The following is a 144,179-nucleotide window of genomic DNA, read 5'->3' as shown; positions in this document are numbered from 1 at the left end:
TCGTGTGGTCCCTGTGAATTGTGTACCTAACCAGGTTTACTTTTTAAAAAAAAAAAAAAGTCTCCTTAGAATCAAATTAACAGCTCGATCATTAACTAATAAGTAACTTATTAGGTTAAACATATTGTGATCACTGTAAGCTGCAATCTATGTCTCATATTTTATTTATTCTTTCATTGCCATTATCAACTGCTATAATTTTGGTATATTTTCTATATTCTCACAAGCCACCTTTTATTCATTCCAGAATAAGGCAGGGTATAAATAAATAGCCAAGCCACTAAATAAATGCATATGCACATACATATATACGCACAAACATAAACAGAACAGACTAAAAGGGAAAATGTCTAAAGATTAAAGATGGCTCGTCTGTGTTTCAGTGTCAAAGAAAAATCTGAGAGAAGGTTGTGAAAATTGGTATCAGTAGGAAACGAGAATGGCATTTGTTACTTATTTTCCAGGGTCAGTTCAAAAATAAGGAGGATCCTTCCTTAAGAGATTTCTGAACACAAATATATTAGATTGCCTGACAAAGGTTCTTGAAATCAAAGAACTGATATATTATTGAAACAACTAAAATATAAGTAATCATGAATATACATGATCTTTCTAGTTATACTATTTTTGATTTTCCACCAAAGTCCGAGTTAAATCTATGAAGCACAAAAATTATAGCAACTGAATTGGACCAAACTGCAAGACAAAATTTTAGTGTGGATATGACTTATTTCACTTTGTTTCACATGGTTATCCAGCCTTTTTGTCTTTTTTTATAGGAAAAGATCCACTCTGTCATCAGATGAGCCAGAGGGAGTCAGAAAAGGATTAGACATCTGAAAGACAGATAGGGATGAAACGCCTTTCCTATGCAAATTTATTATTTAGTGCTAGTTGTTTTGGTGACTAATTTTGTTCTGTTTTGTTAAATAATTACACTGTATGATTTCCAGTCTGCAAACGAGTTTTCTGAGGCTCTGGGCAAATGAGGTACATTGGAGCACATAGAGAAAGAGAGGAGGAGTGTCAGCTGCCTGCCATAGCTGATGGCAAGAAAACATCATTTATACCAGGAATTGGAACAGAGTTAGTTTCTCTGTATTGAGTTACCCATTTTTCAAGCCAAATGTTAGTAAGTGAAGGATTTTCAGCTTTTCAGCCTAAGATCCCAGGTTAGAGAACAATGATTCCCAAGCACAATCGGAAACTACACACAATACTTACGCTTCTCTTAAAATTCAATAGTTTTAGTCCCCACTTTATGTTTCATAATGAAGTGAAACAGAGGCACTATGCATGTCTTAAAATGTATACAAACTGGTATCAACTTTATAAAATATATTCCTGTGTAATAACATTTCATAAATCTTGGGTAAATTTTATCTCTAAAAATGTAAAGTTTGGGACTTACACATGGTGTTTTCCAATCCTCATCATACATCATACATCTTCATCCTTTAAATGAAAGTTCCATGGAAACAATGGACTGGAGTGGGTTTTGTTTTTCCTCCCAGGAATTACAAAAAGAAAAATACATTATTAGCTTGTAGCTCATTTGACGGCAGGATAAAAAGTGAAACCATTTTCAAGAAGCGGCTGATAAAGGACTAGACTCATTAAAGTGAATTCAGAGGCTCATGGCTAAGTGGTAAAATATTTCAAAGGATCAAATTTAATAAACTAATAAGAAAGCTCAACGACTGCCATCTGTACTGTGCACCAATTTAATTCAATGTTGCACACGTGGTAAACCTCTTAGCCCAACACTTGACAGTATAATTACCTCATTAAAGAAAGGACGTAAGTGTAGTGTAGAAATCTTGGTGGACTCAGGTTTTCCTAAGGAAATAAAAGCTTTATAGAATCTATTTTCCACTTGATAAAAGAACATTTAAGCTTAAAAATGTCACCAGGTTTTTTGGAGGGGAATGCAAAGGAACTCTTTTTTGGGTGGGGGTAATAAAAGCATATATATATATATATATATATATATATGGAATTAGAAAAACATATGACTATGTTTAGGTTTGTCTTATTCCCTACTGTTTGTTTTATTCCCTCTGCTACTATAACAGTAGCAGTTTCAAGCTTTGCTTTCCTTATGGAGTAAAACATATATTAACATAAAATAGAATAAAAGGATTCAGTTAACACTGAAATGAAAAGATCCTCCAGGTAAGGGAATCTCAACACCTGTCGCACATTAGAATCACTTGGGAACCTTTCAAAATTACTGATGCCTGCATCTCATCCCCAAGATTCTGGTTTTATATGATGTAGGAACCACGTTTAGATATCAGTACTTTTAAAAAGATTTCCAGATTACTGTAATATATAACTGGGGGGTGAGAAATCACTGCCCTAAGTCACCATGTCATGTGCTGGAGCACTTCTGAGAGTAAAAGGAGCCCCGCAAATACACCTGGATTAAAGAGTAAACTGCCACTGTCATGGGCAAACTAGGACGTAGGGTCACCTACCTCATTTCCAATGCTAAATATATCTACAGTGTTTCTGATAAGAGACAGTTCAGTCTACACATTATTACCTACACAAAAGAAAATTCCTTATCTCCCAAGACAACATCTTATATCCTTTGACAGTTAGAATATACTCTCTATCAGTTCTACCCATTATTTCCTGAGTTCACCCATAAGGGATTAACTCCTCTTCCAGAGACAGGCCCTTAAGATATTTGAAGATGTGTGTTCATGTTCCCTCCTTAGCATTTTCTCTTCTGAAGCCAAAATTTTCACCTCCTGATTAAATACTCTTCAGTTTCTCAGGACTTGTCTCATGTTATAATTTTGAGTATTTTATTTTTATTTTTATTTTTTGAGATGGAGTCTCACTCTGTTGCCCAGGCTGGAGTGCAATGGCGCGATCTCGGCTCACTGCAAGCACCGCCTCCCGGGTTCAAGTGATTCTCCTGCCTCAGCCTCCCGAGTAGCTGGGATTACAGGCACCCACCACCGCGCCCAGCTAATTTTTGTATTTTTAGTAGAGACAGCGTTTTGTTATGTTGGCTAGGCTGGTTTCAAACTGCTGACCTCAAATGATCCACCTGCCTCAGCCTCCAAAGAGTTTTCTTATCTTTATGGTTGCTCCCATATGAAGATTTTCAAGTTTGCTTATTGCATCTTATAAGGCAGAGCCAATGTAAGGATCCTGTAATGATTATTATTTGATATATAATAATATATACACAACATTTAAGTAAAGATTTGTTAGAAGAATAAAGGCTGTATTATTATTTGAGCTGCTCAAACCTCTTCTCCACCAGCCAGCAGAATTGTAGACACCCTAATAAATAGGCCTTATGGCTATGAGGAAGAAAAGGGCTCATTAGTTTGTAACTTGTTTATCCTCAGGGATGCCGAAGGCAATTTTCATGCCAACCAGAGCTCCTTGCAAATACTGACTGATGGAATTTACTAGCAAAAGGATGAATGAGAGACCTGAGGAGTTGCTCTGTAATAATTTCTTATCTAGGACTGCTTTTAGCTGCATATATCTGGTCTGTCTACATTTTTTAAAATAAATTATTCTATAATTTATGGGCTGCCACTAGACTGAATAATAGATAGTTATTTGATTAAACAGGGCTATGGAGTTGCAAAACATAAAATGTAAGAGATCCCAAAACTCAAAAGACTTCCCTCTACCAGCTTGCCTTCTATGCAGTTAGCATTACTTATCCTCAGACTAAACTGCATCCAGGTGCTGCAAAAGAAGCTCAAAGAACGATGTCTGAGTCAGGTCTCCTAGATATCTTGTTGCTCGTGTTTGTTTTTTGTTTGTTTGTTTGTTTGTTTGTTTTTGAGACAGAGTTTCGTTCTCGTTGCCCAGGCTGGAGTGCAATGGCGCCATCTCGGCTCACTGCAACCTCGGCCTCCCGGGTTCAAGCGATTCTCCTGCCTCAGCCTCTAGTAAAACTCAGTGCTCTGTCATTTCCTGTATGTCTAACAGTTTTAATCTTTGGGACTTCAGTTTTGCTTCATTCCGAGGGTACCGTTTTAGGCTCTTATTGACCATTCTGAACAGTGTGCTGTCTTTTCTTTGGTTCAAGTTTCTCTGGCTAACCTCTTTAATGTTTCCTTTTAAATGAAAACTTGGCTTTCGTTTCCAACTTTCCCTCTGGGCATGGCTCTTTTTGAAAAAAAAAAAAAAAAAAGCTTTATTGAGATATAATTCACATACCAAACAATTCACCCATTTAAAGTGTACAATTCAGTGCCTTTTTGTATGTTCAGAGTTGTGTCATCGTCACCACAATCTAATTTTAGAACATTATGTCACCCCAGAAAGAAATCCTGTACCCACTCCTCCACCTTCCACCCACCAACTCCACCCGCTGCCCAACATAGCAACAATGAATCTACTTTCTGCTTGTATAGGTTTGCCTATTCTGGATTTTCATATAAATGGAATCACACATTTGTGACTAGTTGATTTCACTTAGCATTATGTTTTCAAGGTTCATTCCAGTTGTAGCCCATATCAGTACTTCATTCCTTTTTATTGCTTAATAACATTTCATAGTATAGACCTACCACATTTTATTTATTTATCCATTAATCAGTGATGAACACTTGGCTTGTTTCTTCTTTTTGGCTCTTCTTTTTGGTTATTAGGAATAATACTGCCGTACACATTCATGTACCAGTTTTTGTGTGGATATACATTTACATTTCTCTTGGGTGTATACCTAGGAGTGGAATTGAGGGACCACATGGTAATTCCATGTTTCACATTTGAGAACTGCCTAGCTGTGCTTTCAAGCATGTGCACCATTTACATTCCCACCAGTTTATGAAGGTTACAATTTCTCACATACTCACCAACACTTTTTTTATTTGTCCTTTATTATTATTGTTGTTGTATCTCAGTGTGATTTTCATTTACATTTCCCTAATGGCTAATAAGGTTGAGCATTATTTCTGGTTCTTACTGGCTCTTTATGTAAGAGCCAATGTCTTGAAAAATGTCTTTTCAGATCCTTTGTTCACTTTTAATTTTGTTGTCTTTTTATTATTGAGATGTAAGAGTTATAAGAATTTGTTCATATTGTGGATACATGTAACTTATCAAATATATAATTTGCAAATATTTTGTTTCATTCTGTGGTTGTCTTTTTCCTTTCCTGATAGTGTCCTTGGAAGTATAAAAGTTTTTAATATTATTGCAACTCAATGTTTCAACTTTTTATTTTGTTTTTACACTTTTGGGGTCATATCTCAGAAGGTTTTCTTAATCCAAGGTTATTAAGATTCACTCCTCTCTTTTCTTCAGAGTTTTACAGTTTTAGATCTTACATATAAGTCTACAATTTACATGAAGTTAATTTTTGTGAAGAGTGTAAGGAATGAATCCTTCTTCATCATTTTGCTTGTGGATATCCAGTTGTCCCAGCACCATTCTTTCCTGCATTAAATTGTCCTGGAATCCTTGTTGACAATTTACTAATCTTAAATGTAGGAGTTTATTTATGGACTCTGAATTATATACCATTGATGTGTATGTGTATATTTATGCCAATACCACATTGTCTTGACTATTGTACTTTTCTAGTACATTTTGAAACCAGGGAGTGTGAGTCCTCCAACTTTTTTCTTCTTTCTCAAGATTGTTTGGACTATTCTGGTTTCTTTCATTTCCAAATGAATTTAGGATCAGCTTGCCAATTTCTGCACAGTAAAAGCCAGGGCGACAGCTAAAATTTTGATAGGGATTGTGATGAGTCTGGAATCTGTAGATCAATTTGGGGACTACTGCAATCTTAACTATCATGAGATTTTTGATCCATAAATGTGGGATGTGCTCCTTTTACTTAGGCATTCCTTAATTTCTCTCATCAATATTTTTTAGTTTTCAGTGCACAAGTTTTGCACTTTTTTGGTTAAATTTATTCCTAAGTATTTATTAGTTTTAATGCTGTTGTAAATGTTAATGTTGTTAATTTTATTTTAGAATTGTCCATTGCCGGTATAGAGATATGCAACTGATTTTTGTACATTGATCTTATACCTTGCAATCTTGCTGAATTCACTTATTAGTTATAAAAGCTTTTAGTGTATTCTCTAGTATTTTCTATACACTAGGTCATGTCATCTGCAAATAGAAATTGTCTTACTTCTTCTTTCCCGATTGGGATGGCATTATTATTATTATTATTATTATTATTGTTATTATTATTATTTTACTTCTTCCTTCCCAATTGGGATGACTTTTTTCTACATAATTGCCCTAATTAGACTATCCAGGTGCAATGTTGGATAGAAGTGGTGAGAGTGGACATTCTTGCCTTGTCTCTGATCTTATCTGGAAAGCATTCAGCTTCACCATTAAGTATAATGTAAGCTGTGGGATTTTTGTAGATGCCTTTTCAGGCTAAGGAAGTTTTCTTCTATTTCTAATCTGATGAATTTTTTTCATAAAAGGCCACTGGATTATGTCAAATGCTTTTTCTGTGTCCCCTTAGATGATTACATGGTTCTTTTTTTATTACATGCATATGGTAGATTACATTAATTGATTTTCAGATGCAAAACCAACCTTACATTCCTTAGACAAATTCCCCTTGATCATGGTACATAGTTCCTTTTAAATGTTGCTTTTATTTGCTAATATTTTCTTGTGGATTTTTTTGCCTATATTCTTAAGCAATATTGGTATGTAGTCTTCCTTTTTATGATTTATTTGTCGGTTTTTGGGTATCAGGGTAATTCTAGACTCATAGAATAAGTGAAAATGTGCTCCCTCATATTTTTCAGAAGAGCTGTTGAGTAATTGATACTAATTCTTCTTTAAATTAATAGTTTACTAATTGTTACTAACAATTGACTAATAAATAAATGATTATTAATTTGACAATAATTTACTACATGACTGGTAAATCTGGGCTTGGCTATTTTCTTTAGGAACATTTTTAATGACTAATTAAATATATTTGCTTAGTGAGTATGTATTTAAATTTTCTATTTCTTCTTGTGTAAGTTTCATTAGTTTGTGTCCAAAAGTTTTCCTATTTCATTTCAGTTAGTGAATTTGTTGGCATACATTTGTTTGTAGTATTCCCTTGACATCTTTAATTATTTCTGTAAGGTTGGTAGTAATGTCTCCTTTTTAGTCCCGATTTTAGTGACATGAGACTTCTTTCTTTTTTTCTTGGTCAGTTTAGCTAAAGATTTTTCCATTTTGTTGATCTTTTTGAAGAACCAACTTTTGGTTTGGTTAATTTTTCTCCATTGTTTTCCTCTTTCTGTTTCATTAATTTCCATTGTAATCTTTACTGTTTTTTGTTTTTCTTTCATCATTGTCTTAGAAGATTTTGTGTTGATTATTTTAAGGTAGATATTTACAGCTAAAAATTTCCCTCTATGACTGCTTTAACTACGTAAGTACTGATATTTAAAAACATTTTATTAATCTCAAAGAATTTTCTAATTTAATTTGTGACTTTTAAAATTCAACCTATTGCTTATGTAAGAGTGTGTTGTTCAATTTCCAAGTATGTTTGAGTTTTCCAAATTTCTTTATTGATTTCTATTTTACTCAATTGTGGTTGGAGAACACTTTTGTTATTCTTTTAAATTTGTTGAGGTTTATTTGTTGCTTTATGTCCTAGCACATGGTCTGTACTAGAGAATTTTTCATGTACTCTTGAAAAAAATGTACATTCTGCTTTCTCTGGTAGTGTCTGTAGAGGTAGTCTATATGTAGTGTTTATGGATGTAGACTATAGATAACCCTAATTGTTTTACTGTTTTTCAAGTTTTGTATATTCCTGTTGATTTTCTTCCTAGCTGATATATTCTGTTTTTATTCTTTTCTTTTCTTTTCTTTTTTTTTGAGATGGAGTCTCACTCTGTCGCCCAGGCTGGAGTGCAGCGGCATGATCTTGGCTCACTGCAACCTCTGCCTCCTGGGTTCAAATGATTCTCCTGCCTCAGCCTCCCAAGTAGCTGGGATTACAGGTGCCTGCCACCACACCCGGCTAACTTTTTTGTATTTTTAGTAGAGACAGGGTTTCACCATATTATCCTGGATGGTCTCTATCTCCTGACCTCATGGTCTACCTGCCTCCGCCTCCCAAAGTGGTGGGATTACAGGCATGAGCCACCACGCCCACCCTCTAGCTGATATATTCTTTAAAGTGAGATCATTGAAGTCTTCAACTATTATTGCTGAATGTTTTTTTTCCCCCTCTATTCTGTTAACTTTTGCTTTGTGCATTTAGGGATGTCTTTTTTCAGGTACAAGCTTTTTTATGTGTGATATATTGTCATTCAGCTTTCTTATCATTGCAGTTTATATGTATCTCCTTGTCCATCCTTTTACTTTCAATCTGTTTGGATGGAGTTTTTATGGGGTCTTTTTTGTTGATGTTGTTGTTGTTGCTTTCTGTTTGTTTGTTCTTCTTATAACAGGCAGGTCCCTGTTTTGCAGGTCTGCTGCAGTTTTCTGGGGGGTCTACTCTAGACCATGTTCACCTGGGTATTGAGTTGATTTTTGTATATGGTGTAAGGAAGAGGCCCAGTTTCAATTTTCTGCATATGGCTAGCCAGTAATCCCAGCACCATTTATTGAATAGGGGGTCCATCCTCCATTGCTTGTTTTTGTCAGCTTGGTCGAAGATCAGATGGTTGTAGGTGTGTGGCTTTATTTCTGGGCTCTCTATTCTGTTCCATTGATCTATATGCCTGTTTTTGTACCAGTACCATGTTGTTTTGGTTACTATAGCCCTGTAGTATAGTTTGAAGTTGGGTAACATGATGCCTCCAGCTTTGGTCTTTTAGCTTAGGATTGCCTTGGCTATTCAGGCTCTTTAAAAATTGCATATGAATTTGAAAATAGTGTTTTTAAATTATGTGAATAATTTCAATGGTAGTTTGATAGAAATAGCATTAGATCTATAAATTGCTTTGGGCAATATGGTCATTTTAATGATGTTGATTTTTCCTTTCCATGAGCATGGAATGTTTTCCCATTTGATTGTGTCATCTCTGATTTCTCTGAGCAGTGTTTTGTAATTATCATTGTAGAGATCTTTCACCTCCCTAGTTAGCTGTATTTCTAGGTATTTTATTCTTCTTGTAGCAGTTGTGAATGGGATTTCATTCCTGATTTGGCGCTCAGGTTGGCTGTTGTTGGTTTATAGGAATGCTAGTTATTTTTGTACATAAATTTTGTATCCTGAGACTTTGCTGTAGTTTTTTTTTTTTCCAATACTTCTAGTTCTGGGATGCATGTGCAGAATGTGCAGGTTTGTTACATAGATATACATGTGCCATTATGGTTTGCTGCATCCATCAACCCGTCATCTACATTAAGTATTTCTCCTAATGCTATCCCTCCCCTAGCCCTCCATCTGCCAATAGGCTCTGGTCTGTGATGTTCCCCTTCCTGTGTCCATGTGTTCTCATTATTCAACTCCCACTTATGAGTGAGAACATGCAGTGTTTGGTTTTCTGTTATTGTGTTAGTTTGCTGAGGATAATGGTTTCCAGCTTCATCCATGTCCCTGCAAAGGACATGAACTCATCCTTTTTTATGGCTGCATAGTACTCCATGGTGTATCTGTGCCACATTTTCTTTATCCAATGTATCATTGCTGTAGTTGTCTAACAGCTTAAGGATTTTTTATTGGCTATGGAATTTTCTAGATACAGAATCACGTAGTCTGCAAACAGCGATAGTTTGACTTCCTATTTTGATGCCTGTCTTCCTATTTTGATGCCATTTACTTCATTCTCTTGTCTGATTTCTCTGGTCAGGACTTCTAATACCATATTGAATAGGAGTGTTGAGAGAGAACATCCTTGTCTTGTGTCAGTTTTTGCCCATTAAGTAGGTTGTTAGGTGTGGGTTTGTCATAGATGGCTTTTATTATTTTGAGGTATGTTTCTTCAATACCTAGTTTATTAGAGTTTTTAACATAAAGGGATGTTGAATTTTATTAAAAGCTTTTTTGCATCTATTGAGATAATTGTGTAGTTTTTGTATTGAATTCTGTTTTTGTGATGAATCACATTTATTAATTTGTGTATGTTCAACCAACCTTGCATACCAGGGATAAAGCCCACTTGATCATGTTGGATTAGCTTTTAGATGTGCAGCTGGATTTGGTTTGCTAGTATTTTGTTGAGGATTTTTGCATCAATGCTCACCAAAGATGTTGACCTGAAGTTTTCTTTTTTTGTTGTTTATCTGAAAGGTTTTGGTATTAGGATAATGAAAGCCTCATTGAATGAATTGGGAGAGCATCCCTCCTCCTCAATTTTTTGGAATAGTTTCAGTAGGAGTGGTACCAGCTCTTCTTTGTACATGTGCTAGAATCTGCTAGAATCTGGTCATGGGCTTATTTTGGTTGGTAGGCTATTACTGATTCAAGTTTGGAGCTTGTTATTGTCTGTTCAGGGATTCAGTTTCTTCCTGGTTCAGTCTTGGGAAGGTGTATGTTTCCAGGAGTTTGTCCATTTCTGTTAGATTTTCTAGTTTGTTTGCATAGAAGTGTTTATAGTAGTCTCTGATAGTTATTTATGTATTTTTTGAAGTCAGTGGTAACATCCTCTTTGTCATTTCTAATTGTGTTATTTTTGGATCTTCTCTCTTTTTTATTAGTCTAGCTAGCCTTATATCTTGTTAATTTTTTTCAAAAAAACCAACTCCTGGATTTATTGATCTTTTGAATGGTTGTCTGAGTCTCAATCTCCTTCAGTTCAGCTCTGACTTTGGTTACTTCTTGTCTTCTGCTAGCTTTGGGATTAGTATGCTCATTATTCTCTGGTTCTTTTTGTTGTGATGTTACATTGCCAATTTGTGATCTTTGTAACTTTCTGATATGGGCACTTAGTGTTACAAATTTCTCTCTTAATTCTGCCTTAGCTGTGTGGCAGAGATTCTGGTATGGTTTATCTTTGTTCTCTTTAGTTTCAAAGAATTTCTTAATGTTTGCCTTAATTTCATTATTTACCCCAAAGTCATTCAGAAGTAGGTTGTAAGTTTCTATGCAATTGCATGGTTTTGAGCAATTTTCTTAGTCTTGATTTCTATTTTTATTGTGCTGTTGTCCAAGAGAGTGGTTGGTATGATTTTGGTTCTTTTACATTTGCTGAAGAATGTTTTATGTCCAATTGGGTGGTCGATTTTATAGTATGTGCCTTGCAGTGATGAGAAGAATGTATATTCTGTTGTTTTTGGGTGGAGAGTTTTGCGGATTTCTATCAGGTCCATTTTGTCCAGTATTGAGGTCAGGTCCTGAATATGTTTATTAATTTTCTGCCTCAGTGATTTGTGTAATACTGTCAATGGGGTTGTGTGGCAGTCTAAGTCTCTCTGATAGTTTCTAAGAACTTGCTTTATGAATCTGGATGCTCCTGTGTTGAGTGCACATATATTTAGGATAGTCACATCTTCTTGTTAAATTGCAGCCTTTACCACTGTGTAATGCCCTTCTTTGTCTTTTTTGATCTTTTTTGGTTTAATGTCTGCTTTGTGTAAAATTAGGATTGCAACCATTGTTTTTTTTTTCTCTTTTCCATTTGCTTCTTAGAGTTTCCTCCAATGCTTTATTTTCAGCCTATAGATATCATTGCAAGTCAGATGGGTCTCTTGAAGACAGCATACCATTGGGTCTTGCTTCTTTATCCAGCTTGCCACGCTGTGCCTTTTAATTGGGGCATTTAGTCCATTTAAATTCAAGGTTAGTATTGATATGTGTGGATTTGATCCTATCATTATGTTGTTTTCTGGTTGTTATGCAGATTTGTTTGTGTGGTTGCTTTACAGTATCACTGGTCTGTGTACTTAAGTGAATTTTTGTAGTGGCTGGTAATAATATCTCCTTTCCATATTTAGTGCTTCTTTCAGGAGCTCTTGTAAGGCAGGTCTGGTGGTAATGAATTCCTGTAACATTTGCTTGTCTATAAAGAATCTTATGTCTTCTTCACTTATGTTTAGTTTGACTAGATACAAAATTCTGTGTTGGAATTTCTTCTTTAAGAATGTTGAATATAGGACCTTGATATCTTCTCACTTGTGGGGTTTCTGCTGAGAGGTCCACTGTTAGTCTGATGTGCTTCTCTTTGTAGGTGACATGATCTTTCGTTCTAGATGCCATTAACTTTTTTTTTCTGACCTTGGGGAATCTGATGATTATATGTCTTGGGGCTGATCTTCTTGTGAAGTATTTTGCAGGTGTTTTTCACATTTCCTGGTTAAATCTGGCTTCTCTAGCTAGGTTGGGGAGGTTCTCATGGATGATAACCTGAAATATATTGTCTAAATTGCTTCTATTCTCCCTATCTCTTTCAGGGACACCAGTGATTCATAGATTTGGCCTCTTTTTATAATCCCATATTACTCAGAAGTTTTGTTCATTCTTATTCTTCTGCTTCTTTGTACTAAATTAGTGTTTTCTAGATTATATATGTTACAAACCTAATGATATATTGTTATAATTATTACTTTGTACAACTTTATGTCTTTTAAAGAAGCTGAGAAAAGAAAGAAGAGCAATTAAATATTTATGCCTTGTTATATTAACCTTTTTAGTTCTCTTCATTTGTTCCAGTGAATTCCAGGTACTATTGGTATCATTTAATTATTCCAATACTGTTTTGCTCTAATTCACCTTATTTGTAATATTTTCTAATATATCACATTTCTATGTGTTACAGGCCCAATAATACAATTATATACATATTATTCATATGATTGCTTTTAAGTCAGTTAAGAAATTTGCAAATATAGTTTTTAAAAATAATTACATAAACAAGTACTTTTACTGGCACTCTATTTTATCATGTGGACTTGAACTATGGTCTGAATTCACTTTCATTTAGAACTTTAATGTTTGTTGCAAGGAATATCTGCTTACAATAAATTCTGTCCATTTTTGTTTATTTGAAGATGCTTTTATTTCACTGTCATTTTTTAAAGTTAGTTTTCTTGGATATATGATTATTTCTCGACAGGGTTTTTTTTTCCTTTCAATTTATTACTTTACTTTGAATTTGACTTTCCACTGCCTCTGTCCTCCATTGTTTCTAATGAGAAGTCAGCTGCAAATATTTCAAAGCAAATATTAAATATTAATATTAAATATTACAGTTTACTTGAAGTGATGGGTTGTTTTTCTCTTGCTGTTCTCAGAATTTTCTCTTTGCCATTGTCTTTCAACATTTTGAACATAATTTTCTGGATGTGAATATCTTTTGCATTTATCCTACTTGAAGTTTCCTGAGCTCCTTGGATTTGCAGATTAATATTTGTTTTTTATTAAATGTAGAAAGTTACCAGCCACTATATCTCCATTATGTCTTTAAATATTTTTGTACCCCTTTCTTCCTCTCCTCTCCTTCCTGTAGTCCTACTATATCTATGTTGTTGCACTAAACGTTGTCTGACATTTCTTTGAAACTCTGTTCATTTCTATTCGTTCTGTTTTTTCATATTCTTCATATTTCATATTCTCTAATAATCAGTCTTCAACATCACACATTCTTTTGCCAGTTCAAACATACCATTGAGCCCCTCTATTAAATTATTAACTTTGTTTATTGTAGTTTTCAACTTGAGAATTTTCGCTCAGTTTTTAAAAAAGTAATTTATTTCCTTCTTTATTGACATTCTTTACATGATGAAACATTGTCATCATACCTTTTTCTTTTTAAGGCACGGTTTCCTTTAGTTCCTTGAACATATCTTTAATATTTGCTTTGAAATTTGTCTGCTGAGTCTAACGTGTAGATTCTCTCAAAGGCAGGTACAAATTTTCTCTACAATTTACAGTTTTTACTTCTATGCACATCTCATAATTTTTTGTTGAAAACTGGCCATTTTATATAATATTGAACTCTGAATACCTATTCTTTCTTTCTTGGGGCTATGGGTTGTTGTTATTTTGTTTGCTTGTTTATTTGTTTAGTTACTTAGTTGGAGCACTTTAGTGAATTTCATTTCCCCCCCAGTGTGCATTCCCTGATGTCAGTTCAGGAGGGGAATCTTGGGCATATACATATACATCTTAGGATGAAAGTTCTTTTAAAAAGGCAATTTTTTACTATCTCTTTCTCTGATATCTCTAGTAAGCTACATATTTCTGTTAGCGTCACACTGAGTGGTTAGCCTCCATTAATTGGTGGCTGATCATGTTATTATTTCCATTAATTCCCTGGACATAAGTTGCTCCATAGTCTGATCCAATTAAATTTGGGCCCCTTTGCCAGGTTAATCTTTGAAGCCAGTCTGTGAGGTTTGTTCCAACCCAACAACTATCTCTTTCCCTGATTCTTTTTATTAATCTTCTGGCTAACTATCATTTAGCTCTCCTGGTACTACCAGCCTCTTCTTAATTGCTTACAACTCATTAACCATGTCTTTCTGTATTCCGACATTTTCATCTGGGGGCTTTTCTGATCCTGTAGGGAATGCCCATAACCAGGGTTAATCAATTACTAGAGATAGTAAACAACTCATGTGGGAGCACACTTTTCAAATGCAAACCAGCCAATTCATAGCCCATACCCCTAACCACCTCTCTTAGAAGGCTCTCAAACTGACTCTACTATTCATCTGTCCTAATCATCCCAGAGCCAAGTATCAGAAGTCTAGGGACATTTTTTATATCCCAGAGCTCACTGAAATTATTTAAACTAACCAATCTTAAGCCTGTTTACCATCCCTTACTCTTTTCCCCATAGAAAACACAATAAAGGCTCTTAGTCACACTTTTCCCTGCTTCCTCAGGTCCTGAACAACTCCAGTGTTTCCCTGTGTGGCCTCCTTGTTTGGTGTACCATGCCTCCCATTTCCAGGAATCTATAAATATAATAAACTTATTATTTCATGACAACCAATTCTGGTGTCTTCCCATCTTACCATGCCTGATTAAAACAAATCCAGGGTACTCTGGGTACTCATCTATTTTTTCAATAGTGCCCAGAATATTGAACCATACCAAATAAAGTCAGTTCCCTTGAAATAAGCTGTGGAACTCCCTGATCTTACAGAATGCCCCTCCACCTGGGAAAAATCTCCATAGCCCTGCTCTATAGGACAATTTCCAAAGTATTCAAGAGCTTGGGTGATTTTTCTTCTATAATTTTTATCAGTTATGGTTGTTTAATTAGGGAAAGGATTCACAGAGTTTTTCATGCACCATTCTGGAAGTTACCACTCAGGCAGTCTTTGAGTTTCCTTGGCTTCAGGCTTTAATCTTATGTATTTTGCCATTCTTGCATTGCTATGAAGAAATGCCTGCGACTGGGTAATTTATAAAGAAAAGAGATTTAATTGGCTTATGCTTTTGCAGGTTGTACAAGCATGGGGTTGGCATCTGCTCAGCTTCTGAGGAGGCCTCAGGGAGCTTTTACTCATGGTGGAAGGCAAAAGGGGAACAGGCATGTCACATGGCAAAAGCTGGAATAAGAGAGGTGAGGAGCCACATACTTTTAAACAACCAGATCACATGAAAACTTACTATTGCAAGTTACAGCACGAAGAGGATGGTGCTAAACCAATCATGAGAAATCTGCCCAAATGATCCAATTACCTCCCACCAGGCCCTGCTTCCAACATTGAGGACTATATTTCAACATGATATTTGGGCAGGGACAAATATCCAAACTATTTCACCTTGCAATCTAGCTTATACCTACTTCTGGCTCTTAGAAATCTATCTAGGTCTAAAAGTCTGTTTTCTGCTTGTCCACAAGAACAGTTTGACACTCAGTCCTCCTTAGTCAGCTTGGATTGCTATAACAAAATATGACATATTGGGTGGCTTAAATAGCAGACATTTGCTTCTCACAGTTTTGGGAGCTGGGAAGTCCCATATCAAGGTGCCAATACATTCAGTTCTTAATGATATGGCTCTTCTTAGTTTGCATATGGCCACCTTCTCACTGTGTCTTCACTTGTGGGGCAGGGGGAGAGAGAGCTCTGGTGTCTCTTCCTCATCTTATAAGGACACTAGTCCTACAAGGCTCCATCCTCATGAGCTCATCTAAACATAATTACCTCCCAAAGGCCCCACCTCCAAATAAAATCACGCTGGAAGTTGGGACCTCAACATGTAAATCAAGGGGGGATACAAATTAGCAGTCCATAGCTTCTTTAATCGAAATATTTACATTAAAGACCCTTTATATTTCTGTGTAACTAAATACAATATTTGGCTCTTTCTTTTGAGGTCTTCACAATCAGTGAGATTTGAGAATACTTCAAACTTATTTTGGTACATACACTTCCAATGTTCACTATGAATTTAAGATTATATTTGAAAATTTCTTACCTAATATTTTAAAAATAAATTGTATTGTCCTGGCATAAATATGCTTACCTACATAAAAGACTGGGAGCATCACCACAGATTTATTCGATTAAATGCTAGATTCAGAAAAATAAAGGCAAGGAAACTATTTGGTCCTATATCATTGCATATTGACTTATAATGTGCCTAAGGAAGTTAATATTATCAAAAAATCTTGTCAAATTATAACATATGCCATATAAAATGTACTGTACTTGCAGAATGTCAAGTAAATTAGTAGAATGCATGAAGTAAAATGTGTGATGAGGATAAGGGCAGTAGAGACAGAAATAAATTATGAAAAGAAAGAAGAAAACAAGTGCCTTAAGTATAATTTATTAGTCTTAGTTTATCAAATCCTATTTCAGCTCTTAAAAATTATTATTTAAAAAACCCAACAGTCCACAAAATTGAATGAAAATAAGAAAACTCAAACATGCCCATGCCTTTTTCTCACCATTTCTTCTATTCGTCATTTCTAAATATAACCAGTGAGCAGGTGCTGTTCCTACTAGCCTGAAAAAGTCAATGCAGATTCCAAGAACCAACTTCACACTCACCAATAAATGAATGTCTTCTCATTGCCTAAGGATCCATTTGAATGTATCTAGGACTGATTATTGATTTGCTGAGCTCCAACTATATGTCTATCATTGTACAGGACAGTGTGGAACATATGGTAAAATCATGATACAAGGCCTCTAGTCTTAAACATTTTATGTTCTATTTGAGAAGAGAACTTTAATTGAAAAAGGATTTAATCATATAGAATATAACACAAATATATTGTACATAGTAATGAAGATCATTGTATGCTGAGATAGCTAAGAAATCAAATCTTTAATTAGCCTATAAATCAGAAAACATTGTTTTAAATCTGGTTTCCACTACTTCCCAGTGGTATGATTTTAGGGAAATCACCTCATTTCTCTGACTCTTGGTCTCCTCATCTGAAAAGGTCAGTGATAGTACTTATGTCAGAGGTTTCTTTGGAAGATAAAAGATGAGGCACTAGAAATGTAATGCGTGACATAAATAAGCCATGTGATCAGCATTAGTTGAATTAGAAGATGAGAAGGATCTGGACAGGCTAAAATAAAGCAGGCAGATATTTCTAGGAGAAGCAAAACATAAATGTAAAATGTCAAACTTTAGGATATAAATAAATAACTTGTTTTCTCTTTTGTTTTAGACTAACGTATATTGAAAATTTTGGTAGTCCTGTTAATTCGAATCACCAACACATTAATTTCTCAGTTGTATCAGAAATATTTTCTCTGGAAATATTTGCTAAGTCTGTGCCAGTTCTGAATATTTTTTGGCAGGAAGGGTGGGGACTATTTGGACCATTGTATCTTTTCAGATCTCTACTTAGAACCCTGTAAAATATTGCATACTCAAAATGGAATTCAAAGCCTGTAATTATGTATCAGCTCATAAGTAATTTTCTGAATTGTCACCTTTTCCTAATTTTGGATTGTGTTTTCTATTTCGAAATGAAATGTTGGCATGCCTACTATTTTTTTCTTCTTCAAATCTGGATGCCCAACTGTCGAACTTCTAAAATTTTACTTCCTACAGCGGAATGAACATGTTCTTAAATACACTTTAAAATTTTTGCTCTGAGTTATTTTGCCAAAGCAAGGGAGTCTTTATGACAGAAGAGAGTTGCTTGCAAAAAACAAAGAAGGAAGAAGGAATTTTTCCAAACACAGGCATTTTATAAATTACCTAATACGTGCAAGAGGTTATTGAAGCTGTCTTTTCAAGAGCTTGCACGATCTCTTTGGCTTTTTTTATCTTTCACATTTTAAATTTTGCTGCTGTCATGTGTATTTAGAGTCACATTATTTAAATGCAGCCATAAATAAGCAGATTTTGCAAAAGATTCAAATCTGTAGCATTTTTAGCTCACAAACAGTTCCAATAGTGGTGTGTAATTGGAAGACTGAATTCTGGTACTATTTAGACTTAGTTTAAAATACGGGTCTTCCATTCATTAACTTCATGGCTTTGAAGAAGTCACTTCTCATCCCAGAGTCTGTTTCCCAATCTGTGAATTGGGGATAATAATGAATAATGAGCACACAGAGTCTATAGGGGTCATATTTGATAGTAAATGTAAAGGTAAATGGGACAAGATAGTGGAGTAAGACTTTCCAGCACTGTCTCCACACACACAGAAATACCAATTTAAACAATTGTCCACAGATGAAAATACCTTCACTAGAGCTAAGAAAACCAGGTGAGAGATCACAGTTTCTGGTTGTGGCACAATGATGTAAAAAGATGCATTGAATAGGGTAGAAAGGACAATTTTACATTACCCACACTACCTTTTCCCCAGTCCCAGGCAGCACAGTGTGGAGAGAGAGATAGCATCTGCTTGGGGGAAAGAAAGGGAAGTGAGCACAGGACTTTGTCTTGGACCCACATTGGGCCCACCAGAGTAAAACCGAGCACTGGGCAGACTCCCCAAGGACCCATATACTAGGCCAGTATCACAGACTGAGCCCCTAGACCCACCCTGGCATGAGGTGGAATCACACAGCCCCAGGCTTCAAGCTTGTATGGTGAACTTGACCTATGGCCTGCACCAACACCAGACCAATGTCAACAGCTTTGGGCTCTGGACAGCTCTAAGTGGCCTCTGGCTATAGGCATCTCAGTATTATATTAGCTACAGCTGCCTCAGGCTTATCATCTGCTTTAGCACACATTTGTCATAGCAGGCCACAGGCTTCTGGCAATACTACAACAGCCATATCTGCCTCAGGCTACCAGCCTATACCAGGACTATACCTGCTGCAGGGCTTTCCAAGACAAAGCCAGCCTGTGAAAACTGGAATAACCCAGTTCTGTACCCACTTCTTCAAATGTCCAGGCATCAGTGTACAATAACAAGAATCAAGAACAATCAGGGAAATAAGACATCACCAAGTGGACAAAGTAAGGTGCTAGTGACTGACCCTAAAGAAATGGATATGTATAAGATGACTGACAAATAATTCAAAATAACTGTTTTAATGAAGTTCAGCAAACTTCAATAAAACAGAGAAACAATTTAATGAAATAAAAAAACAATGTAACCAGAATGATAAATTTAATAAAGATATTAAAATAATTTAAAAAATCAAATAGTAAATGTCAAGTGGAAATTAAAAGGAGCTCTTTAATTATAGCTATTATTATTTTTATTAGAGAAAAAACTGATCATCATTCAAAGCATATGAAAAAAAATTGTGGCATGGGGATATTGAGAAATTGTGGTCAATTTCAGCTTATAGACCCTGAATTATGTAGGTGGTATTGCATAATAACATATAATAGAGAACAAAATGAATAGGACAGGCAACAGGTGTATAGGAGTAATTGGTCATAATCTAAAATCATCAGTGCTTTATTTAGTGAAAATCAGTTATTACCTCATTTTCTCCAGGAAGATTTCATAGAGGCAAATGGTAGCAGAAGGGATTCTTTTGCCAGTGGTCAATGGGAAATCAAATCATTTTTGACATTAAAAAGACAAGCCCAGCTTTAAAAGTCTAAATATTCCTCAGTAAATGTATACTGGAAAAATCCCTTACTACATTTATTTTCTCTCTTAAGAACTTTAAAAAGGCAATTTACATGGCATTCAAAATGGTCAATATGGTAGGCTGAATAATGGTCCTACAAAATATATCTTTTAATCACCAGGATTTGTAAATGGTACATTACATGGCAAATAAAAATACTAAGCAGGTATAATTAAATTCAAGATCTTAAGATGAGAAGATTATCCTGGATTATCCAGGTGGGCCCTAATGCAATCACAGGACTCCTTATAAGGAGAGGCAGAGAGAGACTTGACACAGAATAGAAAGAAATGAGTGAAAGAAGCAGAGGGAAGTAGAGTCAAAAGAAAAGATGTTTTGCAACTGTCTTTGAAGGTGGAGGAAGGGGCCATGGGCTAAAGAATACAAGAAATGCTGTTCTAAACACTGGAAAAGGTCAGGACATAAATTCTCACCTCAGTCCTCTTGAGGGAGCATGAACCTGTTGTCACTTTCATTTCAGCTCAATGATCCTTATTTTAAATTTCTGTCCTCTGGATCTGTGAAAGAATTTTTTGTTGTTGTTCTAAACTACAAATATTTTCCAGGCATAGGAAATTAACACAGTAGATAAAATATATCTTTTTCTCGTAAATCTCCATTAAACATAAGAAAATATAGTTTTTCAACAATAGCAATTAGGAGGGATAGCATGGGCAAGAAATGTCAACAGATTTCTGGTAGATGATAAAGTGACATAAATATATGCAGAGGAGGCTGAATTGTGAAAGGGCATGGGTGCCAAGAGGAACATAAGAGAAACTCAAGAATCTGAGAGGGAAGCGGTGGTGATGGATGGAAAGGAGTAATACACAGGACTAACAAGATGAATATTTACTGAAGATTTCTACATTGTTCACTTAGGGTCCTCAAGCCCCTCTTGCTTCTACATTCAGGATGATCTCCAGCCAGACATTCACATCCAGTTTCCAAAAAAGCACAGTTCTTTTTAAAACTAAAACTGAATAAACTGTATAGAGGGCACCAGGCAAATTTATTTGGATGCTGGTATCTGGAAGAAAATCTTGCATTTTGGCATGTTGAGGAACTGTAGCATAACAACTTCCTGACCTTTCAAGCTGAAACAAATCCTGCTGTTGGCCCAGAGGACAGAGTTAGCCATCTATCTTATTTCTTCACATTTAAGTTTAAACAGGCAACAACACATTACCGCCTTTTGAGGAAAGCCTGCAAGAGAAAATGTGAGATAGAGAAACTGATCCAAGAAAAAAACATTTATCAGGAAAGGTAAAAAAAAAAAAAAGTTACATTACAATTGTAACTAGATCCACTTTGATTTTGAAGATGTTTTATACATCAAGTAAGAAAAGGATGTCATGAATAAGGAACAGAAGACAGAATTTACAATTACAAAAAAGAAATCCAGAATTGAAATATAAAAATTAATAAAACTTCCAGAACCTATTATAAGGACAAAGACAGAAATATGAGAAGGAAGAAAATAAAATGTATAAAACAGGAGTTCTAACATCAAATTAATAGATTTTTAAAAAATAAGTGGTAGGAAGGAAATTAGGAAAGTGAAGAAAACCTTCCAGAATTAAAGCAATGAGTCTTCCAATTTAGAGGCTGACCAAATACTGACAAATTAAGTGTACTTAGACATATCATTGCAAAATTTTCTCACATTAAGTATTCTTAAAATTTCCAGAGAGAAGCATACTTTATAAAATGTTTTTAAAAAGACGCAGAATCAAATTGGTGTCAGACTTCCCATAAACAGCATGCAATGCTTGAAAACAGTGCTCTGAGGGAAACGATTTTTAACCTAGAAAAAATACTTAGTGAAACAACCAATCTACTGGGAGAGAGACAACTTGCATACATTTTCAGCATACAAGGATTTAGAAAATTTACCTCCCACACTCACTTTCCTGGGAAGCTTCTTGAGGGTGTATTCTAAAAAATAAGACAAAATATAAGAAAGAGGAAGTCATGAGATTCAGGAAACAGTGGCTGAACGCCCAGGAGAAGAGTGAATGGAAGTGCCAGGACTGCAACTGCGTAGCAGATCTAGGAAGCAACCAGTCAATATTGGAGCAGGAAGATGCAAAACTCTGCAAGAAAAACCTCTGGGAAATAAAGAGAACACCATACAATAATAGTAACTGTGTGACAGAGACTAGAAATATCAAGAACTGGATAAAAATTTTAAAAAATGCAAGAAGAAAAATAAAGACCTACTCAAATTTCAGGAAACAAAAGTCAACAAGAGTCAAGTAGAACAGCATGGGCTACAGGCAATTGAGAGAATAAATATGAATTGGAAAAATATTGTGATTAAGTTTCCATTACCAGTAATAGTGAAAAATAGAAGCAGAAATTATAGAAAGCCAGATAAAACTCAAGAAATACACTGTCAAAATACAAACTAAATAAAAGTTGTATCATGCTTTTAAGCATAGGCTGGGTATGAAAAGAGATTCATCATTTGAACATGATGCTAAGAGTACTTTACTTTGGATATCTCCAAAATAGTATTTAGTATCTATAATAGAAATATAGATGGAAATGATAATATCTCATTAAATAGCCCTGTAGTAGTTAGATCATCATGATAACTTAAACAAGGTTTTTGCCATTTCAGCTTTTAGAGTCAACCTATATACAGAGCATGAAAGCCTTAATTATGGTCACGATAAATGAAAATATTATAAATTTTCATAAGGTAAGAGTAAAAACGACAGAAGTAGGGAGGTTGTTGGTATCGGGAGACATTAAATAGAAGGAAGGGTAAAGATTCTAATACCATTATCTTAAAGAATTATGGCTTTACTTAAAGGAACAAATAGAGGTTTAAGTGCATTATTTAATGGGGCTTGATGTAAAATTTAAAGTGAGTTAGAGTAATATTTATGCAAACAAAAGATGATACAATGATATTGGTAGAGAAAGGATTGATATAACCGAATTAAATTCTAGTCTATCATAGTAAAAAGTCAATATATGTTGTCTTAAGTGTATAAATAAAAAACTATAGTATATTACTTAGCAATATATTAATGCTTTAATAATATACTAATGTTGGATATTGTTGGATATAGAAATGTACTACTGCTGGATACTACCAACAAAAGATTTTTATTTTTTTAATGTTAAAAAATAAATAAAAGCTCTGAAGAAGAAAGGGACCAGATGTTAATACTTACTGAATCTCGATGGTCAATACACAATTCTTTGGATTTCTCTATACTCAAACACACACACACACACACACACAAACACACACGATTATGGAATAAAAAAGACTCAATCAAACACAAATACCAGAACTAGCTATGTGACTTAGGGCATCTTCAATTCTCTGAACATTAGCATCCTGATCTGAGAGGTAGAGAGTAGTATCTATAATACAGTACTGTTGTAAGAATTAAATTAGTTTAAATTTTCAAAGGACTCAGTGTAGTTTCTGACACCAGAAATCTAAATAAATGATAGCTTTCTTACAGGAGAGCTATCATTTATTCCCCTGGTGTGCAGTTGATAATAGACAGCTGGAACCTGAGGTCCATTTATCTATATTAGCTCAAAAACAGAATTTCTGAAGACAATAGAAAAGTACCAAGCTTTATTATCTAAACTTTATAAAACATAGTCCAGAGAAGTGAAGGGTAGATCATCTTAACATAGATTTATGAAATAATTAAAACAGTCATTCAAGGAAACTTTAATCAAAATAGTATTAACAACCACCCCTTGCTCACCAATAATGTCATAATATATGGTTCTATAACAATCCTGTTTACTATTTTATAAACTCCATGACTGAATACTGTTAGCACCTAATCAAGCAATTAATACATCTCTGTTGAACACTTATTAAATTCTGGGTACTACAAAACAGTATTTTCAGGGATAATTGGAAGGACGGCTGAGAAAGGAATGAGGCCAATAGACCCAAGTTTCAGGCACGCTGATTTATTTTCAGTCCTGCCAGGCTACCTCCTGACAAAAAGAGAGGAGGCAGCCCCGCTTACAGACTACAGCAGAACTTTATAGGGTGACGAACTGGGTCAGGGTTGGGGAGCTGAGCTGGGTGTGCAGGAGGGCTGAGTCGGGGTCGGGGAGCTGAGCTGGGTGTGAAGGAGGGCTGAGCTGGGGTGGGGGAGCTGAGCTCGGGGTGCAGGTGTCTTGACAGCATCCTGGAGATGTTTTTTGTCAGCTTTGTTATGTGAGGTGAACAGACACGTTAACCGCATCCTGTAACTGTCTGGACAAACAGTTACTGGAGGGGTCTGTGAAGGGGGGGTTTGTCTTTTGCTCTGGGGTAGCTGTGTGGAGAGTGTAAGAGACTGTATTGTAAGGCCTGTGGGAGGGGAAGGGAATGGTCTGGTGGGGGTGACCCTAACAAGTATTCTCCAGGTTCTTATGATATGGTAGGAATATGCACAAAAAGGCACACCAGGCAGTATTTGATAAGCCCTAGACTTGTCCATAGAATTATAATTAAGATCGCCACCACTGCAAATAAAGGAGGATGTTGCAACAGAAATAGCACTAGCATTGATGTCAAGAGACATGGTTTAGAAGCCAGCTCTTTTGGCTGACTGTGTTAACACTGTCACTTAATCTCTCTGAGCTTCGACTTGTTCACTTGATATACCACCTGGCCTGACTACCTCAAGCACTGTTGTGAATGTTAAAATGAGTTGACACATGAGAAATTGCTCTTGGAGGACATATAAACTCTTGCTGGGGAGTTGCTCCCAGCTGTGTCCAAAAGAGTAGCTAAATGTTCATTGATTTCCCCAGAACAGAGCCTCCAGTTTTCCTGCTTTCATTTCAAAAGCTAATTTCAATCTTCTTTGCTCTTCCTGATACCCCCTCTCCTACTGCAGCAGTTACAGAAAACAAGATCAAATCAGCAGAATGGCTTTCTTTCCAAGGGGACAAAATTATCTTTACTTGCGTGTATAAATTCCTGAGGCCAGGAAAAGGGCAGATCTAGCTTAGGACTGCTGACTCCTAGCCCATTACTTTTGAAATGTCAAATTGCATATCTGTCTATCCAGTGAAAATTATAGCAGGGAAAATATGGGCACTTACAACTGGAAATTAAACAGTCCACTACCCAGCATTGCCACTGCCTCTACTTACCCACTAGTTACTTGTCAAGAGGTCCAAATTATAATTCTGTTACCTTGACAATGCCAAATATCAAATTTCCCCTATTTTTCCCTTTCCCCTACTCTCCAATGTTTGATGTTATTTTCTGAGTCTATTTTGTGTTGCTATAAAGGAATACCTGAGGCTGGGTAATTTATAAATACAAATAGTTTATTTAGCTCCTGGTTCCGCAGGCCGTACGAGAAGCATGGCACCAGCATGTCCTTCTGGTGAGGGCCTTAGGCTGCTTCTACTCATGGCAGAAGGTAAAAGCCAGTGTGTGCAGATACCACATGTCATGAGAGGAAGCAAGACAGAAAGAGGAAGGTGCCAGGTTCTTTTTCACAACCAGCTCTGGTGGGAACTAATAGAGTGAGAACTCATTCACCCCAAGGGACCGCATTTATTTATTCTTGAGGGATCCATCTCCATAACCCAAATACCTCCCATTGGGCCCCACCTCCAACACTAAGGACCAAATTTCAACATGAGGTTTGCAAGGAACAAATATCCAAACCATAGCAGTCATTACGTAAAGTCTGAAAATATTTGTTAAATATCAGTAAATTTAGAGCAGTTGTTATTGAACAATATTGTTATTGGTCTGTTGTGGATACTCTAAATGAAGAATTATTTTCTTTAGCTAATTGGATATGCCGGTAATACCATGAAACAAGCCAAACTTTGCAAACTTTCAGCTATGAAGACCGCAATATTGTCTGAAGCTCTTCAGAATTGATGCTTTCCAAACCCAGAGAGGCAGGCTGAACTTTGCATAGAATATCTTATGAGTACAAACTCTTATAGCTGCATACAACTTCACATTTTTGTTTCTAGGCAACCAGAAACACAGAAATATGGCAGCCTCATATTTGTAATGCAGAATTCTGCTGTTTCAAGATAATTTATTGTAATAATTTCTGCCCTTTATATAACCTTATAGGGTTAAATTAGGCCCTGGCTGATTAAAGAAATGTAAAGGACTATAATTTGCTTTCCATAGGGTTCTAACTATGAGTCAGGCACCATTTAAAGGATAAAACTAATGCAAGATCCCTTCCCTAAAAAATCTTACAATATAACAGGGAGCTCTAACACTCTCATAAATATCTAAATGAAACTGTTACAACAAATGTTATCCATTTTTACTACAGCTATTTTCTTTCTTTATTTATAGTAATTACTGAGTGCCTATTATTTATGCCAAAGACCGTATGAGGAATTAGGACTCAAACATAAGTGACGTATTATTGCTGCCCCCTAAGCTTGCAATCTAGAGAAAGAAGGAAACAATAAGAAACTGATTTTACATCATCAAATAATAAATACTATATAAGATGTTCAGATACAATATATGGCAACACCCAAGGAAGACATTCGGGCCCTGTTTTAAATAATTCCCTCCTCTTAAAATGTATTTCTCCACTCCTTACTTTGCATCCACACTCCTTTACCATCCTGGTAACTTACTCACTTTAAAGAACAAAGCTCAATGCTAACCTTTCCTGACACCACCTTTGCTATACACCTCAGGCAAATGTAGCTGCTATATGCCCTCTATGCCCATGTTAGCCAACTCTTGCGTTGCTATAAAGAAATACCCGAGGCTGGGTAATGTGAAAAGAAGTTTAATTGGCTCACAGTTCTGCAGGCTGTATAAGCATTGTTCCAGCATCTGCTCATAGTGAGGGCCTCAGTAAGCTTCCAATCATAGCAGAAGGTGAAGGGAGAGCAAGCATGTCACATGGTGAGAGCGAGGGAGCAAGAGAGAGAGGGAGGAGGTGCCAGACTCTTAAACAACTAGATCTCGCAAGAACTTACTCACTATCCCAAGGACAACACCAAGCCATTCATGAGAGATCTGACCCCAGGATGCAAACACCTCCTACCAGGCCCCGTCTTCATTGGGGATTACATTTCAATATGACATTTGTGGGGGACAAACATCCAAACTTTATCAATGCCTGCACCAATGCTTAACACGTAGTTAGGAAATTTGTAGCCTTTTTTTTTTTTTTCCCAAAGGAATGACTCTGAAGTGAGAATACTGATATTTTCCTGTACCAAGTTTTCCTAAGACATGTACCTTTCTTCTTGAAGAACCAAAAAATATTGGCTACTAGCCATATATAAACACTGACATTGAGTAGTTATTAAATTTAATTATTCATGATGTCTACACTATATAAATTAAACATGACATAAGTACAACTTTTTCCAGCTTACTAGGGGACCACTCTTAGTTTACAGCAAGTGAATGCATTCTGTTCAATAGCTGGAGCATATTGCCTGGTGAGCACCCACATGAACATCAAGTGCTTATGAGGTTAACGCTAAATTCCAGTTCTGTGCATTTTAAAGAGAGAACCCTATCCACACTATATACATCTGTCTGGCTCACTAACACACAGTGATTTCCCATTTTTTCATAAACCAGATTGTTAACTGCCTTAAAATATGTACTTATTCAGAGGCAACATTAAACAGCTGCCTAAAGAAATACTAGTACTAGAGCAATATCCCCTTCACCAACCATCTTCTTCTTCAATATTTTTCTTAGAGTCTCTTTTTAGTTTTCTTCTCCCCTCTTTTTCTTTTCTGTGTAGATTTTGAAACATCGTTTTGTTTTTCTTTGAGACGGAGTCTCTCTCTGTCGCCCAGGCTGGAGTGCAGTGGTGTGATGTCGGCTCACTGCAACCTTCACCTGCTGGGTTCAAGCAATTCTCCTGCCTCAGCCTCCCGAGTAGCTGAGACTACAGGTGCATGCCACCACGCCTGGCTAATTTTTTTTTGTATTTTTAGTAGAGATGGGGTTTCATTGTGTTAGTCATGATGGTCTCAATCTCCTGGCCTCGTGATCCACCAGCTGCGGCCTCCCAAAGTGCTGGGATTACAGGCGTGAGCCACCATGCCCGGCCCAAACATTGTATTTTTATGGTGCTCAAGACCACTTCTTTTATTCAATTTATATATCTTGGTATTCCTTCTTTCAGGCAAAAGAGTTAATTTAAATGTTTGACATGTAAAGACAGATCAACATCTAAACACTACAATTAAAATTCAGAGAGTATCTAAAATGATAAGTTAAAAATTAGATAAATAAATAAAAAAGTAAAGTAAGTGAGTTTCTTACAGGCAACCTATAATTACTCTTTTTCTCTTTAAAAGCCTGGCTTTATTAGCTTTAGATGTTTTTAGCTCATGCAAAGTCTCAAAATAATATTATATTAAAAATTTACAGCAGAGTTGTTGTAGACCAAAATTTTACTTAAAATATTCAGAAGCATTTCCCCCTCTCTTAGAAAGCCAATCTAGTTGTTCCTCAAAATCCATTATATAATAGAGTGAAATACACACACACACACACACAAACACACTTCTCCATTAGATTTTCTAATCTAAGCATTGTAGATACAAAACAAGGACAGCAGGATTATCAGTAAATTGATAAAATTATAAGTGCAAAATTTGTTTAGAAGCCATGGAATGTTATAATTAAAAATGAAACCCCCAAACAAGTAACCAATATCTTGGCTTTGGTTGATTGCTGTGTAACAAACCACCCTCAAAATTCAGTGGCTTAGGCTAGCACTTAATTATTCTCTCTCACACTTCGGTGTGTTGATTGGGTCAATATGGTGGCTCTCACTTGGGGTCTCTCATTGAATTCAAATAGCTGCTGGGGCTCGAGCTTGCTAAAGGCTTTACTGGCCTAGACATATACAATAGCATCTACACTCACATGTCTTCTCCTTGGCTGGGTTGACTGAAATAGCTGGAGAATGTCCACGTATCTCCGTTTTCCCCATGTTGCTCCACTGCTTGGCTAGGTTGGGCATTTGCTCACAGCGTGGTGTCTCCTGGCTTTTTCCAGAGTACTCATTCCAAGGGACCTAGGTGAAAATCTGCAAGGAATCTTATAATTTTATCTCAGAAGTCAGGCAGTATCACTTCTACCATGTTCTTCTGGTTAAAAACAAGTTACAGGACCATCTCAGATTCTCAGATTCAAGGAAAGGAGGCTACACAGGAGTGTGAGTACTGAGATGCATGGCTCTCAGAATGGCTCCAGTGTGAGCTATTTCTGAAGACCTGCCAGTCTAACCTCTAATAGTATTTGCTTAACAATAGTGATAACCTTAATTTAATTCTAAATGTTTGTCCAATGGGTGGTACCAAAAGGGTTGGCAGAGAATAGAAATGGACACATCCCTCCGTGGATTTTATAGGATAGTGTCTCATGAAAAGATAACTCATATTAGCAAGTGAAAAATGTATTTGATTTTTAAATTTTCTGCATTTGTGAATAGTTCAAATATAAAGATAATTTATAGATAATTCATAGGTCCTCCTTTCTGTCACTATTATCAATCACTATTCTTTAAAAAATACTTCTATAAAGAAGGTAATAAAAATATTTGTTTCATATTTCAATAAAAATGTTGTTTTAAGGAAAAGCATTTGATGCATTGAAGTCTTACCTCATTTGCTTTGGTGCATATGCTAACAAGCAGCAGGCAGGCAATAAAAAAAAAAAGTATTAAACAATAACATGCCTAAAAGATGGTATAGAAAAATGAGGAGTGCTATTCCTTCCTGTGACTACAAGGAATGTAACTAAATAGCCTAAGGCTTGAGGGAGCCATGTACGTCAAAGGAAACAAGCTCTCTACCACAACATGAAAAGACATTCTTCAACTCTAAACTTTTATATCTCCCTGCTGAAAAGGCCTATGTTGCTTACATTTGAGATCAGTATGACTATGCATACTAATAATATGACTTATTCCAGCAATCACTGTTTGGTTAGAATTTATAACTTGATTTGGACCTGACTAGAGATATGATTCTGTTCACTAATCCACTTTTGTCTTAGAACAAGCAGATTATGTTTGTCAGTTTTTGAATGCTATTAGGTTAATTTGATTTAGAAAAGCTAATTGGTTCAGTGTGTTATTTTTAAGAGGAAAAATGATTCCAAACCTAAGATAGACAATAGATATGCGTGCTATCCCACACTGCTAGGAATGTCTTGAAGTGTTTATAGAGTCAATAAAGCTACTCACAGAGGTGGGTGTTTCACATGGCCCCAGGCATGAATCGGACACCCCCTGAGTGTCTGCAGTTTTGAAAATGTAATGGGAGAAACAGAGTTTGTGGATTGCCTTAGAACAATGATTATATTTTCTTTTTTCTGAGATCATGTTACAAAAGGAAAAACTAGCTTCTTAAGTAACTAGGTAAGATGACATGCTTCAAGCTGGTCTAGTTCTTGAGGTCTCATTAAACCTAAAGATTATTTATCATGCTGTGAGTTTGAATTGCTCTTTACAAAACTTTTTAAGATGTCAGTTTAAACACGCAAGTATACGGTATTCTAAGAAATGAGAGTTTAATAGCCTGTATTGATTCTTCTGTAAGTTTCAGGCATTCATATGCTGCTTATAGTCTCTAGTGACTCAATGACTAATTTCTGTCTAAGCTGTATGAACATCATTTTCTTTAGCCAATAGCCAAATACTGTGTTCCATTGTTTAGCATTGGCAATAGTGTTTCAACTGAGGAGATAAGCCACAACCCAGATAGTTTGTTGCATTATGGTATATTTTGGTTTGTAAATTGTCAGGGACAATAAATGTATGTTTTATCTTTTTTAACATATCTGTTTTCAAAGTAATTAACAATGGTCAGCTACTTCTCTATCTAAAGCAGTAATCTCACCTCAACCCATGGATCTTTTTGTTACTGGTTATTTGGAGTGTAAGATGTTGGCTAATACGGATCAGAAAATAAATACTTTATATTGAAGGAGAGAAATGTATCAGGATTTGCTTGTGGAAATAGAATGCATGAAGCCATTGAATTCCAGTGAATATTTACAAATCTCTATGTCATTCTGGAGGAACGAACAGCTAAGGACAAGAAGATTGCAAAATATTTACTTTCTTGTGACTCTGTTTGAGGTAAGCCAGAAATGGAGTTGAGAATTGACAACGGAGCAGAGAATTCAGCTGACAATAAACTGTAGAGGCCCAGTTCCTGGTTGTCCTGGTAACAGCACCACCTCTTTATAATAAGGGTTTTATTATGTGAAAAGACTTAAGCAAATGAAGCAACTATGGTTTAGAGGTAGAGCAATACATGGTCTGGATCAAGGGTTGGCAAATTACTGACACTGGCCTCTTTTTATGTGGCCCTCAAGTTCAGAATGGTTTCTACATGCAGTAGGTATTCCTAGTAGCTACTAGGTCAGAGGAATTTGCTTAAAAGTTCAATCTGTTGCTAGTTAATGTTATGAGATTAGAAACAAAGTACTCTGACCACTTTAAAACTAAATAAAACATTTTTTATTTTCTGCATTTTCTGTCTCCTTGTTTATAAACACAAAATCTGTACCAGTTATAATTCTTCACAGACATCTCCCTACTATATGAAATGTTGGTAGAAGTTTAATTTTCCCATTTATTTCATTAGTACTTCTAATCACCATGACTCAGATACTACAATTCCTAAAAACAGAAGTGGTCAAGAAATGGCATTATTTAATAAGAACACATTTTATCTTGGTCAGTACATTCCACGAAATGCTAGGGGTTGGATATTCCACATCTAGTTGAATGTCAGAAGTCAGAGCCTGTTAATGCTTTTGCAAAGACAACTAGAAAAATCTAATAAACTAAAATTCTAGAGGAGAAAAAGTATATCTTAGGTGAGCTTACAATCACCTAGGGGCATTTATCGATTCTGAGAGTGGGCTGAGGATCAGATTTAGCCCAGGCAAAAAGTCTCCATGGGAAGGTGAAGGGAGGAAAGTTGGGGGGTGGGTGGGATGTGGGGATGTGGGTGGCAGAGAGAAGAAAAGCATAAGCACTTGAGAGACCATGTGAAGCTGGAGACGTAAATTCCAAACTCGAGGGGCCTCACATGCACTGTCTGTTTTTCCCAAAGAACATTTGCTGAGTTTAGAACCAGTGTCGGAGGCCCAGGAGTTTGGAAGAAAGCTTCTAAATGTCGCAGTAAATCTCCCACAGTCTCACAGTACAGAGGAAATACAAATGTGTTGACGAGAGGGCCTTCCTCATCTGCATGCCAATCTCCCCTTCAAGACATTTGTCATATTTTGAAGTTGCATGGGGCTGGAGTCCGGAGCTCTGACCTAGGAAAATCAGGGCAGAGCTTAGTCATGTCAAGACATTCCAGAATATAGACATAGACATTTTAATAGCAGTTAATCAAGAGCCCGGAAGGTCCCATGAAGAAATAGTTGTAAACTGAACCTTACTAAAACTGTAACCCCTCTTCAGTACAATTCAGTCTCTGACGGGCTTGAAGTGATCAATCCCTAATCCTAAATGCCTAGCGAAGGAAAGTGAGATAACTCTCTGATGAATATCGAGGTCATCTGAAATATTTGTAACTCACAGTGTCTGGTTTATAATAAAAAATACTGATATGCGAATAAGCTATATATAATATATAACTCCAACGATATCCATATATATATATCTCCAACAATATCCATATATATATATATCCAACAATATCCAGATACATGTATATATATATATATATATATCCAACCATGAAAATAAAAATAGGCAATAGAAGTCGACTCATTGATAAGCCAAGCAAGAACTTCAAAATAACTAATAATTATGTATTTTTTTAAATAGAGGAACTCCATTTCCAGTTTCTGGTCTGGCATGCAAGAAGCTTGGAAGGCATCACTCCTATTCACACAACAATAAAAAAGCATAACAAACTGAAAGTCAACCATTTCTTTTTACATCCATTAGAGAATTGACAGCATAGGGCAAACCACTGCCTCAAGAATTAGAGAGACAGGCAGATGGAGAAAATCACAACTTCAACAGAAACACAAGAGAAGAAACCACCACTGGAACCGGTACTGGAGTCAGAAAATCTCAATTACAATTGGAAAACTGCTAGAGGGTTTGTGTGTACAAATCTGAGAATTAAAAACTCCCGTGGGCTCAGTACTTGGAGGCTCCATCCTTTTATGAGTTTTACCTCCAGGAGTTCTCTCAGGATCTCAAAGTGAAAATTGGGGAATAACCTCAACTTGATTTTGGAAGAGGAAAGGGGAAAGCAGCCATCTTGAAATATGACCAGAGAATTCTATTCTTCTTAATAAGACCTGTTCTCAAAGGAAACAATTTCACTAGAGCCTAATTGACTTCAATTTTACAGGAGGCTATCCAACCTGGGGGAAGGAAAATATCCAGCTGTAGCTTGCTCTAGCCTTTCACTTGGGGGAAGGAGTTTGCCCAGCTCTAGCCTCTCTCCACTTCCCATCCCACTGAAGGAGGGGTGGGAACTGAGAAGCACTTATTTATGAAGGTTATAGCCCAAGGGCAGAGATTCCCTAAAGGCCAGAGACCTAAGTATAGAAACCAGAATACTTTCCATCTCCCCGTATCTTACTACCACGTCAATAGGGCTCCTGTGTAATAACAGGATAATATAACTAAAGAACTGCATATTCGACCTGATTTAAGAAGTCACTAGGGAACCCCAAAGACATAAAGGGAGACAACATCATAAACACCAGAGGAAACTTTAGCTTCTGATACCTAAAGCTGCAGCTAATAGTAAACACAACCTAACCCCTAAAAGCCAGATAAAAATAAAACTTTACACAAAGAAACCTATTTACTAGTTACTTTTGCCCAGTACCTTATGCCCAGCTTTCAACAAAATATTACAAGGCATAATAAAAGACAAAGACCACAGTTTTCAGAGATAGAAGAAGTACCAGAACCAGACACATAAATGGAAGATATATTGAAATTATCAGACAGGGAACTTAAAACAACTATAATTAATATGCTAAGGGTTCTTATGGCAAAAGTGGGCGACACTCAAGAACATGTGGGTAAGATAAAATCAAAATCACATGTAAGAAATCAAAAACACTCAACTGGGTGTGGTGGCTCACGCCTGTAATCCCAGCACTTTGGGAGGCTGAGGCTGGCGGATCATGAGGTCAAGAGATCGAGACCATCCTGGCCAACATGGTGAAACCCCGTCTCTACTAAAAATACAAAAATTAGCTGGGCATGGTGGCACACGCCTGTAGTTCCAGCTACTCGGGAGCCTGAGGCAGGAGAATCGCTTGAACCTGGGAGGAGGAGGTTGCAGTGAGCTGAGGTCGTGCCACTGCACTCCAGCCTGGCGACAGAGTAAGATTTCATCTCAAAAAATAAAAATAAAAATAAAAATAAACAAAAAATAAATAAAAACCACTCTAACAGAATTAAAGATTGCCTGTGATGGCTTCCTCAATAGACTGAACATCGCCAAAGAGAAAAATAATTAGCTTAAAGATATGTCAATAAAAACTTCTAAAATGGAAATGTGAAGAGAAAAAAGAATGGAAAAATGGAACAGAATATCCAACAACTATGGGACCATTACAGAAGCTGCAACATATACACACTGGGAATACCAGAAAGAAAAGATAGAGAAGAAGAAATGAAAGAAATATTTGAAGCAATAATGAATGAGAATTTCACAAAACAAACGATAGAAACCAAATCACAGATCCAGGAAGCTCAGTGAACACTAAGAAGAATAAATGCCAAAAACATCTACATCTAGGCATATCATATTCAACAGAAAAAAAAAGAAAAAAATACCTAGCAGACAAAGGAAATACATTGAAAGAAGCCAGGAGGTTGGGGGAAACCTTACCTATAGGAGAGCTAGGGTAAAAATTAGATCAGATTTCTCTTCAGTTACTATACAAGCAAGAAGTAATTGGAGTAAAATATTGGAAATGTTAAAAGAAAAAACTACTAAGTCAGAATTCTGTATTTAGTGAAATTATCCTTCAAAAGTTAAAAGTCACCAGTAGACCTGCCTTGTAAATAATATTAAAACATATCCCCCAAACTCTTATACACTGTTGGTGGGAATGTAAACTAGTACAACCATTATGGAGAACAGTATGAAGGTTTCTCAAAAAACTACAAGTAGTTTTGATGGCCCAAAAATCCCACTCCTGGGAATTATCCAAAGGAAAAGACATCAGTATATCATGGAGATATCTGCACCCCCATGTTTATTGCAGCACTATTCATAATAGCCAAGATATGGAATCAACTTAGGTGTCCAACAGTAGATGAATGGATTAAAAAGGTGACATATATATATATGTACATATATATATGTGTATACACACACACATACATACATACAAGCACACAGTGGAATACTGTTCAGACATAAAAAAGAATAAGATCTTGTCATTTGCTGTAATGTGGATGGAACTGGAGGGATTATATTAAGTGAAACAAGCCAGAAGCAGAAACTTAAACACCGCATGTTCTCACCCATATGTGGAAACTAAAAAAAAGAGTAAATCTTATAGAAATAACAAGTAGAACATAGGATACTTGATACTGGGAAAGGTATAGAGAAGGGGGGACATGGAAAGATTTGCTGAGGGACACTAAATTATAGCTAGATAGGAATGAGTTCTAGTGTTTTTTTGTTTTTGTTTTTGAGACAGAGTCTTGCTCTGTTGCTTAGGCTGGAGTGCGGTGGTGCTATCTTGGCTCACTGCAACCTCCGTCTCCAAGGTTCAGGCAGTTCTCCTGCCTCAGCTTCCTGAGTAGCTGGGAATATAGGTGTATGTATGCCACTAGCTCAGCTAATTTTTGTAATTTTATTAGAGATGGGGTTTCATCATATTGGCCAATCTGGTCTCGAATTCCTGACCTCAAGTGATCCACCCACCTTGGCCTCCCAAAGTGCTGGGACTACAGGCATGAGCCACTATGCCCAGCCAGTTCTAGTGTTTCATAACACTGTAGGATGACTATAGTTAACAATTATATATATATATAATATATAATTTCAAATAGATAGAAGGAGGATATTGAGTCTGTGTTCACAGATGCCCACATCGAAAAGTCAGAAAGCTCTTAAATTAATGACCTAACAGTGCAACTAGAGGTACTAGAAAAAAAAGAACCATGCAACCGCAAAGCTAGTAGAAGAAAATAAATAACCAAAATTAGAGAGGAACTGAATGAAATTGAGGCCCCCAAATCCATACAAAAGATCAATAAAACCGAGAGTTTTTTCTTCAAAAGAATAAACAATGTTGATAGACTGATAGATAAGTTAACAAAGAAAAAAAGAAAAGAGATGATCCAAACAAGCACAATCAGAAATGGTAAAGATGACATTACAACCAATCCCACAGAAATACAAAAGATCCTCAGAGACTGTTATGAACACCTCTATGAACAGAAATTAGAAAATCTAGAGGAAAGGATAAATTCTTGGATGCATACACAACCTCTCAAGTTTGCACCAGGAAGAAATTGAAACCTTGAACAGACCAAAAACAAATTTGGAAATTGAACCAGTAAGAAAAAACCTACCAACCAAAAGGAGCCTTGGATTAGATAAATTCACAGCTGAATTCTACTAGATTTACAAAGAACTGATACCAATCCTACTGAAACTATTACAAAAATCGAGGAGGATGGACTCCTCCCGAGCTCATTCTGTGAAGCCAACGTCAGCTTAATACCAAAATTAGGCAGAGACATGATAAAGAAAGAAAACTTCAGGCTAATTATCTCTGATGAATGTAGATGCAAAAATCCTCAACAAAATACTAGCAAGCTGAATCCAGCAGCACATCAAAAATTTAATTCACCAAGATCAAGTAGAGTTTACTTCTAAAATGCAAGGTTGATTTAACACATGAAAATCAATAAACGTGTTTCACCACATAAACAGAATCAAAAACAAAAATCACAGGATCATCTCAACAGACACAGACAAAGCCTTCTATAAAATCCAACATCTCTTTATGATGACTCTCAGCAGACTAGGCATAAAAGGAGCAGACCTTAGAATATTAAGAGCCATCTATGACAAACCCACAGCCAACATCATACTGAATGGGCAAAAGCTGAAACCATTCCCCTTGAGAACTGGAACAAGACAAGTGTGCCCACTCTCACCATTCCTATTTAACATAGTACCAAAAGCCCTAGCCAGAGCAATAAGGCAAGAGAAAGAAAAAAAGGCATCCAAATAGAAAAAGAAGAAGTCAAATTATGACTCTTCACTGATGATATTATCCCATACTTAGGACAGCCTAAAGACTCTGCCAAAAGGCTCCTGGAACTGATAAATGAATTCAGTAAAGTTTCAGGATACAAAATCAATGTACAAAAATCAGCAGCATTTTTATATACCAGTGACATTCTAGCTGAGAACCAAATCAAGAACACAATTCCATTTATGCTAGCCACAATGAAAATGAAAAGTATAGGAATTCATTTAACCAAGGAGGTGAAAGATAACAACAACAACAACAACAACAACACCTAAAAACACTGCTGAAAGAAAGAAATCAAAGATGACACAAATAAATTGAAAATATTGCCTGCTCATGGATTGGAGAAATCAATATAGTTAAAATGGCCATACTACCCAAAGCAATTACAGATTCAATGCTATCCTTATCAAAATACCAACGTCATTTTTCGCAGAATTAGAAAACTCTATTCTAAAATTCATTTGGAACCAAGAAAGAGCCTGAATGGCCAAAGCAATCCTAAGCAAAAAGAACAAAGTCAGAGGCATCATATCGCTTGACTTCAAACTATACTTTAAGGCTACAGGAATCAAAACAACATGATACCAGTACAAAAATAGACACAGAGAGCAGTGGAACAGAATAGAGAACCCAGGAATAAACTGGCACACCTACAACCATCTTCAACAAAATTAACAAACATAAGCTATAGAAAAGGACTCCCTAGTCAACAAACGATGCTGGCATAACTGGCTAGCCATATGCAGAAGCATAAAACTGGACCCTTACATCTCACTAAATGCAAAAATTAACTCAAGATGGATTAAAGGTTTAAATGGGATACCTCAAACTATTAAAATCCTAAAAAAAAAAATCTGGGAAATACCATTCTCACCATAGAATTTGGCAAATAATTTATTGTTAAGTCCCAAAGGCAATTTCAACAAAATAAAAATTGATAAGTAGGACTTAAGTAAACTAAAGATCTTCTGCACAGCAAAAGAAATTACCAATGGAGTAAACAGAGAGCCTATAGAATGGGAGAAAATATTTGCAGACTATGCATCTGACAAATCTCCAATATCCAGAATAGACAGGGAACTGAAGCAAATCAACAAGCAAAAAAGAAAAAATTCTATTAGAAAATGGGCAAAGGGCATGAACAGACGCTTCTCAAAATAAGACATACAACTGTCCAACAAACATTAAAAAATGCTCAACATCACTAATCATTAGGGAAATACAAATCAAAACCACAACGAGAGATCATCTCACATCGGTAAGAATGGCAATAATTAAAAAGTCAAAAAACAAAAAACAAAAAGAAACAAACAAAAAAAAGGCAGATGCTGGTGGGGCTGAGGAGTAAAGGAAATGGATATACACTGTTGGTGGAAATGCAAACTAGTTCAGCCACTGTGGAAAGCAGTTTGATTTCTCAAATAACTTGAAATGGGATTGCCGTTTACCCAGCAATCCCACTTCTTGGGTATATACCTAAAGAAAAATAATTCATTCTATCAAAAAGACAGATGCAGCTATATGTTCATTGCAGCACTATTCACTATAACAAAGAAATGGGATCAACTCAGGTACTCATCAAAGGTAGATTGGATAAAGAAAATGTGGTACGTATACACGATGGAATACTATACAGCCATAAAAAGAATGAAATCATGTCCTTCCCAGTAACATGGATGGAGTTGGAGGCCATAATCCTAAGTGAACTAACATAAGAACAGCAAACCATATACTGCATGTTCTCACTTATAGGTAGGAGCTAAACATTGAATACACATGAATGTAAAGATGGCAACAATAGACATTGGGGACCACTAGATGGTGGAGGGAGGGACAGGAGTGTAGGCTGAAGAACCACCTGTTGGGTACTATGCTTACTTTCTGGGTGATGAAATCACTGGGACCCCAAGCTTCAGTGTAATGCAATTTGCCTATGTAATAAACCTGCATGTGTATCTTTTAATTTATAATGAAAATTGAAATTATTAAAAAATTTTTATTTTTTACTTAATTTTTGTTGTTGTTGTTGAAACTAAGACCAAACATACACATTAGCCTGTTAGCCTAGGCTTGCATGGGTCAGGATCATCAATATCATTGTCTACCACCTCCACACTTTGTCTCACTGGAAGGTGTTCAGGGGTAATAAGATGCATGGAGCTGTCATCTCCTAGGATAACAATACCTTCTTTTGGAATCCCTCCCGAAAGACCTGCCTGAGGTTCTTTTACATTTAAGATTGTTTTTTATAAGTAGAAGGAGTACACTAAAAAATAACAATAAAAAGTGTGGTGCATACATAAACCAGAAACATAGTTTATTATGATTATCAAGTATCATGTACTGTATATAATTGTATGTGTTGGCCTTTTATACAGTTGGCAGCACAGTAGGTTTTTTTACACGAACATCACCGCAAACATGTCATTAATGTGTTGCACTACAAAGTTATGATGGCTGAGATGTCATCAGACTATAGGAATTTTTCGGCTCCATTATAGTCTTAGGGGACTGCCATTGCATATGTGGTCTGTCACTGACTGAAGCATCATTATACAGTGTGTGACTGTGCATCTACGGCAAGAATAGCACAGAAGTGATGTTTTCCTCTCCTTGCATTCTATCAGGTTGCACTTGATTTTGACATATCCTATTACTTATGTTCACTTTGATCATTTGATTAAAATAGTATCTCTCCAGCTTTTCCATTGTAAAAGTAAGCCTTTTCCACTTTACACTGAATAGGCATATTTTGTGGGGTAGTGCTTTGAAACTATGTAAGATTCCTCTTCTTCATCAAACTGTTAATGAATTCACTTGTACTAGTAGGGGGTTCATGGTTTTCTATTTAATTTAATGGGTTACGATCCATTGCTGTCATTTTTTAAATCAACTTTGTCAACTAAGACATAATTACATATTATGAAATATAGCTGTTTTAGATATACGGGTTGATGAGTTTTTAAGAATATGTGCACCTATGTAACCACCACACCAATCAACATATAGAAATTTTTCTTTCTTTATTTTTCCTTTTTTAAATTTTATTTATTTATGTATTTATTTTTGAGACGGAGTCTTGCTCTGTCGCCCAGGTTGGATGGAATGCAGTGGCATGCTCTAGGCTCACTGCAAGCTCCGCCTCCCAGGTTCACGCCAATCTCCTGCCTCAGCCTCCCTAGTAGCTGGGACTACAGGCGCCCACCACCATACCCGGCTAATTTTTTGTATTTTTAGTAGAGATGGGGTTTCACCATGTTAGCCAGGATGGTCTTGATCTCCTGACTTCGTGATCTGCCTGCCTTGGCCTCCCAAAGTGCTGGGATTACAGGCATGAGCCACCATGCCCAGCCCTTTTCATTTATTTTTGAGACAGGGTCTCACCCTGTTGCCTAGGCTGGAGTGCAGTGGCACAATCACAGCTGACTGCATCCTTGATCTCCTGGGCCCAAGTGCTCCTCCCACTTCAGCCTCCCAAGTAGCTGAGACCACAGGTGTGCACCACCATGCCTGGCTAAACTTTTTATTTTTTGTATAGAGACAGGGACTTTCTATGTTGCCTAGCCTGGACTTGAATTCTTGGGCTCAAACAATCCTTTCACCTTGGCCTCCCAAAGTGCTGGGATTATAGGTGTAAGCCACTGTGCCTGGTCCAAAAATTTTCATCACCTTAAAAAGTTTCCTGGTAACTATTTGTGGTTAACCTACTCAACCACTTAACTGTTTTCTGTCAAAATACCTGGATTTTTCCTCTTCTAGAATTTTATATAAAGGGAATCATACACTATGTGCTCTTAAAACATAATGTGTTTGAGATTCACCCTTGTTGTTGCATGTATCCATTGCTCACTCCTTTTCATTGCTGAGTAGAATTTCAATATATGGATATACCACTATTTATATATTCTCCAATTGATGGACATTTTGGGTTTTCCTATTTAGAAGCAATTTAGAACAAAATTGCTGTGAACATTTGTAAACAAGTCTTTGCATGAACATATGTTTTATTTGATATGTATTTATTGAACTTTATAACACATTGCCAAACTGTTTTCCAAAGTAACTGTAACATTTCTTAATCCCACCATCAATATATGAGCTCCAGTTGCTCTACATCCTCATGGACATTTAGAATTGTCCTTTTTATAATTAGCCGTTCTTGGTGAGTGTGTAGTGTATCTCATTGTGGTTTTAATTTGCATTTCCCTGATAACATCTTTTCATGGGCTTTTGGCCATTTGTATACTTTTGGAAGAGTCTTTTTATACATTTTCCCCATATTTATTGGGTTGTATGCCTTCTGAATAATGTGTTTCAAGAGTTGTTCATAGCTATATATCCCTTGGTGAATTCATCTGGGTATAAACATAGGATAAATTCTTACAGATGTAGTTGCCAAGTCAAAGAATGTACTTTTTAAACTTTTGAGAGCTCTGATTAATTACCCTCTATAGAAACTGTACCAATGTATAATCCCCTAAACAATGTAGGAGACAGAACAAAAATATCAATATTATAAAGTTCAAATTAATTTTCAAATTTTATAGATATCAAAAAACGTGGACACGATGCACCTGGGGTAGAATTTCTTCCACATTACTTCATATAATATAGAGAAAATCATTGAAATAATGGAATGTAGCCAAGGATTGTTAAGTTTTTAGGAGAAAATTTCTTTGCAGAAATTTTGGTTCTTTGCAGAACCAAAAAATATTATTGTTATGGCAAGATTCTGGTATCAAATAAATGCTCAAAAATAAAATTACAAATTAGCTTATAACAAAAATTTATTATAACAGGTCCTAATATATGAGTATATAAATTCAATTTGCCTAATTAATTAAATATATTTGGAAAAAGCCTCTCTTTATTTAAAATATTGCTACAGTAGAAGACACTGCTGTAAATATATTTAAATACCAAAGATAAATTTTATGGTAGTGTAAATAGATCAAGGTGACAAAATTATTCAAAATATAACTCTTTAATGAGTGTAGAGTTTTAGTTGGGGACGATGAAAATGTGCTAGAGATGGAGAATAGTGATGCTTACATAACAATGTAAATGTACTTAATGACACTGAACTATACACTTAAAATGGTTAAAATTGTAAACTTTATGTTACATATATTTTACCACCATAAAAAAAAGACAAAATCTAACTATTGTATTAGTTCAATATTTTTCTATATATCTATGTATATTTAAATGATTTCACACCATGTAAAAGCTTTTTATCTTACTAAAGTGAAAACCAACAAAAAGCCACTTCCTGTCCCTAAGTTTTTTCTGTAACCCTTTGTTTTAATTCTACATTATATCAATGTACTTATTTCATATTTCATCAGATAATATATCTGTTTCTAAAACCTATTTGAAAGCTTTTAAGAGGCAATGAATAAGTATGTAAAGTCATTATCCCATTACCTTTTTCCCCAACTAATCTATTTTGCAAATATGGGTTTTCATACGTGGAGTTTCTTAAACACCTATATTATTGTTAAAACACTTTGTTTGAGTTTTCTTAATAATGATGATTCCATTGTCTGTTTGTAAACTCCTCAAGTTTTTATTGACAAAGAAGACTCATCATTTTCAAAAGAAAAGGTCACTATATGAAATAGTCATGGTTCTGACTAAATAAAGATTTATAAAGACATTACAGATTTTATTTACTGCAATTATATTGAAAGCTGTTTATCATAGAAAACAAACAGAAAGGATTTTCTCCGTCACCAGTATAGCATTAAGCTTTTATGAGGAAATAATTGTATTTTTACATAATGGCATTTGTCAATGCTAAAGGTTAGCATGTCCAAATATAAGATAAATGATAACAATTTCCATTTGTGGGTTTTAGGTTTCCAAAGAGTTTCCATTGCTTCTTTTGATGGAGCAGTCTGGAGGCATAGTATCAAGGGGTTTTATTAAAATATTTTACAGATGAGATAACTGAGGTTTAAAAAAATTCAGTGAGTTACCCAAAATCTCACACTGAAAGACCTCCATCTTGAACCAGGATTCTTTGTGTCATTCCCAGATTGTCTCCCATGACTATAGTAACAGACTACCTTAATTCTTGGTTCATCACTAGTTACAATTGTATCACAAGCAACAAAGAGGCTGGCAGAGTATGTGGAATTGTGTAATGCCACTGTTACCAATGTAGGAACACCTCAAAGAACATATCTTCATGGTGTCACTGGCCTACTTTTTATGAAATAATAAAAGCTCACAAAATTCTGTAAAGTTGACCTACCATTTCTGCATTTATTATTCTATTTGATATTCAGGTATACTTAAAACACATCTGTGAGGTAGCAGATAAGGCAGATGGCTGACGAACTCATTCATTTGGTAAATGGATAAACCAAAGCTTAGGGAAGCCAACAGATTCCTGAAGCTCATATGGTCAAGTGTGTTGCATAGTTGAGTTGAGATACAGTGCTTAATTGTGCCCAGTTCTTCTCAGTCCAAATATTAAGCGAGTTTCAGTAATGTGGAAGATAAATAAAAATATGGTGGATTTCATTACCAACATTATCTAAACTTTCTAGCACCTAATAACGGCATCTTATGTTAAATGAATATTTTCCAGTCTAAAGTTTTAAATTTTCACCTCTAGAAGATACATTTTTGATGAAAAAATTATACCCAAATAGCTCTGCTTAAGATATTTGAGCTGAATTCAAGAAATCCTTCAGTTTCACAGCAGAGATGTGTAATGCCTAAGCTCTCAAGCCAGTTACTGAGAAAAGCAACTTGATATTTTTTTCTTTCCTCTCTAAAAGATGAAAATGAAGAGTTTTCTCCTGAGAAAAGTGAGACACTGAAATATTTTCTGCCAAAAGAAATGTTATTAAAAAGGTGAGGTGTGTGCAACAAAATTCTGAGGTACCCTTCTATAAAATTAGAGATTGAATTCTCTCCACAGTAATTACATAAATCATATTTATGGAATGCTGCTTTTCACCAAATGAATAAATCATAGCTGCTAAATGCTGAGTATACCCATGTTCCACGTACAGGTCCTGTGGTCCCTGTTGGAATCTTGTTCCCTTGAACCATGCATTCCAGCCTCTGGCTGCCAAGTATTTTTATGTCTTCAATAAACTAAACTGAACCAAGCTATTATTACTGAATTGCAGACTATTAGAAGCCGAATGTAGCTGTTGGTGTATCACCATGGGAAATAAAAACTTATTATGTTCATTTTGTATGTAACCTAGACAGTTGCATTTGCAAGCAATCAGCATTTGCAGGGGCTGTTTCAGATCTGGAGAGGTTTGCACAGGAGACCTCATCATGGTTTCTATGCCTGCTTGGGATTCCTAAGCTACCTGCCACAGAATTAATTGTGCAGAAATTGAAGGATCAAATTTGTTTCCCAGGTTGCAGTGATACCTTGTTCAGTTGCTTAAAATAGTCTTGTTCTTCATGCACACATAAATGGGCTCTGTGTAAAAACAATAATAATAACAAAATAAAGTAATGGAGGATGAGCAAGAGCCATGTACATGGATTGCATGAGGTTAAAATCAACAATAAATTTAATGTTATAGACATTCATCTCCAAGGAGACTGTAAATTTCCAGAGAAACATTGACTTTTAAAACATTTCTTAAAAAGAAATAAAAAGTTGTTTTTCCTAACACAATATCTATAGCATAAGTAGTTTGACTGCTAGCTAGTATCTCTACCTCCATTAAGTGGAAGCCAGAAGTAGATATAAAAACAAAGCCCAGATTAAAGCAATTATCAGTTTAATTATTGAAGTCTCTCCTAGCCAAAAAGCTATCAAAGCCATAGCTAAGTAATCCATATAGCACAAGGTTCCAAAGCCATGTAAAGTGTTTTAGGCAATAACTACACAAAATCTGGAGACTTTCTCAAAATTTATCTTATGCTCTAGTGAGTTAATAAAATTAATCATTTTGTTAACTACTTAACAGAGAAAAAAGCATTTCTCCTGCCCTAATTTGAAAATAAATTGTCCTACTAAATTTTTCTATTGCTATGTAACCAAATTCTCCTGCTTCAAAAAGGATATAAACCTCATGCAACAGAGTTCTGTGTCTTCTAAATACAAAAAGGATTGTATTCAAGCCTACTAACTCTGTTATTAGAACAATCTAAATCTATCACTTTTACAATATTAGGTCCTCTCCAAAGGTCTTCGAAATGACTAACCAAAAGCCAACAAATGTAAAGAAATGGGAAATTTCACTTTCTTTTTATTAGGAGGATAAATAATACTCTAAAAAGGAAGCAGACAACCATGAAGTTGAAATTCGAGTCCATATCAAAAGAATGACAGCATTTTCTTGTCTGGCTTTTGCATTTACACAGAGGTCCTTCCAAATGATTTAAGAATAACACTCCCTTTTTCACCTGTGGTGGGCAAAATAATGGCCTCCAAGTATGCCCACATCTTAATCCTTGAAACCGACAAATATGTTACCTTCCATAAAAAAGTGGATTTAAGGTAAAATTTACCCAAGCTAAACATCATACAGAAATAAGATTTGAAAAGTGAACGGTAAACCCACTTGTAATCTCCCATAAAAAATAATTACAGAAGCAAAACATCTTTAGATTTGCTTCTGCAACTCAGCGATGGCAATATTTCTGCCTGTTGCTCAGCGTGTAGGACTTTTCCTCAGGCTTGTTCCTTTGTGGTCACAAAATGGTTACTAGAGGTCTGAGCCTCACATCCAATGGCAGGAAGGAGAATTTTTCTTTGTTTGGTTTGTTTTTTGAGTGAAGTGTTGTTTTTGTGGGATAAAAGCTCTCCCAGACACCCATGTTATGACTTCTTCTTGACCGTTTAAACATATGCACATGCTCTGGGTGTAAGGAAGACTGTAAAAGCAAGCATCTGGCATTTTCAGCTTGTAAAATGAGAGACAATCTCTGCCAGTAGTGAAAGAGGGGAGTGAGGAAGGCTGGGGAATGGCTTTTGGGTCAGAACCAGCATGGCTTAACAAATTCATTTTTTTCATTGCCAATAAGTTCCTAAGGAAAAAGTTCACAGATTATTACTTCCTCTTTCTTTTCTTTCTTTCTTTTTTTTTTTGAGATGGAGTCTCCCTCTGTCGCCCAGGCTGGAGTGCAGTGGCGCGATCTCAGCTCACTGCAAGCTCCGTCTCCCGGATTCACCTTCCTCTTTCATTTCTAATGCCACAGAATTGTCTCAGACCCTATTGTTTTACCAGCCTTGCCTCCATTAGTTTCAATTTCCTTCCATCCATAGGATAAGCTAGATTTTTCAACAGTATCCTTGATTACCTCATTGCTTCTTTCCAAACTCCACAGTAGTTCACAATTGCCTTTTGAACCCAATGGGGTAATGGATTGTGTCTTTTTAAGGATTTCCATCACAAAAGTGTCTTTTGTGGTATTCCCAAAAATTATTCCCCAAACTCATCTCCTTTCAAGCGTTTTATTGATAATCATAAAAAAAAGACAAAAAACACACCAAATATAAACTCGATGAAAATACAAAAACTATGAAGTTCTTATGGTTACAATCTTTTGTCTACAGCTCCTCGTCACCTTACGTCAATACTAGCCTAAGGGTGAATCTTACCACTCGACCCCACTCCTACTGACCCAGGGCTCCCTCCACCACGGTATCTCAGGTTCTAAAGTACTATAGAGGCTGTCTTCCCCAGACTGCCAATCTGAAGAAGAGATCCCTCTTGTCTCCAGCAGGTAATTTCTTGAAATTCAGACTGGCCGATGTCAATTTCAGTGATTTATTCTGAACTGCAGAAATGTGATATCTAAGATCAGAACTTCATAAAATAACTCAATAAATCATAAACTTTTCCATGATTTATTCCCATTTTCTAAGAATAAAAATAAATATCTCCTCATTTTTCTTCTCTACTGCAACTTCCATTAATACATGTTATATCAAATACCAGATATAAGTAAAAAGTTGATGCCATAAATATCAAGAAGAAAAAAGAAGGAACTTATCACAATTATTTGTTTTACCGCAAGAATATTCCACACCTCATTTTTTTTAAGGTCTCATGCAAATCGGCCAATATGTTCATTTATTCATCCAACAAATACTTATTAAATGTCTACTATGGATTGGCATGTGAACTTGCTCCCAGTAAATGAGTCATCTGGGAATGGAAATGTTAATACAGTTGTGTCAATATTGCATGTCAATATTTGACTGAATAAAGGTGACTCTAGTACAACCACTGTTGTCACAAGGCATCTGAATGGACATTAAGAAGGAGACATGGGGTGAGGGTAGGGACATGTGTCCACCTTTTTCCTCAGTAATTATAAAACCTCAGAACTGGAACACTGCATTCCCTTGTGTAACTCCATAAAGCTTTGAAGGTTGTTTTGAATGCATCATTCACAAAACAAATGATTTGAATTGAACTTCTGACAATAATTTTTAAAAATAAGACTTCTTACTATTCATAAGAATATTACAGATAATATGTAGATAACATAATCATCTGTAATATTAGATTTAGGAATTACTTTAGTAGTAAAGAAAACTAAAAATTAAAATTCAGACAGGTTATCTGATATTTATGTATTTGAACATCACAGACAAAATAGCCTTTAAGAATATGTAAAATGTTGTCCACCAAATTATTGACCAAATATCATATAAGGGAAGGAATGTACCAGATTACATTTACAGTGCCCATGGCATGGTTTTTAAAGAAAATACTAAGAACATTGCCAGTGTGAAGCAGCCTCAACTTGGTGCCCAGAACAGAGTTAACAATATGAGAATAATGAGTCTTTATGATTTTTCCCCTCAGAAATATAGAAGATAGTGTCTTTGTAGGAATGAATTATCATCTAACTGGAATAAAATCCTAAAGATCACAAATCCTTGTGTAAAACTGCATCTTTATTTTCTGTATCTCACCTTGCTCTGGCGCTTCCATGCCCATGACAGCATCAGAGGAGGATAGGATGGGGAGAGGGATTTCTAAAAATTGCCAATTAAAAGTAATCCAGCGTCTTCCAAGCTAAAAGGGTCCTTTCAGGTAAATATTCATTCAATTCCCAGTTCAAATCCCTCTAAGAGGAACGTTTAAATCATCTTTTTACTTCCTCTCCTCTTCCCTGTCACTCTCTGTATGTTGGGATCTGGGTGCAAGGGAAGTTATGGCAGCCAAGAAAGACCTGTGGTCTTTATTCTGCCCTTTAGGACATTACTGCATCCAGAAAGATGGCACGCGGAGCTCTCTGGCTTTTGCACCATTGCCTCCCACAGCAAGGTGCATTCACTCCACCATTTTCCCACCAGATCCCAGGTTTCCCAATTTCTCACCACATCCTCATTCCCCCACAAGGACAAAGGGGCCACTTAGGATGTCCTATAAGCTGCTCCTGAGTGGTGACAAGTGAGAGTAAAGTCTCTCTGAAGAATCTCAAACCAAACACCAAGCTACTCGGAAGTGGGAAATGTTGTCACTGGCTCCCTAGGAATAGTCCTCAAACTTATGAGGATATTTTAACTCTCCCCACTCACCTCCTATGAGTTTCAAACAAAGGAGGTTAGAAGTTGGAATTCTCTCTCTCTCTCTCTCTCTCCTTGAATATTCCCACTTCCAAGTCAACACTAGATGTTCTTCTCCTTTATCTTTCTAGAAGAAACTACCCCTAAGTCATATCCTTCTCCTTCTTTAGGTGGTCTTCAGCCAGAGCTAGAAGGCCAGAAAGGCTGCAGGAAAAGGAACTGGAATGTGGGGAAGGTAATGCACAAGTGATACATTTTGAATCTGTTATACCTAAATCAGAGCATGCTCAGTGAGCTTTGAAAGTCTCAAAAATGCACTCAATAAATAGAACTGTAAGTGCCCCTCTATTTTCATGGCTTGGTGTTTCAAAACTGGGGTGTGGCCATCATCATTAGGGAGGATTCCTCTAGATCTATTGAGAGCAGAGGTCCCTCCCTGGGTCTTGGACATTTAAAGGTTGTAAATTTTTCATTTCCTTGGAAGTTAATCATATTTACCCTATCAAAGGATACACCTTTACCGAGAGAGCCAGTCTTCAGGAAACTGTCCAATGTGATATGGGAATTTAGTCTCCTAGACTTACCTTGCCATTGATGACTGTACCATAAACTTGGTAAAAGTTAATTAGGAGGCTACATATAAAATTTCAGATGTTACCATTTCTCATTATTTTTAGTTTAAAAATATGTAAAATAATATAACAAGCTAAGGCATCCTAGATTTAAAAGCAATTCACCAACTAGGAGAAGATTGCAACATAAATAAAAAACACAAATAACTTTAAATCAATATGAAAACCACAAACAATATAATAGGAAAACGAGAAAAGGACACTTACATTAGAGGAGGAATTTCAAATAGCCAATAGCATGAAATGACAATTTCACCAATAATTGGACAATTGCATCCTGTAACAGTAATGAGAAACTATTTTTATCTATTTACCTCAGATTAGCAAAACTCAAAAATTTGTCAGTACCAAAGTTGTACAGACCAGAAATGAAAACACTCGTATACTGTCGGATAATGTGAAAATTACCATCACACTTTAGAAAGTATATGGATGTACAAAAGAAAAGATTGTTAGATATAGAATTAATTTTTAAGTTTAAAATGTTGAAAACTAATACAAATCTCTATCAGGAGAGGAGTAGATAATTGTGGTATTGTTATATAATGGAATACAGTAGTCTGCTAATTTGAATAAATAAGCTCTATAGACATGTTTATATGTTTTTATTACAAATGTATTTTAAAATAACACATAGCTACTCATACTTTTACTGATTATAATTTTTATAAAAATTACATAAATTATTTACAAAACATTCTCTGGAGTTGGAGAGATTGGACTTTGGAGAGGAACAACGGAGATCTTTCCCTGCACTTTAAAGTACAAATAATAAACTATTAATAGCTAACAATATAGTAAACTATTATAATCGAGGTTTATAATAAACTGCTTTGTTAGGTTTCTTTAGTCCCTAAAATTTGAACTTTCTCCTGCTTTTTAAAACTACTTTTACTTTTGGAAGAATCTAGATCACTGTGATTATTTTCTCATGTTATCATTTAACTATTTTCTCTAGCTCTTGTATTTTCTCTAGACTGGAAGTTTGGCTTAGAAGTGTGTAAATTGAAGTTAATATTTAGATAAAAAATATTTTATAGGTAATGGAGTGTGTACACCATATTGTATCATATCAGGGGACATAACATAATATAATCTAATTATTAGTGATAGTAAATTCACTCACTTTTTGAAAGAGGTAGAAGTCAAGTCTTGCCACTGTGAAGGTTCATTTTTCTCCTTTGTAATTATCAAGTAATGTGTGATGAGATACTTTGACACTACGCACATCTCCTGACGCTATGCACAAATCCAGTCACTTTTCATGCAATGGTTTTTGTATCCATTTTTGAGTTTCTCCTGAGTTTGGAGGAATGACAAAATGAATATTTTCTGATTCTATCATTCTTTCTATAAAAATGAGCTTTTCTTAGTCAATATCCCTGTAGCCATCTTTCTCCTTTTATTTAATCATTTAGAGTATTACAGCTGACTCATGGATTTGTTTAATTCAACCAATTATTGCCCTGAATGCTCAAACGTTCCCAGATCTAAACAGTGGAACTGCTTCAAGCTGGTTCCATGGCTTTAAAATAATCTCATTTGTCTTTGGACATTCCTTTGCTAATACATGCAACAACATGTCCCAAGCTCACTCTGTACTTTCCTGCCTTAGATTTGGAATTAGTTTTCTCCAAGGGGCCCTAATTCCTTTTGGTTGAAAATTATTATTTAGAAAACAGAATTTGAGCACTATGTATGCTCATTGCCACTGGAGGATCATTGCTTTTAGGCCACTTTAGTGGAAAAAGCTGAGGTGTGTATGAGTGTGTGTGTGTGTGCATGTGTGTGCACGTGTGTATATGCACGTGAGAGAGAAAGCAAGCTCATATTTTTAGTTACATACATATTTGTACCCCTTTTAATTAAAAATCTTTTATTATAATATCGATTTATTTACTTTATGTTACAATATAATAAAATAGTTTCAACTGTACAATATATATACTCAATAAGGTTTAATATTTAGTGCAATACATGCACTAACAATAAATTCACCGAATAAGGTTTAATGTTGTTAAACAGTAAACATACTAACATACTAAAGATACGCAATCAGATTATTTTGCCCGTAGATTAGTTGAACTTATTCTGTTCTCTGTGATTATATTATCAAGTTGATATATTGTTGAGTTCATACATATGCCTGTATTCAATTTTAGAGTTTTCATTTTGATTCCTTTTAATTTTAAATGTATTTTGAATATATAAAGCATTAACATTATCCAAAACTGAAAACTACATTGAGAAGAATTGCTCCCATTTCCATCCTCTCTACCTTATTCCTACCTATCCCCTAAAAGTAACAATTTTAATTAGGAGATCTGAGACACAGGAGTCAAAACTAAAAGGTTTGAAAGGAGTAATGAATTTGTTTTGATGATCTCCAACTGCTTCTTTCCTCAAGAAATTTCCTAATGGGTGCAGATAGAGACTGAGAACAAGGCTTGGCCACAGAGATCTAATGCCAGGGCACAGAGGAACCAGCACATACTCTAGTGGTTGCACAGGTTTGTAGTGGCAATACTGGAGACACAAGAGAAAGGGGGAAAATGGTAGACTTAATTAAATTAATCTTCAAACAAACTTCCAACCACATCAACCTAGCAGAAAAAAGGGTGAACTATTGCTATTGGAAGACAACATCATTTAGATTCTCTCCTGATATTGTTTGGCTGTGTGTCCCCACCCAAATCTAATCTTGAATTGTAGCTGTCATAATTCCCATGTGTCATGAAAGGGACCTGGTGGGAGGTAATTGAATTATGGGGGCAGGTCTTTCCCATGCTGTTCTTGTGATAGTAAGTCTCACAGATCTAATGGTTTTATAAAGGGGAATTCCCTTACACAAGCTCTCTCTTTTCCTGCCACCATGTAAGACGTGACTTTACTCCTCATTTGCCTTCTGCCATGATTGTGAGGCCTCCCCAGCCATGGGAAACTGTAAGCTATTTAAACCTCTTTCCTTTATAAATTATCCAGTCTGGGGTGTGTCTTTATTAGCAATGTGAGAATAGATGAATACATCTCCTGTTTTTAATATACAATGTCCAACATTCATTCAATCCAAAGTCACCAGGGATGTGAAAGAGTCATGTCCATATGACCCATAATCAAGAGGAAAAAATAGGAAATGAAATCAGAGCCACAGTATTATTGCAGTTAACAGATAAGGACTTTAAAATAACTATGATTAATATGTTCAATAGAATAGAGCAAACATTGGACCAAGTGGATGCAAAGAAGGAGAATTTTAAGAGTCAACTGGAACTTACTTTTCTAGGAATCAAATGAATATTCTAAAACTAAAAAGTTACTTGCTGAAAAAAGCAGTCAATAGATTGGAGACAAGTAAAGTTAGGAGTAGGAAACTGGAAGACAGGTGCAATTGAAAATATACAACCTAAACCAAAGAAAAAGAAAATAAAAATAAAACTAAAAGAGTGTCAGACATAAATACAATGCAGTTGAAAGATCTAACATGATATAAATATGGTTTAAGAAAGAGAAAATTGGAAGAAGTAATACATTAGGAGATAGACCAAACATTTTTCAAATATGAGGAAAGACATAAATCATAGATTCAATAAGCTCAGCAAACCCAAGATGAAATCTATAAAACAAAATATATAAAAATAAACCACATCAGAGTAAGATAGCCAAAACCCAAAGACGTAGAGAAAATTTAAAAATAGCTACAGGAAGGATATATTTTCCTGGGTACTCACCCTCATCCCTAGAGGTAGCAGCTGCTCCTACTTTGCTGTTTTGAAAGTCCTTAGAATTGTCTCTTGCGTCATTAGTGGTTAGGTTAGCTAATAAATTTGTTTCTTGTTGTTGCTGTAAGAAACTACCACAAATTTAGTGGCTTAAAAGTAACACAAATCTACTACTTTATAGTTCTGTAGGACAGAAATCCAAAATGCATTTCACTGGGCTAAAATCAATGTGTTAGCAGGCCTACATTCCATTTGGAGAATCAAGAGGAGAGCATTCCTTTGCCTTTTCCAGCTTTTAAAGGTTGCCTGCACTCCATGGCTCATGATCTCATCTTCCATCTTCAAAGCCAGAACCATAGCATCTTCAAATCTCTGACTATGACCCTGATTTTTTTATTGCATCTCCTTCTCTGACACTGACTCTCCTGCCTCCATCTTCTCCTTATAATGACCCTTGTGATTATACTGAGCCCATCTAGATAATCAAGATAATTTTCTCAAGATCTTTAACTTAATCATCTCTGCAACATCCTTATTGTCATAGAAAGTAACACATTAACAGGTTCCAGATATGAATATTTTTGTGGGGGGTGTCTATAAGCCTTCCCCAGCTATCTTTTACTAGTTAATAATTTTTATATTAAATTCTTCTTGTTAAAATTATTTATGTGGTTTCTGACTTGTCCCTGATACATAGAGAAAACAAAGGATAAGATTGTAGATACTAACCTAAACATGTAAGTAGCTAAATGCAAACTGACTAAATACTCCAAGTAAAGTACTAAGATTCTTAGACAAGTTAGCAATAACAAATAAACAAATAACAAATAAAGGTATATGCTGCTTATAAGAGGTACAAGATTTATGTAAAGATAAAAAAGTTGAAATTAAAAGAATATAAAACAATAAATGTCAAAAATGTTCTACTTTAAAAAGTTGGCACAGAAATACTTTAAAAAAATAAAAAGCAAAATATATTGCTAGAAATTTCATAATGATACAGGGGTCATTCCACTGATTAATAATAACAGTCACTTTTTTTTAAAAAGCACAATGAAACATTTAACAAAGAATACCATGTAAAATAAGCCTTGATAAATTTCAAAATATTAAAACAATTTCCTTACCATAGTGGGATTAAACTAGAAATAAATAATAAAAACTACTAAGTGTTTAGAATTAAACAATACATTTATAACTAAATCCATAGATCTAAGGCAAAGTAGAAATTATGAAATATTTCACACTGAATGCTAATGAAGGTATTGCATGCTAAAACTTGTAGGGTGCAGCTCATAATATGCTGATTAGAGAGAGGCTAACCTTAAATAAGTATATCAGAAAAGAAGAAACATTAAAAATTAGTGACCAAATCTTCCACCTCAAAACACTAGAAAAGAAAGAGCAAATCAAAACCCAAGAAGTAGAATCAAGGAAATAGTAAAAAATAGGACCAGAAATCAATAAAATAGAAAATAGATATAAAATAGAAACAAATAATTGATTCTTAAAGATATTTACAAAATTGATAAATTCCCACAAAATTAATGAAGGAAAAAGTATAGAAACCACAAATTACCAATAACAAAATAGAAACAAAGACACTACTACAGATCTTAGAGACATTTAGCAGATTATAAGAGGACATTATGAATAAATACATGCCAATAAACATGCTAATTTGAATGAAATGAATAGTTTAATAAAACACATTATACCAAAATTTATGAAAGAGGAAATAAATGATATTTAAAGTGCAATACCAATTAAATAAGTTGAACATTATTTTAAAATCTTCTTACACCCACAAAAGTCTATACATAGTGGGCTTTAAAAGTGAATTTTTCAAAATATGTGGGAGATAATGAGTTATGCAATATCTTCCAGAGAGTAGAAAAAGAACAAACACTTTCCAACACTTTCTTTAAAAACAGCAGGTTCTTCTGAAATCTACTAATTTAGATGCAAAATAATAAAGAATTATTTAGCAAATAGAATGCAGTGGTATGTAAGAAGAAAATACATTACTACCAAATGGGTTTATTCCAGGAATTCAAGGATGATTTAACACTCAAGATAAATGTAATTATGAATTAACTTATGTGATTAATTCAGTAGGTACTAGAAAAGTATTTAATAATGTTAACATCCTTTTTGATTGAAAAAACAGTCTCAGAGGGAGACAAGATGGCTGACTAGATGCAGCCAGGAAGAACATCTCCCACTGAGAGAGCAGACCATAAAGGCCAGAACGCTCCAGGCAGATCTTCGGAAGGAAGTCTTGAGAGTGGATGCAAGGAGGAAACAGACTCTAGGCTAAAGAGACAGGAAGCTGGGAGCCCTATATGGGGCTGCCAAGCACCAGGACTCATTCCTGGCCCCAGCAGGTCCTGGGTAAAAAGTGAGTTAATAGGCAAGGAGCAGCCACCTCTCACCATGGACTTTTGGAATCCTAGCTGCAGAAGACCTCACGACCCCCACAGTCATTTCAGCTTGCAGAGAGAGCTGCTTGGACAGCTAGCATGAACAGGACTCTCCTCTTTGCAGAGCGCAGAGGGTTTGGTAGTTGCAGTAGAGCATGGCTGGAAATGCCCATCCCCTAAGGCTCACCATGCTCCTCCAGATGGCTTTGGCTTCTGTTGACAGTTGGGTCTGGACAGAGTAGGGGTGTCTTACCTGTGGATAAAGCCAGTCTAATCTGAGTGCTCCCCTGTCTGCCCACCTTTCCTGGGGTCCCTTCCTGGTGGCACCTGCTCATAGTGCAGCCTCAAATGCCCAATGCGGGTGCTTCCCGGTGGCCACTACCATACCTCTTCTGCTGGCAGACCCTGTCTAACCATCAAGGAGCTTCAGCAGATGGGCCCTCACCAATGTACACACATTCACAGTCTCCCCCACTCCTTCGATGGCACACACTTGCCCATAGCCTTTTCCCACCACTTTGATGGCATGTGTGCACATGTGGACCTCACCAACCCAATGAAGTGCTTTTGCTGGCACCCCCATCAGGGTGTTGTTGCAGGCACACCGGAAATACCTTGGCTCCTCCAGTGCAGCAAGTGCTTAACCTAGAGGGGCCAGAGAACAAAGCTGTAAGCCTGGTTCCAGCTCCTCAGAGTTAGAGCATGCAGGCCAGGAGTGCTGAGTTGAGCCCAGATCTTCTGAAATCATCCAGAAATAAAGCCTGTTGACTGAACCCAACTTATACTGCAATCAAACCCTCAAGGGCCTCAAAGAGTATAATAGTAAAAATCCCCATCCAAAGAACACCAACATCAAAGACTAAAGAAACAGCCCACAAAGATGAGAAAGAACTAATGCAAAAATTTTGGCAACTCAAAAAGCCAGAGCAACTTCTTACCTCCAAACTTGCTCCCCAGCAATCATTCTTAACCAGGCTGAAATGGCTGAAATGATGGACTTAGAATTCAGAACCTAGATGGCAACGATGGTCATTGAAATTCAGAAGAAAGTTGAAACCCAATCCAAGGAATTCAGGAAAATGATACAAGAGCCATTTTAAGAAAGAATCAAATTGGTCTGATAGAGCTGAAAAACTCACTACAAGAATTTCATAATACAAACAGAAGTATTAACAGCAGAATAGATGAGGCTGAGGAAAAAAATCTCACAGCCCAAAGACTAGTTATTCAAATCAACTCAGACAAAAATTGAGAAGAAAGAATCAAAAAAATGAATAAAACATCCAAAAAACTTGGGATTATGTAAAGAGACAAAAACCTATGACTCTTTGGCATCCCTGAAAGACAAGAAGAGAAAGCAAGCAATTTGGAAAACATATTTGAGGATACTATCCATGAAATTTCTCCAAACTCACTAGTGAGGTCAACATTCAAATTCAGGAAATTCAAATAACGCTTTTGAGATACTATATCAGACGACCATCCCAAGACACATAGTCATCAGATTCTCCAAGATAAATATGAAAGAAAAAACATTAAAGGCAGCTAGAGAAAAGGGGTAGGTCATCTAACAAAAGAACCCCATCAGACTAACTGCGGACCTTTCAGCAGAAACTCAACAAGCCAGAAGACATTGAGAGTTTATGTTCTGTTCAGCATCTTTAAAGAAAAGAAATTCCAACTAGGAATTTCATGCTCATCCAAACTAAGCTTCATAAACAAAGGAAAAATAAAATCCTGTTCAGACAAGCAAATGCTAAGGTAATTCACGACCAAAAGACATGCCTTACAAGAGGTCCTTAAGGGAGTGCTAAATGTGGAAATGAAAGGCCATTACCAGCCATCACAAAAACACACTAAAGTACATAGACCATTGACAGAAGAAAGCAACTATACAATCAAGTCCACATAACAACCAGCTAACAACACAATAACAGGATCAAATCCACACATATCAATAATAACCCTGAACATAAACAGGCTAAATGTCCCATTTAAATGACACAGGGTACAGTGGTAAGTTGGAAAAAGAAGTAAGACCCAACTACATGCTGTCTTCAAGAGACCCATCTCACATGCAGTGATACTCATAGGTACAGATTAAAGGCATGGAGAAAATTCTACCCAGCAAATTAAAAACAGGAAAGAACAGGGGTTGCTACTCTAATTTCAGACAAAGTAGATTTTAAACCATTGAAAAAAGGACATTGTATAATGTAAAGGGATCAATCCAACAAGAAGACTTTACTATCCTAAAAATATATGCATCCAAAATCAGAGAACCCAGATTCATAACACAAGTTCTTAGAGATGTATGGAGAGACTCAGATAACCACAAAATAATAGAGAGAGATTTCCAACACCCCACTGACAGCATTAGACAGATAATTGTGGCAGAAAACTAACAAGTATATTTGGGACCTAAACATGACACTTGACCCAATGGACCTAACAAACATCTACAGAGGAATTCACCCAACAATAACAGAATATACGTTGTTCTAATCTGAACATGGCACATACTCTAAAATTGACCAAATGCTCAGCCATAAAGCAATTCTTAACAAACAAAACAAAACAAAACAAAATCACACCACCCATACTCTTGGACCACAGCACAATAAAAATAGAAATTGATGCTAAGAAGATTTCTCAAAACCATACCATTACATGAAAATTAAACAACCTGCTAATAAATTAGTTTTGGGTAAACAATAGAAGTAAGGCAGAAATCAGGAAATTCTTTGAAGCTAATGAAAATAAATAAAGATACAAAATACCAGAATCTCTGGGACACAGCTAAAGCAGTGTTAAGAGGAAAGTTTATAGCACTAATGTCCACATCAAAACGTTAAAAGGATCCCATGTCAATATCCTAACATCACAGCTAGAGGAACCAGAGCAAACCAACCCCAAAGCTAGTAAAAGAAAAGAAATAACCAAAATCAGAGCAGAACTGAATGAAATTTAGATGTAAAAAACCACACAGAAGATCAATGAAACAAAATATTAGTTCTTTGAAAGAATAAATAAGATTGATAGACTGCTAGCTAGATTAATGAAAAATAAGATTGTATCCAAATAAACACAATCAGAAATGACAAAGGGGACATTACCACTGACACCATATAAATACAAAAAACCTTCAGAGATTATTATGAACACCTCTATACACAAAACATAGAAAACCTAGAAGAAATGGATAAATTTCTAGAAATACAAGCTTCCAAGATTGAGCCAGGAAGAAATTGAAACCCTGAATAGACTGATAATCATTTTCAAAATTGAATCAGTAATAAAAAGACACCGACCAGAAAAACCCTAGACCAGAGGGATTCACAGTTGAATTCTACCAGACATGTAAAGAAGAGCTGATAACAAACCTGAACCACACTAAAACTATTCCAAAAAATTGAGGAGAAGCATCTATGAGGCCAGCATCATTCTGATACCCAAACCTGGCAGTGACACAATGAAAAAAATCTTTAGACCAATATCCTTGATGAACATAGATGCAAAAATCCTCAACAAAATGGAAGAAAAAGAAATCCAGCAGCACATCAAAAAGTTAATTCACCATGATCATTTGGGCTTTATTCTTGGGATGCAAGGTTGATTCAACGTACGCATATCAATAAATGTGATTCATCACAAAAACAGAACTAAAAACAAAAACCACATGATCATTTCAATAGATGCAGAAAAAGCTTTTGATAAAACTCAACATCCCTTTATGTTAAAAACTCTCAACAAAATAGTTATCAAAGGAACATACCTTAGAATAATAAGAGCCATCTGTGTCAAACCCACAGCCAATATCATACTGAATGGGCAAAAGCATTCCCCTTGAGAACTGGAACAAGACAAGGATGCCCACTTTCACCACGCTTATTCAACATAGCGCTGGAATTTCTAGTCAGAGCAATCAGGCAAGATAAAGAAATAAAAAGCATTCAACCAGGAAGAGAGGAAGTCAAACTATCTCTCTCTTTGCAGATGATATAATTTTATACCTAGAAAATCTCACAGTGTCTGTCCAAAGGTTCCTAGACTTGATAAACAACTTCAGCAAAGTTTCAGATACAAAATCAAAGTAAAAAAATCAGTAGCTTATCTGTATACCCATAACATCCAAAATGAGCATCAAATCAAGAACACAATCCCAGTCTCAATAACCACAGAAAAAAATAAAATACCTAGGTATACAGCTAATCAGGGATGTGAAAGTTCTTTGCAATGTGAATTACAAAATACTCTTGAAAGAAATCAGAGACAACACAAACAAATGGAAAGACATTTCATGCTCATGGATAGGAAGAATCAATATTGTTAAATGAGATGGTCATACTACCCAAAGCAATTTACAGATTTAATGCCATTCGTATCAAACTACCAATGACATTCTTTACAGAATTAGAAAAAAAAACTATTGTAAAATTCATATGGAACCAAAAAAGAGCCCAAATAGCCAAAGCAATCCAAAGCAAAATGGACAGAGTCAGAGACATCACATTACCCAATTTCACACGATACTACAAGGCTACAGTAACGAAAACTGCATTGTCCTAGCACAAAAACAGACACACACAGCAAATGAACTGAATAGAGAATTTGGAAATAAAGATGTATATCTACAACCATCTGATCTTCAACAAAGGCAACAATAACAAGCAATAGGGAAAGGACTTCCTATTTAATAAATGGTTCTGGCAGAACTGGCTAGCCATGTGCAGAAGATTTAAACTGGACCCCTTCCTACTATCATATACAAAATCAACTCAAGATTGATTAAAGACTTAAATGTAAAACCTGAAACTACAAAATCTCTAGAAGAAAACCTAGGAAATAACATTCTGGATATAGGCCTTGCCAAATATTTCATGATGAAGACTCCAGAAGCAACTGTGACAAAACTAAAATTGACGAATGGGACCTAATTAAACTAAAGACCTTCTGCACAGCAAAAGAAACTATCAACAGAGTAAACAGACAATCTACACAATGGGAGAAAATATTTGCAAGTTATGCTTCCAACAAAGGTCTAATATCCTGAATTGATAAAGAACATAAACAAATTAACAAACAAAAAACAAACAACCCTATTTAAAATAGACAAGGACATGAAGAGACACTTTTCAAAAGAAGAGATACAAATGGTCAATAGGCATACGAAAAAAATGCTCAACATCACTAATAATTACAGAAATGCAAATCAAAACCACAATGAGATACCATTTCATACTGGTCAGAATGGCTATTATTAAAAAGTCAAAAAAACTACAGATGCTGGTGAGGCTGCAGAGAAAAAAGGAATGCTGAAACACTGTTGGTGGGAATGTAAACAGTTCAGCCACTGTGGAAAGCAGTTTGGAGATTTCTCAAAAAATCTAAAACAGAACTACCATTCAACCCAGCCATCCCATTACTGGGTATATACCAAAAGGAATATAAATCATTCTACCATAAAGACACATGAATGTGTATGTTCATCACAACACTATTCACAATAGCAAAACATGGAATCTACCTAGATGCCCTTCAATGGTGGGCTGGATAAAGAATATGTCACACACACACACACACACACACACACACACACACACACACAATGGAATACTATGCAGCCATAAAAAAGAATAAAATCATGTTCTTTGCAGCAACATGGATGAAGCTGGAGACCCTTATCCTAAGGGAAATAATGCAGGAACAGAAAACCAAATACTGCATGTTCTCACTTCCAAGTGGCAGCTAAACTCTGAATACAAATGAATGCAAAGAACACCAGAGACTACTAGAGGTTGTAGTGTGGGATGAGAGTGAGTATTGAAAAACTACCTGTTGGATATTATGCTCATTACCTGGGTGACAAAATAATGGCAAGCCCCTGTGACACACTATTCACCCATATAACAAATTTGCATGTCTACCCTGTGAATATAAAATAAAAATTGGAAAGAAAAAAGCAAATTAGGAATAGAAGAGAACTTCCTAAACTGAAAAACAGTATTTAGTAATATCCTACATAAAAATTATCATAATGGCAAAACATTAAGTGCTTTTTCCCTGAGAGTCACAATGAGACAAGAATTTCTGCTATTTCCACTTTTTTTTTTTCTGCAACATCATACTAGTCACAAAATTTTGCAATGAGGAAAAAATGAAAACAAAATTCATGAGGTTTGGATAGGAAGAAGTAAAACTCTCAGGGTTTGCCAAAAAGATAATTGTGTGCACTTAAAATTCAAAATAATCTGTAGACAATTTAAAATTAATAAATGATTTAGCAATATCACTGGACATAAGGTCATTATAGAAAAATTATTTAAATTTATATCTCAACTGATATGGTTTGGATCTCTGTCCCCACTGAGGCTGGAGGTGGGCCTGGTGGGAGGTGATTGGATCATGGGGGTAGAGTTCTCATGAATGGTTTAGTGCCAGCCCCTCAGTGCTAGTCTTATGGAAGTGAGTGAATTATCATGAGATCTGGTTATTTTAAAAGTGTGTAGCATCTCTCCCACCTCCTATCTTGGTCCTGCTCCTGCCATGTAAGACGTCTGCTCCCACTTTACCTTGTGTTATGAGTGAAAGCTCCCTAAGGCCACCCCAGAAGCAGATGCTGCCATGTGCTCTGTACAACCTGCAGAACCATGAGCCAATTAAACCTCTTTTCTTTGTAAATTACCCAGTCTCAAGTATTTCTTTATAGCAGTGTGAGAATGACTAATACACCAACAAAAATTAGAAAATAATTACTTTGAGACTACTATTTACAACATGAAAAAAGATGAAATACCATGGGAAATATAACAAAAGGCCTTCATTGACAAAATATTTTTGTCTTCTTTCACTCATTTCTTTATTGAGTTTAATCAGGTCTTGTTTCAAATCCTTTCTGTTACTCAATTTCTGAGATGGTTAATTTCAGATTCATGTATTCTCTCATGTGAAATTTATTTTTTAATGATATTTAATTAAACGTGAAGGGCTGTGTAATGATATTCCTCTGCTACATGTTTTTTGTTTGTTTGTTTGTTTTTTGAGACAGGGTCTCGCTCTGTCACCCAGGCTGGAGTGCAAGTAGTGTGATCTCGGCTCACTGCAACCTCCGCCTCCCAGGTTCAAGCAATTCTGCTGCCTCAACCTCCTGAGTAGCTAGGATTACAGGCGCCGACCCCCATGCCCGGCTGATTTTTTTAATATTTCTAGTAGAGACGGAGTTTCACCAAGTTGGTGGTCAGGCTGCTCTTGAACTCCTGACCTCAGGTAATCTGCCCGCCTCAGCCTCCCAAAGTGCTGAGATTATAGGCGTGAGCCACAGTGCCCGGCCCATGGTTGTTTTTTATAGCCTATGTTCATCAGCTAGAAAGTTTTTATGCTTACTTTCTATTTTCTTCTAACAGTAACTTTATTTAAAACTTTTAAAAACAGCCTTATTGAGATAAAATTCTTCTACCATACTATTCACTCATTTAAGGTGTATGACTCACATTCATTTAAAGTGTGTTTTCTAAGGTCATGCAACCATTATCACAATCTAATTTTAGAACATTTTAATCTCCCTTAGAATAATCACACACATCAGCTGCCGCACCCCAACCCCACCCTTTTCACTCACTCCCCCATACCACTGAGAAATCACTAATATACTTTCTATCTCCATAAATTTGCCTTTTCTGGCCATTCCATATAAATGAAATTATACAATATATATATTCTTCTGTGACTTGCTTCTTTCACTTATAATGTTTCTACATTATATTGCATTTATAATGTTACTACAAGGTTCACCCATGTAGTAGCTGTATTTCATTCCTTTTTATTCCTGCACAATATTTCATTGTATAAATATACCACATCGTATTTCTCTTTTCATCAGTTGATAAACAATTGATTTGTTTTACTTGTTGATTGTTATGAATAATGCTGTTAATATTTGTGTACAAGTTTTGAGTGGACATGCGTTTTTTATTTTTGTGGGCATATACCAGGGAGTGGAATTGCTGGGCACGTGATAATTCCATGTTTAACTCTTTGAAGATTTGCCACTCTGTTTTTTAAAATGGCTGTACTCTTTTACATCCACACGGCAGTGTACAAGGATTCTTCCTCATCTTCACTAACACTTATTATTGGTCTTTTAAAAATTATTGTATTCTACTAGTGTGAAGTGGTATCTTGTGGTTTTGGTTTACGTTTTCCTAATGATAAATAATGTTGAGAATCTCTTCATGTGCTTATTGGCCGTTTGTATATCTTTATTTTTTTAATGAAATGTCTCTCCATATCCTTTGGCCACTTTTAGTTTTTTTTTTTTTTTTTGTCTTACTACTGAGTTGTAAGAATTCTTTACATATTCTAACAGTTCCTTCTCAAATATATGATTTGCAAATATTTTCTCCACTTCTATGGGTTGTCTTTTAACTTTCTTGATAATATCATTTGTAGCACAAAATCTTATACTTTTCATGAAATCCAATTAAAAAATTTCTCTTTTGCTACTCCTTCTTTTGTGTTGCTGCTAAGAAAACACTGCTTAACTCCAGGTCATGAAGATTTACCCCAATATTTTCCCCTAAGAGTTTTATAGTTTTGGCTCTACATTTAGGTCTTTGGTTCATTTAGAGTTAATTTTTTTGTATGGTGTGAGATAGGGGTTTAACTTCATTTTTTTGCACGTGCTTGTGCCAGCACTATTTGTTGAAAAGACTCTTCTTTCCAGTTAAGTTGTTTTGACATTTTTTGGAAAATCTGTGAATCATAAATGTTTATGGACTTACGGGTTTATTTATGAACTTATGGGTTTATTTCTGGACTTTCAATTCTGTTCTATTGTTCAATTCTGTCCTTACACTAGTGTGACACTGTCTTGATTACAATAGCTTTGAGGCAAGATTCAAAATTGGGAAATGTGAGCTCCCCAACTTTGTAATTATTTTTCATAGTTATTTTGACTATTTTGGATCTTTTACATTTGCATATGAATTCTAGGATCACCTTGCCAAATTCTGCAACAAAGCCAGGTAGGATTTTGAAAGGGATTTTTGTTGAGACTGTAGATACATTTGTTGAGTATTATCATTTTAACAATATTTAGTCTTCTGATCCAGAAACATGGAATGTCTTTTGATTCGTTTAAATATTTTCTAATTTTTGTCAACAATTTTTGCAGTTTTTAATTTACAAATCTTGCACTTCTTTTATTAACACCTCAGAGGGGTGCTATTATAAGTGAAATTGTTTTATTCACTTTATTTTCAGGTTGTTTGTTGCACCTGTATAGAAATACAATGGCTTTTTTACATTGTTACTAGATTTTGAAGCCTTGTTGAACTTGTTTGTTAGTTCTAATAGTTTTTAGTGGATTCTTCAGAATTTTATATACAAAATTGTCGTCCATGACTAGAGATAGTTCACATTTTAAAAAAAATCCAGATGTCCTTTATTTCTTTTCCTTGACTAATTGCCCTTGGCAGAACCTTCATAACAATTCAAATAGAAGTGGCTAGAACAAGTATCTTTGTCTTGGTCTTTATCTCAGGGAGAAAACATAATACATGCTGGTCTCTCACCTTTGTCTGGTTTGGGTATCAGAATAATAATACTGGCCTCATTAAATGAGTTGGAAGTGTTCCCTCCTGCTCTATTTTTGGATGAGTTTCTGAAGGATTAGTGTATATATATATTTTTTGAATGTTTGGTAGAATTCATCAGTAAAGCCATCTGGTGCTGGGCTTTTCTTTGTGTGAAAATGTTAAATTACTAGTTTGATCACTTTATCTGTTGTAAATTTACTCCAATTTTTAATTTATTTTTGAGTAAGTCTCAGCAGTGTATGTCTTTGTAGAAATCTGTCCAATTTATTTATGTGAATTTTGGCATAGAGTTGTTCATAGTACTTATTTATAATCCTATTTCTATAAAGTTGGTGGTGATATCCCCTTTCATTCATAACTTTCATAATTTGAGTCATCTCTCTTTTTTCCTGGTCAACCTAGCTAACGTTTGTCATTTCTGTTTTTTTCCCCGCAAAGATCAGGTTTTGTTTATTTTTATTTTCCCTATTATATTCTATTCTGTATTTTATTAGTTTCTGCTCTAGTATTTATGATATCCTTCCTTCTACTTGCTTTTAGTTAAATTTGGTCTTCTTTTTTTAAAAAAATTTTAAAGGGCATACTTAGGTTATTAATTTGAAACATTTCTTCATCTATAATATGGCCATTATAGGTATAAATTTTTCTCCAAGCACTGTGTTAGTTGCGTCTCATAAGTTTTGTAAGACATGTTTCCATTTCCAATCATCTCAAAATATCTTCTAGTTTCCTTTTTGATTTCTTCTTTGACCCATTAGTTACTTAGGGTATGTGCTGTTTAATTTCCATATATTTTGAATTTCCCAAATTTTCTTCTGTTTTTGATTTCTAATTTACTTCAGGAGGTCAGAGAACATACATTGTATAACTTCACTAATTTTAGAAATATTGAAGCTTGGCTGGGTGTGATGGCTCATGCCTGTAATCCCAAGACATTGGGAGGCTGAGGTGGGTGGATAGCTTGAACTCTGAAGTTCAAGACCAGCTTGAGAAATATGGCAAAACCCTGTCTCTACCAAAAAAATACAAAAATTAGATGGGTTTGGTGGTGTGTGCCTATAGTCTCAGATACTGGGAAGGTTGAGGTGGGAGGATGGCTTGAGTCCAGGTGGTGGAGGTTGCAGTGAGTGGAGTGTCACTGCACTCCAGCCTGGGCGACAAAGCCAGAACCTTAATCCCCCTTCCCCACCCTTGCAAAAAAAAATTATTGACACCTGTATCGCCTAACATGAGTTATCCTATAGAATGTTCTATGAGAGCTATATAATATGTATTCTGCTGCTGTTGTACAGTATGTACTTTAGATATCTGCTATGTCCAATTGGTTTATAATGTTCAAGTTTTTTATTTTCCTGTTGATTTTCTCCCTAGCTGGTCAATTCTTCACTGAAAGTGGGATATTGGGTTCTTCAACTATTACTGAATTATCTGTTTCTCCCTTCAAGTTTTTTAGCTTTTGCTTCATCTTTGGGCACTGTGTTGTATATACATTCCAAAGTTTTATCTTTCTGGTGGGTTGGCCCTTTAATAATGATGAAATGTCCTTCTTTATCTCTAGTAACATTTTTAAGTTTATTTGTCTGATATTAGTATAGCCACTCCAAGTCTTTTATAGTTGTGGTTTACGTGGCACATCTTTTTCCTTCCTTTTACCTTCAACTTATTTGTATCAATATATTTGTATTGGTACCTAGCATATTTTTCCTTTGTTTTACTCAACTTATTTGTATCAATGTATTTGTATTGGTACATGGCATATAGTTGGATCTTGTTCTTTTATCTCATATGACAATCTCTGCCTTTTGATTGGATTGTTTAGTTTACTTAAGATTTATATTAACTTAACTCCAAGGAAACAGAAAAACTTTACTCCTATAGAGTCCCATTTACCCTCCTATAGAGTCCCATTTACCTGATCCCCTTTTTGTGCTATTACTGTTATACAAATTACAACTTTATATGTCACAAACCCAATGACATATTTGATGATTATCAGTCTGTATAATCTTAAATCTTTAAAGAAGCTGACAGAAGAAATAGAAGAATATATTTAAATTTTTATGTTAACCTTCATATCCAGTTCTCTTCATTTCTTTAAGCAGATTTAACGTCCCATTTGATGACATTTTCTTACTTCAATAGAACTTTGTTCCCACCCACCTCCCTTGTGCTATTATTATCAAACATATCACATTTCTATAAGGTACAGCCACAACAATGCAATCATATGCATATTTTAATAAAATTTTTAAATTAGCCAAGAGAAAAAAGGAAAAGAAATATGCAATTATAATTTCTTTTATAATTATCTACATAATTGTACCTTGTTTTGCAATGTGAGCTAGAAATACTTTGTGGTGTTCAGTATTTCTTGTAAAGCAGACCTGCTACCAACAAATTGTCAAGGTTTTTTTTTATTTGTTTGCTTGTTTTTAACTGGGAATGTATTTCACTTCCTTTTTAAAACATAATTTTAACTTATTTTAGATTCATGGGGTATATGTGCAAGTTTGTTACATGGATATATCTTGTAATGCTGAGGTTTGGGGTATAAATAATCCTATCACACAGGTAGTGAGCATAGTACCCGATAAGTAGTTTTTCAGATTTTACCCCCTTCTTTTGTCCTCTCTCTGGTTGTCCCCAGTGTCTATTGTTTTCATCTTTATGTCCAATGTGTACTCAATGCTTAGCTTCCATTTATAAGCGAGAACATGTGGTATTTAGTTTTCTGTTCCTGTGTTAATTTGCTTAGGATAGTGGCCTCCAACTGCATCCACGTTGCTGCAAAGAACAAGATTTCATTGTTTTGTATGGCTGTGTAGTATTCGATGCTATATATGTCCCGCATTTTCTTTATCCAATCCACTGTTAAGGGGCATTTAAGTTAATTCCATGACTTTGCTACTGTGAATTCACTCCCTTTTTTGAAAGATAGATTTCTAGAATGTTAAATTCTTGGCTAATACATTTTTATTTTCAGCTCTTTGAATATGTTGTTCTGCTCCCCTTTTTTTCTGTTGAAAAGTCAGCTGTTAATCTTATTGAGATTCATTTGTATGTGATAAATTATTTTTCTCTTTCCACTTTCAAGGTTTTCTCTTTGTTCTTAGCTTTCAACATTTTGGTTATAGTATGTCTGGATGTAGATCTTTTTGCTTTTATTTTACTTAGAACTCATTGAGCTTGTTGGATGAGTACATTAATGTGTTTCATCAAATTTGGAAAGTTTTGAGTCATTATATCTTTGATTTCCTTTTTCCACCCCTTTCTCTCTCTCCTCTCCTTCTCATAAATATTTTAATGTACATTTAGTGATGTTCCACATTTCTCTGAGGCTCTTTATTTTTATTCATTCTTTTTTTCCTCTGTTTTCTTTAGATTGAATAATCTTTACTGCTCTATCTTCAAGTTCCATGATGCTCTCTTCTACTAGCTCAAACCTATTTCAGGTTTCTACTAACCTAATTCCAGAGAAATATAGAAACTTTATCCTACTAGTGAATTATTTTTATTTCATGTATTATAATTTTTCAACTCCAGAGTTTCTGTTTGGTTCTTTTTAGTACTTTCTATCTATATTCTTTATTTTATAGACATTTTATTGCAACTTTCTTTACTTTGTAAAACCTTGTTTCCTTAGTTCTTTAAACACATTTGAAATAGCTTTTTTGAAGACTTTGTTTGCTCATTATACCATCTAGAATCCCTCAAAAGCAGTTTCAACTGCCTGGGTTTTTTCTTCTTTTTTTCTTTCTCTTTTTTCCCCTCTTGTTGTTTGTTTTCTTGCATATGTGTTACACTTTCCTCTGTTTTCAAATTTTATCTCACATTTTTCTTGAAAACTATACATTTTAGATAATATAATGATATATTATAAAAACTCTGGAGGCTGGGCATTGTGGCTCACGCCTGTAATCCCAGCACTTTGGAAGGCCAAGGTGGGTGGATCACCTGAGGTCAGGAGTTCGAGACCAGCCTGGCAACATGGTGAAACCCTGCCTCTACTAAAAATACAAAAATTAGCCGGGTATGGTGGAGGGCGCCTGTAATCCCAGCTACTTGAGAGGCTGAGGCAGGATAATTGCTTGAACCTGGGAGGTGGAGGTTGTAGTGAGCCAAGGCTGTGCCATTGCACTCCAGCCTGGGTGACAAGAGTGAAACTCTGTCTCAAAAAAACAAAATAAAACAAAACAAAAAACTCTGGGTACTAAACTCCCTTTCTGGAGGTGGTGGTTGTTTGCTTGGTCATTTGATTATTTGTTTAATGACTTGGCTGAGCTAATTCTGCAGAGCCTATTTCTCCTGCAGTATGCTCAAATTGTTTTTTGTTGTTTTTGTGTTAGCCTGGCAACCAATGGTTACTACAAGTCAGTGTAAGTTATTTATTGGGTGAATGTTGTGCTTAAGCCTCCTTAGCCTTTTACTTCTAGATCTTTACCCTTCACCATTGCATGTGTGTATAGCTTGGAGGCTATGATCACAGTGAAAACCATTTTGGTTTTTGCCCCATGTTCAGGCAGGGACTAGTGGCTTGGAAGTTCCCTCTCTGATTATTTCTGAGAGGGCACAGTTCTCAGCATACACACAGCCTTCCAGACAGCCAGAAGTGACTGTCATGTTATTTTTAAGTCTAGCTTCCCAGGAGTCATACCTGTGCCAGCCTAGCATATTGCTCAGTAAATGTTTGGTCATCAGAGATTGTGTTTAAGAAGTTTGTGCCAGTGAGGCTTCTACCGTGTGTTGATGTGTCTGTGTATGGCTTGGAAAATGCTTTCAAGTTTGTTCTGTCTTCTGTTCTGATTTCTCCAGAGCTGGGACAACCACTTAGTTGCACGGTTTTTCCAACCCTCAGAGTTGACTGTGATCCCAAGAGTGTTCTTAATTGCTGTTTCCTTGTTTCTCTCTATAAGGCATCTGGCTGCTCATCCACTTTGCTGCATTATAGAACTACCAACTCCTCTTAATTGCTTTCCTTCAAAGTTTGTTTTGTTTTCAGCAAAGTCCTTAAACATATACTTGTCTTCATTCTGATCCTAAAAGTTCAATCTCTTCAGCCATAACTATAGAACTCTTAACCTTTATGATCTTCCCTTCCCCCCAGGAAGAACCCTCAAAACACTGCAGCAGATTTGGAAGTGGGGGCCTGCTTTTCCCAGAGTGACATCACTACTCTACAAGTAGGCACAGGAAGAGGTGGTAGCCCCAGCCTTCTTGGGCTACCTTTTGCAAGGTGGAACTGCCAACTGCCAAGCCAGTTGTTGTGGTGATTTACAGCCCAGTATTCTTGGGTAGAGCTTCTGTCCTATGAGTGGCAACTGAGTTGGGGAAGGGTAGATCTGGTCTGTTCAGTCACATATGCCTAGATAGAGCTTGTGCAATACAGATTTGACAGAGATGAAAAATGCCAGAAATCAGCCTCTCCTGATATCAACTATAGTTCCATACTGGGAGCAACAAGGTAAGAGAGCCCTTGTCTTCTGACTGCACATACAAAGTTTTCATAATACAGAACTTGGGTTGGAGGTGCAACAGGTTGTGGCTGAAATGTCAAAAACTTTTGCTATTACCGAGATTTGGTAGGCATACTTGAATAAAAGTTTATCCATTGGCTATATGCCTCTAGAACAATTTCCAGATACTTTATGTAATTGGTTTTTTGGATATATAAGCATGTAATAAAATTTCTCATGTATCTCATAAATTTGTACAAATAAAAAAACTGGTATTCAGATTATATAAATAACTTTCTCAACTCAATAATAAGAAAATAATTCCCCCACCCCCCAAATGGCAAAATATTTAAATATATAACACCAAAGAAGATATATGAATATACAAATGGTAAGTAAATAAGCAAAAAGATGCTTAACATCATTAGTCATTAGGGAAATACAAATTAAAATCACAATGTGCTACAGCTATTAAGGAAAAAAATAGACAATACCAAGTCCCGAGAATGGGAATGAAAAATACAGCTATTTTGGAAAACAGTTTTGTAGTTTTTTTAAATGTTAAATACTGACGGTATTGATCAGGGTTCCCAGAGAAGCAGAAGCAATATGATGTGTATGTGTGTGTGTGTGTGTATGTGTGTGTGTGTGTTTATGTGTGTGTGTGTGGAGAGAGAGAGAGACATTTATTATAAGGAATTTGCTCATGCAATTACAGAGACTGACAGGTCCCAAGATCTACAAGCTGAATCAGCAAGCTCAGGACCCATGAGAAACTACGAGTTAGTTCTAGCTGGTATCTTGAGGGTCTAGAATGAGGAGAGCCAATAGTATACTTCCTGTCCAAAAGCTGGTAGAATTGAGACCCAGGAAGCACCAAAGGTTCAGTCCAAAGGTCGGGAAAAACTAATCTCCCTTGCCCAAGGTAGTCTGGCAGGAGGAATCGCTTTTACTCAAGGGAAGCTGATCTTATTGTTATAGTCAAGCTTTCAACTGATTGGAGGAAGTACAACCACATTAGGGAGGGCAATTTGCTGTACTCAATCTGCTTATATAAATATTAATCTCATCCAAATACACCCACACAGAAACACTCAGAATAACATTTGACCAAATAGCTGGGCACTGTGCATGTGGCCAAGTCGACATATAAAATTTGCCTTTTTATTTACCAAGAAAAATAAAGATGTCCATAACAAAAAATATATGTAATTATTTATAGTAACTTATTCATAATCATGCAAACAACCCAAATGTCCATCAGCCGATGAACAGGTAAACAAATTGTGGTGTAAGCATACAATGAATTACTATTTAGCAATTAAAATAAGACAAATCTCAAAAGCATTATGCCAAGTGAAAAAGGTCACATTCAAAAGACTACGTATTATGATCTATTTATATGATGTTCTGAAAGAGGCAAAACAATAGAAACAAGAAAGAGGTCAGTGGTTGCCAGGAGCTGGGGAAAGGACCACAAAGGGCACAGGGAACTTTCAGGATGAGGGAAATATTCTATATCTTAATTGTGATGTGGGGAGTCACATGACTGTAAGCTTGTCAGATTTCACCAAACATTAACATGTAATCAGAATGAATTTTTCTTCATGTAAATTACACCTCAATAAAACCTGGCTTAAATAAATGGCACAAGTTTTGAAGGAGACAGGTCCAATTGTGTGATGTCATCTGCTTTCTTAGGAATCGTCCACCATTTGATGGCGTCTTTACCTTTGGACTAAGCCTCCAAAGGACATTCCCCCTTCTAAGCTGCATTCTCTCCCGAGAAGTGATGCCTTGTCAATAATTCATCTCTGTTCCACATGCCTACCAACTCCCTTCATTTTGATTTCCAGGTAGCCCTGCTCTATCTGACTCGTCCTAAATATTTCCCCTTCCTGAGAGGGAGTCTCTCCTTCAGGTAGTGTGTTCTGCCAATGCTGGGACCCATTGCTCTTTTCATTCTTCTGTGCAATCTCCACCTAACCCCACTCTGGGAGTCTCCAGTGATCTTCTGGTATTCATTCATTTTCAAATTTACAGGAAAATGGACATTTATAGAATTTGCTATCTTTTACTCTGCAGGTTATATGTGATTTTGTTTGTCCTCCTTGGTTTTATTGGTTTGAGAAATGTAGAGAGATTTAGATTATTCTAACTGGCTTCTAATCTTATTGCAATAGTCTCAGACATGTTGTTCTGCATGTTAACCATCCTTAGAAAATTCTTGAAATATTCTTCCCTATTCTGTAGTAAAATTTGGTAAATTGTTTATATATTCTGAAAAGAGTATACATTACCTTGTTATTGAGTACAGGAACTTGTTAGCTATATTGATAAATTATTCTAAAACTTACTAATTTTTGTCTGCTGAAAGAAAAATTTCTGATAGAAGGATGTTTTAAAAATCAATTTGATATAGATTTTTCAAATATAATACATGCATATTTCCAAAATAAAATAACGTATTTGAAGTAACTTTTAAACTATGAGTGCTACAGACAGTTATTGCATTAGCCATGGAAACAAGAGAAAATATATGATAACACTTGGCATAAAAGTACCAATTAAAAGTGTACTGAAGAGAATTCATTCTGGATATTACAGTTTGTCTGACTGAGAGCATTAATCTTATTAGCCAAAGAGGCTGCCTTAAAACCTTTGCATAATAACAGTCAAAAATGGCGTAACCTTGATGTCTATGAGTTGCCAGAAGACTTTATTATCTCTATGTTGATTCAACTAGAATGATTACTGCTCTCAGGACATATCAGAGTGAAACAGGAGAGTTCCCTGATTCCCCTGGCAGGATATGCGACAGGGGTGGCTGGCATGCTTAGTCGCCCTGCAGCTCAAACCTCAAGGGAGAGCGTAGAGATGGGCAGTGCAGAGGCTGGAGCCAGCACTTCTGGGCTCTGGTCTCAAAGTAGCATCTAGGGGTGGGTGTCTAACTCCCGAAGCCCAAGTGGGCATGGTTACAAAGCTCTTTCAGATTTGCCATCTGCAGGTGGCTTTTATGTTAATCAGTTCAATACACCCTTGTCTTTTCGCAAGGGCTGGGGGCCAGTGTGACAGCCTTCTGTATCCTGAGCTCTTGCCCAGTGTCCTGAAAGAATGAATCACACATGGGCTTGAAGGATGAGTGAAAGGTTTTATTGAGTGGTGGAGGTGGCTTCAGTGAGATGGATGGAGAGCTTGAAGAGGGGGATGAAGTGGGAAGGTGTTCTTTCCCTAGAGTCGGGCCACCCAGTGGCCGGACTCTTCCCCAACAAGCCCCCAGCTGAACTCTTCTGGACATACAGACGTCCCTCTTCTCTCTTGCTCTGCTGCATTGTTCTGCCCTTGCTGGTCTGCTGGTCTGCTGGTCTCGACTTCCAGCTACTTGTGTGTGCGCTCGCTATAAAGGTCTTGGGTTTATATGGGCATGGGATGGGGGGTGTAATGGGCCAGAATGGTCTTGGAAAATGTAACATTTGGGTGGAAAATAGAAGTGCCTGTTCTCACTTATGTCTTTGGGCACAGACCAGAGGATGGAGCCTTCACCGGGGACCCTGCCCTTCTCTATCCAGCACTTCCCTGTCCCCCTTCCATATCAATAGATATGTAATTTTACCTCTGTCTCTTCCAATAAAAGCCTATTTGATTTCAGTAAATCTCACACAATATTTTGGTACAAGATATAAACCTCTAAGACTTAAGAATGTCAAAGCACATTTTGCTACTCATTTGGTAGAGTCCCAGGGGAATTGAACTTTGAGGTATTTTTCAATCATGGGTTTTACTCAAACAAACAGTGTAGCTGCAAAGAGAGACTGTCAGCACACAATTAGAAAGATATACATTTTAAAGGTCATTGTTTTCATTGTCTTTTCTGTGTTAATGAGCATGGCATTAAGACATGAGCATTTCAAGCAGACCCTGCAGGGTTACTGTGAAATATAATCGGATGTCATGAGAGTAGGGGAAAGAACCCCTGATGTTTCTCCTCACTATTCTACTCTACCAGCTCATGAACCGTGTTAAGGGTGGGAACCAAATACAGTAAAGCGATATTTTGTCTCTTTGCTAGTGATTCTGTATTTTTCTGTGTGCAAGTGGGAAACCAAACATTTCTTGCATAATGAAAGACTAATTCGCTTTTCTCTAATGAGTAAAGATACTTCAATAAATGCCAATGGCTACAGTCTCACATAGTCTATATAATGAAGGAGGGGCAATTTTTTTTGAATGTGCACACATTTGCATTATAGAGTCCTTTCTAACTAATTATCAGGAACATTCAGTGATATTTTTAAACTCACTCACCTTTAGACAGTGTATAGACCTGGAAAGTGAATAATGGGATTAGGAATGATAGGTCGATTATTCCTGTCTAGACAAGGACATTAGTGTTCATAAATGATGATTATGGGACTGCTATCTTAGCCTACTAGAATGGAATCAGCATGGGGATCCAGTGCTCAGGTGACCTGGAAACCACTTTGACACTTCTCAAAGAGGCACCAGTAGCAGAGCTGAAGGTTTAGAGAAGAAGTTAAGTGCATTTTTGTCAGGAAAGTGCTAGGTAAATTCAATGAGAAGATAAACAAAATGAGAATAGATGAATGAATGTAGTTCTATGGCCATCCTTAATTTCAGGGAGAGGATGTTTTCCTATTAGGAAAGCATATTTTACCAATGATATTTGTACAGTTTATTTATTTATTTATTTATTTGTTTGTTTGTTTATTTTTGACGGAGTCTCACTCTTTTGCCCAGCTGGAGTGCAGTGGCGCTATCTCGGCTCACTGCAAGCTCCGCCTCCCAGGTTCACGCCATTCTCCTGCCTCAGCCTCCTGAGTAGCTGGGACTACAGGCACCCACCACCACGCCCGGCTAATTTTTTATGTTTTTAGTAGAGATGGGGTTTCACCATGTTAGGTAGGGTGGTCTTGATCTCCTGACCTTGTGATCCACCTGCCTTGGCCTCCTAAAGTGCTGGGATTACAGGCATGAGCCACCGTGCCAGGCCAATATTTGTACAGTTTTACAGATGTTGGAGGTGAGTTATCAGGAGGAAAATGTTAACTAGAACCAGCTTGCTTTTCTGTGACAAAAAAGCAATATCAGATATAAAGCTTTTTCTCCATTATTTGAATTATGTATTTTTCTCCTTTATCCACCAGTTGTTCTCATGGGATAAGAGAGAGGGTGGTTGGACATAAAGAGCTCCCTTTGGCACTGCTGATCCTAAGCTTCTTGTCTGCCTCTTATGGATGGACTGTAGCCTGCCATATCCCTTTCAGCTTCACTTGGATACAACATTTCCCTCCTTCATGCTTTGGTGGGTGGAGAGTGTGGTGAGGAGGAATAAAAGCAAAAGTATGGTCATTTTCACGATATTGATTCTTCCTATCCATGATCATGGAATGCTTTTCCATTTGTTTGTGTCCTCTCTGATTTCCTTCAGCAGTGGTTTATAGTTCTCCTAGAAGAGTTCCTTCACTTCCCTTGTTAGCTGTATCCCTAGGTATTTTATTCTCATTGTGGCAATTGTGAATGGGAATTCATTTATGATTTGGCTTTCTGCTTGTCTACTGTAGCTGTATGGAATGTTTGTGATTTTTGCACATGGCTTTTGTATCCTGAGACTTCGCTGAAGTTGCTTATCATCTTAAGAAACTTTTGGGCTGAGACAATGGGGTTCTCTAGATATAGGATCATGTCATCTGCAAACAGAGATGGTTTGACTTCCTCTCTTCCTATTTGAATACACTTTATTTCTTTCTCTTGCCTGATTGTCCTGGCCAGAAATTCCAATATTATGTTGAATAGAAGTGGTGAGAGAGGGCATCCTTGTCTTGTGCCTGTTTTCAACGGGAATGCTTCCAGCTTTTGCTTAAAGTAATTTATAGACCCAATGCTATTCCCATTAAACTACCATTGACATTCTTCACAGAATTAGAAAAAACTACTTTAAAATTCATATGAAACAAAATAAAAGCCCATGCAGCCAAGACAATCCTAAGCAAAAAGAACAAAGCTGAAGGCATCACACTACCCAACTTCAAACTATACTACAAGACTCAGTAACCAAAATATCATGGTACTGATACAAAAACAGTCACATAGACCAATGGAACAGAGTAGAGATCTCAGAAATAAGACTGCATGTCTATAACCATCTGATCTTCAACAAACCTGACAAAAACAAGCAATGGGGAAAGGATTTCATATTCAATAAATGGTGCTGGGGGAACTGGCTAGCCATATGCAGAAAATTAAAACTGGACCCCTTCCTTACACCTTATATATAAACTAACTCATGATGAAATAAGACTTAAATGTAAAACCCCAAACTATAAGAACCCTAGAAGAAAATTTAGGCAATACCATTTAAGACAGGCACAGGCAACGATTTCATGATGAAAACATCAAAAGCACTTGCAAGAAAAGCAAAAATTGACAAATGGGATTTAATGAAGCTACAGAGCTTCTGCACAGCAAAAGAAACTATCACCAGAGTGAACAGACAATCTACAGAATGGGAGAAAATTTTTGCAGTTTATACATCTGACAAAGGTCTAATATCCAGAATCTACCAAGAACTTAAACAAATTTACAAGAAAAACCCAAACAACCCCATTAAAAAGTGGGCAAAGGACATGAACAGGCATTTCTCAAACGAAGACATTTATGTTGCCAACAAATATATGAAAAAAAGCTCCACATCATTGTTCATTAGAGAAATGAAAATCAAAACCACATGAGATATTGTCTCATGCCAGTCAGAATGGCAATTATTAGAAAGTCAAGAAACAACAGATGCTGGCAAGACTACGGAGAAATAGGAACGTTTTTACACTGTTGGTAGAAATATAAATTAGTTCAACCGTTGTGGAAGACAGTGTGGTGATTCCTCAAAGACTGAGAACCAGAAATACCATTTGACCCAGCAATCCCATTACTAAGTGTATACCCAAAATAATATAAATCATCCTATTATATAGATACATGCTCACATATGTTCATTTGCAGCACTATTCACAATAGCAAAGACGTGGAATCAACCCAAATGCCCAACAATCATAGACTAGATAAAGAAAATGTGGTACATATACACCATAGAATACTACACAGCCATAAAAAGGAATGAGCTAATGTCCTTTGCAGGGACATGGATGTAGCTGAAAGCCATTATTCTCAGCAAACTAAAACAGGAACAGAAAATGAAACACCGCATGTTCTCACTTATAAGTGGGAGCTGACCAATGAGAATACATGGACACAAGGAGGAGAACAACACACACTGGGGCCTGTTGAGGGGGCATGGTGGAGAGGGAGAGCATCAGGATAAATAGCTAATGCATGCGGGGCTTAATACCTACGTGATGGGTTGATAGATATGGCAAACCACCATGGCACATGTTTACCTATGTAACAAACCTGCATGCCTTGCACATGTATCCCGTAACTTAAAATTAAATTAAGTTTTTTTAAAAAGTAAAAGTAATCTCCATCGTTATCATATTTGCTACTGTTATCACTGTTAAAAAAAAAAAACAGAAAAGAAAAATCCTTGCCCTTGTTCAAGTTTCTCAAAAATGCAACTTTTATTTAGCCCAAATTCTAAAACATTAAATAGTGGGATTATAAAACTTAACAAAAGCAAAGGTGAGGGAAGTTATTCTTTGTGAAGGGATATCAGATCTTAAAGGTGAAATTGAAAATCATTAGGTGAATAGCACATTTTTCTTTTTTAAAATGAAATTCTCACTTCTTGAGAATTATAAAATGCTACTTCGATCTTGCCATTTCTCGTTCTCCTGTCTTTATTTACATTGTCAGGTGAACTTGTTTTTCATTAATGAATCAGGCAAGATGAGGATGCCCATTATTTGGGCAGATGCCTGAAAACATCCATGCGAGGTGGGAGGAGAGTACCAGTATATCATACGGAATCAAGAATTATTTATTTGTTCTAGAGAAACCATTATTCTCAAGTATAAAATATTTTTGATATCACAAAATCTGCTGAATTACAAGAGGATTCTGGAGCACCATATTCAGACGTTTTAGCTGTGCAGAAAAGAAAAGCTTCATGGGGTAATGGTGATTGTTTTGTTTTGTTTTTTTTTTTTTCTAAAATAATGGAAGATTCAATCATTCCTGCCAATTCAAGTTCAACCTGATTCAAACAAGGAAAGTAGGAAAGATGCCAAAGTTTGGCTGTAGATTCAACTACCTTATCAGGGAATAAATTATCTGTGTTTGGAAGAACAAAAATGGAGCTTGGAGGCAGTGAGTGATTTTGGAGTTCTACTACTTACATAATGATATATAGGTATACATATAGATATATAGATGTATATTTTATCACCTACATTATTTGAGAATGAGGATTGTGGATTAATCTTTTTATTTTTCACCTTACCTAATTCCTCACCCCAGGTGATTTCATCCATACCCATGACTTTAAATGCCAGTTGAGCATTTAAAAGTATAACTTCCAAATTTGTATCTCAAGAAACTCACTTCATTGAACTCCGTGCTAGTGAAGGTAACTGTCTGACATTTGGATATTTAACAAGAATCTCAAAACTAACATGTCCAAAAGGGAATTATTGATTTTCCTCTGAAAACCTGCTTCACACAACATTTTCCAATTCTGTGCTTGGAACCACTACCCAATTACTGAAGCCCCAGATGCAGATGTCATCCTCAATTCTGTCTTTTCTCTTGTATCACCACCCTCTCATTTAGTTCAGCAGCAACTTCTATTGGCTGTATCTCCAAATTATTACCTGCATCCATCCACTGTTTTCCGTGTTCACCACTGCCGCCTTTATCCAGGTACCGTGGTTTTTTGCCTCTTCTACTGAAGCAGCATAACTGGTCTCCCTAATTTCATTCTTAACCTGCTACGACTTATTCCAAACATTTACTTAAAATGTAAAGCAAACAATGTCATTGTGCTTCTTTTTGATGGCACAGAGGAAAGAAAATCCAAACTCATTGCTATCACCTACAAACCCCCACATAATCTAACCTTGACCATCTCTCCGGGGCCTAACATCAGCAAGTCAGACCACAGAGGTAGGCTTGCAAGACAGGTTGGTGGGGGAGTCAACACAGTTTTTAAAAACAGTTGAAAGGCATTTAAAAGGATTATTCTGAATTCCTTGTTGGACATATCACAGATCTTTAATTCCAAGTCCATTATTGGAGCTTTGTTGGTTTCTTTAGGTAGTGTCATATTTCCCTGAGTTTTCATAATTTTTGTGTCTTTACATTGATACCTGTGCATTTAAGGAGACAGCCACCCCTTCCAGCTTTTTCAGGTGTTCTTTGGTGGTTTTAGATATCTACTACTTAAAATCAGGACTTAATTATTGGTCTGCTGTGGCTTCCTTTTCTGGGGAGGGCTTATGGTGAGCACCAGGACTAAAGCACTGCACAGGAACTAATTGCCCTGTCTGGGGAGGACTTAAACAAACACTGGAACTTAATTACTGACCTTTCAGTTGTTTCCCAGTCAGGGGAAGGCTGCACTCAAGCAGCTGGGTTTTGTGAAAATCCGGCCAGGGGTCTGGCCTTCCTGTTTATTGTGCCCTCTGCAACCCTGTGGCACCAGCCAGTCTCCTCAGCATGGTATCTCTGCTGATCAGACTGTAGAGCAGCTGCGAAGGTATCCATGCCAGTTACTGCAATCACCACCCCTGCTTTTCATCCCCCAATTTACCCCAGGTGCTTCAGCACTTCTGGTGCTTCCAGTGATTCCCATGGGACGGGACCAGAGTGGGCTTCCCAGGAAGATTCCCTGACTGGTGGAGAGATCAAATGTCTACTTCCAATTCCCTCCTTCCACCTCGGAAATCTTGGGTCTAGGAGATTCTCTGGGAGTGTAGTTCTGACGGCTTCAGGGAGGTGTGGTGCAGTCTAAAATGGCGGCTTCTCTTACTGCTGGCAACTTCTCTCAATTGTGTGCCCAGTGGGTGTCTCCATTTCTCCAGGTTCTGGTGAATTCAGGATGGTATTTTTGTCTTTGAATAGTTTCTGGTTGCATTTCTATAGTGGGGGTGAAGCTAGGGGAACTTCTGTGATCTTCCTGAGGTCACTTCAAAGTGCCTTCAGTGAGGGAGAATGTGCTTAGGCAGAGCAACTCTCTCTCCTTATTCATTCTCAGCTGTATTTCTAAGACTTGGCGATTTTCACCTACAACACAAATTTGAAAGAAAAATAATTCTAAGAGGGTATGAATGAAAAAAGCCAGCCGCCCAAATTGTAGTTCTTCTCTAGCAGAGAGCTTAGGACCAGGAGACAAACTATCCTGGAACTAAGCAACCATCCTGGGACCCTACAGGATGCACCCCATCACTCTTTTAACTCAGATTGTTATACCCAACCAGTGACCATTCCACACTAAAACTCACCTCAGGCAAGGACTGTCTGAAAATAACCTGACTGAGTATTTCATTTCTCTGCCGGGTCACTCTTACCTTTATGAATCAATGTGTATTACACTGAAAGTTCACTATAGCAGCACCTTGGGAGCTCTTGCTAATATTAGCTATAAATCCTATAGCTCTTAATCACATTCTTCAGATAATTTATTACCTGAACCATTCTGAATATGATTTAAAACAAATATGTTTCCATCAAACCCAGACCATTTGTGGAAAGCTTTTGGATGTGCCTTCAGTGTGCATTTATTCATAGTTGTTGGTGTGTTGCTTCTCAGGTGTTCCAATGATAGTTTTAATTTCTCAGGGGCTCCTCTGTGAATTTTCCCTGTATAGTCCTCTGCAGCATCACTGATTATCATTCTCAAAGGCACAAAAAATATCAAACATCCTTCTTAAAATAAAGAATGTGTTAATCTTGAAGACTGCCATAACAAAAATACTACAGACTGAGGGGCTTAAATAACTGAAATTTACCTTTCAGTCATGGAGACTAGAAGTCCAAGATCATGCCAGTAGGGTTGATTTCCAGTGAGGTTTCACTTCCTGATGTGCAGACGGCTGCCTTATCACTGTGTTATTACATGGTCTCTTCTCTGTGTACACACAGAGAGAGAGCTCTCTGGCATTTCTTCCTCTTCTTATAAGGACACTAGTGACTTCACTTAACACTAATCACCTCCTCAGAGGCCCTGTCTCCAAATATAGTCACCCCTATAGGGGTTAGAGTTCCAACATATGATTTTGGCAGACACAGTTTTGTCCATAACTCAGAGATTTCACAATATCAAGAAAAGTGTCCAAACAGAAATGTCCAGTTAACACCAAATAATCCAATACGGTTGAGCTAGAACTAACAATGGTGTTACCAATTGATACTAGTGGGCATGAAAATCGAGCAGTTTTGTAAATCTAGTTAATGCCAGTCAGAGCACAAGTCACAAGTCAGCTTTAAATAAAATAATATGTTTTTAAAACCAAAATCAACTCTGATCATAATTAGGTATAAATTAAGTTCACAAGAAGACAAAGTTTTGGTTTTGTTTTCCCAGAGAAAAGGAGGTCATTTAATTCACTGTAGGAGTAATTTACTAAATAGTACTCCAGCATCTTACTAATTAAAGAGTAACTCTGGTGACATATTTAAGTGCACAGAGCCCAAAATGTCTCATAAGTCAACAATACTACATAAACAACACTGCTTTGTGCTGAATTAGGAATGCTTAACATTGAAAAAGTTCAAACTCTCTAGAATACATGCTGTGTAACCTGCACTCCATTCCAAGTATCTTGAGCAAGGGAAGCTAGCTGGATTACATTTTTTCTTTGTTAATTCTGTACTATCAAGTTTACTTGACAATATCTAAAACAATGTCACTGAATTTGTGAAAGCACTAGAGATTTACCAAGCCATATCTCTTTAATTGGAGTCAAATGGCTGTTTCTTTCACACTAAGAATTGCCCACCTAAATTCTGTCACCTCATTTCCTTAGCTAATGAGAACAGTATGTCACAGTAGATGGACTTTATCTGAAAATTAAAGCAGCAAATGTAACTGAGCCTTCTTTCCTAGAAAGGGTTGCTTTGAAAGCCCAAAGGACTGAAGTCCACTGATTAAAAATGAGGTCATTTATGTTTCACTAGGATTTCCAGCATATATATTCTTGCATATACAAATGGTGAGATCAATACATAAAGTTAGTCATAATTGAGGAGGCTGTTCACTTGTTATGTAACTCTACTTTCATTCTCAAGTTAATGTTATAGCTGAAAACTGGAATGTCTAAAATTGGTTACTAAAATAACCCAAGCATCAGACAAGGATTTGGAGCTGAAGCGGGTATAGGGTATTTACTTTTAAAACAGAATATTGAGATGTTCTAAAAACTATACGAAGACAGACATTTTTCAGTCGGGAGTTTGTGGAGGTTCCCTGGAATATTTTGAAAGTAAAATTAGGCCTTAAGTGTCTGTGAAATTATGAACTTTTCCACACATTAATTTACATGAGGATAAATAAATTTCTGAATCTAAATCAGGCTCTGTTGCCCTCTGGATTGTATTGCCGACTTTGCCTTACAGCAGAGCATTTCAACAGCCACCATCACAAATATGGAGGCCTCTTATGTGCCAAGCAGTGCTCTAGGTGTTGGAGTTGACAATCTAATGAAGAAAACAGACAGTAACTAAGTAAAAAGTAGACTAAACCATTTCAGAGAGTGATTCATGCAGTGGAAAAATATAAGAGAGAAGTGAGTTAACAAGTGATGGAGTAGGAGGACAATGCTATGAATCTGGTGAGCGGGAAAGCCCTCCCTGAGCATAGGGCATTGAAGCTGAGAAAATATGAGGCAAGAGAACTCCAGGCTGCTGAAAAGTCCTGAAGTGAGTACGACATGGCATTTTTCAGAAACAGCAAGAAGGCTAGTGTGGCTGGAGCTCAGAGTACCAGGGAAGAATGGTAGGGAAAGGTGGAAGTTAGGGAGCAATTTCAATGACTTTGAATGAGCCAGTCCTAATGTTTACAAGTAAGAAGGACACTAGTGAATGATATAATTTCTGATTCCCTATCTAGAAATAGGAAGGAGCAAAAATGGAGCTTCAAAGGCACTAGAATAGACCACCCTCGTGTGCTGCTCTAATATTATTTTTCTTTCTAGAGCAGGGGTCAACAAACTTTTTATTTTTAAAGCATGGGCCAATAAAAGTCCAAGCAAAAAATATTTTAGGCTTTGCAGACCATAAAGTCTCTGTTGCAACTATTTAACCCTGCTGTTTTAACACAAAGGCAGCCAGTGATGATACATACATGAATGAATGAGGGTGATTGTGTTTGTGTTCCAATAAAACTTTACTTACGAAAAACAGGCAGCAGGCTGGATTTTCCCTCCTGGCCACAGTTTGCTGACTTCCTACTCTTGAGTCCCTAAAGAATTATGTATCTGTGTAGTTTTCCTCTGTATCAAAAATAGTATAATTCTAATGTAGTGTCTCTTTAAGAATACTTGACTAGGTTACCCTTGTCCTACCCAAGTGCTATGCTAACTGGAAAAGAAAAAAAATCTCTTTGAAAGATTTGAGTTCCAAGCATTTAACACTTAAATTAATTTGCACATCCTCAGCTGATACATTGTGTCAAGGAGGGTCCCACACTATGTTCTCATTATCTCACTTTCCCCATCATTCATACTTATTGCGCCTTGGTAATTTTACCCTTCATTTTAAAAGTCGTGTTACATTTTAATAGTCGATAGACCATTAATACAGCACATACATCTTCCTGAAGCCTAGACAAGGAGCTTAATGAAGCTACAGGATACAAAATAATTACCAGTAGAATATATTTTTCCTAAGTCTATTATGGCATTATCAACAATTTAATGGAAGCATATTTCCATATGAGCTACATGTTGGGGAGGTATTAATAAAGTTATAGTGTTTAAATAATTCATCACATCAGGGAAGGATTTTGTATTTGCCACAGTCAAAATACACAGAAAGGGATGAAATCTCATTTTAGAAAATAATGATTGAGTCTTAAGCTATGAATATAGAAAACTGAATCACTCCATGTACAAGTGTTAGGTCAGAATACATTTACCAAGTGCTGATGTTTCTGGCTCCAAAATGCCATTTCTATTTACCCTCTTGTTCTAATTTACACAGCCCGTAACTTAGATCAGGCCCTCATCTCTATATGCTTGGTCTACAAATGCCTCTTGGTTTATCTCTGGGTCTCTTCTAGTTTAGCCCACATAACCCATAATCCCCCGTGTTAAACTGTTCTTGCATTGCTATAAAGGAATACCCAAGAGTGGGTAAATGATTAAAAAAAGAGGTTTAATTGGCATATGGTTCTGCAGGCTGTACAAGCTTGGAGCTGGCATGTATTCAGCTTCTGGAGAGGCCTCTGGGTGTGTTTACTGATGGCAGAAGGTGAAGAAGGAGCAGGCAGTACATGGCAAGAGCAGGAGCAAGACAGAGAGTGGGTGGAAGTGCCACTCACTTTAAACAACCAGATCTCTCTCATGAGAACTCACTCTCTATCATGAGGACAGCACCAGAGGATGGTGCTAAACCATTCACGGAAATCTGCTTGCTGCCATGATCCAGTCACCTCCCACTAGCCCCTACCTCCAATATGGTGATATGGTTTGCTTGTGTCACCACCCAGATCTCATTTTGAATTGTAGTTCCCATAATCCCCAGGTGTCACAAGAGGGACCCAGTGGGGGGTAATTGAATAATGGGCCAGGTTTTTCCCCTGTGCTGATCTTGTGAAAGTGAGTGAGTTTTCACGAGATCTGATGGTTTTATAAGGGGCTTTTCCCCCTTTTGCTCAGCACTTCTCCTTGCCTGCCACCATGTAAGATATGCCTTTGCTTCTCCTTCACCTTCTACCATGATTATGAGGCCTCCCTAGCCATGTGGAAATGTGAGTCCATTAAACCTTTTTTTTTTTTTTTTTTAATAAATTACCCAGTCTCGGGTATGTCCTTTTAGCAGCATGAAAACAGACTAATATAATTAGGGATGACATTTCAACATGAGATTTAGAGACGATAGATATCTAAACTATAACATCCCTAGAACAATCTTTAACTAGTATTTTCATCATAATACAAGTTTGCTTAAAAATGTAAGGGTAGCTTGGAAATCTTCCCAAGAAGGTAACCATTTCTTATCGATTCTTTACCCTTTACGCTGGATCTGGCTTTGTACTATCTCAATGAAGCAAAATTCACCCAGCACAGCTAAATTGCTTCCCTATGCTAATCTGCTCAGTGAGACCCTTCCACAGTCTCTAATGAGTAAATCCTTCCTTGATCTTCCACTGGTGAAGCCTTTTCAACCCTCCCTGCAAGCGATAAGTCACTTCCTCTTTTATCCTGCATAAGGTAAGTAATACTTCCTGGTTCAGAATTATCACATTGTATTATAATTGCATGCTTATTCATCTGTCTGTCCCCAAATCAACTGTTCGTTCTTGAGTGGTGTGATTACAAATAAAACTTCAGTTGTGCCAAGTTATTGGTGTTTAATTTCACTACCTTGAAGATACGAACTGCTTCTTCTAATCCAATGAGTGCTATTTCCAGAATTAAACTTCATTAGATATACCCTCTAGATATTCTAACTCAATAGGTCTGAAGACAGGGCCAAGAATCCATCCTTTGGATTTTGGGCAGGTGGTCCACAGACAACTGTCTGACAAACCCTTTACTAAAGCACTTGGTATTGCCACACAATAAGCCTAGAACTTTAGTACATTGTTATAGAGTTAGAGGCATGTTGACCCTTTAATATGTTAACTTCAGGCATGAGTATATGAAATGACATAAAATTTTGACTTTGATTTTACTACTGAGCTGTCTTTTTAAATAGCATTTATTATTACTGAAATCATATTGGTTGAGGTACATTCTGTGAAATAATACATAGAAAACGAGAAGTAGAAGAGGGCAATATTTGAAGAAATGCAATACCTCAATGGATGACATTTGACTAATTCTAATGGGTTGACTCTGATTTTTTAGGAAACACTTTTGATTATATTTTCTGTTTGATTCAAAGACCTCCTAAGCTATGAGTGCTCCAAATGGGCCCAAGGTTTTATATAGTTTTTAGTTAGAGTCCCTACAAAGGAGTTTTGATCTAGCTATTTGCTCCTCATGATAATGCAACATTATTTTTTCTACCATAGTTTGTTGACATGCACTACGGCCAACTCAATACAGCAACTTCTAGGAAGAAACTTGATTCCACCACTGGGAACTGTGGTCTCAAACCTTCATGCCCTGTGAACAGCTCAACTTCTTCGAACTGCCAACATATTCACCAACAGAAACCAGGATCTTCCAAAGGGAGTCCATGTCTTTCTATCTAGATCTAACTAAAGGACCAATTCACCGAAAGAGTAATAATCTATTTTACACATGGTGACTATAGTTAATATCAATACATTGTGTACTTGAAACTTGCTGCAAGAGTAAACCTGACAGGTTCTCACTACAAAAAAATGATAGGTATGTGAGATGATAAATATGTTAATTAGCTTGACTTAACCATTTCACAATGTGTACATATCAAAACATCACTTTATAGTCTATACATATATACTATTTTCATTTGTAAATTGTACTGAATAAAACAAAAAATGTACTTTAGGAGGCCGAGGCGAGCGGATCACGAGGTCAGGAGATGCAGACCGTCTGGCTAAAGATGGAGACCATCTGGCTAACACGGTGAAACCCCGTCTTTACTAAAAATACAAGAGAAAATTAGCTGGGCGTGTGGCGGGTGCCTGTAGTCCCAGCTACTTGGGAGGCTGAGGCAGGAGAATGGCGTGAATCTGGGAGGCGGAGCTTGCAGTGTAGCCGCGATCGCGCCACTGCCCTCCAGCCTGGGCGACAGAGCGAGACAAGACTCCGTCTCAAGAAAAAAAAAAAAAGGTAAATTTCATCAACAAATAATCATTATGAAATTTGTAAAAATAATATACCTTTTGTTTTAAGGGGAAAAATCAAGATTTTAAACTATAAAATAGTTTCTGAAACTTATACCTAGTAGATGACACTGATGCTTCACAACTATCAAACTTAATATATTTACTGGTTCAGAGGAAAATTAGAAAAATAAAGCCCCCAGGAGAGGCATCAGTTGCTTCCTAGTCACAATATCACATCTAGAACAGATCACAACCCAAATCAAAAATGAAGTCCCTGCTATCCCTGTAAGAGCCAAGACACATGACCACTTCTATAATTCCGCCTCTACTACTTATCTTAAGCACTGTTGGAATTGTTCTGAGAACAATCGGCCTTAATTAGATCACTAGTACTCAATGTTGAAGTCTCTGGTCAGCACTAATTGTTACAAATTTAATTATAAGACAGAGAGTACAAGTTGTAATTCAGACCCCTGGAGCTCTCTGTCCCTGGAATCTCGGAAGATGTCTTCTTCCCTGAGTTTAACTTTAGGTGTGAGTAACCCTCAATGATTCCCCTTTCGGGCAGACTGTTCCAGGATCACAGATTAAATCATGTCTTAGGCTGAATGTAACAAAGATGTCCAAAAAGAAAATTGCCTATGGCATAGAAAATATTCAGAAACCAATGGTGGTCTATTTATAAAAGATTAGTGTATAGGGAAATTGCACAATTCTATGGTAGAATAAAAATAACTAGAAGATATCATTATTCTTAGTATTTCATTATATCCCCATCTTATTCCAAACCTGATTTAAAATAACCAGGCACTGACACCTGGTGAGTGCTTCCACTGGGTCTTGGTACCTTGCATCTTATCTCACTTATCCTAACAACCTGTTATGTCGTGTAATAACAATAACATCAAGGCTGCCTGAGATTACATTGAATATTACACAGCAGCAATGTCAGTATTGAAACTCACAGCTGTTGGAATGTGATCCATTACCCCACAATGCATTCAGTTTATTGGGAAACTCATTGCATGAGAAACTTGAGTACGTCTATTTCTGCTGGTCTGAAGCTGATTTAGGTAGCAGAAACACAAGATGAGGGACCAAAATGACTTGTTATGAATCTACTCTGGCAATGATGCAAGTGGAATCTACTTTTGAGTGATGCAATCACTCAAAACATTTTGGATTTGTGTGTGTGTGTGTGTGTGTGTGTGTATGTATGTGTGCATACAAGTGCTTTTACAGGCAATGAATAAGCCACAAACTGAAAAGCCAATCTTACTACTTTACTGTCAAAACTTAAACTTTTTCCTTGTTTTAGTGCCAAGCAAGACAATTCAACTGGAACATATATTTTCTCCCCTAGAAGTTGTCTCTAAATCATTTCTAACTATTTCCACATATTCAAAAGAAAGTACCACAGGCTATGATGGTAATTGCAAGAAGAAACTCAGAAAATAATTCAAACAATAACAATATCAGTTGAATAAGTAATTAGCATTCTAGTATGACTAATTTGAAGGATGATACTGTTTAAAATATAAAAGTTCTGTTGTATTGGAGGTTTTTGAAAATATATTATGTTTAATAATACTGTTCTATCGACTCTATGAGTTTAATACAATTTTAATTCAAATGCAAAGAATACTATGTCTAAAGTCTGATAAAATAATAGCACAACTGTAAAGATGACTAGAGAGAGGTTTTTTACTATAACAAGCATTATCCTGGGTTTTGCCTTTGAAATATTTGCTTCTATGACTAATAAATCTTGACTATCATTTAATGAAAAGCAAGTATCTGCTACTGATAGACCACAAATAACTATGTATTTATGCCATATTTGCAATTTTTGATTCTAATCATAAAAGAATTTAGGTAAAATTGTTGTAAGGAACATGGAGAAAAGGAGAAAACTGAGATGCATATTCTGGTGCAGAATTTGCTCCCATAAATACACACCCTCTTCTGATTCCTTAAGAAAGTCAGTCATAATGAATCATAGATTTTTTTTTTCACCTAGTCCAGGTAGCCTCACAATTATTTTCAACATAGCACCCCCAGCTTGCACTGTTAATAGATTAAAGTTGGTGCTAAAGAAGCAGCTCACTTTCTATCCCAAGAAATGGCACAAGGTTGTCATTTGCCATAGGGAAGAAATGGACATCCCGAGGTAATTCAGGTTATCAGTTTGCACTCCCTCCACCAACACTACATGTGAACCAATTTAGAGAGACATTGTATCCTATTCTTAGAGGAAGGGCTAGAGAAGAGCACCAGCATTTATTGAATAATTATTACCTTTAGTCATTAGAAAAACCCTTGGAGCTAGAGATTTCTTTTCTGTATTTCAGATGTGAGGAAAATGAGGTGCCAAGATTTTAAGTAACTTCTCTTAGGTCACAGAGCTGGTGACTAGTATGAATATACACAGTGATTTTTCCTCAACTAAATGGTATGTCATTGTAATCTGCAAATATGAAAGCTATTGATGTATGTGTATTAATTTTATACTCATCCATCTTACTGGATTTTGTTACAGTTTTGTATTTTTTTCTTGACTAGTTTTAGGTTTTCTATGTCTACAATAATAGCAGTTCACATAATGATAATTTTGCCTTACTCTTTCCAAATTTTATGTCTCTAATTTATTGTCTAATTGCATTGGCTTGTTTCTCTGAACAGTGTTAAACAGCACTGACAGTACATATCCTTGCTTTGTCCCAAGAGGTTATGAAGAAACATTGTTGCTTCCCTCATCAAAGTTGATGTTGGCTTGGAGGTTGAGAGAGATTTTAAAAATCAATTTAAGAATATTTTATTTAAAGTAGATAATACTTTAATCCAGAATGTACACCGACTTTTTAACAGTCTTATTGAGGTATAATTCATGTACCATGCAATCAACCCATTTGAAGAATATGATTTTAGAATATCCAGAGTCAAGCAACCATCACCACAATCTAAATTCAGAATGTTTTTATCACCCCAAAAGGAAACTCCAGACCCATTACTTTCCTCACTCCTCATCCTACCCTCCTACCCTAGGCAACCATTGATCTACTTTTGTTTCACTAGATCTACCTGTTCTGGATATTTCATGTGGATACAATCAGACAATATGTGGTCTATGGCAACTGGCTTACCTTTAACTTTTTCATTGCTTTTCTAAAACTTTTGGAGATGTTTATGCGATTCACCTTAGATCTATAACCAAGATGAAGTATGTCCATATATTTTCTAATATAGAACGACCCTCATGTTCTTGAAATGACTTCTTTTAATTGACTACTAAGTGGTCTTTGCTAATAATTTATTTCTGATTTTACATCAATATTGTGCTGTAGATTGTCTTCTGTGCTTTTTGTGTACTACTTCATAGAATAAATTTGGAAGCTTTCTTTCTTCACTTAGCCTCTGGAACAATTTAAATGGCATCAAATTTATCCTCTATGAAATTGCCTGGACAGAGTCCTTTTTAGAAAATTAGATCTTTGACAACTTTATTTCTTCTATGTTAATTAGTCTTTCATATTTTTCTCCCCTTTCCGGAATCTGTTTTAATACATTTTATTCTCCTAGAAAACAATCCACTTTTAAATATTTCGGATATATTTGCATAGAGTTTTGGAAACCAGGCTCCTATGCTTCATTTAATTTCATCTGCCACCGTGGTTATTTTCTTTCTTGTTTTTAAATTTATATATTTGTGTCTTCTCCCCTTTTCTTGCATAGTTAGCTGGCATTTATCTCCTGTAATATTTATTTTGTAAGACCCATCTCTTGGATATACATATAGCGTTACCATTTTTCAGTTTTCTAATTCATTGACTTCTACTTTTACCTTTACTAATTCCTTATTTCTGTTTTCCTTTCGGTCCTTTTCTATCTCCTTTAGTTACATGTTTAATTCATTTATAGTCATGCTTTCTTATTCATTAATATAAGTTTACAGGCTATGATTTATCCTCCTATTCATTAACATAAGCTTGTAGACTATAATTTATCCTCTGACTGTAAATCCTATGTGCTGTTATGTAGTATTTTCCTTATTCTTATGTTCTGTTATTTATGTTTATAAGTTGTTTAAGAAAAAGTTTCTAAATATCTAGTAGTGGGGCTTTTTGACTATCCGATTTTATTAAATTTGAGTTTATTGCATTTATATTACACAGTTTTGTCTATATCATTTTATGATAGTTATTCATGTTTTCTTTGTGGCATATGATATGGTCATTCCTTTTACTATCCTACTGATAGTAGGCATATTCTTTATTTTTAAGATACAAAGTTCAGTATGTAGCAATTAAATCTACCTTATAAATCTACCTCGTACTTATATTTTTTAATACTAAGTTATTATTGTCTGCTCTTTTTTGTCCCCTTGCTTTGTTACAAACCAAAAAAGGTATTCACCTGTTATAACTAACATTTTTTCTATTTCCCTAGCATTATACAGCATAATATATCTATTAGTCTAGCATCATATATCTCTAGCATTTTCTGTATAAATGTTGATTCTTTATCATTTAGTGCCTATTATTTACAACTATTGTATATTTATTGGAAATTGTACATATTAGTATTATTGGTACCTTTCTTTAGGTGTGTTTATCTTTTGCTGTAATTTATATTTAAATAAACCCAATTCTCATTGTCAGTCTTTTGCCATAATTTTCCAGTCAGTATTTGGAAAACTAAAGTTCATCTTCTCATAATGTCTTTCAGAAAGATTCATAAAAACAATGTACTTTAAGATATACAATATATTCCCTAAAATATATTTATCTGTCATCTTTATACTTGAATGACAGTTTGTCTAAATTTAAAATTCTTGGGTCACAGTTCATTCCCTGAGGATTAGTAAGAATTTTTCCATTATGTCAAATGTTGCTATGCATTAATCTGAGGATAGCTTCATTTTTTCTATTTTTAAGTGACTTGATTTTATTGCCTGACTTTTCAAACAATATTTTTCTTTGTCTTCGATGTCTCGTAGCACTACTAAGATGCCTCAGCATGGCCTGTGTTACTAGTTGGCATGGGATAAACTACTACAGGGTAGACTCAATAAGTAATGGCTCAAAAAGAATAGAAATCGATTTCTTGCTCATAGGATATATATTTCAGGTTAGGCTTTGGGGGGCTTCTAACCCACATAGTCATTCAGCTCTGCCTTCTTTGACCATTGTGGTCATAATAAGAGGGAATGAGCATGGAGGAGTTCCCATGGATATTTTATGGGCCATGTCTAAAACTGGGACACATCACTTCTGCTCACATAATATTGACTAGAATGCAGTCACATGACACAAAGGAGGCTGGACAATGTGCGTAAGGGTTGAAGAAGAAAATCTTTTGATGGACATGAGACACTTCTGCCACAATCTGCTCCTCTGGCAACAATATAGTCATACAGATTCCACTGACCACATGTGAAAAACAGTCACCTCTCCACAAGGGAGAAAACTCAATATTATTCAGTTATTGCATCCAACTCAAAATTCAGGATTTCTATGTGATTTCTATCCTTGCCATCAGGCCCAGTTCTGCTTCCTGGAGGATTGACAATCTATAGATTAAAAATACAATCCAACATCTGCCCTCTTCAAACACACATATATACAAATATCCAATAATGTCAGTGGAGTATAGAAAAGCTAGCCATGGCGAAAATCCCCATTCAGAAAAGGAAAGAATGAGAAACACACAGAAGTCACAGCTTACCCAGTGCGGCAAGCAGTGTGAAGTCTTGACAAAGGTGGCAATTTCTCAATTATACCTTGGAACTGCTCTCTATGAGGAATTTACTGTTTTCTGTAGCCTCTCATTTCACCCTCAGAAAATTCTTGCTTGCCCAATTTCCATGGCCTTATCTGAAGGGAGCATTGGGAAATATGACCTTCTTGGAAGCTGTACAGTGGAACACCTTTGCGTTACTTCCAGGCCCGGCAATAATGCTTTCTTGATGTACTCCTCCATGTTCCTCATCCCCTTTCCATAAGCTAGGACCAGAGGAAAGGGTTAATGATAGCATTTATTGAGCATTTAGGTCAGTAGGCTTTGATGCAACAACAAGCCTCGGTCCGTGAATGACTGTGGGGAAGAGAGGTCCTCCTTCACCAACCTGGAACATTCAATCTTGATTATTACAGTAGCAATAAATAAACTCTTTTGTGTTTTGCACTATTTCATTTGAGTGTATTTATTATAGTAATCTAGCCTTCACTAATTATTATGGAAATAAGCAACAGAAATGGAATGATAAGATAACTGACTTAAAATATGTGGCATTGTTTTCATGATTTGATATTGGATGATAAGGAAATAAACACTACTAGGGAGGAAGCTGGAGACTTAAATCATGCTATGGCAAATCATTAAGTATGCTTAATTCCACTGGAGAGAACCATCACATAGCCACTCCCTAAGTAAGCAAGGAAGTGTCATCTAGCTCCATGCTCAGGAGCAGGTAGAACAGATTTTGGGATATAGCCAGCAGTTCCTACCATGGCCATTCTGTATCAACTTTCTTTGAAATTTGGTATGCCCTTTTAGTCTGTAGATTGAATGTTTTTGTTTATAAAGTGTCTTCAGAAATTCTTTTTTTTTTATTATACTTTAAGTTTTAGGGTACTTGTGCACATTGTGCAGGTTAGTTACATATGTATACATGTGCCATGCTGGTGCGCTGCACCCACTAACTCATCATCTAGCATTAGGTATATCTCCCAATGCTATCCCTCCCCCCTCCCCCCACCCCACCACAGTTCCCAGAGTGTGATATTCCCCTTCATGTGTCCATGTGATCTCATTGTTCAATTCCCACCTATGAGTGAGAATATGCGGTGTTTGGTTTTTTGTTCTTGCGATAGTTTACTGAGAATGATGATTTCCAATTTCATCCATGTCCCTACAAAGGACATGAACTCATCATTTTTTATGGCTGCATAGTATTCCATGGTGTATATGTGCCACATTTTCTTAATCCAGTCTATCACTGTTGGACATTTGGGTTGGTTCCAAGTCTTTGCTATTGTGAATAATGCCGCAATAAACATACATGTGCATGTGTCTTTATAGCAGCATGATTTCTAGTCCTTTGGGTATATACCCAGTAATGGGATGGCAGGATCAAATGGTATTTCTAGTTCTAGATCCCTGAGGAATCGCCACACTGACTTCCACAATGGTTGAACTAGTTTACAGTCCCACCAACAGTGTCAAAGTGTTCCTATTTCTCCACATCCTCTCCAGCACCTGTTGTTTCCTGACTTTTTAATGATTGCCATTCTAACTGGTGTGAGATGATATGTCATAGTGGTTTTGATTTGCATTTCTCTGATGGCCAGTGATGATGAGCATTTTTCATGTGTTTTTTGGCTGCATAAATGTCTTCTTTTGAGAAGTGTCTGTTCATGTCCTTCGCCCACTTTTTGATGGGGTTGTTTGTTTTTTTCTTGTAAATTTGTTTGAGTTCATTGTAGATTCTGGATATTAGCCCTTTGTCAGATGAGTAGGTTGTGAAAATTTTCTCCCATGTTGTAGGTTGCCTGTTCACTCTGATGGTAGTTTCTTTTAATGTGTGTTCTGTTCCAATACTTCAGCTTCCTTCTTTAGGAACTCCATTTACACTTATGTGTAAGCTCCATTTACACTTACATTTCATTTACTTTGAGTATGTTCCATATCTACACTAACATTCAACCCTATTTATGCATCAGTATCCTCTGTGTTCCTTATTGTACTTTTTCTAATTTATTTGTCTAATGGAGTTTTGAGGCTTTTTTTTTTTTACTTTTTTACTATGATCTGTACACTCACATTTCATTTCCTCTCGTTCTCTCTACTTTGTGCTTTACTTTATTATTAAGAAATTTTCTTTATTAAATTTCTTTTGTATGTCTCAGAGGTGGAGCAAGATGTCCAAATACAAGCTTCCAGTGATCATCTCCCTACAGGAACACCAAATCAAACAACTATCCACACAAAAGAGCACATTCATAAGAACCAAAAACCAAGTGAGTGATCACAGTATCTGCTTTGAACAAGTTAAGGAAAGAGGCACCAAAGAGGGTAGGAAAGGCAGTCTTGAGCTGCCTATACCACCCTTCCCAATCTTCCAGCAGCAGCTGTGTGGTGTGGAGAGAGAATCTGTGAGATAGGGTAAGGAAGAGTGAAGTGATCATGGGACTTAGCATTGGAATTCAGCGCTGCCTGATTGATTCAATGTTGCCACAGTGGAAAACAACACAGGACAGAATTCAGCGGGCACCCACAAAGAGAGCATTTAGACCAGTCCTAGACAGAGGCAAATCATCTATCCCAGTGGTCAGAATCCGATTTCCAGCAAGCCCTTCCAATGCATGCTAAAGTGCTCTGGTGTCCTAAATAAATTTGAAAGGCAGTCTAGGTCACAAAGGCTGCAATTCCTGGGCATGTCTTAGTGCTGTGCAGGGTTCAAAGCCAGTGGACTTGGTGTGCTTGGAACCTAGTTAGACATCAGCGAGCATAAGCAAAGGACTGCTTAAGTCAAGCCTTTCCCAACCCTAGGCAGCACAGCTCTGGGGGCAATTCTTTCCCTCTACTTGAGGAAAGGAGAGGGGAGAGTAAAGAGGACTTTGTCTTGCAACTTGGATACCAGTTTAGCCACAGTGGAATGGGGTTCCAGGCAGGGTGCTGAGGCTTCCCCATTCTAGAGCCTAACTCTTGGACATTTCTAGACACCTGGGGCCAGAAAGGAACCCATTCTCTTGAAAGAAAGGAACAAATACTGACAGGATTCATCACCTGCTGCTTAAAGAGCCCTTGGGCACTGAATAATCAGCAATGGTAGTGAGGCAGTACTCATCATGGGCCTTGGGTGAGACTCAGAGCTGTGCTAGCCCCAAGTGTAACCCAGCACATTCCCAGCTAAGTGGCTATGGGGAGAGACTCTTATTGCTTGAGGAAAGGACAGGGAAGAGTAAAGGGGACTTTACCTTGGAGTTTGGGTACCAGCTCAGCCACAGTGGGGTAGAGAACCAAGCTAGCTCCTGCAGTCCCTGATTCTAGGCCTTTGCACTCTCGACCTGCCCAGGGACAGAGGAGAGCCCACTGTCCTGAAGTGAGAGACACAGGCTTGGCAGCATTTAACATAAACTGATTGCAGAGCCCTTGAGCCTTTAGTGAATATTGGCAGTAGCCAGGCAGTATTTGCTGTGGTCCTGGGGCTGTGGTGGCCACAGAGAGAGACTCCTCTGCCGTCAAGAGGGAGGGAAGAGTGGGAAGAACCTTGTCTTGTAGCTTGGGTGCTAGCTCAGCTGAGGTAGAATACAGCATCAGGTAGATTCCTAAGGTTCCTGACTTCAGGCCCTGGGTCCTGGACAGCATCTCTGCATTCACCTGGGGCTTGGGGGAAGTCACTGCCCTGAAGGGAAAGACACAGGCTGGCTACATTCACCAACCTTGGGCCTTGAGTGAACATAAGCGGTAGCCAGGTAGTAGTCCCTGGGAGCCTTGGGCAAGAGCCAGTGCTGTGCTGGCTTTGATTATGACCCAGTGCAGTCCCAGTGGTGGTGGCCACAGGGGTGCTTGTGTCACTCCACCCCAAGGTCTAGGCAGCTCAGTGCAGACAGAGAGGCTGTGTTTGTGTGGGGGAAAGTAAGGGAAGAGAACAAGAGTCTCTGTCTGGTAATTCAGGGAATTCTCATGGATCTTACCCAAGATCACTTTGAGTGAACAGGGTGCCCACTTTTACCACTGTTATTCAACATAGTACTGGAAGTCTTAGCTAAAGCAATCAGACAAGAGAAAGAAATAAAGGGTACCCAAATTGGAAAGAAAGAAGTCAGATTATCCTTATTTGCAGACAATATAATCTTAATTTTGGAAAAAGCTAAAGTCTTCACCAAAATCTATGAGAACTGATGAAAAATTTGGTAGGGTTGCAAAATACAAAATACAAAATACAAAATCAACATACAGTAGCATTTCTATATGTCAACAGTAGGCAATTTGAAGAAGAAACCAAGAAAGTACTCCCATTTACAATAGCTACAAATAAAATTATCTAGGAATTAACTAAGGAAGTAAAAGATCTCTACAATGAAAACTATAAGACATTGATGCAGGAAATTAAAGAGGACACCCAAAAATGGAAAGATATTTCATGTTCATGGATTAGAATAATCAATATCGTTAAATTGTCCATACACCCAAAACAATCTACAGGTTCAATGCAATCCCTGTCAAAATATCTGTGACATTCTTCACATAAATAGAAAAAATAACCCTGAAATTTATATGGAACCACAAAAGACCCAAATGGTGGCCAAAGCTATCCTGAGCAAAAAGAACAAAAACTGGAGGAATTATATTACCTGACTTCAAATTATACTACATAGCTATAGTAACCAAAAGAGCATGGTACTGGCATAAAAACAGACACATAGACTAATGGCACACAGTAGAGAACCCAGAGATAAATCCATACATCTACAATAGACTCATTTTTGACAGAGTTGCCAAGAATATACATTGGGGAAAAGAGAGTTTCTTCAATATGATGCTAGGAAAACTGGATATCCATACGCAAAAGAATGAAACTAGATTCCTATCTCTTGCCATGTACAAAAATCAAATCAAAATGGCTTAAAGACTTAAAAGACCTCAGACTATAAAACAACTACAAGAAAACATCAGGGAAACTATCCAGGACATTGGACTGGGCAAAGATTTCTTCAGTAATACCCCACAAGCACAGGCAACCAAAGCAAAAGTGGAAAAATGGGATCACGTCAAGTTAAAAAGCTTCTGCACAGCAAAGGAAACAATCAACAAAGTGAACAGACAACCCACAGAATGAAAGAAATTACTTGCACAATATCCATCTGACAAGGGATTAACAAACAGAATATCTAAGGAGTTCAAGCAACTCAATAGGAGTAAAATCTAATAATCTGATGAAACAGTGGGCAAAATATCTGAATAGACATTTTTCAAAAGAAGACATGCAAATGGCAAACAAACAGCAACCAAGTATATGAAAAGGTGCTTAACATCATCAATCATCAGAGAAATGCAAATCAAAAGATGGTACGACACCATCTCACCCCACTTGGAATAGCTTTTATCCAAAAATCAGGCAATAACAAATGCTGGCAAGGATGTGGAAAAAGGGAATCCTGATATACTGTTGGTGGGAATGTAAATTAGTGCAACCACTATGGAGAACAGTTTGGAGGTTCCTCAATAAACTGAAAATAGAGCTACCATATGATCCAGCAAGCTCACTGCTGAGTACATACCCAAAGAAAGGAAATTGGTATATCGAAATGGTATCTGCACTCCCATGTTTGTTGCAGCACTATTCACAACAGCCAAGATTTGGAAGCAACCTAAGTGTCCATCAACAGACCAATGGATAAAGAAAATGTGGTACTTCTACACAAATGGAGCACTATTCAGCCATCAGAAAGAATAAGATCCTGTCATTTGCAACAACATGGATGGAACTGGAGATCATTAAGTTAAGTGAAATAAGCCAGGCACAGAAAGACAAGTATCACATTTTCTCACTGATTTGTGGGAGGTAAAAATTAAAACAAACTCATGGAGGTAGAGAGTATAAAGCTGGTTATCAGAGGCTGGAAAGGGTAGTGAGCGGGACGGGGAGTGGATATGGTTAGTGGGTACAAAAATATAGTTAGAATAAATAAGACCTAGTATTTGATAGTACCACAGGGTAACTATAGTCTACAATAATTTATTGTACATTTAAACATAACTAAAAGAATATAATTGGATTGTTTGTAACACAAAGTATAAATGCCTGAGGTGATAGATACTCTCCCTCAAAATTTCTTTTGTAATTCATTTGAGAACATTTAGCAGCATTTTTTCAGTTGGGTTCTCTATTTTTCTGATAATTTTCTCCTCTTTTTGGTTATATCCTTGCTTTGTTTATTTTTTGATCTTCCGTTTGTTTAATGAGGTGTATTTTTACCCAAGCTACTACTGTAATGAGGTTCTTAGAGGGGAAAGGGCTATGGGTGCTATTTTGGCCTTTATCTCCTATACATAGGACTTATCTCTGTGAATCCTCATTAGTCTCTCCTTTGCTGCTCCCCAGAACCAACATAAGTCACAGGAAGCTACCACCTCTAACTTGTGAATCCACTACCCAATGCTGTGAACACAGGATTTTCTTATACAACTTAGGGTAACCACATAGTCTTCGAGAAATATACTTCATAGGCCCTTTTTTAGATCTGGGGCCACGTGTGTACTTTTCCAGTTTCTACTGCCAATCTGCTTTATTTTCATTGATTTTGGAATTTCACCTATTTTGTAGTTCAAAGTTTTAGCTGACTCCTAGTTTTGTGGGAGGTAGGGCTCATTTCTTTTCTTATCTCCTTGTGACTTTCACATATTTTCCTCAAGGGTACAGGGAAATGTTGACTTTACCCCATCATTGTCAAAGAGGCATTCTAATTACAATTTTTTACTGTCAAATGCCATTCTGCTGTGAGTTTTAACAAGTAGACATAAAAGAGAAAAACCACAGAAATACTTCATATTTCTTAATTCTGAATTGACTATCTCTGAAATACTACTTAAAAGAGTCTGGGGAAGATTGTTATTACAGCCATGCTGTAGAACTGTTTTATAAAATTTTTTGTAATTGTCTGACTTGCAACTAATATTATTCCCAGGATGTGTACATTTCTATAGCAACTCTGCTCGGTATGGAGTAGTAAATCCCTGGCTGACTGAGTCCTATGTGATAAATATCTTTGCTAACAGATTTTTTCATTTCCTTGTAACACATATATATGCATGTATCAATATGTGCATATATAGTTATTACCACAATGTATTTAATCTTCTCATTTTAAAAACCTGCTTAGATCTTGTCAACTGCCCTTCTTTAAATCAAAGGAAAGCACTGGAGGTAACTTTTGAGAAAATGACTGTTTTTGATTTTTTTCAAACCCATGTATAGAATGATAGGATATTATCTATCCTATCAGAGTTAACCTCATTTAACACCCTCATTTTATAAAATAAGGAAACCGAGAATCAAAAGAACTAAAATTGCCTCCAAGGGCCCAAGCTAATTAGTAGCAGAGACAAAACTTGAACTCAGACTTCCTGATATAAGCTATTCTCTATCACACCAAATTCCATCACCAATAATAGATATTCTAATTTGGCAAAATGGGTTTTAGAAACTTTTCTACATAGTTCTTTTTTACAACTGAAGTTTAGCCTGTATGTACAGTAGAATTTCCTAGAACAAAACGCCAACCATTGCAAGATATAGGAGCATAAAGTCCCAGATACATTCAGGCAGGCATATCTGTACGGAAGTCCTTTTCAATTACTTAGCTTCAGAAGGGCTGCTCTTCTCAAATCTCACTACCCTCGTAGCCGTACCATAGTAACTGCAATGCCAACAAAATGTCTCTACATTTTTAAATGTAATAATCAAAACACATAGTTGAAATTGGTCTCTGGTAAATTTAGGTGAGTAGATTAAATTTTGACTCTAATTAAAATGTCCCTTCTGTCAGTTAGAGAATATGCTCACACTTGCCTTTTTATGCTGAAAGTTTCTAATCACCTCAGTGCATCCCTTTGTTTACCCATTCCCCCAATTACTTTCTATCATTCATTCAATGATTTTGTTTTCATTCATTCACTTATCTGCTCATTTGTTCAATTAATAATTATTGGGAACCTGATTTTATTATGGCATTATGCTTGGTGCTGTGGGCAGGGGGAAAGAAAGATACATAAAATATACTCTCTGCCCTCAGATCTCCTACTCTTGTATAGAAGATGAGAACTGTTCAGAAGTCATGATGATACGCCGAAAGTGATTGGTACAGAAGATTGTTCATGAGGTAGATGATATAACTTCCAAGAGGAGTGGTGGGGGTGGGGGTGGGATTGCAGAAATCCAGGAAGGCTTCAAGAAATCTGCTGCTGAAACTTGAGGACCAGGATCATGATGGATGGATATGCAGAGAGGCCCTTTTCTTGAGAGCTTGTTTAGAGGTTCTAGCAGGGGAGTGCAGCTACTCCTATACCCTTGATCAAAGACCGGTCCTCCTCTATCAGGGATGGTCTTCCTCTTCGACTGAGCATGCAGCTTCAAGAGGGACACACTTGGAGAGGTGAGGGAGGAAGGGGACACCCACCTAGCCAACCAGATCAGCCGGATCAACCCTGGTGATCAATGGGGTGACAGATGTTGCAGGCAGATCGCCCTCACATCCAAGATGCCTTTTTTTTTTAACACATACACCTATACTTTATACATGCATACACACACACACATACATATGCATACATACACCTTGGCCTTTTCTCTCCAAAAGATCCACTCTACCCTGAACCCTATAATATGCCCTCATATGTGCCTACTTAACCAAATGCACTATCTACTTTCTACATCCAGACCCAGGGAGAAACATGGTAATCTGAGAAAATGGCATGGGGCTAGCACAAACAATCTTGTATCTAAGCATTTCCCCAAATGCTGATGATTACATGCCACGTGAAATGTAGTCCAATCAATGGAATCTGATATGGGTGGTTGGGTTGACCTTTTGGTTGTAATTGTTTCTTTTGTCTAAATCTCTCTGAAGTCCAGTCGATAGTTGCCTTCACCCTCCTTTCTGGTTCTTAGTGACTAGAAGAACTCCTCACACCCTCTCGGAATACCCCACGAATAAGAGCTCCCCACACAAGTAAATAAAGGCTCTGTTTTGTAGGTCTACAAAACCAGAAATTTTTCTTATTTTTTTTTTTTTGGATAAACTCTTTAAGAAATCATCTGTAGGGTGGTTCGAGGTTCACATTTTGCTCAGCTAGAAATCTTGATCCCTTATCCGCATTAACAATTGTGTGGTGGGTACAATGGACCATAAGTATGGTGGTACACAAAGAGGTTGGTTCATTCTATCGGGGCAAAAACTCAGTTATCAAGAAAGAGTCATAGAACAGAGAAAGGAGTAACACTCCAGGAAAACGTAAAAATTGACCAAACAATCTGGCTATGTTCAGAAAACTGGTTAAATTTTGTTATGGCTTTGGGCTTGGGTAACACAGGGAAGGGAGGAGGCTATACACAGTGAGAGACCAAGTATGTGTGAGCCCTGTTTCGAGAGCCCTGTATGCCATACTAAATATTTTAGATTTTATTCAGTAGACATTTAGGAGCAAGTAAAGGAGTTTAATCAAGAGAGTTGGGTGATCAAATTTACACTTTAGCAATATTGTCCATCAACAAAGAAGAATGTGTATTGAAGGTGTAATAGAATGACAACAGGAAGATAAGTTTGAAGATTTTAAAAATATTCAGGTTTCAAATTTCTCTTCCTCTGAGAGAATGTCAGTGGGCTTATCTAGGGCTGTAGCAGTGGCAAATGGAGAAGAACAACCAGAGACTAGATATATTAGGACTTCCAGGGAAAGATCAGCCTCTTCAATAAACAGTGCTGAGAAAATTGGATATCTATAGGCAGAAGAATGAAACTAGACCCCTATCCCTCACCACATACAAAAATTAAATAAAAATGGTTTGAAGTCTTAAATCTAAGCCCTCAAACTATCAAACTACTAAAATAACACATTAGAGAAACTCTACAGGACATTGATCTGGGCAAGGAGTTTTTCAGTAATACTCCACAAGCACAGGCAACCAAGGCAAAAATGGACCAATGGGATTATATAAAGCTAAAAATCTTCTGCACAGCAAATGAAACAATCAACAAAGTGAAGAGACAACCCACCGAATGAAAAAAAATATTTGCAAGCTACCCATTTGACAAGGGATTAATAACCAGAATATATAAGGAGCTCAAAAAACTCTATTTATTGCGGCACTATTCACAATAGCAAAGACTTGGAACCAATCCAAATGTCCAACAATGATAGACTGGATTAAGAAAATGTGGCACACATACACCATGGAATACTATGCAGCCATAAAAAATGATGAGTTCATGTCCTTTGTAGGGACATAGATGAAGCTGGAAACCATCATTCTCAGCAAACTATCGCAAGAACAAAAAACCAAACACTGCATGTTCTCACTCATAGGAGGGAATTGAACAATGAGAACACATGGACACAGGAAGGGGAACATCACACACTGGGGACTGTTGTGGGGTGGGGGGAGGGGGGAGGGAGGGATAGCATTAGGAAATATACCTAATGTTAAATAACGAGTTAATGGGTACAGCACACCAACATGGCACATGTTTACATATGTAACAAACCTGCACGTTGTGCACATGTACCCTAAAACTTAAAGTATAATAAAAAGAAAAACATCTGATAATTGAATTAAAAGATGAGCAAAAGACCTGAATGCATATTTCTCAAAAGAAGACATACAAATGGAGAAAAGGGAACCCTTGTACACAGTTGGTGGGAATGTAAATTGGTACAACTACTATGGAGAACAGTTTAGAGGTTCCTCAAAAAAACTAAAAACAGAACTAACATATAATTCAGCAATTCCACTCCCAAAAGAAAGGAAATCAGCATATCAAAGATATTTCTGCACTCACATGTTTATTGCAGCACTATTCACAATAGCCAAGATTTGGAAACAACCAAAGTATCCATCAACGGAAGAATGGATAAAGAAAATGTAGTACATATATATAATGGAGTATTTTTCAGCCATAAAAAAGAAGAGTCCTGTCATTTGCAACAACATGGATGGAACTAAAGGTCATTATATTAAGTGAAATAAGGCAGGCATAGACAGACAAACTTCACATGTTCTCACTTATTTGTGGGAGCCAAACATTGAAACAACTGAACTCATGAAGACAGAGATTAGAAGGATGGCTTCCAGGGACTAGAAAGGGTACTGGGCAGGGGGTGGTTCATGGTGGGAAGGGTAGGGATGGTTAACAGGTACAAAAAATAGAAATAATAAATAAGGCCTAGTATTTGCCAGCACAGCAAGGTGACTATGGTAAAAAATAATTTAATTGTGCACTTTAGAATAACTAAAAGAGTATAACTGGATTGTTTGTAACACAAAGGATACATTCTTGAGGGGGTGGATACCACATTTTACATGATGTGATTACTACGCATTGCATGCCTATATCAAAACATCTCATTTACCACATAAATATACATACCTACTGTATACCTACAAAAATTAAAAGTTAAAAAAATTGTAATAGACATGAAATCATGTAAATCATTATATATCCTTTTAAAGGATTTATAACAAAGTTGGGAACTATTATGTACTATATTTTATTCATCAAGGAAACATTAAAATTGAACAACACAAAAGGGTCATAGTGGGATAAGAAATTAACAGTGGAAGGAGAGCATAGGCACAGATGTTATCAGTTCAGAGAATAAAAGAAATCACTGTAGGTTTTGTGGACGAAGATAATGAGATTTGAACTTGACCTTGAAGATTAGGTGGACTTCAGATAGGCAAAGAGAAAAGGAAGGAAGGATGCCATGGCATTATTGAAGCTCCAGTCAGTTTCTCTGTGACTGAACAGTCTAGAGGAACCACATGCAGCAAATGAGGCGTACACTTTCTAGGATATTCACAGGCAACATGCAAAAAGATGCAATTGAAGGAAAATGGAATGTGAGCCTGCAATTTCCCCCGTAGATGAGAGACAGCATATCAAGAACCAAGGAAACTTTTACACAGCAGTGTTCTTTGAAGTAAATTTCTTTACCAAAAAGAAATGTGAATTTTTTAAAAAAAAGACACAAAAGGGAAAAAATTTACTAGCTGAGAGCTTTAATCATCAAAACTTTTTTCTCTTGTATTGCTATTTATTACTATCACTTGCCAAAGTCCCAGAGGCTGCGTAGGTGATAAGCAGGTTTTGTTGTCCTCACATCTTTTCAAAGAGCACTAACTCTGTGCCCAGCTGGTGCACCTGTGTGCTGGGTGTGAAATCACACAAGTGAAACACAGTCCCTGCCCTGTGTGAGCTGATCTACTATGCCATGTCACCATGCTCTTTGTGTGATCCTTCATTCAGAGGAACAGAAACAGGGTTCAGTGACTAAGAAAAAGTTTTGAAATACAAAAGCACATCTGCAAATTTGAAAATCATTTTTGAAGTCAGAAATTCTGTAGTGAACTTTAATTGACATTCACTTGGCCCCTACAACATGTTCTCTAAGATGCACTTTCACTAACTTCAAGTCTTTTTCTAGAGCAAACACATTCAGAGTTCCCAGTGTTTGATTCCAGCCCCACATACAAAAAAAAAAAAGTTACCTGGTGATAGAAAGAAATCAATCACAAAGATTTGCCGGCTTCAAGGAGTAAAAGAACAGAAAGATCTTTAGATAAATAACAAGGAAAAAATAGCACCCAATAGACCTCAAGTTTACCTTCTGAACAGCAAGGGGAAAGGAAAGAGGGACACCTTCAGGGAAATGAATGGATAGTGTAAGTCCCCACCCATCCTTTTCAACAAATCAATTAAAGTTAATTACATTGTTTTGCTTGTTTTAACATAGGTAAAGAGACCAATGACAGCACACTTTATAAATCCACAGAAGCAGACATCAGAAATCATTTACAGATAAAGCCGCAGAAGACTGGCAAAGAGATTGACAGTCAATGGATACAGGTCTGGGTAATCCTAATTCATGAAATAGCACTCAATTCCAGGTTTTGCATGTGAGTATAATGAATGAGTTTTTAATTCTGCTGAATATTTATTCTAAATGCAGTCCCCAAACTTAATATTGGATATATGTTCTAAAGTATTTTTTGTCAACTAAATGTCAACTAAATTTTTTGACAACTAAATTTTTTAACATTGGATATATGCTCTAAAGTATTTTTTGTCAACTAAATGTCTTAACATAAATCTGGATTTTCTATTTTTCCCAGGCATTGATAAAGAAGCTATGGTATTGAGGAACATTCCATGAAGTAGTTATTTTGGAGAATTCATGAAAATGTTCACAGAAAAATTTGCCACAAAAATGAATAAAGAAAATTGAGTGGCAATAGATTATATTATGTATTTTATAGACTCGTCCATTGATTCTCATTCTTTCTGGCCTAATTTTTTATTTATTACCTTATATGTACTTTCTCAAAAATGTGATACACACTTAGAAAAATTAACTTTCTGAAGCAACATTGTATAGGGGTTAAACCACTATCCTGATTTGTCCGCTCTGAGCACAAGAATCATGGCTACAAAAGGTAGTTAGGATAAACCTACTATGACACCAACACTGTAAGAAGTCCATAAAAGAGGCAGTTAAGAACAATTTTGTGACTTCCATGAAACAAGAAAAAAATGCAGGCTAAATTACCAAATAAGCAAATGTGTATAAAAATACTAAGTGCTACTATAGAATTGAGATGTTTATTTTTTCAAAAACAATTTACTTTTTTTCTCAATGAATCAATCAGAGCTAGAAAAACAGAATCTATTCTGGGTGTGATGGTTAATAGAATGTCAACTTGATTGGATTGAGGGATACAAAATATTAACCCTGGGTGTGTCTGTGTGGGTGTTGCCAAAAGAGATTAACAGGGCTGGGGAAGGCAGATCCACCCTTAATCTGGTAGGCACAATCTAATCAGCTTCCAATGAATATAAAGCAGGTAGAAAAAAACTGGATGCTTCCTGCCCTCGAACATCAGACCCCAAGTTCTTCAGTTTTGAGACTCAGACCAGTTCTCCTTTTTCCTCAGCTTGCAAAGCCTATTGTGGGACCTTGTTATCATGTAAGTTAATACTTAAGGAACTCCCCTTTATATATATGTATATATGTATCCTATTAGTTCTGTCCCTCTAAAAGAACCCTGACTAATACAGATATTGGTACCAGGAGTTGTTCTAGAGGAACAGAATATTAAGGATGGAGTTCTTTAGTTAGTTTTGGGGTTTCTGGAGTTGGCTGCTTAATATGATTAGACCCCAAAATGCTAAGGACTCTACTTTTAATAGTATAGAGAACACTGATAGTCCTTGGTGTGAACTGTTTAGAGAGTTATGCAAATTAATGCATTTGACACTCCTGATTCACCACTCGTGAGAGGCAAGGAGTTTGGGTGTGTTACTGTGGCCTATTTATCAAGTGACCTGAAAGGCTACCAGTTTTGAATGGGATCCAGAACAGGAGAAGGCTCTGCAACAGGTCCAGGCTGCTGTGCAAGCTGCTCTGCCACTTGGGCCATATAACCCAGAAGATCCAATGGTGCTTGAGGTCAGTGGCAGATAGGGATGTTGTTTGGAGCCTTTGGCAGGCTTCTATAGGTAAATCACAGCGGAGGCCTCTAGGATTTTGGAGCAAGGCCCTGCCATCTTCTGCAGTTAACTACTCCCCTTTCGAGAGACAGCTCTTGGCCTGTTACTGGGCTTTGGTGGAAACTGAACGTTTGACTATGGGTCATCAAGTCACATGCAACCTGAACTGCCTATCATGAACTGGATGCTTTCTGACCCATCTAGCTATAAAGTGGGTTGTGCACAGCAGCATTCCATCATCAAATGGAAGTGGTATGTACATGATTGGGCTTGAGCAGGTCCTGAAGGCACAAGTAAGTTACATGAGGAAGTGGCTCAAATGCCCATGGTCTCCACTCCTGCCACCCTGTCTTCTCTCCCCCGGCCTGCACTGATGGCCTCATGGGGAGGTCCCTATGATCAGTTGACAGAGGAAGAGAAGACTAGGGCCTGGTTCACAGATGGTTCCACACGATATGCAGGCATCACCCAAAAGTGGACAGCTGCAGCACTACAGCCCCTTTCTAGGACATCCCTGAAGGACAGCGGTGAAGGAAAATCTTTCCAGTGGGCAGAACTTTCATCACTGCACCTGGTTGTGCACTTTGCATGCAAGGAGAAATAGCCAGATGTGCGATTATATACTGATACATGGGCTGTAGCCAATGGTTTGGCTGGATGGTCAGTGACTTGGAAGAAGCATGATTGGAAAATTGGTGACAAAGGAATTTGGGGAAAAGGTATGTGGATGGACCTCTCTGAGTGGTCAAAAACTGTAAAGATATTTGTATTCCATGTAAGTGCTCACCAGTGGGTGACCTGATTGGAGGAAGAGTTTAATAATCAAGCGGATAGGATGACCTGTTCTGTGGACACCACTCAGCCTCTTTCCCCAGCCATCCCTGTCATTGCCCAAATGAGCCCATGAACAAAGTGTCTGTGGTGGCAGGGATGGAGGTTACACATGGGCTCAGCAACATGGACTTCTACTTACCAAAGCTGACCCAGCTACGGACAATGCTGAGTGCCCAATTTGCCAACAGCAGAGACTAATACTGGGCCCTCGATATGACACCATTCCTCGGGGTGATCAGCCAGCTACCTGGTGGCAGGGTGATTATATCAGACCTCCTCCATCATGGAAAGGACAGAGGTTTGTCCTCACTGGAATAGACACCTACTCCAGATATGGGTTTGCCTATCCCGCACACAATGCTTCTGCCAAGACTACCATCTAAGGACTTATGGAATGCCTTATCCACCGTCATGGTATTCCACACAGCATGGCCTCTGACCAATGCCCTCACTTTGTGGCTAAAGAAGTGCGGCAGTGGGCTCATGCTCATGGAATTCACTGGTCTTACCATGTTCCCCATCATCCTGAAGCAGCTGGATTGATAGAATGGTGGAATGGCCTTTCAAATTCACAATTACAGTGCCAACTAGGTGACAATACTTTGTAGGGCTGGGGCAAAGTTCTCCAGAAGGGCATGTACGCTCTGAATCAGCATCCAATATATGGTACTGTTTCTCCCATAGCCAAGATTCATGGGTCCAGGAATCAAGGAGTGGAAGTGGAAGTGTCATCACTCACCATCACCCCTAGGGATCCACTAGCAAAATTTTTGCTTCCTGTTTTCACGACATTACGTTCTGCTGGCCTAGAGGTCTTAGTTCCAGAGGAAGGAACGCTGCCACCGGGAGACACAACGATTCCATTAAACTGGAAGTTAAGATTGCCACCTGGACAATTTGGGCTCCTCCTACTTTTAAGTCAACAGGTTAAGAAGGGAGTTACAGTGTTGTCTGGGGTGATTGACCCAGACTATCAAGATGAAATCTGTCTACTACTCCACAACGGAGGTAAGGAAGAATGCTCATGGAATATAGGAGATCCATTAGGGCATCACTTAATATTACCATGCCCTGTGATTAAGGCCAATGGGAAACTACAACAGCCCAATCCAGGCAGGACTACAAATGACCCAGACCCTTCAGGAATGAAGGTTTTTCACTTCACCAGGAAAAATCCATGACCTGCTGAGGTGCTTGCTGAAGGCAAAGGGAATACAGAATGGGTAGTAGAAGGTGATAGTCATCAATATGAGCTACGACCACATGAACAGCTACAGAAACAAGGACTATAACTGTCATGAGTATTTCCTCCTTCTTTTATTAAAAACATGTTCGTGCATGCATACCTTTGTACTAAGAAAATGCCTTCATTTTATTTCCTGACATAAAATTTATTGACTTCAGACCAGCATTTAAATATTGCTAACTTTATGTAATAGTATTTGGGTTGGGGATTGGTGCATTTCTGGTTGTACAAAGGAGAGTTGTTTTATGTTAGGTGTAATTATGACCTAATTTTTTTTTTTTTTTTTTTTTTGAGATGGGGTCTCATTCTGTCACCCAGGCTGGAGTGCAGTGGTGCGATCTCGGCTCACTGGAACCTCTGCCTCCCAAGTTCAAACAATTCTCCTGCCTCAGCCTCCTGAGTAGCTGGGATTACAGGCGTGCGCCACCATGCCCAGCTAATTTTTAGTAGAGATGGGGTTTCACCATGTTGGTCAGGATGGTCTTGATCTCTTGACCTCATGATCCGCCTGCCTCAGCCTCCCAAAGTGCTGGGATTACAGGCGTGAACCACTGTGTCTGGCCTAATTATGACCTCATTATTATCTTTATTTGAAGATTATGTATAATCTCAGGAGATGTGTATGGGTTCAAGTTGACAAGGGGTGGACTTGTGATGGTAAATATTGAGTGTCAACTTGATTGGATTAAAGGATGCAAAGTATTTATCCTGGGTGTGTCTGTGAGGCTGTTGCCAAGAGATTGACATTTGAGTCAGTGGGCTGGAGAAGGTAGATCCACCCTTAATCTGGTGGGCACAATCTAATCAGTTTCCAGGGAATATAAAACAGGCAGAAAAAAATGTGAAAAAGAGAGATAGGCCTAGCCTCCCTGCCTACATCTTTCTTCTGTGCTGGATGCTTCCTGCCTTTGAACATCAGACTCCACGTTCTTCAGTTTTGGGACTTGGACTGGCTCTCCTTGCTCCTCAGCTTGCACACAGCCTGTTGTGGAGCCTTGTGATCGTGTCAGTTAATATTTAATAAGCTCCCATTTATCTATCTATCATCTATCTATCTATCTATCTATCTATCTATCTATCTATCTATCTATCATCTATCTACTATCTATCTACTATCTATCTATCTATCTATCTATCTATCTATCTATCTATCTATCCATCCATCCTATTAGTTCTGTCCCTCTAAAAGAACCCTGACTAACACACTAGGTCTCTGAATTTTTCCTTTTTGTTCACTGTCTACTTTTTCCTATTCCTTTTCTGCATATCCATCAAAATATTCTAAGCAGATGCAGAACTTTCTTATGCCAGATTCTTATTATTACTTTGAAAAATTTTCCATCTCTAAATCTGTAATTACTCACTAAATACCTAGGATTTATTAGTTATATATCTAAGGAAATTGGTTTCACCAAAAATGTTCCTTTAAAACACGTGTTGCTTATTATATTCCTAAGAATGAATAATCTATATCTATTCATATCTATATCTGTATCTCTGTATCTCCAGTTGCACTCAAGGACAGAGTGAACAATCAGGGGCTGTGGGAGGCAGGTTTTGGAGTATCAAGAAGGTGAGGGCCCCCTGGTTCCCAAAGAAGAATGTGATTGGCTTGTTTAAATACTGTGGGCTGCCAGGGAAATGAAGCCCATTACTCAAGCATAAGCAGGAACTGCATTTGGTCTTTTTGATATGGTGAGTTGTTTGGTTAGAAGACCTTATGCACAGGATCACAGTGGTGGGGGGAAACTTGTGATTAGGCAATTTGAGGCTCTCCCAATTTCATCAGCGGTCAAGGCAGCATAAAATATTAATTTTGAGTCTTATACCACATTTACCTGTGGAAATGTACAGTAGTAGATAAAGATAAATGCCACACAATTGGCAGGTATAATTTTACTCATGATGGTTTATGAAATTTCTTAGATATTATCCGTCTTGAAGGAAAACTACTTCTCACCCATTGAACATCCAGTGATAAGGAAATTACTGGTCCTTTATAACTTTGGCAATGAGTTAGTGCCTTAACACTCTACTATGGTACCTAAGAAAGCAAGCTACTACTTTGTTATCTCAGCATGTCATCCTACTCTTGTTTCTAAAGATGACCAGTCCTCCTTAGGTATTTTAGTATACTGTGTTCATTAGACATACACATGGCTTCAATAAAGCTCTGGAGATATTCTACATGAACATCACCAGTTATCCTTTTATTCTTATTGCAACATGTAGAAGCACTTAAACCTCACACTTCTCAAAAAAGTGTTCCCTAAAATAACTTCCTCTGATACAACAGCAATAAGCACCAACACTATCTCGGGGCTGACTGTATTGGAAAAATGCTTGAACTCCCATTAGGCACACTTAATAGATAGTACTAATTTATTCTTAACCACTAAGTGCTTTGAATGTGACTGAAGGGTTTAGTTTCTTTATCAAGGTTAAACATATCTCAACAATATTGATTCTATATTCTTTTTTTCAAGACATGAAGGTTTTCAGAAAACTACTTGCCACACAACAGTTCGGAACTCAGTCCGCTTAGTCTATGTCAGTCAGCTTGGGCTGCTCTAACAAAATACCACACACTGGGTGGCTTACACAGTGGAAACTTATTTCTATTAAAGGGTGGAAGTTCAACATCAGGATGCTAGCATTGTTGGGCTCTAGCAAAGTCTGTCTTCCTGGCTTGCCAGTGGCCACCTTCTCACTGTGTCATCACATGACACCGAGAGACAGCAAGCAATCTCTCTGGTGTCCCTTCTTGTAAGGGCACTCTAATCACATCATGAGGGCCCTACCCTCATGACCTCATCCAAATCTAATTGCCTTCTCAAATCCCCAAATCCAAATACATCACATTGGAGGTTAGGGCTTCAACATAGGAATTTGTGAGGAAGGACATAATTCAGTCCCTGATAGAAGTGTCATATTTCCAAAGACAGCATTTTTCTCTCTGGTATTAACTCCCAATCACCTTGACTGACCTTGATGTCCTCAAAATTTCCTCAGGTATACATTTGCAAATGATCTCATCCACTACATTCTTTAAAAATAGTATTGATTTTTTTTCTGATTATAAAATAACACATTTTCAAAGATGGCCAAATAGGAACAGCTCCAGTCTACAGCTCCCAGTGTGAGCAATGCAGAAGATGGGTGATTTCTGTATTTCCAACTGAGGTTCATCTCTCTGGGACTTGTTGGACAGTGGGTGCAGCCCATGCGAGTGTGAGCTGAAGCAGGGCAGGGTATCGCCTCACTCAGGAAGCACAAGGGGTCGGGGAATTCCCTGTCCTAGCCAAGGGAAGCCGTGACACATGGTACCTGGAAAATCGGGACACTCCCACCCTAATACTGCGCTTTTCCAGCAGTCTTAGCAAACGGCACACCAGGAGATTATATCCCGCACATGGCTTGGAGGGTTCCATGCCCACAGAGCCTGGCTCACTGCTAGCACAGCAGTCCGAGATCGAACTGCAAGGTGGCAGCGAGGCTGGGGGAGGGGCACCTGCCATTGCTGAGGCTTGAGTAGGTAAACAAAACAGCCAGGAATCTTGAACTGGGAGGAGCCCACTGCAGCTCAAGGAGGCCTGCCTGCTTCTGTAGACTCCACCTCTGGGGGCAGGGCATAGCTGAACAAAAGGCAGCAGAAACCTCTGCAGACTTAAATGTCCCTATCTGACAGCTTTGAAGAGAGTAGAGGTTCTCCCAGCACGGAGTTTGAGATCTGAGAACGGACAGACTGCTTTCTCAAGTGAGTCCCTCACCCCCGAGTAGCCTAACTGGGAGATACCTCTCAGTAGGGGCCGACTGACACCTCATACAGCCAGGTGCTCTTCTGAGATGAAGCTTCCAGAGGAAGGATCAGGTGGCAACATTTGCTGTTCTGCAATATTTGCTGCAGCCTCCGCTGGTGATACCCAGGCAAACAGGGTCTGCAGTGGACCTACAGCAAACTTCAACAGACCTGCAGCTGAGGGTCCTGACTGTTAGAAGGAAAACTAATAAACAGAAAGGAATAGGATCAACATCAACAAAAAAGACATCCACATCAAAACCCCATCTGTAGGTCACCAGCATCAAAGACCAAAGGTAGATAAAACCACAAAGATGGGGAGAAACCAGAGCAGAAAAGCTGAAAATTCTAAAAATCAGAGCGCTTCTTCTCCTCCAAGGGAACGCAGCTCCTCACCAGCAATGGAATGAAGCTGGATGGAGAATGACTTTGACGAGTTGACAGAAGTAGGCTTAAAAGATCAGTAATAACAAACTTCTCCAAGCTAAACGAGGATGTTTGAACCCATCACAAAGGTGCTAAAAACCTTGAAAAAAGATTACATGAATGGCTAGAATAAACAGCGTAGAGAAGACCTTAAATGACCTGATGGAGCTGAAAACCATGGCATGAGAACTACGTGATGCATGCACAACATTCAGCAGCTGATTCAATCAAGTGGAAGATAGGGTATCAGTGATTGAAGATCAAATGAATGAAATGAAGTGAGAATAGAAGTTTAGAGAAAAAAGAATTGAAAGAAACGAACAAAGCCTCCAAGAAATATGGGACTATGTGAAAAGACCAAATCTATGTCTGATGGGTGTACCTAAAAGTGACGGGGAGAATGGAACCAAGTTGGAAACACTCTGCAGGATGTTATCCAGGAGAACTTCCCCAGCCTAGCAAGGCAGGCCAATATTCAAATTCAGGAAATACAGAGAATGCCACAAAGATACTCCTCGAGAAGAGCAATCCCAAGACATGTAATTGTCAGATTCACCAAGATTGAAATGAAGGAAAAAATGTTCAGGGCAGCCAGAGAGAAAGGTTGGGTTACCCACAAAGGGAAGCCCATCAGACTAACAGCTGATGTCTCGGCAGAAACTCTACAAGTCAGAAGAGAGTGGGGGCCAATATTCAACATTCTTAAAGAAAAGAATTTTCAACCCAGAATTTCATATCCAGCCAAACTAAGCTTCATAAGTGAAGGAGAAATAAAATACTTTACAGACAAGCAAATGCTGCGAGATTTTGTCACCACCAGGCCTGCCCTAAAAGAGCTCCTGAAGGAAGCACTAAACATGGAAAGGAAGAACTGGTACCAGCCACTGCAAAAACATGCCAAATTGTAAAGACCATCGATGCTAGGAAGAGATTGCATCAACTAACGAGCAAAATAACCAGCTAACATCGTAATGACAGGATCGAATTCACACATAACAATATTAACCTTAAATGTAAATGGGCTAAATACTCCAATTAAAAACAAAGACTGGCAAATTGGATAAAGAGTCAAGACCCATCAATGTGCTGTATTCAGGAGACCCATCTCACGTGCAGAGACACACATAGGCTCAAAATAAAGAGATGGAGGAAGATCTACCAAGCAAATGGAAAACAAAAAAAAGGGTAGGTTGCAATCCTAGTCTCTAATAAAACAGACTTTAAACCAACAAAGATCAAAAGAGACAAAGAAGGCCATTACATAATGGTAAAGGGATCAATTCAACAAGAAGAGCTAACTATCCTAAATATATATGCACCCAATACAGGAGCACCCAGATTCATAAAGCAAGTCCTTAGAGACCTACAAAGAGACTTAGACTCCCACACAATAATAATGGGAGACTTTAACACCCCACTGTCAACATTAGACAGATCCATGAGACAGAAAGTTAACAAGGATATCTAGGAATTGAACTCAGCTCTTCACCAAGCAGACCTAATAGACTTCTACAGAACTCTCCACCCCAAGTCAACAGAATATACATTCTTCTCAGCACCACATTGCACTTATTCCAAAATTGACCACATAATTGAAAGTAAAGCACTCCTCAGCAAATGTAAAGAGCAGAGATTATAACAAACTGTCTCCCAGACCACAGTGCAATCAAATTAGAACTCAGGATTAAGAAACTCACTCAAAACTGCTCAACTACATGGAAACTGAACAACCTGCTCCTGAATGACTACTGGGTACATAACAAAATGAAGGCAGAAATAAAGATGTTCTTTGAAACCAATGAGAACAAAGACACAACGTACCACAATCTCTGGGACACATTTAAAGCAGTGTGTAGAGGGAAATTTATAGCACTAAATGCCCACAAGAGAAAGCAGGAAAAATCTAAAATTGACACCCTAACATCACAATTAAAAGAACTAGAGAAGCAAGAGTGAACACACTCAAAAGCTAGCAGAAGGCAAGAAATAACTAAGATCAGAGCAGAACTGAAGGAGATAGAGACACAAAATACCCTCCAAAAAATCAGTGAATCCAGGAGATGGTTTTTGGAAAAGATCAACGAAATTGATAGACTGCTAGCAAGACTAATAAAGAAGAAAAGAGAGAAGAATCAAATAGATGCAATAAAAAATGATAAAGAGGATATCACCACCAATCCCACAGAAATACAAACTACCATCAGAAAATTCTATAAACACCTCTACGCAAATAAACTAGAAAATCTAGAAGAAATGGATAAATTCCTTGACACATACACCCTCCCAAGACTAAACCAGGAAGAAGTTGAATCCCTGAATAGACCAATAACAGGCTCTGAAATTGAGGCAATAATTAATAGTCCACCAACCAAAAAAAGTCCAGGACCAGACGGATTCACAGCCGAATTCTATCAGAGGTACAAAGAGGAGCTGGTACCATTCCTTCTGAAACTATTCCAATCAATAGAGAAAGAGGGAATGCTCCCTAACTCATTTTATGAGGCCAGCATCATCCTGATACCAAAGCCTGGCAGAGACACAACAAAAAAAGAGAATTTTAGACCAATATCCCTGATGAACATCAATGCAAAAATCCTCAATAAAATACTGGCAAACCAAACCCAGCAGCACATCAAAAAGCTTATCCACCATGATCAAGTTGGCTTCATCCCTGGGATGCAAGGCTGGTTCAACATATGCGAATCAATAAACGTAATCCATCATATAAACAGAACTAAAGACAAAAAACACATGATTATCTCAATAGAGGCAGAAAAGGCCTTTGACAAAATTCAACAGCCCTTCATGCTAAAAACCCTTAATAAACTAGGTATTGATGGGATATATCTCAAAATAATAAAAGCTATTTATGATAAACCCACAGCCAATGTCATACTGAATGGGCAAAAACTGGAAGCATTCCCTTTGAAAACTGGCACAAGACAGGGATGCCCTCTCTCACCACTCCTATTCAACATAGTGTTGGAAGTTCTGGCCAGGGCAATCAGGCAGAAGAAAGAAATAAAGGGTATTCAATTAGGAAAAGAGGAAATCAAATTGTCATGTTTGCAGATGACATGATTGTATATTTAGAAAACCCCATGGTCTCAGCCCAAAATCTCCTTAAGCTGATAAGCAACTTCAGCAAAGTCTCAGGATACAAAATCAATGTGCAAAAATCACAAGCATTCCTATACACCAATAATAGACAAACAGAGAGCCAAATCATGAGTGAACTCCCATTCATAATTGCTTCAAAGAGAATAAAATACCTAGGAATCCAACTTACAAGGGATGTGAAGGACCTCTTCAAGGAGAACTACAAACCACTGCTTAATGAAATAAAAGAGGACACAAACAAATGGAAGAACATTCCATGCTCATGGATAGGAAGAATCAATATCTTGAAAATGGCCATACTGCCCAAGGTAATTTATAGATTCAATGCCATCCCCATCAAGCTACCAATGACTTTCTTCACAGAATTGGAAAAAACTACTTTAAAGTTCATATGGAACCAAAAAAGAGCCCACATTGCCAAGACAATCCTAAGCAAAAAGAACAAAGCTGGAGGCATCATGCTACCTGACTTCAAACTATACTACAAGGCTACAGTAACCAAAACAGCATGGTACTGGTACGAAAACAGAGATATAGACCAATGGAACAGAACAGAGCCCTCAGAAATAATACCACACATCTACAACTATCTGATCTTTGACAAACCAGACAAAAACGAGAAATGGGGAAAGGATTCCCTATTTAATAAATGGTGCTGGGAAAACTTGGGTAGCCATATGTAGAAAGCTGAAACTGGATCCCTTCCTTACACCTTATACAAAAATTAATTCAAGATGGATTAAAGACTTAAATGTTAGACCCAAAACCATAAAAATTCTAGAAGAAAGCCTAGGCAATACCATTCAGGACATAGGCATGGGCAAGGACTTCATGACTAAAACACCAAAAGCAATGGCAACAGAAGCCAAAATAAACAAATGGGATGTAATTAAACTAAAGAGCTTCTGCACAGCAGAAGAAACTACCATCAGAGTGAACAGGCAACCTACAGAATGGGAGAAAATTTTTGCAATCTACTCATCTGACAAAGGGCTAATATCCAGCATCTACAAAGAAACAAATTTACGAGAAAAAAAATCAAACAACGCCATCAAAAAGTGGGCAAAGGATATGAACAGACACTTCTCAAAAAGAAGACATTTATGCAGCCAACAGACACATGAAAAAATGCTCATCATCACTGGCCATCAGAGAAATGCAAATCAAAATTGCAATGAGATACCATCTCACACCAGTTAGAATGGTGATCACTAAAAAGTCAGGAAACAACAGGTGCTGGAGAGGATGTGGAGACATAGGAACACTTTGACACTGTTGGTGGGACTGTAAACTAGTTCAACCACTGTGGAAGACAGTGTGGCGATTCCTCAGGGATCTAGAACTAGAAATACCATTTGACCCAGCCATCCCATTACTGGGTATATGCCCAAAGGATTATAAATCATGCTGCTATAAAGACACATGCACACGTATGTTTATTGCAGCACTATTCACAATAGCAAAGACTTGGAACCAACCCAAATGTCCAACAATGATAGACTGGATTAAGAAAATGTGGCACATATACACCATGGAATCCTATGCAGCCATAAAAAAGGATGAGTTCATGTCCTTTGTAGGGACATGGATGAAGCTGGAAACCATCATCTGAGCAAACTGTCTTAAGGACAGAAAACCAAGCACTGCATGTTCTCACTCATAGGTGGGAATTGAACAATGAGAACATTTGGACACAGGTTGGGGAACATCACACACCAGGGCCTGATGTGGGGTGGATGGATGGGGGAGGGATAACATTAGGAGAAATACCTAATGTAAATGACAAGTTAATGGGTGCAGCACACCAACATGGCACATGCATACATATGTAACAAACCTGCACGTTGTGTACATGTACCCTAGAACTTAAAGTATAATAAGTAAAATAAAATAAAATAACACATTTTCATTCCAGAAAATTTAGAACATAGAAAAATACAAAGAAGAAAACTGCAACTAACATAAACATCTATTTTATTTTGTTTCTTTTAAATTGTACTGCAGTTTTTGGGGATATATTATTTTCAGAAAGATATATTATCTACTGAATTCGTTGGGTGAAAGGCAACATAAATACTTCATATTTGACTTTTATGATGCCATGTGGGTTGAAGAATTTTGTTGTATATAATGAATGCTAAGCCTTCAAAAATTGTATGTTTATATTCAGATATTCATTTTGCAATGAATAAAATAGACAAATCCCTGCCTTCAAAACAAATGTTAGCCCCTTCTAAATCATCACAAATTCTTAATTTTAAAAATTCTGAATAGAAGAGGGTTTATTCTAGTTTGGAATATAAAAATATCCTGTACAGAGAGCCTGGCTAATAAATATCCCATAACATAAGGGCATCATGCAGAAAATAGAATTATTCTTAAGTTTTTAATAACAGAAAAGCTATATTTCTTTACCTAAAATAAGTTTTACTGGGGGGAATATTAGGGGAAGGCAAGAGTTTAGAGGATTACTGTGATGTGAACACCATCCATTCTATGTTTAAGGAGCAAAATGGCAAAATAATTCAACTCTAAGAATGTTGTCAAAAGGCTGTGAGAATCTTCAGTAAACAAGCTAGACACCTGTTAGGGAGCCCTGGGGAAGGAAGTGGACACAATAGGAAATACAATCAGCAGACATTAGCTATGAAAATCTAACATCAACTTTCATAGTCAGAACTGCAAAGACTGTTGAGGACAAGGTGTTCCTGCTCCAAAAGAAAGTCTTGAAAAGTTTCCTAAACTTCCCATGTAGGTGTCACACTGAAATACAGAGATTTTAGCCTCACATTCCCCAATAAATTAATTTCTGTGCACTTGTGCTTCATCTGTGCTTCTCCACTTTCTTCTCTCCTGAAACTCATGGTTAACAAATGGTTCAAGTCTAAAAGTTAATTTAATGGTGTGTAACTTTTGATTTATGATTTCCCCCTCTTTTCTTGACACATGGTACTGGTACTTCTCATTTATTTCTACCTCAAAATAAATCATCCACAATTCCAAGTCCATCTATAGTTGGTCATTTTTAGAGTCTCTGATGTGCTGCTACTGGAAAGTAATACAAAACATCTCATCACGATCAAGTTTCATAGGGATGAGAAGTAGTTGAGTATCAAACCTACTGGCAATAATCACTTGATTTCATATGATTTCTCTATGTAGACAAAGCTTATACAGAAAAGCTGGTTTCAGGCAGCCCTTCCTCCTTCCTTATTTTCCCTCTTTACAGAACTTCTGTGTCTTTATCACCTCTGTTCCTGGACTCAACTGTCATCCTCTTGTATTAAATGGAGTAAGATTTTTGCTTTTACTATCACTCTTAATTGACACATAATAATTGTACATATTTATGTGGTATAGTGTGATTCAGTATGATATTTTGAAACGTACATACAATGTGTAATGATTAAATCAGGGTGATTAGCATATCCATCACTTCAAACATTCATCATCTCTTTGTGTTGGGAACATTCAACACAAGGTTTGTTGCTTCAAAGGTAAAATAACTTTCCAGAAGAAAATATAGGGAAGCAAAGATTTCTTAGGACACAAAAATCACAAACCATAAGAGAAAAAAATATTGAGTTGGGTGTCATCGAAATTTAAAATATCTGCTCATTGTAATCATTACTAAGAAAATAAAAAGGCAGGGGACTGAGAGAAAATATTTGTAATGCTTATATCTGACAGAGAACTTGAATACAGAATATATGTCTTAAATAATAACAAAAGCCAATTTAAAAAAATAGGCAAAAGGATAACTAAACACATGATAAAATGCTCAACATTATTAGTAATCAGGGACGTGCATATTAAACCACAATGAAATGCCACCAATCGATTAAAATTGCTAAATTTTTAAAAATGAAAATAAGTGCTAGGTGAGAACATGAAGGAGCTAGAAATCTGATATATTGCTGGTGTGAATATAAAATGGTACTCTCCTTTGAAGAGAAATATGACATTTCCTTGTAAAGAGGACATACGACACATTAATTTTTCTCCTAGGTGTTTATCCCCCCAAATAAAAAATATATATCCACACAAAGACTTGTACATGAATGTTTATGACAGCTTTATTTATAATAGCCCAAACCTTAAAACAACCAAAGTGTACATCAGCAGGAAAATGAGTAAACAAATTGTAATTTATCTATACAACTGAAGACTACTTGGCAATAAAAATGATTTACTGATTAATGCTACAATATGGATAAAACTCTAAAATATTATGCTGAGCAAAAGAAGTAAACACCAATGAGGACCTATTATATGATTCCATTGAGATGAAACTCTAGAACACAAATCTAACCTGTAGTTACAGAAAGCAGATTAGATTTTACCTGGGGATAGGAATGGGAACTTGACAGAGGAAAGATGCAGGAAACTTTTTGGGGGTTAATGGACATGTGTTTTTTTCTTAATTGTAGTGGTGGTTAGACAGGCATGTACATTTGCCAAAATTCATCAAATTATATGATCAAAATGGGTGCATCTGATTATGTATAAATCATATCTAATAAAACTGATTTAAAAACTTTTTAAAAAAGACATTACACAAAATATTAACACTTCTTAATTTTGAATTTTGAGTGTTGTATCATTTAGAATCCTAGCAAGAAATGTATGGCAACCTCACCTGGAAATTGAAGAAATTTTAGTGAAGAAACTATTAAAGAGGTATGGACAGAATGAAGAAAACCAACCAGTGTTTTGAGGTACTGGGGGACTTGCAACAACAGGATGCTCTTTCTAGCCCTGGACTGGACAGGGCAAGAAGGATTGGGGTTTTCTGGACACAGAAACAAAGGCAGAGGTAAGAGAGAACACAGACGCTTGGCTTTCTACATGCTGTAGGAGAAAAGGTGCTAGGAAACAGTGACTACAAATGAGATTTAATAGGATTTTTTATTTTTTAACAGATGTAATGTTTAGGGCCTCATAAACCAAAATAAGGAGTTTGGTCTTTATCCTGAATCCATTTAAGAGTTTCATGTAGAGGACTGCATAAAAATAGTTTTATTTTCAAATAATTACTCTAATTATTTTTCTTGCATAGATTCTAATAGTGTAATCACTATTAGGAATGGTCGTTTTTACTACTCTTGATTTGGAAATGGCATATATGATAGCATTCTGGATAACAGCAGTAGAATTGTTATTAAATATAAGCTTCTGATGAAATCTTTTCCAGTCATTTGTTTTGACTTTTTCCCCACTTTTATTCATTGTCTTTTAATTTGACTCAAGGTAATTATTTTCAAGTATAGTAATTTAGTTTGGTCAACTATTGAGTATTCATTTTCATGACTGAACGTGCTTCCTATTTGGAGTTATTTCCAGCAATATTTTCTTCTTCATTAACTTAAAAAAATTTTACGCTTTAATTCATCTGAAGTTAGTTTTAGTCAATAATAGAAAATATATGCTATAAAATGATTATGAGTAGAGTAGCAAAGAAGCATTTAGCAGCTTCTATAGTGCCTTGCACGTAAGAGGCCTTAATGATGATTTGTGGAATAAGTATTTGATTGTCAGGACCAAAGATAATACCATTTGCCCATGTACTTCAGTGTTATAAATAGCACTTGCTTCATTAATCACACTGGTGTATTCATAACACAGTGTGGCAATAACAAGATGCAGTCATTTTTTCATTAACTTAAAAAATTTACTTATCTGTTAATCATGATCAACCAGCTAAACTTAAGTTAAAAAGGAGTTGACTATTTAAATTTTTTAAATGAGCCAGAAGTCATCAGGGAATTTTTAAATGCAATGAGTGGGATTTTTTGCAGTAAGAACAGAGAAGAAGCATGCTGCTATGGTTTTTACTGTGTCCCCTAGAATTTATGTGTTGAAAATTTGGTCCCTGATGTGGTAATGCTGTGAGGTGGGGCCTATAAGAAGTGATTAAGTCATTAAAATGGATTAATGCTGCTCTCACAGAACTTGTTTAATTCTTATGGAAGTGAGTGAGTTTTAGTTCTCTCCAGACTGGATTAGTTACCAGGAGAGGGAATTGTTACAAAGCAAGGCCACCCCTTGTATTTTGCCCCTTTTGCACATATAGACTTCCCAGTCCACTTCTCCACCAGGTTATGATGGTTCATCCATCATTATGAACATTATACATTATACATATTACATTATGAAGATGCAGCCACCAATCTCGAACTTCTCAGCCTCCAGAACCATGAGCCAAAATCAATTTCTTTTTAAAAATAAACTAGCCAGTCTCTGAGTATTCCATTATAGCAACAGCAAACGGACTAAGACAAATGCTACTTGGAATATAGCATGCTACTTGGAATGTGTCCTAATTTATGTGAAAACATGTTATATCTGCACAAATGACATACCAATGCCAATGTCAAATCTCATGTTTGTATAGCCCAAAATCTTGTCATCTTTTTCTCAAAAACATAGCTTCCAATTCATTACAAATACTAAAAGAACTACAATTGAGACATTTATAGCAAGATAACAGAGGAAAACTATTTCTCCAGAACACCTCTGCTACTCTTTATTTCTCAAATGTAACAAATACGAACATAAATCAAAAAAGTCCCTACCAACTGAAATTAGACTGAATAAGAAAATAAACCTTTATTTGCATCATTGGCTATATTTTAATTTCTTATTCAGTTCATCATATCTCTATGCCACAAAATACTTTTAAAAGTTCCACACAGAATGATTGGGAGCTCCTCTATGTTCCATCTAGCAGAGGAAAGTCATCCAGAAAGGAGCCAGAACAGAAACGTCTGCAGAGTAGCTGGGTAGACAGACAAGAAGCCACAAGCACTGGGCAACAAAGAAGGTTTGAGAAGGTAAGTCCCTTCCCAACTCTGGGCCTTAATGTCTTTCCCTTTAGAATAAACGGTTTGATTTAGGTAATCTTCTCTAAGCATTCTGATGTTCTATGCTTGGGGACTATAGTTTTGAGGAAAGAGATAACAAAGATTCTGGGCTATTAAAACAAAATCAGTGAATGACAAAGTGCAGAATGGAGCATAAGAATGGTGTTTGGAGAATGTGGGTCCAGGAGACCCAGGCATAACGGTTTAGACAAATAGATGGTTCAAGCTCTGGTGTTTATACGGGCAGTGGAGACAGATGAGAAGAGGGAAGGCAATCCTAACAACACTTAAATATCTCTCCTAAGAATGTGGAAAATGTTTCTGTGAGCAGAAGGAAATCCAGCTCAACGATGCCCACCTTGGATCTGCCTCAACACCATTTGCAGATACAACACATTCCCTTCAAACCTGGTGTCAATTAGAGGTAGCTATTGCCAAACAAGGGCACATAGATACCTGCCTGTAGAGAAAGGGTTTCAGAATATTGGTGAAGCCACTTCCAAAAACAAAATTATATAAAAAAATTTAATAAATGCATTTCGTTTTTGAATGGACAATACATTCGTATGGTATAAAATATAAAGAAATCTTAAAGAATATACAATATATCTTAAAGAATATACAATGAATAAAGTAAGTTTTTCCCCCATTCCCACCCTTAATTTTCCTCTCCAAGGCAGCTATTAGGTTGGTGCCACAGTAATTGCGGTTTTTGCCATTACTTTTAATGTACTGTTGCACCAACCTATGGCTATTACCAATTTCTTGTATATCCTTTCAGAGATATGTTAATATAATGTGAGTACACACACATACACACACACACACATATACCACACAAATAATGGATATACAATGATACTTTTTTGGTACACAAATGATAATATACTTACAGATGAAGAAATTGAAAACTTTCATTTGGTTTCACCTGCTTAGGATGCATTGTATGGCTGTACCACAGTATATATAATCAGTTCTTGGTAATGAACTTTGATTTCCAATCTACTGCTATTGCGGAAAGGGTTGCAATAAATGTATATTCATCATTTTGTAAATGTCTGAGTAAATCTATACGATAAAACTCTGAATGTGGAATTTCAGTATTAAAGGGACTGTATTTGTACTTTTTATTATAGAACAACCACAGCTGAGTATAAGCTGCTCTTATATCTTTTAGCTGATCTCCTGTGTTCACTTTCTACTCCTGCCAACTACTTTCTGTGTAACTGAACAAGTTACTTATCTTTCCAGACCTCAATTTTGCCATCTGAAAATAGGAATAATAATTGTTCTTGCTTTATAGGATCGTTGTGATGAATTAGTTAATAAATACATGTAAAGTTCTTAGAACAGTACCTGACAAAAAGTAAACACTCAAAACATGTCAAATATCATTATTAGTTCTATTATTGACCCATATAACACACAAATACAAGTTTGCATTATCTAACATTTTATCTTTGCCAATCTAATAGCATTTTTACCTAATTGTGGTTTTAATTTATATTTATCTTCCATTTTGAATATACCAAGTTATTTATTTATCAGTTTGAAAGTCACTTGTAATTTCTTTCTCTAAACTATTTATGACCTTTGCTCTTATTTCTATTGGATCATTTATTATTTTCTCATGGATGAATAGAAAGTGTTTATTAAAGAAATTAGCCTTCGCCTATGATATGTATTAAAACATTTTTCTAAATTCCTTGTATTTTATTTATGGTTATTTCTGCCATGCAAATATTCTATTTTTAGTCAAGTTTATGAATCTTTTTTTATGGCTTCTGGGCTTTGTATGACATTTAGAAATGTTTTATTCCAAAATTACTTTTTAAATGTTTGCTATGTTTTATTTCCATACTTTTATGGATAATTCTTTTACACTAAAATCTTTGCTTCATATGAAATTATGGTAGGAACCAGTATTATTTTTTTCCAGATGGCTATGCAGTTTTTCTAGCATCATTTATTGAATAATTCATGTTTTTTCACTAATTTTTCAATGTCACCTTTAACACATACCAAATTCACAAACTTACCGAGCTATTTTCTGAACATTTTACTCTGTTTTATTAAATCACACGTTACTTATGTAAGTGCTGGTATCAACTTTGAAATTACTATATTATAACAATACGTTTAATATCTTGTAGGACTAAATACTCATCCCCTTGGAGGGTACATTCAAAAAGCAATAACTTCACTGTTTTTCAGAATTTTTGTAATGATCAATATTAGAATCAGTGTAGTTCATTTAAAAGTCATCTTACTATAATTATTGAGGAGCATATTAAACATATAGATTTATTGGGAGAGAATAAACATTAAAATGACATTAAGTTTTCATGTCCAAAAAGGGGGAATGCATTTAAATTTAAGTCTTCTTGAGTACCTTCGTAGTATTCTCAATTTTAATTTATTTATGTGTTCTACATTTCTTATTAAGTTTATTTCTGTGTTTTTCACCTTTTTGTGGCTATGGTCAGTAAGTGCTTCCCTTTAATTATGTTTTTCTATCTTGTTTTTATTTTGTATATGAGAAAGCTATTCCTTTTTTTCTTAATGTACTCTGCTGCCTCATGGAATTTTCTTATTATTTTATGAGAGTTTCAGATCATCCACTTGAGTTTGTAATTGATATAACTATATTAAACTGCAAATATTTATTTTTCCTTCTCTTTTGTAACTTTATACCCTTTATTTCCTTCTCTAATTTATTACTTTAGACTTCATTAAAAAACAATGTCATAATGAACATATTCCTCTTGCTCCGAAATGAAAAGGAATGGTTCTAGATGTTCTAGATGCAGTTCTTTTAAAAATATGAAATAATAATTATATTTTTATTTTCAGGATATTTTATGTAAATACGTTGCAGTGCATTAAGAGTTCTTAACAAGAATAGAGAATGAATTTCATCAAATTTCTTCTAGTTATAAAGAGATAATTATATGCATTTTCTCTTTTTATCTATTAGCTTGCTAAGTTACAGTATTTTAATTTTAATATTTTAATATTGAGCTATGTACAGATGCTGTAACTCAGCAGAAATCCTGACTGGTTCCAGGATTCTATTTCCCTTCTCTTGTTCTGTTGTTGAAGCATTTTGGCAGGATATTGTCTTCGACAAAATTCTCAAATGCTAGAAGGTAGAATTTAGAATACGAGTGCATGCTTTTACAGTATTTCTAATGACTATAAACAACATGGCAGCACAAGTTAGTCCAGAAGGGCAAGGACCATCCACAGCCTATTTTCACAGATCAAGTTAGCACAGCTGACCTAGGATACAGAAGATGGGAGGCATGGAATTAAATAGTTGGTTAGGAGCAAAGGAAGACTGAAGCAGAACAGAAAACTCTTATCAGTAAAATAACAAGTAGTGGATCCACCTTTTTGTAGGCATCAATTACCTTGAAACTGCAGTCAGAAAACAAAAACATAAATAGGTTGGGACTCTTGAGTTTGATGGAAGAAACAAAAATATATGTTTTTTGTGGGTTAGTGAGCTCTAGTAAGTTGTTTTTACTATTCTCTGTGTTTCATTCAGCAGACTGCAATTCCTACAATCACCAGGAAAATCCTATCTGATGACACTAACACTGCTAGCAGTAATCTACATCACTATTCGTCCCCATGGAGTGGCACCTTAGGTTTAGTAAGTGTTTCAGTTTTCTCTCCAACCAACTCCCCATAGTTATCAAAACAGACTCACTCCATGCTTGTCTTCTCCACTTCACAAAAGCCTCAGCATGCCAAGGGAAGCATATTTTTTCCTATTCAAAAGTATGGCTATGAAGAATAAACTGCAATGGTCTGAAGTGTCAGTTTTCAAAAGCAAGTATCCTGTTCTAAAGAACAGACCAAAAAGAGCAGACAGAGCAAAATAAGCCTTGCTTCAGTTTTCAAGATTTAGGCTGATGGAAGTGAATGAGGAGGAAAAAAATGAAGTGACAGAAAGAAATAATATGTGTGATAGAGATGAGCTGGTATATTACACAAGTTCACTTAATTATTCAACTTACACTTAATATATGACGTATTTATACTGCATGTTATGTGCAATAGGGCACATAAAAGAAATACACACACACACACACACACACACATATATATAATTGTACAGATTAGAAAATTCAAGGAATGTAAAATAAAATCCATCAATGGTAAGCCTCTGGCCTCATTGAATATCCAATAAAACATCCTTAGATATCAGGGTATATACAGAATGAAACGAAAACAATCAATGTCCTTGTTGCGAGTTCAACAGCTAAAATCTGAAAAATCTCATCAACAAAGACATGCTGCTGAAAATCAAGTACTTACCTGTGAATCAGACCTAGAAAATTACTTCTGTCAGAGATACCTCTGGTTTAGGTATTTAAGCTAAAACTATAATTCAACTTCACAGCTTAAATATCTTTGACACAAATTCTAGTTTATTTGTATCAGTTAATCCATATAGCACAGCTACATTATGTATGAGAAGAGCCCTGTGGGCTCATCTACCTGCAATTTAAATGAACACATCCTTTGAAAAATATGTTCTCAATCCCTCAGTTCTCAAAAAACTAAATTTAAAGAAAGTCTTTGGAATAAAGACCCACCATAAATCAGAGGTCCTGAATTTAAAAACCTTCATTCTCCTGAAAGCCCACCCACTGAGCAAACTTAGGCCATGTGTGGAAATCTTCTGTAAAGAATGTGAAATGTGCATTGAGTTCCAGATGAGTTACAGAGGGTTGACATTCTGCTCAGTGTCATCTAGCCAATTTTTAAATCAATTTTACGGGGTACGAAACAATGTTTAAGTTATGTATGACACATCACAAAATAATTTTCTAATGAAAAAGCACAGATGGTAAAAAAATTATTTGAGAGCCTATTACATGAGTTAGTACAAAGATAACATGCTGTAAACTTTACACTTGTGCTTTGACTTTGTCAAATCTATGAGACAAGAAGAGGTTGTATTCTCATGCTGATTCCACATGTAAGTATGTTCAGAGAAGTTATGAGAGATTCCCAAGCAGTCGTAGCGATTTGGTTATGCTGTGATGCACATTTCAATGTTATGAATCAAAGTCCAGTGTTCTTAGGTATCTATTGAAGCAACAATGGGGATGAGGAGAAGAGATCATGAAGAGCTGAGATAATTACAGACAACCCCAGATAATTTTGGCAGTGAAAATGAAATCGGATAGCATTAGGAGATATACCTAATGTTAAATGACGAGTTAATGGGTGCAGCACACCAGCATGGCACATGTATACATATGTAACTAACCTGCACATTGTGCACATGTACCCTAAAACTTAAAGTATAATAATAATTTTAAAAAAAGAAAAAAAAGAAAATGAAGTCGAATGAGTAGACAAAAGCAGTCTAAAGAAGTACAAGTGAGGCTTTTGATAAATGGAAAATAGGTATGATGATCTGATTCTCTAAAAGAAATGTTAAGGGGAATGGTGGAGACTCTAGCAAAATTCAAACCTAGGAAGCAAATGATGGGAGCTATCATTAGAGCATCATATGTAACTGGCTACCCATGTTAAATCAGTGCTTAACTCCAGCTCAACCAGACTTTGGGCTTTACTTCCATTACTTTTCCACATGACATAAAAAAGAAACAAACATTCTAAGACATCAAAATTAAAAGATAACTGTCAGGACTTTCCGTATAAGTTATGATAAACTAGACTAATCACTCCACCTTAAATAAATAGAAAAGTGGGCAAAATGAATGAAACAATTTTTTCAGCATTGAGAAATAGGAACTATAATTCATAAGAGTAGGGGAAAAATCAGGTAAGCAACATAATCACTGCAGTTTACTGTCTTGGGGCACTATCTAGACTGTAGGCCATAAGAAACAAATGGAAAAAGAGATTTTTCAACAGAAACAGACCCCAAATGACTGAGATAATTAAATTATTATGCAAGGATTACAGAGAGAAAGATCAATAACCTTGAAGAAAAGTCAAATGAAAGTTTCCAAATTGAAGCACAGGAAGGAAAAGGGCTGGAAAAAAAAAGAACAGTCACAGTAATCTCTTGGATGAAAATGAGAAATTTATTATAAGTATGAAAAGAGTACCAGGAAGAGAGGAATTGGGCAGAGAAAAAATTTGAATAAATAATTGATAAGATTTTTTCCAGATATGACGGAAAATATTAACCTATAGATTCAGGAACCTCAATGAACCTCAAGCAAGATAAACACAAAGAAAACCACCCAAATCACATCATAAACAAATTGTGTAAAACTAGTAATAAAGAAGAATAATCTTAAAGCCAGCCAAAAAAATATTTATGCTACACACCCAGAGGAACAAACATAGGAATTATTATTGACTTTCATCCGAAACAATGCAGATCATAAAAGGATGGAAACATATGTTTACAGTACTAGGGTGGAGAGTGGGTTTATCAACTGAGAATTCTATATCCTCTAAAGTATTCTCCCAATGAAAAGGATCAGTGCAAAACATGCTAAAGGGAGTCCTTCAGGTCCCCAAAGAAGAAAGTAATGTAGGAAATGTTAGACAAAAATGCTATAAGACATATAGAAAACAAATAGCAAAATGACAGAAGCAAGTCCTTCCTTACCAGTAAGCCTTAAAAAAGAAAGAAAATTCTGACATATGCTACAACATAGATGAACCTAGAAGACACTATGCTAAGTGAAATAAGCCAGCTACAAAAAGGCAAATACTGTATGATTACATTTATATAAGCTACTCAGAGTAGTCAAAATGACAGAGACAGAAAGTAGATGGTTATTGCCAAAGGTTGGGGGTAGAAGGGAATGAGAAGTAATTGTTTAATGGGTATGAAGTTTCAGTTTTGCAAGATGAAAAGAGTTCTGGAGATGGATGGGTAGTGATGGTTGCACAATAATATGAACGTACTTAGTACCACCAAATGATTCACTTAAAAATAGTTAAGATGGTAAATATTCTGTTATGTGTATTTCCCAACAATGAAAAATTGTAAAAAATGAAGGTAAGATAAACACATTTTTATAGAACAATTTTTTAAAAATTAATCACTAGCAGACTTTAATTACCAAGGAAAGCAAGTTCTTCAGACGGAAAGGAAATGATACCAGATGAAAGCTCAGATCTGCACAAAGAAAAGAATGCCAAAAATAACAGATAATAAATGAGTACATATAAAAGACTTTAAATTTCCTTTAAAAAACATAAAAATGTTTTACAGGTTTGTGATATACGTGTAAGTAAAACGTATAACAACAATAACAAAGATTTAAGGCAAGAATTCTAAGTATACTCTTGAAAGGCTCTGACATCCTATGAGTAATAAAAGGTTAATTTAATATTTGAAAAATCAAGTAATGTGACATCACATTTATGAAGTATAAAAATAATCATAATTCTTTTAATATAGCATAAAAGGCATTTAACTAAATTCAACACTCATTTATTGGATTTTTTTAATTAAACAAATTAGAAACCCAGTAAATCTTTCTTGGCCTAGTGAAGGGCAGCTATAAAAAATTTTCAGGTAAGGTCATGCTTAATGGTGAAAGAGTGAATGCTTTCCTCTAAAGATCAAAACAAAGCAAGGGTGTCCACTCTTACCATTTCCATTCAGTATGGGAGATTTTTGTGTGTTCAATAAAGGAGAAAAAAAGAGAATAAAATTTTTTAAAATAAAAGACATATAAATTAGAAAAGAAATAAAATTGTATTATTCACAGGAAACATGATTGTATATGTAGAAAATCCTAAATAATCTACCAAAACTGTATTAGAACTGATAAATTAAATTAGAAAAGTCACAAGATTCAGGATCAATATTTAAATATCAACTGTATTTTTATTTACTAACAATAAATAATAGAAAAATGTAAGTTTTTAAAATTTTATTTACAATATCATCAAAACATATAAACTAACTAGGAATGAATTTAACATATGTATAAGACTCATATCTTGAAGTTTTATAACATTGCTGATAAAAATTCAAGAACAAAAGAAACTACCATCAGAGTGAACAGGCAACATACAAAATGGGAGAAAATTTTCGCAACCTACTCATCTGACAAAGGGCTAATATCCAGAATCTACAATGAACTCAAACAAATTTACAAGAAAAAAACAAACAACCCCATCAAAAAGTGGGCGAAGGACATGAACAGACACTTCTCAAAAGAAGACATTTATGCAGCCAAAAAACACATGAAAAAATGCTCATCATCACTAGCCGTCAGAGAAATGCAAATCAAAACCACTATGAGATACCATCTCACACCAGTTAGAATGGCAATCATTAAAAAGTCAGGAAACAACAGCTGCTGGAGAGGATGTGGAGAAATAGGAACACTTTTACACTGTTGGTGGGACTGTAAACTAGTTCAACCATTGTGGAAGTCAGTGTGGCGATTCCTCGGGGACCTAGAACTAGAAATACCATTTGACCCAGCCATCCCATTACTGGGTATATACCCAAATGACTATAAATCATGCTGCTATAAAGACACATGCACACGTATGTTTATTGTGGCATTATTCACAATAGCAAAGACTTGGAACCAACCCAAATGTCCAACAATGATAGACTGGATTAAGAAAATGTGGCACATATACACCATGGAATACTATGCAGCCATAAAAAATGATGAGTTCATGTCCTTTGTAGGGACATGGATGAAGCTGGAAACCATCATTCTCAGTAAACTATCACAAGAACAAAAAACCAAACACCGCATATTCTCACTCATAGGTGGGAATTGAACAATGAGATCACATGGACACAGAAAGGGGAATATCACACTCTGGGGACTGTTGTGGGGTGGGGGGAGGGGGGAGGGATAGCATTGGGAGATATACCTAATGCTAGATGACGAGTTAGTGGGTGCAGCGCACCAGCATGGCACATGTATACATATGTAACTAACCTGCACAATGTGCACATGTACCCTAAATCTTAAAGTATATAAAAAAAAAAGAACAGCTAAATAAATGGAAAGATATAACAATTTAAAGACTAGAAGAATCAATATTTTCATGTCAGTTCTCCCAAGGGGGCTACAAATTTAATGCAATAAATATGCCAGCAGTCTTTATTGATAAACTTGGCAGACAAGATGATTCTGAAATTAATATATAAATTTGAAGGACCCTGCACAGCCAAAACAATTTTGAAATGTAAGAATAAAATTTCATTTTTATCTTATTTGAATTTGAAGTTTAATACAACACCTATGTAGTAATCAAGAAAACATGGTATTAGCATGAAGATAGATAACAAATCTTGAATTGGTAGTGGTTGCACTGGTGCGGGGGGGGGGTCTGTCAAAGTGGTTCAAACTGAATACTTTAAATGGGTGCATTGATTGTATGTAACTACATTTAGTAAAATTGATTTTAAAAAAGATAATTGTCATTAATAGGCAGGCTAACAAAGGAGGTCTCTGAGGTATATGGGCAAAGGAATATGATGTAGCATTTAAAAATATTTGATGAAAAGTCAATAAACAGAACTTTTCTAAAGTAGACAAACCTGCACAACTGATAATCAGCCAGAATTTTGTTAAAACAATACAACTGGAAGTAGTTTGCTCTATGACATTTTTATTCCCTGTTGCCTCTCTGTGGATTACTGACAACATAAATGTGTAAAAATAAAGACATTTGTTTTACCTTTCAAGACTTCATGAATTTCAGCTATTACAAAATTTCAGTGATGTCTTGTTTTTATGTAAGTCTGAGATTGTAGATATAAATTTGTCTTTTGAGTGGGGAAAGAGGGTAAAAAATAGATAAATACATTTTTTAAGATAAGCATATTTTATGTAAATGAGTTTTAGAATAAAACTTAGGAGCACAGAAATAAATATAGAAATATCTCTAAAAAGCAAATATTTACCATTAAAAATAACCCTGATTCTGTCATAATTATCATTAAGACTAGAAACAGCTGGGTGCAGTGGTGCACACCTGTAATCCCAGCACTTTGGGAGGCCAAGGCGGGTGGATCACGAGGTCAGGAGACTGAAACCATCCTGGCTAAAATGGTGAAACCCTGTCTCTGCTGAAAATACAAAAAATTAGCCAGGTGTGGTGGTGGTGCGCTCCTATAGTCTCAGCTACTCGGGAGGCTGAGGCAGGAGAATGGTGTGAACCTGGGCGGCAGAGCTTGTAGTGAGCCTAGATCGCGCCTCTGCACTCCAGCCTGGGTGACAGAGCGAGGCTCCATCTCAAAAAAAGAACAACAACAAAAAAAGACTAGAAACAATGCGTCTTACTTAAACAACACTTAAGAAGATTCCATCTAAGGCTAAAATTGTCCTCAAAATGAGAGGGGAAATCCATCACATTTTCATTGTTTTGAAATGTTTTCAAAATAATATCTATATTTTCCACTTAAATTCTTTTATTTCTTTAGGTACCAAGCATTATTTAGTGACATGACCAATGTAATTTTAACAAAGATATATAGCTTGGGGAAAGACATTTAAAGTTGCTCCGAAATGAGGGGAGAACTTTTTGCAATAAGTAACCGGAGGTGTTTTAACGTGGAATTCATGCTCCTAGTATTATTTCTAATAGGTTCGGATACATACAAAATAAATTAAAGCCTTAAATCATCAAGTTTATTTGTGACATGATATTAAATATAAGAGAAAGTTTCTTTAAAAGCAGAAAGTACCAAGGCATCAATCTACAAGGAGAGGCAGCATGAGAACTTTAATATATAGCAGCTATTATCAACATGTGTCCAATTCAAGAAAACAATTTCCACAACTCAATGTACTTAGAATGCTTATTGTATGAATTGTCTGCTTAAGATATAAAGACGATGATTATAGAGCTGCAGCCATGTTTTTAAATCTCTCAAGTCTCATGAAAAATTATTATGAGAAAAGAAAGAATAGTAAATCATATCTCCTAAAGACAATGAAATTATATCAGAAAGATGTATTAACATAACAGATAAAAATTGGAACCGTGTACTTCAAAACAGTCATTAAGAAAATAACATAAGGCATAAAGGAAAACATATATCAAAACTAGAAAATCTTATAAATGAATTTAATAACTCGAGAGAAGTAGAAATAAAAGAAAAACGATTTTATAACCAAAGGTTAACCTAGAAGTAACAGCAGATACCATTTTAAAAGAAATAGAATATAAACACTCAAGTCAAAAATAAATATCACAGTTTCCTCCCCAGGCCTTTGCAGGTACTGAGGGTGAACTATCAGGTCTGGGTCTCCCCATTCCCAAAGCAGCCAAACCTACTCTCCCATCCCAACCCCATTCCTGAATGCATAGGGTGTAAGACCTTCATCAGTGATGTGGACGCCTGCACTGTGGAAGAGCACTCCAAGCTATACTGTAGGCAATGTTACAACCAGACTATGGTGATGTCATCACCAAGCAGATCCTCACCAACATCCCTCACTCCCATCTGCCTTTCCACAGTCACCCTAGTATCCACCTTAACCTCAGCACATGGCAAATATGACCTTTCAGTTTTCATCAGTCCATCTCAAGACCTCCTGGGCAGGGACACAGAGTGCTCCCACATGGTCTAGTCCAGGGAGAAGTGGCCAGCTTGCCGAGGGTGCAGGTGCCGTGGCTGTGGCCATATATGCTCCAGGTGGAGCTAAGGGCCCACAGAGCATTTGGGTACAATCCTCTGGCAACTGCTAGTTACCTTTTTATACGAATATGAAAACCACTAGAAATACTGGATAACATAGTTTTAATCTGAAAAAAAGAACTTCTTTATCCCATAAATAATCCAACAAGTAAGAAGAATAATCAATTCTGGAGTGAATGAAGGGAAAAAACACAGGGTTGTTAGCAGAACTCTTTATCTGGGTGACAAAATAAGGGGTATACCAAACTTCTGCAACATGCAATTTATATAACCAACCTGCACATGTACCCCTGAACCTAAAATACAAGTTAAAAAAAAAACCTATATACTTAATGTGATGTTTAACTTCCTTTGATGATAAATTCTAAGTATTGGATTTTTTTCTAGGTTAAATTATTTCTATAATCAGAAAAGGAAAGAAGCCAAACATACCAGAGTACATATATAAATAATTCAATTTCTAAAAGTTCAGAGACAGGTAAAATTGCTCTTTAGTGAGAGAAGCTGGGATCCTGATTGCCCTTGGTGGAGGTAAGGACTGGGAGAGAACACATGAGGAAGATCCTTGGGGCTGGTAAAATGTTCTGGTCCTTGATCTGGGTGCTGGCTATAGTATTATATTGAGTTTTGGAAGATTCACTGATTTATGTACTTTTCTGTGTGTACATTATATTTTAATAAAAGATTTCAAATAAAATAGAATAAATATATGAATAAGTAAATAAATAAAAGACTTACCATAAAGCTATGGTGATCAGGAGGGTGTGGTGTTGCTGGAAAAATTGACAAGTAGATTAATGGAACAGAGGCTGAGGTAAGAGGATGGCTTGAGACTGGGCAGTTGAGTGAGGCTGCAGTGAGCCATGATTGCACCACTGCACTCTAGCCTAGGCAGCAGTGCAAGACCCTGTCTCAAACAAACAAACAAACAAATCTATTAATTAAAAAAAAAAGACATATAGCTGAAGAGGGAACTAATAGAAAACAAAATAGAGATTAAGGCATAGGAAGGACAGAGTGAGATCTAACAATCATCTATTTGAACTTTCAGAAAGAGAAGAGAGAGAAAATGGAGAAGAATCAATGTCTGACAATACAATGGCTAAGAACATCCCAGAACTGTTGAAAGACACTAATTCACAAATTCAAGCCCAGTAAATCTCAAATAGCAAAATAAAAAAGAGATCTACCCATGCACACATCTAGTGAAACCACAGTCCACCAAAAGCAAAAAAAAAAAAAGTTCATAAAAGTACCCATTAAAAACTACAGACTACCTTCAAAGAAAAAACAAAAAAACAATTAAACTGCTGTTTCTTAACAGAAACAATGGAAGTCTAAACCTGTAAAATAATACCTTCAATGCACTAGGAAAATAACCATCAACCTAAAATAGCATACCTGATGAAAATATCCTTTAAGAATGAGGATGAAATAAAGACATTGCATACATTAGTCAGGATTCTCCAGAGAAACTAAGGAATTGGCCCATGTGACTGTGGAGATTGGCATGTCCAAAATTTGTAGGTTAGAGTAGCAGACTTAAGACCTAGAGAACAGCTGATGTTCCAGTTCAGATTGTAAGCAATCTAGAGGCAGAATTCTCTCTTCTTCAGGGGAGATCAGTCCTTTCTTTAAGGCATTTATGCCTAGTGCTCCACTATTGGAACGCTAAGCTTGTGGGATTTATTTATATCCTACTGCTCAAGGTCATTGCCAAGGTCTGATTTTTCACACAAAAAATTTGCAACCTCTGGCATAAATGGGTTAAGGCCTTCGACTGACTGGATAAGGCCACCCATATTATGGAGAGTAATCTGCTTTACTCAAAGTCCACTGATTTAAATGTTAATCTCATCTTAAAAAATCACTTCTCAGCAATATCCAGATGTGTTTGGCCAAATATCTGGGTGTCATGACCTAGCCAAGTTGACACAGAAAATTAAACATTTAATTTATAAACACATTTATAAAATAATAGATGTATTTAGGCAGACAAAACCAAGAAGCCAATCACATGAGACCACCACTAAATGATGTTTGAAAGGATGTACTTCAGAACAAAGGAAAATTCTCTCCCTCTCAGAAAAAAAAAAAAAGATTTGGGATATAAGAAGCAGTAAAAATTAGTGAGCTAAACCATTGTTTTTTTTGTCTAAATAATTAGAAAGTTAGACATCTTGGAATGTACCAAACCCTGAAGGGATATTACTTATTTTTAAGTGGAATGGTGAAGAGTTTCCATAAATAAAAAATCAAATATATTTTTCAATTTTGGTCTTTGCTTTACTTACTGATACATGTGGTTGATTCAAATCTTTTAATAACTGGAAATACTTCATCTTTTGCTTTGCATTCTTCACTACCCCAAACCAAGTAAATAATACTTTTGTAACATTTATGAGTATGATAATTTCCACCTGCTCTCTGACTTTTTGTTAAAAGAGGGGGAGGAGCTGGTTTTACTCCTGGGAAATTAACAGGAAATGTTCATGAAGAAAATTGCTAAAGCAATTATTGCTGGTTTGCCTGGCCGACTAATGGTAGCAATCAATAGCTGGCTTTGTGGAATATATCTCCATGGGCTAAGGAGAAGGAGTGAGTAGTGGCCTAGCTTGTTTCCTTCTTTGCTGATTTCCATCTTTAGCAGCTGACAGCATTAAAACACCTGGTTCAAAGGGAAAATATTACTATTTCATTCACCAAACAAATAGTTGTACTTATTGAAAATTTTGGTGGGTAGTAGGTGACAGATGAGGAATTCTTTTATTTATTTATTTATTTATTAGGGACCAATTTTTTAATTTTTGTGGGTACAAAGTCAGTGTATGTATTATGGGTTACGTGAGATATTTCTTTTTTTTAAAGAGGGACCCATTTGTTACACATTTATAAAATAATAGTGTAATATAGTTATTAAAAATGGGACAATTTTTTTTGATTTTTTTTCTTGTATTCAATTATTCCATCCTCTTCACAGCCTTCCACAACTTGCTTTTGTTATCCACAGTGTTCACCTGAAACTTCCACCCCATCATTCAAAGCACAACTGAAGAATAAATGATCTAATAGATTCTTGTGAGACATTATCAAATAAATTAATCCAGTAACACATGAATAAAGATTGAGAGTTTTTAAAGAAATACAGTAAAACAAAACATACGAAGCATAATTTAATCTGATGATTCAGAAGGCACCTCAAGATTATGTTGTTCCATTTTCCTCATGCTGCGTGTTTAAGTGCCTGTAACAGAATTCTGGTTAGTAAAATTTTGAACAAGAAAAATTTCACATATAATTCACATCAAATGATAGATACAATATGGGCATTTTGATGTGTACGTTTGTACTTGACCAGGGAACAATTTATAATATACTAAGAAAACTTTAAAAATTAATTACAAAATGAGTATTTTTAGCACACTTAGTAACAGCTACTTGTTTTAAACTATTATTTCATTTTTGGTGACCAAATTATGTTGGAGCATAATTAAAGAACATATAACCTTAAAATAATATTTAAGAAATGTAGTTACAACAGACATATGTTACATTAAATGAAGAAAGGAAAGAAATGTACGTGTATTAAAGCGGACTGAGGTTTTTCAAACCCATTCTTTTGAAAGGCCTTTTAATCCACTTTCACGTAAATCAATTTAAACTGAAAAAAAGTTTTTACTCAGTATGCTTACAGAAAGAGGTGAAATCAGTGTTGACTGACATGACTGTCTAACAACCATTCAATGCTGATCACTGACCTGGTATTTTTATTTGATTATCCTGACAAATCTAATAATTGAGCCCATGTATATATATGCAAGATGTATATATGCAAGGTGGAGGATCCAATTAATCAACTGCAGAAAGAAAAACACTCAACTTAAAAAAGGTTGAAACAAATGACAAATGGAAATGGTTGAATCACTGTAACTTTTTGACACAATCTTAAATCTTAGTTTTACTGTATATTATTCGGTACTTCTGGATTCAGTAGTTAGGATAAAAAAAATTCTGTATTCAAACATATCTACAGAATGTCCATATAAAATGTGTGGATATATACATTTAATATACACACATATGTGCACACACACAAACACATACTCACATGTCAAGGAAACAGTGCCTAACCACATCCCTATTGCTCACTAATGACCCAATGAATCATTCATGACTGTAAGACCAGCTTAGATTCTATAAGGCTGTACAACATATGGCTAAAGAGCTCAAACACAAGCACCCACGTTCAGGCTGGATTAAATTGTTCCTCCTCATGATTTCTGACAAACAGTAATGCCACTTATATAACAACTGTATTTCAACAACTTAGAATTCAGAGTACAAAACCATAAACACTGAACTCCCTCATTGTTTAAAGAGCACTCTTTCCATTCTACTTCCACTAACAGATAAGAGGACACATCAAACTAGATCAGTGAACTGTGCAAATGATCTTCACTCTTAATCTAAACAAACCTGTGTTAAAACATTCTGAAATGCTGCATCCTTTGATTTCTTAATTTTTTTCAGTGCTGCATCCTTCGATTTCTTAATCTTTTCAATTGCCCGATGCAGGTCCTGCTGTTGAACAGGCCGAATTTCATCTTCATCATGGCTTTCTTCTGATGTAGAATTAACATTCTCTAACACAGAGGAGGGCAGCATCTCAACACATCGCATTTAGGTCCCTTCCTGAAAACGCATCAGTTTCCTGGGCAACTTCTAGCAGGTCTTCATGCCTATCCACATTTTCATTTTTCAAGATGAGTTTCAGGATTGCTTCTTTCTGTTTTAAAGCAGGCTGGTTGATATGAAATCTTGTAGGAATTCTTCTCGTTATAGCCGTGTCAAGGTCCTGAGGATGAATGGTAGCTCCCATTACTATGACCTGGGAGCTGTGATCAGTATCCAGTCCATCCCAGAGACTCATAAACTGAGCTTTCATTATGGCTGTAGCTTCATGGTCAGAACTCCGAACGGTTTCGTAGAAAGGAGTCTATTTCGTCTAAATGATGATGGACAGTTGTAGCTTCATGGCAAGGGAGAAGACAGCAGCAGCCAGTGTTTGAGATTCTCCATACCACTTATTGGTCAGTGTCGAAGGCTCAAGGTTAATAAATCGACAGCCTGCTTCTTTGGCTGTGGCCTTGGCAATCAACGTTTCACCACAGCCTGGGGAGGGTCATAGAGAAGAACACCTTTTGGAGGCTGCAGAAGCCTGGAATTCTCAAACAAATGTTTCTTTTTGATAGGTAAGATGACTGTCTTTCAGATCCGTAATGACCTCATCTAAACCTGCTATATCACTTCCAAGTAACATGCGTATTAAGAGGGTCTACTAGGCTGGGCGCGGTGGCTCATGCCTGTAATCCCAGCACTTTGTGAGGCTGAGGCGGGTGGATCACGAGGTCAAGAGATCAAGACCATCCTGCCCAACATGGTGAAACCCCATCTCTACAAAAATACAAAAATTAGCTGGGCGTGGTGGCGCACGTCTGTAATCCCAGCTACTCAGGAGGCTGAGGCAGGAGAATCGCTTGAACCCGGGAGGCAGAGTTTGCAGTGAGCCGAGATCATGCCATTGCACTCCAGCTTGGTGACAGAGCAAGACTCTGTGTCAAAAAAAAAAAAAAAAAGAAAAAAAAAGAAAAGATGGTCTACTAGGTGGGCAGCAACACTCATTTCATATTCTGAGAGCTTCACGTTTTTCACACCAATTAGCTTCATTAGTTTTTCTGCCTGTTTCTGAGCTTCTGCTTTTTGCTTTCTTATTGGATCAATTGCATCTACCATCCATTTGATACTAAAGTATGTTACTGAACCAAATATTGTCAAATGGAAAATTAAACCAACAACTTCATTGTGACTCAAAGGATGAGAAAAGGCATCAGCATGTACCATCTTGATTGTTAACCCAGGAGCAGAAACAATGGGAGCAAGTGCCCTCAGCTGGCCTCGCACAGGAAGGAAATACAGGAGATATTTCAAAACAGGCATGCAATGCATAATAGTCACATCGGAGTAATTGGGGTACCCATCACCTCAGGTATTGATCTTTTGTGTTACAAATGATCCAATTGTACTATTTTAGTTATTTTAAAATGTACAATCAAATTATTTTTGACTATAGTCACACAGTTGTGTGACTATACAACACCTAGCAAATACTAGGTCTTATTCATTCTTTCCAACAATGTTTTTGTGCCGATTAACCATCGCTACTTCCCCCACACTCCCTGACTACCCTTCCCAATCTCTGTTAACCATCCTTCTACTCTTATGTCCATGAGTTCAACTACTTTCCTTTTTACCTTCCACAAATCAGTGAGAACATTTAAGGTTTGTCCTTCTCTGTCTAGCTTAGTTCACTTAACAAAATGACCTCCAGTTCCATCCATTTTGTTGCAAAAAACAGAATCTCATTCTTCTTTATGGCTGATTAGTGCTCCACTGTGTATATGAACCACATTTTCCTTATTCATTCATCTGTTGATGAACACTACATTGCTTCCAAATTTTGGCTATTGTGAACAGTGCTACAACAAACATCAGAGTGCAGGTATTCTTTGATATGTCGATTTCTTTTATTTGGGGTATATACCCAGCAGCAGGATTGCTGGATAGTACAGTAGCTCTATTTTTAGTTTTTTGAGAAACCTCCAAACTGTTCTCCACAGTGGTTGTACTAATTTATATTCCCGCTAACAATGTACGAGGCTTTCCTTTTCTCTCCATCCTCGTCAGCATTTGTTATTGCCAGACATTAGATAGAAGCCATTCTACCTGGGGTGAGATAATATCTTATTGCAGTTTTGATTTGCATTTCTCTGATGAGCAATGATGTTGAGCACCTTTTCATATACCTGTCTTCTTTCAAGAAATGTCTATTCAGATTTTTTGCCCATTTTTTTAAAAAAAGGATTACTAGATGTTTTTCCTACACTTTTGTTTGAGCTCCATATGTATTCCGGTTATTAACCTTTTGTCAGATGGGTAGTTTGCAAGATGGGAATATAAATTAGTATTTTCTCCTGTTCTGTGGCTTTTATCTTTGTTAATTATTATTATTATTATTATTATTTTTTTTTTTTGCTGTGCAGAAGCTTTGGAACTTGGTATGATCCCATTTGTCAATTTTTGTTTTGGGTTGCCTGTGCTTGTGAAGTGTTTATTACTTAAGAAATCTTTGCCCAGTCCAATGTTCTGGGGAGATTCCCTAATGTTTTCATGTAGTAGTTACATCATTTGAGATCTTATATTTCAGTCTTTAATCCATTTTGATTTGATTTTTGTATCTGTTCAGAGATAGGAATCTAGTTTTGTTCTTTTGCATATAGATGTCCAGCTTGCCCGGCATCATTTATTGGAGAGATTGTCCTTTCCACAATGTATGTTCATGGCTACTTCGTCAAAAATGAGTTCACTGTAGATGTATGTATGGATTTACCTCTGGATCCTCTATTCAGTTTCAGTGATCTATGTGTCTGTTTTTATTTATGTGGGTACCATGCCTTTTTGGTTACCTTAGCTGTGTAGTGTAATTTAAAGTCAGGTAAGTGATTCCTACAGTTTTTGTTTGTTTGTTTTTATTTTTGTTTTTTTGTTTTTTTTTTTTGGCTTAGTATAGCTTTGGCTATTCTGGGTGTTTTGTGGTCCCACATACGTTTTAGATTGTGTTTCTATTTCTGTGAATAATGTCATTGGCATTTTGATAGGGATTGCATTAAATCTGTAGATTGCTTTGGGTAGTGTGGACATTTTAGCAATATTGATTTTCCAATTCATGAATAGATTGGTCCAATTTTGTTTTCTGTTATAATAAGGCAGCACTGAGTTCAATGCCTCACAAATACTGTGATCTCCTTCTCCCCAGCACACAAAAATGTTCTCTGCACCATGCCACTGCTGCTGGGGGAGAGAGGAGGTGTGATGTCAGCAATTCAAGATGGTTTTTCCTGCCTCTTCAGTGCCTCTTTTAGTAATACGAAGTTAAAACCAGGTACTCACTTGATTTTTGGTTCTTATAAAGGTGCTATTTTATGTAGTTAGTTGTTAAATTGGTGTCCTTGAAGCAGGGACAATTGGCGGAGACTTCTATTCTGCCATCTTGTTCTGCACCAAGTCCTCATATATCATATTTTATGAAGCATCCATTCAAATATTTTGTGCAGAACTCAAACCATGTAACCTGGAGTCTGTGGCTTGTCTTTATAAGGTTTGGCTTGATTTGCCTTTTAAGTGGAGTCCTTTGTATTGTTCCAAGGTGGAGGTAAATGTCTATCAGGAGTGGCATGGAACAAAGATAAATCTGTATTTCTGTCAGTCAAGTAGAAATTTATCAAATTTTACTGATGCTGATAATAATATGTAAGAACTTTACCTTATAATGGTATCTGGGGAAGATTAGACACTCCTTTTGTAATGCCATGTTTGACTAATATAACCAATGCAAAAAATATACTTATTGATATTCCTTCATCATTATATTCTGTTCTTAAACACTTGTGCATTTTCTATATGAGATCCATGTGAAACAGAAGTAACATAATTAGCTGCAGGAGATATCAACATAAAATAGAACTAAGATTGCAAGGACAAAGGCATACATGGTTTAAA

At 36.6% G+C, this 144,179-nt stretch overlaps 1 pseudogene; it reads right to left on the bottom strand.

Moving 5' to 3' along the window:
• Window positions 1-73,160: 73,160 nt before the first annotated feature.
• Window positions 73,161-141,579, bottom strand: LOC129137853 (outer mitochondrial transmembrane helix translocase-like; annotated as a pseudogene).
• Window positions 141,580-144,179: the final 2,600 nt, after the last annotated feature.

This window comes from Pan troglodytes, chromosome 17, assembly GCF_028858775.2.
Source record: "Pan troglodytes isolate AG18354 chromosome 17, NHGRI_mPanTro3-v2.0_pri, whole genome shotgun sequence".
In the NCBI taxonomy this organism is placed as follows: Eukaryota; Metazoa; Chordata; class Mammalia; order Primates; family Hominidae; genus Pan; species Pan troglodytes.
The sequence above is the reverse complement of the archived record's forward strand: the minus strand, read 5'-3'. Positions and strand labels throughout refer to the sequence as shown.